The sequence below is a fragment of the Vigna angularis genome, chromosome 7 (assembly GCF_016808095.1).
Source record: "Vigna angularis cultivar LongXiaoDou No.4 chromosome 7, ASM1680809v1, whole genome shotgun sequence".
Lineage (NCBI taxonomy): Eukaryota > Viridiplantae > Streptophyta > Magnoliopsida > Fabales > Fabaceae > Vigna > Vigna angularis.
This window is the reverse complement of record NC_068976.1, coordinates 20,046,930-20,187,443: the sequence shown is the minus strand read 5'-3', so window position 1 is coordinate 20,187,443 and position 140,514 is coordinate 20,046,930. Positions and strand designations below refer to the sequence as shown.

Below are 140,514 nucleotides of genomic sequence, written 5' to 3'. Positions count from 1 at the left end.
GCTTTGTATAAGTTTCTATCAATACGTAGTTCATTTTTTACTTTATAAAATAATAGCAAGTCAACAACATCATAATGATTCCAAATCACCTAATGCCTTTTACTTTTTTTTTTTTTAAATTCTGGACAACTTTATGTCTGTTGAATAATATATTAACAGAGGTATATTTAATTTAAGGAAATGTTTGATGACCAAAAACATTTAAGGAAATTATTCAAAATAATATTTCTTTATCATCGCATTATTTCGTACACGGAAGCTTAAGATAGAGTAATATTTTTGAAATTATTAGTAAACGAGAACATAAAATATTTTTTATCAAATGGATTCAATATTTATGTGTTTTTTTTTTCTTAAATCAAATTTCTCTAAGATGGTCCATTTCCCATTAAATTTATCATAAACAATCTAACCTTTACATCTTAAGAAATATTTTCGATTGAATGACTTTTTAGATTTTATTATATTCCCTCTTCCTTAGGGTGTGTTCACTTCGCAGTAATTTACTGTTTATGAGGTTTAGCGAGCGATGAAAAGGAACGAAAATCGTGTTCACTTGATGGAGTTTGCGAAGAAGAAACGCGATTGAATTGCGGGATGTCGCTGTTTTTGGTCACATGCAAAGTTGAGAAGATTTGGAGGGATACCTTGCATAATTACTCATGTGCCTCCAACATTTAAAAATTTTCCAACTCGTACGTTGCATGTTGAGTTAGTATTCGAAAGCTGGAAGGTACTGTGCACATTTAAAAATTTTCCAACTACATTTTAATAATATTTCATTTTACTAAATTATAATTGAATTAATTTTTATAAAAATTTTTTAATAATTATTTTCCAATTTTTCCTCTTCAAAAACATTTTTACAACTAAATATAACATAAACAAATATCATTTTATATCTCCTTAATACCTAAGGGCTTTTTGGTAATCTTTAATTTCAACCAATTCCTCAAATTTTTTAAAACTGTCACATCAATCACATCTTACACTAATTCTCACAAACTTTACTCCTAAATCCACTCTCAATCACCTTCAAATCCACTCAAATAAACACAAAAAAATTTACCCTCAAATCTCCTCAAATCCATTCAATCACTCTCCCCCAAATCATCTCCCGCAATCAACCCCAAGTAAACACACCCTTAAAAAAATCCACAACAAATTTCAAAATTCAGAGGCTTTATTTACTTTTCAAAGCAAATTACAAACAGAAACACCAACAAAACTAGTATATTATAAGATTTTAAGAATAATCAATAAACCCATAAAAACATTGGTTTTTAATTTATTTTTTAAAACTCACAGTAATTAAATATATATTTTTAATATTATCTATAACTATTAATACAAAGAATGGTTTTTTAACAGCCATTGTTTAGTGTATATATTCTGCTACTTAATTTACCGTATTTAATATAAATTATTTTATACTTTAGATTGTATAACTATTTTTTATAATTATAATTATTTTTAAAATTTTCTCTTATAAACTTAATAAAAGATTTTATTTTAATAATACTTAGAAGAATTTATTTGTATTTATTACGTATGTATTTTTACTAGTAAAATGTAAAAAAAAAAAATACATGTAAAATGTTTGTCCAATTTTTGGTGTTATGATATCTCATTTTAATAAATTAAAAATTAAAATTTATATTAATATTTTATTTTTTTAAATATATTATTATTTTGTTTGATATACTTAATATATAATATATAAAAATAAATGTGTGGAATTATTTTTATTAAATGAATATTTTATATTCATGATTTTTATAATCTTAAAATATAATTAATCATAAAATGAATATAAAATATGTATACAAAAAGAGAAATATTATATATTACTACATTATAAAACTTATTATTTATATGTACATATCTTATGTAATAAATACATATTTACAAATAACTTTTAAGTTTAATAAGGTAGGCAGGCTTGAGATTGTAAATTTGAAGCAACTCAACATTATAAGACAATTAGGACATATAGTTTCGGATCATACAAATTTTTCTATTTTTTATTCTTGGATTGCTTCATTTTATAAACCTTTCAAATTTTAAATCTACTGGTCAAATTGGTTACTTTCGTTTTAAAAAATATAATTTAAAATAAACTTTAACTTTATGTATCTCACTTTTAAGACATAAGAATAATACACAATTTAATTAATAGCATATTATATAAGAAAAATAATATTTGACAAACTCATAAATTCTCAATTTTCAAGGAGAATAAGGAGGAATTAGTGAAATTTGTTATAAGAAATAAGAAATAAAATATAGAGGATTATAGAGAGAGGACACTAGAATATTTTTTTTTTCAGAACTGCTGGCGGCGATCTCCTCTCCTCTACATCGTCAACCCTACCTTTCCTTCTGCGTTTCGCGTTCAGGTTCGACACTTTTCATTCTCTCTTCTTCAATCTTTCGCTTTGTGTTTTCCATTTCTTTGTTTCCAAAATTAGCATTTCTCTTATTACTCACCCGCAATTTCTCAAATCTGAATCTAGAACGTTCAATCTACTGTTTATTCGAGATTTTATGGATGCATGTATTTTCAGTTCACTCTAATTATTTTTGTATTGTTGAATTTGATATTTGTCAATTTAGGTTTGAATTCCGGAGGGAAAAGAAGAGATTTTTAATAGAGTAATCATGTTTGGTGTAGTAAGGCGAAGGGTTGCTTCTGGCAGCCCGTCTCCTTGGGTAAGAGCTCTATTTCTCTAGACACTTTTTGATGAATTTTCAGTTTGAATGTGTTTGTGTTGATCCATAGATTGAAGCTTGAGTTTAAGCAAATCCTAATACGTATCTTGCAATTGTTTCAGCTTCTAGGTCAGTCAGCTCAGAAAATTCGGTCTGGCCTTTCTGCTTCTGCTAGAGTTTCTTCCACTGTTGAAAAAGAGGTGTTTGTCTTACTTTTTTTCTTTTTGCTTCCTAATCTGTTAATATGTTTTTCTCATCTTTGCATAAGGTACTGATGATTACTTAAATGTTATTTTTGTGATGGGTCAAGCATGCTGTTTGTTCCCTCAAAGAAGGCAATGTTCGTTTTTAGCTCATCAAAATAAGATCACATCCTTTTCGTCCTCGGTGTCATGCCTGAACCCTGTTTCTATATATAATGAACCACAAAGATACAACTGGTTTTTTAGGGTCTAAAGGCTTACATTTCTATATTTCTTGAAACTAAACATATTAATTCTTTGGGATATGTGTTTAATGTATGCAACCTTCACTATAGAATGTGAAATTAGTGGTTGTAATGGATTTTGATAAAAGAACTCTGTTGCATTTTATTTCATTTTCTAACCTTTCTTTTGTTGAAAATATATTTAATGTTTCCTACATTTATGGCTCATGGATTTTTCATCAGTTTGAAACATAATAATTTCTGTTTATAGTCTTTTATCGTGTGTTGTTTGAATTTTGTTAAAAATTTGTTTGGATTATCAGATGACAGTTCAAATTCAGTGTGATAGGGTAGGGATTTAGTTATTTTATTCAACTCTATCAGCAAAGTTTGCCACTTACAAGAGACTGCCAGTTTAGTTTCAGACTGTACTATGTAAATTTATTAGGACAGTTTGGATGATGTTATTACCTAGAGTATTTTGTGCACTCTTCTATTTGTGGAATTTTTGTAACTGTTAACGAACATGCTTTCGTCATTCATCATTCCATGGCAGTATACCCTTCATACAGGTGATGATTGATTACCCCATTATTTGTTCTCATTGTTAATTGTGGCCTTCTTTATTGTAAGGGGTTAGATCCTATAATTTACTTTTTATTCATATTCTTTAAAGTTTCTTACAACTATTTTTTATTATGTTTGACAGATTGCGTTTCATTCAGGCGGATGTGGATTTGTAAGGAACTTTTGTAATATAACACCTGGTAATTATGGTTGCATTTTACTTTTTAAATAATTTAGAGGCTACTGTCTTAATTAGTTGAATGATTTCTTCTATTTTTCAATTTAAGTCATTAGTTTTGTTGTTGCAGGATGCGGGATTAATTCTAAAGCTATGAGGTTAGTGACATCACGCTGATAGTCAGTCCCAGGCTTTATTCTAGTATTGCATTGGAATTTTATTTAGTTTTGGTAGAAAAGTTTGGGTTAGAAATTGGAAGATGAGATTGTATAAATGGTCAAGCATTTTGGTATTTCGTTGAAAATAATAAGTTCATCTGAAAACGTGTTTGTTGTAGTTAACATATACTTAAAATTAGCTGAAACTGTATACATAAAATCAATCTCTCGAACCAGTTTTTCAAATGTTAGAATTAGATTTGGAAGCTTTAAATTTTCTCAAAAACAACAAATAGTTTGGAGAAAAATAATGTAATGTAGAAAGGTTTTCTATCTCCAGGCTTTTTAGGAGAAAAAAATGAATTGGTAATTAAAATATTGTAAGAAAAAAAGGAAAAATATGAAATTATTTTCAGTGCCCTATCGAATTGAATCCTCACTTTTAGCTGTACTAATATTTCTTGCCTTTTTTCAGTTTTGTTTGGTTGCAAAATTCACACCTTTTCTTGTGTGTTGCTGCCAATGAATAGATTGTGTACGAAAAATTCATATAAAGTTGTCATCCTCATGTAAAATACCAAGAACTTAAATTTAGTGGTGTTCTAAGGGCATTGAATGTTCCAGAGGGATAAGTTGAAATTGAATATTTCTAACTCAGTTGCATTTTGTGTATTCTTGTTTCGTTTCATTTGTAGTCAATCTAATTCTGATGATAATCTTTTCACATGGAGTGTGGTGGGTGCTATGATGACAAATCATTAATTAACGAGTCTATGGAATGGAAAGATTATACAGTTTCTGATCCAGAGTGATACTGTTTTGATATTGTGTTTTTGTTATGTAGTGTGGTTTTTCATCCAAGGTCAGCAGCTGTTCGAACCTGGGGGCGTCCATTTTCTTCAGACAGTGGTGAGATATTGACATGCATATTCTTCTGTGGTTCAAGTTTCTTCCTTTCGTAAAGCATGACTCCACATATCTAATGCATTTTATAATATATTGAACTCTTAGAAAGTTTGTTGAAAAAGGAGACATTCTGGGGTTACTAAAATGCATTGCATCTATCTTTATAAAGGAATATAGAATATATACTTAAGATTAAAAACAGAGAAATATATTTTGAAGGGCTTGAGAGACTCCTCTCATAATCTTCTATTTATAATGAATAACTAATTCAAGAGTACATGGAAAATTAAGGGACTGCACTAGACACCTAGGTGCCGAACTAGGTATATAGGTACAGCTAATAGATTGTCTAACATGCTACGTCCTACTTAGGCTTAATGATGATACATAGATGTAATTATTCTGACATTTTTTTCTTATATTTGTTTGAAAACATGGAACATCTAATAAGATTTAGTACAGTTAGAATGAGTAACAATCAGTCTATTGATTTCGTAATTTTCATCATGATTTTGTAGTCTTACACGGGCTACATATTATAATTGAAACTTTCTTGTCTATTTTTTGTGTATTATGTAAATGGAACTTATGTGTAGGAATTTGGTGAGTGTTCTTAATTCCATTTTTCACTTTATTTGTGTGTCTAGTATCTAGGACCAAAGAAATAAGAGTTGATTATCAATGCCATTCATTTATATGGCATTTAGGCTGTTTAACTAACCTGTTTTATTCTGGCTTTTGATGGCTAATACTGTTATGATGGTTACTGTTATTTATATTTGTAATACAGGAGATACGGTTGATGTTGTGGTCCCTCCTCTAGCTGAATCTATCTCTGATGGAACTCTGGCAAATTTTTTGAAGAGTATGTTGATCCTCATATTTTTTTTATTCCATCTATTTTAATTGTTTTTTTAAGAATTACTGGTGAGTGACCATCATGTTTTTATTTGATAAATGGATGCAGGGCCTGGTGACAGGGTTAATGCTGATGAGCCAATTGCTCAAATTGAAACAGATAAGGTGCCATATTGTAACAATCAAATATTTGTGAAGGATTCTGATGGTTATAAGCGGATCTGATCTTCATTTTCAGAATATTTAATGCTGTATGTTGTTCATATTCCTTGATTAGGTGACAATTGATGTTTCAAGTCCGGAGTCAGGTGTCATTCTGAAGGTACATTTCATTGCCTAAATTGTTTTTACTCTTGTCCTACCACTCGAGAATGATAGAAGTTATTACTTGTATTTAATTTGGGTTGTGATATATTTAATGATTTGCAGTTTCTAGCCAATGAAGGAGATACTGTTGAGCCAGGTAACAAGATAGCAATCATTTCAAGGTCTGCTGACGCAACTCATGTTGCTCCATCTGAGACTACATCTGAGAAAGCAGCTCCTCAGCCAACTCAAAAGGTTAGTGAGGAGAAGAAAGCTCCAAAAGTTGAAGCTCAACCTGCTAAAGAGAAGCCCAAACCACCCCCTGCTACATTGAGTTCTCCCACTGAACCCCAACTTCCTCCCAAAGAAAGAGAAAGACGGGTGAGTCATTGAGTTTTTTGTCCTACCTGAATTATATTTAGCAAGCGTGAACGTTCTTTTGATGTCTTTCTTTGTTATCAAAGGTTCCTATGACAAGGCTTCGGAAACGAGTTGCTACACGGCTGAAAGATTCCCAGAACACGTTTGCTATGCTCACAACCTTCAATGAAGTTGATATGTATGTTTTGTTGATTTTTAAAGTATAGCAAAAGCTATGGTTATTGCTTAAGTTGTATGTTTTCAACCACGTATGCATAAACATTCAGTATTATACATTATTGGGTCATGGATCTAATGGAACACTGTCTTATAAATTAATGAAGCCCTCAACCCACATGAGAAGCTCTGATATGATACACTGGGAAGTCGTGGCATTTCTGTAATTTTTCTTGTTCTTATTGAGATCAACAAATTTGTGTTCTCTTAAATTTTACTTGCGCACTTGGTTTGTTTGTTTTTTTTATTTTTATTTTTCTTTAGAAGATAGGGCATGAATTAACACACATATGCATTGGGGTTGAAACCGTTTTCCCTTCTGGGATATATGTTTCACTTTTTTCTCATCTATGCATGTAATATTACATTATGCCACTTTGTTAGTTTCTGTGATAACATCAGGGGAGGATGTAATTTAGTTATAATGTGTAACTGGTGGATTCCATGTATTTAGTTGGCAATTCTTGATGTTGAGTTTCCTGTCTTGTCCTTATATAGTAGATTACTTTTTTCATTCTTTCCCTTATTGCTCTGCTCTTGATGATAGGACTAATTTGATGAAGCTCCGTTCTGATTATAAGGATGCTTTTGTTGAGAAACACGGAGTCAAGTTGGGGCTTATGTCGGGCTTTGTCAAAGTATGTTTTCTATTTACAGAAGTATACACTAGCTTGGCTTTATCCTTTTTATTTCCTCATACTTTGTATGGTCTACATGTTAGGCTGCTGTGAATGCACTCCAACATCAACCAATTGTCAATGCAGTCATTGATGGGGATGATATTATATACAGAGATTATATAGATATCAGCATAGCTGTTGGTACCCCGAAGGTTTTTACCAGCCACACCTTTAGCTTTTCTCATTTACTTTGTTTATGTAGAGAAATCTATCAATCAATCATTATGCTTTCTCTTGACGAAACTTTGCTATTTTCCATAAACTTGTGTCAACTTTTGTCATGGCTATGGAGCTAATTACCAAGTAGTTAGTATATATTGTTAAGTTTGCATTTTTTGCCTGGCTATGAAAATTATCAACGCGCATGTGTTTGAACAATTATTGACCCCCTCAATTCCATCCCAGGGCCTTGTTGTTCCTGTTATCCGCAATGCAGATACCTTGAACTTTGCCGATATAGAAAAGCAAATCAATGCTTTTGCTAAGAAGGCAAATGATGGAAGTTTATCAATTGATGAGATGGCTGGAGGCACTCTTACAATATCCAACGGTGGTGTTTATGGAAGCCTTTTGAGTACTCCTATTATCAACCCCCCTCAGGTTTGGAAGTTCAAACAGGATAAAATTCATTACATATATTTTTTTCTTTAACTCGGTATGACATTCTTTGATATATATTTGAAGTTGTTTCTTTGTTGATGTGACAGTGCTAATTACTTTCCTTCTATCATATTGGTAGCTTCAGGCATTGTTTGCAATTTTATGAAAATGGTCATTATTTGTAACCCACTAATTCACCATAGTTCTGTTTGTTTCACAAAAAGATCATTGTAATTCAAAATATCAAGCTAAATTACTGCCAGTAGTTACTAGTTAAATTTTGTTAATGTTTTTAATGATGCAAATAATTGTTAACAAGTTGTATAATAAACTGAATAATTATTTAGAAAGAAAACTCATGCAGCTATTGTTTTTGTGGCAGTCGGCAATCTTGGGTATGCATTCCATAGTGAGCCGTCCTACGGTTGTTGGAGGAAATATTGTCCCAAGACCATTGATGTACGTTGCTCTAACTTATGACCATAGAATTATTGATGGAAGAGAGGCAGTGTTCTTTCTGCGGCGCATCAAAGATATCGTGGAGGATCCTCGCAGGCTTTTGCTTGACATATAATTTGGATGGAGTAAATTAAACCTCAAAATTCAAATAGCATAATGGGTACCCATTTGTTTGGCTTTTGAATTGCGGCTGCCCGTAATTTATAATCTCTAATGAGCAAACTCTTTAGGATCATACTTTCCGTTCGATATTATTCAGCATGTTTGTGTTTTTTCTGCTCACTATTCCTCTCATTTAATATGAAGAGGGTCACAGTTTTTTGCTCCAAAATTGTATGAAAAAACCCTAAACCTGAAGTAATAATGCGATTTCTTTTCCATCGCACTGTATGCTGCAGTATTTTTATTTTATTTTTACCCGATGAAATTTCAGATACATCTAATAATTTGTTATCCAAATAATTCTGCCTAAAGCACCACCGTAATTAATTTTGTTACAACTCCTGTGTTATGTTCAACACGGCACAAAATTTCAGTTTACCAACCATCTTTTTTGAGCTGTCTACGAGGGAGCAATTTTTACAACGGATGCAAGATCTAGCCAGGCCTTTACATTTGCTGGTCCTGCCGGGAAGCTGGTGAATGTGATGTTAAAAGAGTTCTTAATGGGTAAATCTCGAATAAAACTATCACCATTTATTGAAATCTACCACATTCAAATGAGCTCCAATACTATAAGTTTTATTGTATCGCCTATTGATTGATTGATAAGATTGTGTAAAATCAAACAGATTCCCATACCAAGATTGAATCCATATTACTCTGTAAATTTGAATGGTTAATTTATCAACTGCTAACGACCACTTTGGGGTCACGAAATATCAGATGCAGGCAACAATGTCTGAATAGGCTTTTGTGGTCCTTATATTTGTTTGGACTTTTCAATGTCTTAAAAGGTTTCAATTTGATTCCAATTTTATTTAAAATGAATTTGTGGTCATATGTTCAATTCATGTTAACTCGGTTGAGAGGAGAGTGGCAATGTCACACAACAGACATTCAACATGGCAGAGAAACGGAAGAGACCCGTAACGGTTCCGTTTCCACAACTCATTAAGGTACTCTATGTTTTCAGATAACATTTAATCTGTGCTCAATACCCACACTTTAAACAAAGTTTTGTGCAAGCTGTGATGTGAGCCAAACGTGTTGTTATTTGAGTGTAATAGAAGCGGTAAGTTAGTTAGATTCGAGTAAACTTTATGTTTACGGCAATCCTAAATTTTGAAAGCGGATCATGTTCAAAGGTCTCCAGTTATCAAGGGAAGGTTACATAGGGTGTGTTTAGGAAAACATTACTGTTAACATAATCCAAGATTTTCTCAACACACCCATATACTTGCTTCTTAATTTTCAATTTCGGTGCCTTGCAAATGGAAAACCAAACATGGGTATAATCTCTAAGGAAAACTGAAGATGAGGATTTCTTGTTGGCCAATTTCAGTTTTATTCTGATCAACCGAATTGCCATTGTTTGCTCTTGTCAAAAGTTATCCTGAACTCCTTCGATCTCGGAAAGAAAAGCATGGCATAATTCTTTGCCCAATCTCACAAGTCTCCAAAACTAGCTTATAACCACATCTCCAAGTCAAAATCAAAACTTCATTTTTTTTAACTGCCCTCATCTTACGTTCACCACATAAATCAAGGTTTAAGCAATTACACAAAGATGATACAACCTTTATTCATGCTTTTGATTACCCAGATGGCATTAACCTTAGTATTATCTTTTGCAAATCCAATTCGAAAATTGGTGGTGAAGGGTCTAGACCTTTCGAAGCAGGGAAGGGGCCCCTTGGTTACAAAAACTGTGGCAGCAACCATGCTTGTGGTCTTCAGCTCCACCGTGTATACAATAACCGAAATTAAAAAGCGTATAAAGGATACTGGCATAGTTAATCCCACTGATGAGGTTCTCATGGCATATCGTCTCTTGGAAGCATTTTTCTTGGGTAATTACTCCAAAAATCAGTTCTTTATTTGCTTACAAAACCTGTTTTACTATCTTTGTTGCACTCAATAACTATGATGCTCGGACGGGTCTCTGAAGTGAACATAGATTTGCTTAGAATTTGTTTAGTATCAACGGACATAGATTTTCCTTTTGCCACTTCTTCTGGTATATTATGTGCAGAACATGTAAATTTTAACCCTTTTGATTATTTGGCAGGATTCTCTCTATTCCTTGGATTGGTTATCGACAGGCAACATTATTATATCAGGGAGATTAATTTACTGAGGAGAAGCTTGGAAACAGCGAAAAAACAAAACCTCAGTCCTGATTCCTCAAAGAGAAGAGCAGCAGTGCCAGATAAATAGAACGTGAGACTGAGGTTGCACATAACCAATGTCCTGAACAGGAAAAATCTGAAGGAGACTATGAACTGTTGCATGTCCTTGTAGGAATGTTCAACACTCAGAATTGAATCGAGCATACGTGTATAATTGTTCTAATTGTGTCTGTGTTCATATTAATTATTTATTTTACTTTAATGTAACAATAATTACTGAATATAAGTAAAGTTTCACATTTGAATATATATGAGTGCTTCCATGAATGAGAAAAGCATAATGTCTATCAACAATACTTGAAATTGGTCTGCGGAAAATATTTTCTTCATGTTTAACTCTTCCTTTTGTTGAAGAGAAACTAGACGAGGTTTGATTTAACGGAGAAAATCAGAAATGTTGCGTGTCTTTTAACCGTTTCACTTCTTTATATGACCTCGGAAACAATATCATATGAACTTTGTCCCTTTCATACGAGAGATATAATTTATAAACGATCGATATATTAACTTTAAAATGTCTTGAATATTTATATGATAATACAATTAGTTCAGACATTATCAAACCTTGATAATATGCTACAGGAGTTTTCTTCTCCACATAACATTAACACGCTTTTCTGCTAACACAGAAAACATCAAACCAGTATCATAGGTAACTGCAACATAACATCGTAAAATTCATACTAATATCTCGAAACGGAAGCAAACAGTTGCAGATGAAAACCTCAAATGCTTATTTTAAATAACAAGGATACAAACTTCCAACTATAGAAAGGGGTAACCATGAGACCCCATTTACAATCAATTACAACAGTTAATCCATTGTAGGTATCTCTGGCCCTAGAGATGGGAAAACTGGCACTGCCACCGGTGATGGTGATGGTGTAACCGTCACTGGTGATGGTGGTGGTGACACTGGTTTTGGTGATGCTGATGGTGACACTGGTCCTGGAGATGGTGAAACTGGGACTGGTGATGGTGACACCGATACTGGTGATGGTGACACCGATACTGGTGATGGTGACGGTGACACTGGCACTGGTGATGGTGACACTGATACTGGTGGTGGTGACGGTGACACTGGCATCGGCACCGGTGTCGGTGACGGTGACATTGGCACTGGCACCGGTGTTGGTGGCACCGGTAATGGCACCGGTGTTGGAGGTACTAGAACTGGAGTTGGTGGTACTAGAAGCGGTAATGGTGGCGCTGGAAATGGCAGTGCTCGTGAAAAGGCACATACTCCAAATATGCATAACCTTCCAATAGGGCATACATTTCCACACGCCCCACAGTTGTAAATGTTGATTAATGTGTTTACGCAGAAACGGCCGCAACATTGACGATTGAAGGGGCACCTAAAATTACATACCCCACAGTTATCGTTGTCTGAAGTCACATCCACACAACGGTCATTACAGCACAAAAACCTCGGAAAAAGCTCTCCTCTGCTACACATCAATGGTCTTCCAGCACATCCAGTGATTTGGTTAGCATCATTCTCCATCAATGATGTGGGCTCAATGCCATTTTCATGCACTTCTTTTGGTATTGGGTTTCCCTCTATTCTGATCAAGAACAGCACCAACACCAACATCAAGAGAGCTGAAGATTGCACTTGCAGACCCATCTTGAGGAAGTGGTTTCAGACTTGAAAAGGTAGAACTTTGGAGCCAATATATAAGGGTTTATTACGTGAAGTTGCTTTTCTAAGAAGCCAAAGGGGCGTGTTTTTCTAGCATGGTCTCGAGTTATGGACGGTGAACGTTGTCTTAACTTGTTTTTATTATTTGAAGGGAAGTTTTGTCAGCTAGCTCTGTGATTTTTGCATTATGGGTTGGCAGGCTTAACGCTTTTACGTTGATTCATTCTAAAAATATGGTACTTCATCACTAACGTGCGTGACTTGGGGATTATCATGCTCTATCTTAAACCATGAAACTGCTACGTTGAAGGGAAGTAGGTCACATGAAAATGGAAATACCTTCTGAAAAGACGGTGATAATTAATGTTAGTAATGGTTTTTGATCATCAATGCCTTAACCTGAAGTCATTAGCGTAATGATGATAATTGATGTTTTCGTATTGTAAGAAGATTAAATTAAAGAATGAAACGCGCTTTTGACTTTAAGCAGAATTTGAGAAAAGTTTAACTGCAAAAAGTTGCCGTTTCCTATGGGAACACTCTTCTCATGACCAGTTGAAGTCCTCGTGACTACCAGTTTTTGGAGTCTTATTTGGCAATGACGATTCTATCACGAAAAGATGTCACGGTAAGCAAATTGGAAATAGTATGAGGGAAATTTTTCTAATTTTAATTGCAGATACATTGGTATCTTTTGGAATGTTTCATATTTGGCGCATATTTGAAGATATTCTGTGACAGTCAACACCACCAAATTTACGATGCAAGGAGTAATAAAGCCTAAGTTCAAATGCTCACTGATACCAAATCATTTAGTGCTTCATTATAGTGCATTAATTACTAAACGCATTTGTGTGTTCACGTTTCCCTTCCTGAGATGAGTATTTGCCTAGTCCAAAAACTAAGAGAAAACTTGAAATGAATTACTAGAAAACAAAAGTTCTACTGTGTGAGGACCACGCTCAACGGGACCATAACTGATTTCTTGTACTATAACATAAGAATAACAGTGTACAGTATGGTCGAGAAGTCAACAACCTTTCGATCTTATAATAGATAATTGGTGGACCGATCGAAGCCTACAGAAAAATTAGAAACGACAATAATTACGTTAACCTTAAATCAAACTATTATTATTTGAATTGTAATTATAACAACACTAATCACTAGTGCATCCTGAAATTTATAAATACAATATATTTAGAAAATTGATTACTTTTCCTGTATATTTATTATTACAGAATTCAAACAAACATTGATTTTAACATCTAAAAATCTGAAATTAATTACTTTTACTTCATATTTATTATTATAGACTGATTTTAACATCAAAGTATTTTATGCAATTATGCAAATAATGTTGGTTCTATCAAGACCATTCCAACCATTTATGCACTTATGCAAATAATGTTGGGTCTATCAAGACCTTTCCAACCATGAATAGCCTTTTCTAAGGGCCGTTCATTTTAACAAATAATTGGCTCTGATATCAGAATACCAATGAAATCTGAATCGAACCAAATGAGGAATCGACATTAATCTTTATCCAAACCAAAACCTTAAAGTAGTGAATTAATGAGTCTTTTATCTTTATATAATGTTTTACTTTCTCATTTCTATCTCATGTGAAACTTATATCTCATGTGAAACTTAGACTCACGTTTAGATTCCTAACAAATAACACTTAACTCGACCGAACAATAGAAAGAAGACTAAAGATAAAAATCTGAACTAAGATTAGAACTTAGAGACTCTTTGTGAAAGAAGACTTAACCTCCACCCAAATGATACTTTTATACTCATTTATACATAATATAAAATGAAAATAATTATAAAAAAATTAATGTTTATATTTTTTTAGAAAAAAGTAAAAAGAAAATAGTCTATAATAAATGTAAAAAAAAATTATGGGTCAAAATATCATTTCTGATAACATATTCCAACATAAAACTCAAGTACAATGAATTTCAACGTACCCCTTAATCATATTCAACTATTCTATCAAAATCAAACAATCTACTATTTAGAATCAATTTTATCAAAATCTAAAACAATCAAAACACAGCTCTGCACACCCAAGAGACATTCAGAATATCATTTATTAATATACAAACATAACACTTATTACATAGTGAAGCCCGAAATACAGCAAGTGAAAGTTTCATTCTGGAGAATTCAAGCTGCAGTTTGATTTAGCCCTGAACAAACAGATACCTGAATTTATTATTTCTTGCAGCATGAAAGCCACAAGAGACAGTCAAGTCAAGCATATTACCATACACCCAAATCACCAACACTACTCAGGTGAGTAGTTATTTCATCGACTTCCACATGAAAAAAGGTAAATACATAAAACACATGACCTTAATGCTCAAGAACAACACAGTACTACAACTTAAACGGTGATATAATAGTTCAGCAATTATTCTTAGAATGCTGCAGATTCCATGAGTTTTGTTCATAGTAGTAGAGCCTTGTTACTGTAGAACAACACATTCTTTTGAACCAGCTACCACCACAGTAGAGTGTGCACTTGAGCTGACTGCATCAACTTCCTTGTCACCTTCAACATTATCGTCCAATTCACTGCAGCCAATGGCTTCAAAAATAAGGTCGTTGACCTCTTGGAACCTCTCTTCGGAGAGGGATACCTCAGCAAGAAGCCTCCAAGCATTGCCTTCAGAAGCCTCATCATAATCCTTCTTCCTCTTTAAAACCATGTGCCCACTAATTTCCCACACAGCAGGGTTAACTTGGGTGTCAAGAAGCTCAGCATCCACTTCTCCAAGAGCTTGTTTCTCTGCGTAACACTGTTAACATATTTGGTAAATACACCCGCACAACCAATGAAAATAGATTAGGAAAAGGAAAATTCATTTAGTTTCAGAGTTAGTTTACCTGTGGTAACAGAAAGACTTGCTTTCCACAGTCAGTAATAAGAACATTGAACGGTATATTACTGTTTTGAAGACATATACAAGCATCTGAAACAGCATTTGATAAATCTTCCAGAGTATCTCCACCCTCAAAGACAAGACCTCTAACAGGATACTTCAACAGTTCAGATATCTTCACCCCACCATTTAAATTTGCAATTTTCTTGGTGGGGGCCTTCTCAATGGGAAAGGGCAGAGCCAAATAGTAAGCCTGCGTATATTCATGTAAAAAAGTCATCAAATTTCGATCTGATTAATGGCAGAGTAGTGTTGAAGAACAAAAACATCAACACGACCAACAAGGGGTAATTCAGTAACCAGCACCTGGAAGTGAAGATGGTTAATAGTTGCAAAAGCACCCAAGCTGTTGTAACCCAATCGAAAATATGGATTATCAGCTTCCACTGCCATGTGAAGTGCAAGCAGGAAGCTCTCACGGTCAATCCTTTGGGGCAAACACTCAAATATGCGCGGAATCAGCAAAACATGCCCATACTCAATAGGACTGACCTGTTAAGAAAACAAACAGACAAACAAACATCATCACATGCAATGCCTATGAACCCAGAAGAACAACTTTAAGGTTGGTATCCATACATTGATGGCAACAAAACTGGGAGAATTATCAACATCAACTGGAGCATTTGGGAAGAACTGGATTTTTCCGTCGTCGCTAGCTTCAAATTGGAAGATGACCTCTTCTTGCCCAACTTTCGTAAAGTTGAATTTGTTTTCATCGAATGGTTGCAGAACCTTATCAACTCGGAATTCAGTTGGTCTCTTCTTGAGGTGACGACCCTCATTAAGCTGAGCCACGAAACCATATTCACCAGGAATCACCTATACCAAAATCACCACAAAACACATCACAGTCATAAATCATACCACAGTCATAAATCATACCACCCATATCTATGCAGAGAAAGACAGAGAATTTAGAAAAAGGAAAACAAAGCGAACCTTGGTTTCACAGGCAGTAACATCATAGCGGAAAAGTCCTCTCTGCATGCGTTCTTCCCACTGCCATGAAAAGTAAACAACACTTTACAACAAAGGGTACAGAGAAAAACATCATGTTAACCGTTCTCCATCACCAAAATTCCATGGTTACCTCTCCAAGAAGAAGCGAGTCCAGGAATGCCACGGGAGGCTCCCCGCATTCATGCATAGCCAAATCCTTTCCATTAACCTTCTTAAAAGCATACAGAGGAAGTTTTGCATCTGTAAACAAAAACAAAGACACAAATCACAAAAAAAAAAAAAAACATATATGATACCTGGATCCAACTCATTAAAGTCAGATATATATCATTTGTTGATAAGAAAATCAATTATGAAGATTATAAGTATATTCATAATAACAAATCGTGAATACATTAAAATATGAACCGTTCATTTTCTTTTCAACTACCTCCACTAGATACATGAATGAATATTCCAAAGTCAGTTTCGTAACCCGTTTGCTGACCTCAAAAAAAAGTTTACATACTAACTTTTTTTCTGAAAAAAACTCAGGTCTTTTTGTGACAAAATTTCAATTACTTTCCCAAACTTTACTTTGACTCATCAAATCTAAATTCGTAAACTTTATTTCATGCATGCAGCAAGTAATTTACCCTCAATCATTTTAATACAGCCAATTAATTTAACATATAACATAAAAGCAAACTAATAACAGTGATGAAAATCAGTTGGAGCAAAAGAAAGACCTGGAATGCAGCAAGCTTTGAGGCAATTCCGACCACAACCTCCGACGGGACGAGAAGAGTCTCCAACATCATCTTTTTGGTAGTTGGAAACGACAGTAGGAACCCTCTTGATTTTGAGCATCATTTTGTGAAATCAAAGAAGAGAAAGAAGAAGAAGAAGAAAGAGCGAAAGTGTTTGCGCGTGTTTTGTTAAAGCAGTTGACTAAGTAGAAGAAAGGAGAAAGAAGAAACTAGCAGGAGGAGGAGAAACCGCCACCGGCGAGGAAGAGGAGGTCGGAGGGACTACCACCTTCTGAAGGCAGCGCACCACGCCCACCGTGCGGCGAAGGGTTGGCGAGAATTATGCAACCCGCCCGTCGTACAGTTGGGACATGAATGAGAAAGCGATAGACTCTTAGAATAGCCGTGATGTCTGCAACGCTTCAACCCCGGGTTTCAACCCAATCCCCTCTTCTTTCTCTTTCCCTTTTCTCGATGATTTCTTCAACATGCAAACTTCTCTCACTTAGATTCGATGAAGCTTGTGACTGTGAGCCAGAAAAAGGAGCTGCCTTTCTTCTTATATAGATAGATAAGACTTATGAGTTAAGAACTGCGAGAGACCAAAGTGAAGAAAAAGAAGAGAGAGAAAGATGGTTGAATCTAAGTGTTGTGTTGTGTGTTGGAAGAAGAATCTATGGATGAATGAAATAGCAGAGAGTGAGAGAGAAGAGACAATAATTGAAAGAGAAACGGTGGTTTCGTTGTTTTGTATGTTTTTGGTTTTTCTTCACATTATTTAAGTAAGAGCAGGACCATTATTTGAGCACTCCTGCTTCCACGAATATTCCATTACAGAATCTTTTTTCTCCCTCCTCTCATCCTTAATTTTAATCTCAAAACAATTATCTTAATCTTTCTTTTCAAATATCTTTTGCTATTATTTAAAAATTAAATTCACATAGGCCATTGGATAAGATATTTTATCATGACAAAATAAAATTTTTACCTAAAACATTTGTCGTTAGTTTACCACTTTAATGGAACTTTTTTATTTATACTTTTGTACTAGCCTCCGGTTAGTAAGGAATAGGATGGTACCAACCCTAAGGAATATTCAATAAATCTAGTAATTTTAAAAAATAATGAGTATTGATGATAATTATTTTAAACTAAAATATGATTATTACTAATTTAATTTAGAAAATATTAGTTTTAAGTCTATTTTGAAATTTATAAATATAAATTTGAAATATTTCAGTAGATTAATTGTATTTATTATAAAAAAATTAAATCTTTGTTAACTTTAATATGGATATCTTCTATAGATAATTTTTTAATATAATTAAACGAAGTGAAAACAAAGAATTGGACCAACAAAACTTAAAAGAGAATTAATCTTAATCTCATAAATTGATTTTATTTTTTTTAAATATCAATTTTGAACTTTGTAAAACTGAAAGCAAACTTTTTTAGATTTCATTTAAGAATTTCGTTTAAATTATTAATAAAGATTAGACATTATTAAATTATGTATTAAGTTAGTTCTATAAAGTTTGTGTATGCAGCTTCCCTATGTATATGAATCCAAATTCCATTATGTTTGGGAAAGAAGTTTTTAATTATTGTCCTTCTTTGACTACAACAACACCATTGTTTTTGGTCTCCTTCCTGCCACCAAATCCAACCCCACCACAATTCTTTTTGCTTAATGAGATTCAATTCTCACTTGTTTACTATATAATTAAATATCATTTTAATCTTTCATATTTAATTTTTTATCTTTTAAAAATTTTAATGTTTCAAATGATTAATTTTATTTTTGTCTTGCAAGTCATATTAAACCTCGACTTTATAATTTTGACATTTAAATTTATTTTTTTTAATATTTTTGCAAAGTTATATTTTATGTCTTTGTGATTGGTATGTATTACATCAGCATTAAAATGTAGAGAAATACACTTTATTAACAAAAGATCATATCATGATGACATCATAGACATTATAGCATCACAGTTACATCATCATAAATAGCTTATTAGAATTAGTCTCAATTAGCTTAGTCGACCTACAACTTAAATAGCTTAAGAATTAGTGTCAATTAACCTATTTATTAGAATGCCCAAAAGTTTTAATTTTAAGAAAATTAATAAAAACACAAGAAATTCAAACTTTTAAATTATATAAATTGTTTACATAAAACTTCTTTTTTAGAATGGATGTAATTGTTTTCCCATGTAAAATTTTAAATTTCATGTGAATTTTAATAAAAACTTTATAAAATTTAAAATAAAGAGTCTATCAATAATAAATAAAGAATTGACACTTTCAAATAATATATATATATATATATATATATATATGTATATATATATATTCTCTTTTGAAAAGATTTATAGAGAAGATTTAATATTAAAGAAATTTAAACCACATCTACATAATAAATTATCTTAATTCATATGATTATCTTAATTCTATTATAACCGTTCTGTTATTTTGAAGGTTAATAAATAATTATGAACTTTATTATTTGTAATAGATATATAAATTTATATGTTTTAATCCTTCAACGATTTCCCATATAATGATGTATAAATCTTGGGTTAATTTTAATTTTCATAAACTGTTGATTGGTGACTTGTGTAACGTGTTCTAATACAAGTTGTAAAGTCCAACTAGAACATTATAATACTATTTTTTATTATCATTTAATAATGTTATTTAATGTTAAATTTTAATTAAATGTATATATTGTATGCTATATTTAAATATTAAATATATTTTTTATATTTATAAATGTTTTTGTTTGTTTATTGTTTTAAATTTGTCTTACATTTTCTTTATTTTCAACTTTTTTTAATATCACGAGACATTGATATCTAAATAATATTATTAGGAAAGAATTGTGTAGTCTTGTGAGACATGATGACATCGAACATGATCATGATATTATATCCAATTAAATTAACTAATCATAGGTAATATTTGATTGCTGTAAATTGGTTATAAAAATATGATAAAATACGTACATATATCTTCTATATTTATATTCATGCCATCATTGTGGTAACTTATTAAGACTTTCTTGATTTTTGGTACTGTATTTTTTATCACTAATTTTTTTTTTATCTTGAAACTTTTGTAATAATATATTTCTTTTAGTTTACTTTTATTTTCCTATTAAAAACATTTAATGAATATTTATATAACTTTTATATTCGATAAAAATAAAAACATAATAATAAATATAAATTTTTACTAAAAAAAATTAATAGTAACCATTGAGAAACTAAACATAACACGAACTTTCGCAACAAGTAACTATTTATGTACGTGACTTAGTCAAATGATGAGTCTGTTTGGTGCACTATAATTACACTAGAATATTCTAGATTAGCATTATTGTTATTTTATTTTTCATATTCTAGATTAGCTTTTTTTTTCATATTCATCCTTGATAGATAAATAGATTTATTTACTTATCTTCATTATCAAATATAAAAATTTATCAGTAGTGAAAATAATCTCCTATATATAAAAAAATAAGCTTACATTTTAAAATTATAACGAGTGAAAATAAATTTTTAAGGTCTATTTTTTTATTAGTTTTTGATACAAGATTAGTTACGTCACACACACATTATTTTTATAAAAATTTAAATATTTAGTAAATTAACTATTTATTTCAAAAAATATTACTGATTAAATTTATTTTACCAAAAGTTACAAAAATAAACGTAGAACATGTATTAAATTAAATGTTAAATATGTTTTTAATCATAATATTACTATAAAAATTTCCATTTTATTTTTAAACTACGATATAAAATATTTAGTCTCGCATTTTAAAAAACAAAAGGCTTGTGGAATATTATCTGAGTGGACAAATCACATGCTTTTGTTAGAACTAATATTTTACATAATCTTCACAAAAAACAGAAATAAAATATTTGATAATTTAATTTAAAAGAAAAACTTAATTTTTGATACTAATTTATAAGATTTAAAAATGAAAGCTTTAAGTAATGACATAAACCAAATTGATCTAGATAGCAGGAAAAGTAGAAGAAGGTGTTGATAATTTGTATGTAGCAGTCTCTATCAAAACCTTTTTCAACCAATCCAAAAGCACATGTAAACTTGAAAAGGAAGAAAAAAATGAGGCGTTATAATAAACACACGTAAATGTTCTCTAATGCACAACTATTCTTAATTATTTTAATGTAGAAATGTGATATTTTGTGGACAAGGATTGTCTATAGTGAAATTTGGAAAAAAAATATGTGGCAACGTAAGCACATGGAAGAAGGTCTGAAATTTGTTCATTTTGAGGAAGAAACAGAAAAGTAGAGTCCATGAAATTTCGAGGTGAATGAATGAGTGGTCACAAAAATATCACTTTCGCTGCTCCTTTCATCTCCCCACAAACACTCTCCACACACTTTAGTCCAAATTCTCTTTTTCATTACTTTAAACTCAAATTTACACTACCAACAAAATTGCATTTAATTATAAGATAATGATATTTTGACAACATGTTAACATTATTTACGTGTTATTATATGATTGGTCTATATTGATGTTTATAATTATTATTATTGATTGTGGAATAATTTTAAACCAATTACAGAATGACACGTAAATGATATTAAAATGTTGTCAAAAGAATATTGTCAAAGTATCATTATCCTAATTATAATTATACAGTGTTTTTTCAGTGATTTTAATCCATACGTAGTTTATCTTTCTTTATAACACCAGTTTGTTAACATGATAGTTTTTATTAATTTTTGAAACAACGAAATTTATTTGTAATTTAATAACTTGTAATTACTTATAAAAAAAAATTGTATCTATATTATTTCATTATTTTCTTTAATAAATGTATCGTCCTGTCAACCTAAGACTAAACTTAGGTTTAAATGACCAACCACCTTGCATACATAACTACATTGACTATTTCAAGATTAAACTATTGTAATTTATGAACGGAACATGATGATGACATTTAATACATATCACTTACTATAATTATTGGATTTTTACTCAAATAACTTTTTGTAGGTAACCTTTTAATTTGAGTGAAGGAGATTCTAGAATCAAAGACAAATGCTCAAATACTATAATATAGTAAACAGATATCTTTGATCCCATAATCGAAATAATAAAAATATAATTGAAAATAAAAATCAAAATAAACATCACTTAATTTACATTTAAGCTACATATTGACATGAAAAATCTAATCTTCTTTATTTAAACTAGTAAAATATGTATATTAACCTTTTTTATATAATAAAAATAATAAAATTATAATTATAAAATAAATGTAGAATTATAATTTTCTTATAGTAAGTTTCATTTATTTTGTAAATAATATTTTATTAAAAGGGATTAAATTGAAAAAATAGAAAATGGTTTAATTTTAAAAAATCACTTAAAATATAAGATTAAGGAATAAATACTTATTAAATGATAAAATTAAAAAAAAAATGTGTAAACAAAAAACTGAATATTTTTTATATAATAATATAAATTATATTGTGTAATATGTGTGTATATTTACAATAATATTACTAATAATAATTAGAAATAATATAATTTATGGTCAAAGATATATTTCATATGTTTTTACAATATAAATGAGTAAAATAAAAATTGTCACCACATATTTATGGTCAAAGATATATTCTAACATTATATTAGAAAATAACTTTATATGTATATATAATTTTTACGTATGTGATTGTAAACTACGGACATTTTTAGATAACAATGGTTTTTAATATCATCCAAATTTTGATCTATGTTTCTTATCATAGTGGTTTAGGTTGTTTGATAAGTTTTTGGCGTTAGCATGTCTTATCACTATCACCATCGACATTGATCACTTTATTGCTGGAATTCTAGAATTTACATTTTTCTTACTTAAAAAGGTGACAACTCTTTTTGTTTTCTTAATAGAAAAAGGCCAAACAATTGTGGCTTTCGTTATTAAAATTCAACGATTCTGCTGCAACCAAAATAAATATTTGTGAGGCCCATGGAAACTTTCTCAAAACATTTAAATCTTTGAGAAATCCTAATTTCTTCAACACCACTTATTAAAATGAGGATATTTTCTTGTTAAACAATATCGTGGTAGTAAAAAACTATTTTTTTAATAAAATTTTCATGCATAATATATGAAGTTTCTTTTATAGGATATTTAACTTCATTTTATCTCCATTTAATATTTATACTTAAATTTCGAGCAATTATAAACTTTAACATTTTATTTAGATTAATGTTTCGGAGAGTTCATTTCTTATTTGACATTGCATAGAACATAGGCAGAAAAAATATGTATGAAAACATAAAATATCAAACCAAAATCATACTTAAAAAAATACAAAGTAAATTTGCTAAAAAAGAAGCTATCAATCGAAAAAAGAGAGTTAATACCTATTATAAAAACTAATTATCATTATAAAAACTAATTATCATTATAAAAAAGAATTAAACCACTTGAGCAAATTAATTATAAGTCCCGAAACTAACAAATTAATTTATTAGCATAATAATTTCTTTATTAATAATAGCCATTATAAAAAACTAGAAGCTTGGTACAGTAAAAAAAATCACACCCATTATAATAATTTTTGTTTTTTTAATTTGGATCATTACCTGAACTGTTAAAGCCTAATAATAATATGTATTAAGAAATATATATCTCAATCATTAATTGCATTGTATTAAAAAAACTAGCTCTTACTTGTTATTGATCATAACGATTAATAAATATAAATTCGGGTGTTCTGTTTCTCGTATTTTGCTTTTTTTTTTTAATATAGGATAAAAGTTTAGAAGATTATGATTTATAATTGATAATGCTTTAGAATAATTATGTTCAATTATTTTAATAATAAAAGTGTAAAATATTAGTAGAGTTTTCTTAAATGAGTTTTATCATTTTAAAAATATATTTTTTTAGAGTTTTATCTCATCTCTTTAGATTTTTTTACAATCTGTGCATCTATTTGAAGAGCGGAAATCGTTAGGATGATCTTCCAAACAAGCTTTTTACTTATATTCAAAAGATTTTTCAAATAAATTGAGTTAGTTTTATGTCCTTTTCTTAGTTAGTATATTCTTTATAGGTATAACAAAAATATTCATGTTGCACGTATTATGGATAAAATTTGTTGCGGATAGTTGATACCCACAGATAGTGGTAGCAGGTAATTTAGTACCCACTCATTAACGAGTTGGGTTTGGGTAATGTACTATCCATTAAGAAAATAATATTACATTTTTATCCTTAGGTTTAAGATTTAAGTTGTTGCTAAGGTTTTTATTTTTTTTTGTTTTCTATCGTCACCATCGTGTTATGCCAGTGCATTAGAAGCCTAAACAACAACCATAACAACTACTGAGTTCATACGTACAAAATTTTGTTACTGTGGATACCTCACGAGGGACACATGCAATGAAATGATGCACTGAAAAAAATGAAATTTATCGAGAAAACAAGAGGGAGCGTTTGTGGAGAGAAGAGGGAAGTTCATTGAGCTTAATTGGTGTGAAGATTGACAAGAGAAAAAGGTTCTAGAAGCATAGAAATCTCATTATAGGGTTTTTCTTGCAGAATTGGTCACCACAACCATCTTCTCTACTTTGCACCAACACTTCCTCACACTCTCCTAGGGTGAGAGAAGGAAAAACCTACCATATTATGGTTGGGTTTAATTAAATGAACCTCTTTTCAAACAAAAAAAAAATTCCTTCAAAAGCAAATAGAAATGAGTTTTATCTTCTCATTTAAAAATTCATAAGTTTTTTTCCCTTTTAAATATTTGCGTGTATCTAACAAGCACTTGCAAATTGAAAAAAATCCACAAATTTTTTTTGTGTGAGTATCTACCGGGTAATATGTACAATTTTTTCATGCAAGTCGGGTAACGAGTAGGCACTATCTGCGCCCAACTTGACATGTTGTCATCCTTAGTTCTTTTTGTGTTGTTGACCATCTTAGTTTGCATGTAGTGTATGAGTCTTCTACAAGAGTCCATGTTGATCAATGATTCTAAATGATGTTTCCTGATCGTGTTTGTGTTGTTAATAGGGCCAGATAGGGTTTTCTGAGTGTTTGGAGATGTTCTTAGGATTCCTTGAGTGTTTGATTCGTCTTTCAGTTAAGGGAAGCTAATTGCATTGTTTTTAACTAATAGATAACTTGTAATTATTGATGGTATGTTTGTACAATAGTTGGTTTGTGTAATTGAGCTGTTTGATGAAATATGACATGTGGAGTTGAGTTACGGTTTTGATTTCTATCTAGTGATTGATGTGTTGAAATTTAGTATGTTGTATGGTTGATATTGGAATTGAGTAATTGAGTTGTGTATAATTTGATAGTTGGTATGTTTTGACATATGTGGTTGTTGTTAGACTGATTTGTAGGGCTTGAATAACATAATTTTTTTTCACATAATTATGTAGACTCGTTGGGCAAAGTCAAAGTTAGAGAACTACTGACCTAGTAGCCGTTGGACGAGACCAAAGGTAGATAGCTCATCGACTTGGCAATCGTTAGGCGAGAGTATATTTGTTGGGCGAAAAACCAGAGATCTACTGACTTGATATTCATTGTGTGAGAATACAATCACTCTAGGCAAGACTAAAGTCAGAGAGTTTACTAACTTGACAGTCGTTGGACGAGACAAGTCTCGTTGAATGACTTTTGTGAGAATTTAAGTCTTTAAGTTTCAATGATATTCTCGTAAGGCGAGTTATCTAGTCTCTGGACGAGAGTGTTCTCAGGAACTATTTACTGAGTGAGTAGATATTCTCTCATTGAGAGAAAATATCGGAGTTTAACTCGAATTTCATATTTCTCTTATCGTATGTTTAATGTGTGTGCTTTTGTGGATGTTAAAATGATGGTTGGCTTGTAATGTAATATGAGAATGGTTAGTAGTAATCCACGAAGGATTATTGCTGGTTAAAATAATGTGTGTATGGATTTTGTATTGAAAGTTAGCATGTCGCTCTAATAACCATCTAATCTCAAGTATAAAAGGGTAGGGTATATGGTGACAAGATAAAAAAGTCTTAGTTTAAGAACTTTACCTTGGTCAAAGATGTTAACGGACTAACCTTATGTGTGGTAGGGTGAAACTCATTGATAATGGATCTGCGGAACAATAAAGGCTACCACAATGTATCTTGATCATCAATGAGTTTTTGTATGTCACATGTTTGTTGTTATGATTGATTCATACGTGATAACGTCTTTATACTTATTTTATGTTTGTCTTTTTCAAATTAGCTTATCATTTCTTCTGTGTTTGTTTTTCTATGGGTTCTGTTTGTTTGCAATAATCATCTTAACGATGTGAACAAATGAAGATGTTACAGTTGATCCAATATAGGACGAGAATGATGCAACGACATAATTTTAAGATAGTCCTATTTTGTATAGTTTTTTTCTTTTTTGAAAAAATCTAATTTCTATTAATATAGTTATTATGGCGATTTATACTCCACTTTTTATGGACAATTATAATATAATAGTTATATGCTAGTCTTATTTGCTTATTGATTATTATACATATAATGTTTAATAATTTTACTTTATTAAATAAGATATTACACATAATTTTGCATTTATTTAAAATAATAACTTAAATTAAGAAAACAAAAAATATAATTTTTATTTTTTTCATTGGAAATATAATTCCTATTTTAGAAACTATGGGAGTGTTGCGAGAAACATTCGGGTGCAGGAAGCAGAAACTTTGTCGTGACCCACCAATCCATTAGACAAGGCTCATTAGGGCTTCACCCAAATTTTAGTTCTCACAAACAAAAAAGAAGGCTTTTGCTATTTTCATTACCTTTACTTGCTAAACTCACTCTCCTTTCTTTTTTTTGTTATGTACAGAAAATTACCTTATTAACAGTTATTTTTTAAATTGTATGTTAAGGCTCTCTTATTCATTACAGTCCAAAACTCACTTTTTCCTTTCTTTTTTTTCTAAAAAAAAGATAAACAAAGCCTACTAACCAGGACCATTTTGAAAAAGCACTTGGTGGAACTGTTTCTGGAGTTACTTTCTCAAACTCAAGCGATTCTTTTTTCTAATTGTTGAAAATAATAAAATATATTTCAATTTTATTTTTTTATAACATCAATAAATCAATAGATATTTTATATGAACTACTTAATAGTTACACTACAAAGTAAAGACAAGGAAAAAAAAAAGGGTTCCAAGTGGATAAAATTGGTCTGCAAGTATTACATAACTAAATCTATATGTTTTTATTTTTCTTTAATAGTTTTATTTTTAATCAATGGGATAAAATATTGTATTATCTTACTTTTCTAAACATCTAACGTGTAGTTGAACAAAACTCAGAAATATAGTAACTTTATCATAAGTTTTAACTAACTACGAATTTGTTGTAAAAAATTTCAATCAGATTGAACGGTAAACTGAGTGATACTTTTAATTTTACTAAGGTAAGTGAATATGTCAACTAATTTGTTTTTTTTTTCTTTTACAAAAATTAACATTCTCCATTGATTTAAAAGACTCATCTTCATTCAAATTAAAAAGGATAAGATAAACTTAATTAGTTTAGACTTTTTAAATATATATTATAAGAGCTCAACTCCAAATAAACTTTAAAAAAGTTTTTATATATATTTTATCACCATATCGTCTCTTTTATCTAGTCCTGTCAACTTTACTTTAATTTTTGAATAGTGCCAGAAAGATTTTTTTTTATTAAAGTCAATTACAATTATTTTTTATCATTATTTTCATTTTTTTATATAAACTAATGTTAATGAAAATCAGCAGATATTAGTTTCCATTTCTTAGTCATTTAAAATTTTCAATTAACAACAATCAAATTTTTTTTATTAATAATCATTTTCCAACTCATGTAAGGATTTGTAATTATCATTGACATAAATTATTTTCTTAATTAATGTTGGTGAAACTATATCAACCAAACTTTTGTTATTGCACTTTATAGTGTGAATTGTCAGTGAATATCTCTACAAAGTTGAAATACTAATTTTTGTAATTAATATTTTTTCAGTTGATGGTAATTGACCTTATTTACTTAAACAAGACAACGCAAATTACTAAAAAGAATTGAAAATTTTAATTAGTTAAAATAAAACAAATCACATTCATTAAAATTTTCTATCATGATAATTCTCCTTTTCTTTTTTGCCAATTATATTTTGCTGCCTATATAATTGGTGAGAATTTTCTTCGAACTTTAGCCCCTACAAATATGTTTGTACTTTTGTTGACTAAAAAACTGGCAACAACTCTTACACACTGATGCAAGCCACTTTCACTGTTTGTCTTTTTTCGCCATTCTTCTATTTACATCTTCAGAATCTCACACCTTATATATAGTCTCTCCATTCTCTCTATTATTTCCTTGCATTCATCAAAGCCATGAAAACATTCAACAAATTTGAAGTTGTAATGCTCTTTGTTCTTGCTCTTCTGCTTGGGATCACACCCTTGTTACCTTCTTCTCTGAGGCCAACCTTCCTTTACTTCATCTTCAACGTTCTCATCGTTGCACTAGGAGCAGAAGCTGGTCTTCTCTCAGTTTTTTCCAACCCTTTAGAAGACACAAAGCAACATCTTTCTGTCACCCAGAAACCTGTAACTCCCCCAGAAGTGTATGAACCTCAAGAGGAAAAGGAAGAAGCATTCAACATAACAGGTGGAAGTGGTGCCTCAGACCACAGTGAAAGGAAGGCTAAGGTTGTTGATGTGCTTGCTTCTGATGAGAAGATTGTTGCTGTCAGTGAAGTGGATGAGGTGAAAAACCCTAGTTCAATGCCAAATCTTTTGATCATTGGAGGTGGAGAAAATGAACAGATTGAAATAGCTAATGAGCAAGAGTTGTTTGACAAAGCTGAGGCCTTCATTGGGAACTTCTACAAACAGTTAAAGATGCAGAAAGAGATCTATCAGGAAGCCTTTTAGGATTAATGCATCACTTTTTTTTTTCTTTGTTTTCAAGAATAAATCATTTCTAAGTTGCTAAATTGTATAAACAGTGGTTCTGGTTCTGCTTCTGTGATATTTTTCTGTCATGGGTTTGTACAAATTTTAGGCTAGAATCAAGGAATGTTTGTCGATTATCATCTGATATTTCTGTTGAGAGAATTTTACATGTTTTAACTTATTGGAAATTTATTCTGATGAACCACTTATGATTTGCATCAACTGCTTACTATTTGCATGTTGAAAAAATAGAGTAGCTTTTAGTTAATTAAACACAAAGTTGGTCTACTAATTAGGGTGCCCTAGTAAAAAACACACAAAAATATTAGTTCTTTTAGCTGTACTTGAGTCTGTTTCCTGTTCTTCTGATGTGATGTAATTACTGATGAAATGACCAAGTTGTGATTATCTTGTTGAAAAAAGCACGTTTGAAAATTTGTTTAATTTTCAAAACATTGTGTTATAGTTCATACCCAAAATTAGTGGCAGGTAATGTTTGATTATACATCTGTCATGATTCTGCAGGTAGCATAATCTAAATCAGTACAGAAAAAATAATAAATGGAAATCAACTTTCTAATACATCAAACAAAGGATCTCTTGTAAAATGGTTTGTCTGTCATTAGTTGGTAGATGCGTATCCTTCTAGATAGGAATATTGAGTAGAATATCTGTTCATGTTTTATTATCACAATATTATGGCCTTTTAATTATCGTGCAAAAAGGAACAAAAAGAACAGCACATATATGATAGTATAGCACTAAATTCTTTTGCTGTATTGTCATTATAATTGTGGTTAGTTTTTGGAGTTATAAAGTGGTGAGTTTAGGGTTCAATAAAGAGAACATTATTTTACTTTTGGGATACTAATATTTAACTATCTAAATGAAAAATAAATATTATAAGTTTTTATTTATTCAAGTTATCATATTCTACAATTTTGAACAATTTTTATGAAATTTTATCGGTTGAAAACGAGCATGATCAATTTTAGTGTGTAAATTACAACTCATATTTATATATGGTTGTAAGAATTTAATCATTTTGATTATAATATACAAATTTAACCATTTTTTTAATATTGTTATATATGATAAAAACCTTTTAAGAATCAAAGAACATAGTTTTGCATTAAAAACTAAACTAATTAAGCTAAACAAAATGTAATAAACGCTATCAAAAGATAAAGAAAATAACTTTAAAGCAGTCCTAACACTGGTATAAAATAAGATAAATATGATATAATGTTTTCTACATCCATTACATTTTAATTCTATTTATAATCTAGCCCATAATTAAATAACTATAACAGAAAAAAACACAAAACTATGTTACAGTGGAAAGACATGTTGCATTTGATGTAGGGATGGTGAAGTTGGTGACAACCAAGAGCTTGGTGGGCAGTGAGTTATTTTTGGGTGGCCCTTTGAAAGGATTTAATAATTTATAATCTTTGACAGCTAATAATAGTATAAGTTTTTTTGTCTTCTCTGCACTATAAAAGTTAAGACATTGGAATTTCTGTGGGGTCTTTTTACTTTGGAATGTTGCTTCCAAATTCCTTTGTCTATAAGATGTTATCTTTTAGGTTTTATGATGTATTGTCTTTCTGATAACCAAGTTTCATACTATTTATTATTTTAATTGGTTGGGAATTGGATTTGATTGCCTTATACAGTTTGTTTACCAATTAGGCAATTAATCACAACTATAAATTATATTTATTGTACTAATTTTATTTGATCAACTTTATTTTCAAGTTGTGAGAAATTCAAAAAGTGATATTGAATAAAAATAAATAAATAATTAACATATAAGTAAAAAAAAATTCATAACTTTATTATCTTTTGAAATTGAAAATAATATTCTAAACTCATATATATATATATATATATATATATATATATATATATATATATATATATAAGTGTGCGTCTAAATTAAGTGGCCACAATATATTCGTAAATTAAATGACCCTTCATCGGGATATATTGGTGAAATAATTCTCTGGTCAATTAATAATTTCCTTGAAAATGTGTTTTTGTCCAATCCTAAGTTGTTTTATTGTTTTAAATGTGGTAATATTGATTCTTTGCTTTGATTTCAATCTTTCAGTGAAAAAAATGATATTTTTTTTATATCATTTTGTGTGATTTTTGTATACATAATGTAAAATGTATTATGTGAATTAAGTTGTTACACATGGATAATATATCTTTTGAGAATTATTAAAGGGATTTGTATTCATATATTATATTTTGGTATCTGTAGTATGATTAAAATTTGTAAATAGTAAAATATTTATAAGGTTATATTAATATTGTGTGTACAAAATCAACTAGATTCAAATTGGTATAATTACTACATTCTTTTTTTTTTTTACTTCTTTCTGTTTTTTCAATTTATTTATGTTTACAAGAAACTCTTTCTAAATACAAATTAGAAATTAATTATGAAAATATCTACCATGAATGGTGAATGACGTGAATATATATATACACAGTTTATCTTTAGCCTGAGAGGTAGAAGGTAGTCATAAAAAGTGCGGAGACTAGGAATGGGATAAGAACCCTAAGTGACAAGAAAAAAAAAATATAGTATAGTCTTCACTAATAAAAAAAACAATATTTAAACTCACACGAAAGAACTCAGTTTAAGAGAAATCAAAATTTATTAGAATACGGTGACATTATTGTAGTTTAATCAAACTTATAAACTATATTACATCGGTTAAAATATCAACCGGTGTATAACACTCTAAAAAATCCAACCACCTTCTTGTAGAACCGACTTTTTTGCCTGACACCTTTTCAGATCCTAGCCTACTACCTCGGTTAAAATATTAATCGATGTCTAGTACTCTGAAAAATTTAATGCAAAATTGACTTTCTGCTTGACACCTTTTCAGATCCTGACCTACACTCTCTCGGTTTTGTGGCGAATCGAAACAGTATATGTTGTCCAGTATTGATAAGTCTGATTATTGAACGTTCCAATTCTTTTTGTCTATGATGTGATAATTATTTTTTTATATTTGTTATGTAAGAGCATGAATAACTCAATTATCTCATTTAATTATATTTGTTTTTGCTGATAAAAGAAATCTATAAACATATTAGATTATTTTATTTTTAAAATGATTTTGATAAATATATATTTCAATTTTTCTCTCATGAAATGTTTCATGATTTTAATTCTTTTATAGTATGAAGAAACACTTAAAAAAACTTATATCTTTTTAGAAAGTTTTGGATAAAGACTATATATGTGGTACTGTTACTATTCTTTGCTTTAATTTCAATATTTTGGTGCACAAAATAAAAAGATATTTTTTTATAACTTTTTTGTGTGATTTTTGTTTACATCATGTAAAACATATTATGTGGATTAAGTTGTTATATAAGGATAATATCTTTTGAGAATTATTAAATCGGTTCCGATTCATATTATATTTTAGTTTGTGTAATATAATTGCAATATATATAAGGTTGAGTATATTAATATTCTGTGTACAAATCAACTTTATTCAAATTGGTATAAATCCCCATCTACATTTTTTTATTGCTTATTATTTTTTTTAATTTATTTACTTTTACATGAAACACTTTGTAAATTTGAAATACATGAGAAAATTATGAATTAACTCTTAAAAATTCAAGATGAGTGATTTATTTAATGTTTCATTTTTAATTATAGTAGCATGACTAAAAATCAGGTTTCTTTACAGTAGTATTGATGAGTTTATATGTTGGAGTGGTATTTGTTTTGGATATTTGAACCAATTCATATCCTAAAATGTCCCAATACTTATATGAGATTTTTAGTATCACGAGGTAACAACATAAAGTGTGGGCTAACAGAAATAGAAAAAGTTCTTGCCTTTGGTAAGAGACGAAGAACCTTCAATAAAAGTCAATCAATATAGAGAGAGATATGGGAGGAATTCTCTACCCAATTAATGTATTCTTTGGGAAATGTGATTTTGCACAGCATTAAGTTTCTGTTTCTGAATTGTTTGGAATTTAATAGTTATTTATTAATAGGGTTTTTTTAGGAGAGGTCCACAAGGTGACAATTTATTATTTGTTCTTATATTTGATTTAGTTAATAAAATGTTTTTAATTTTACATTATTTTTATTTTCAATAAATTCTTTAAAAAGCTTGCAAACATAAAAATTACATTACACGATAATGATTTAAAAATAATGAGATTCGATTATTTTAATATAAATATAGTTTTGTTAAAAATGATTTTCATTATTTTAGAACACAATTTCCTTAAAAACCACGTTTATAGAGTTATGTGAGAGTTCTTTCTCTTTGTTCATCTCATAGAAGAATATATCAAATTCTTATTGCGAATTATTCAATTTGTATCTATCAGTTAATTGTGTAAGTTGAGTTTCAGTCATTTTTCTTAGTTTTTCTGTTATATGTTACATGTGAGTCTTCTTCTACTTGCACACGTCTTTTTAGTCATTTATATGAATTTCTACTTATCAGTGATAATAACTGAATGTCCTTATCGTTTATGTGATGTTTCTATTTATAGATATAACATCCTGCAGTTTGGAATGAGTTTCACTTATTAGGATCTTGTGAGCTATAGATCAAGTAAGAGAATTTAATTGCACTATTTTTAAGTTATAGATATTTGAAATTTCTATAATTTTATGATTGTGTGGTGAATTAATTGAATGATTTATCTGTATAATAAGTGTGACTAGTTGAATTGTGGTTAGGTTCTTGAATTACCTGAATTGATTGTATGTTGAAATGTAAAATTGTTCTCTTATTAGTGTTGCACATGAAATTGTTGAGTTAGTGAAGATTGTATAATATGAAATTTAGTAAGTTTTGGCATTTGTGATTGTTGTTGAACCGAATTTATAGAGCTAAAATGACATAAATATGCATAATTATGTTTTGGAGAATTATGTAACTCGTTGAACAAGAATATACTCGTTGAGAGAAGCTAAAGTCAGAGAGCTTCTAACTTAGTTGTTGTTGAGCGAGGATATACTCGTTGAATGAAGCCAAAGTCAAAGAGTTCACTAACATGGTAGTAGTTGGAAGACAACTCTCGCTGGGTGACTTTTGGAGAAAATTAAGTTTGTGAGTTCTAGTGATAATTTCATTGGGTGTATCTAGTCATTGGACGAGTGGGTCTTTAGCATTACTCGTTAAACAAGTAGATGTTCTTGTTGAATGAAATTAATAGAGTTAATACTAGTTTATAGGTACTCTTTTGGTATGTTTAAACTAGGACCATGTGATGTTAAAATGACAATTGGTTTATGATGTTTATGTGAAAATGGTTGATAGATTTATGGATAAATCTGCATGCGAATAATGATGTATGAAATTGTGATGATGATGAATATGAGCATTGTATGTATTTGATGTAATTTTAGGGATCTTGTGGGAAGATTATAGTGACATTTCTTTAATGTATTTATTGATATGTGGATTTAGTAATGAGAGTTATCATGTCGTTCTAATAACTATTCAATCTCAAGTAAAAAAGGGTGGAATATGTGGTGAGAGATGAAAGATGTCTTGATCTAGGGGCTTTATCTTGTCTAAAGATGTTAACGAACTAATTTTGTGTGAGTTAGGATGAAACTCATTGACCATGACTTTGTAGAGCAATAGATGCCCTACAAGTATATAACACACCAGAGCCTGAAATTAATACATATGTATAATTGAGTCTAATATGAGTATTTATATGTGATATGATTGTTTTTATGAATGAGTGATGTATGATAATATCTTTATATTTGTTTTATGAAAACTCTTTTATACACCAGTCTTTGTTTTTTTTGATATTCTTTGTATGTTTGTTTCTTTTATAAAAATCATCTTGTATAAACAAATGAGACCTGTTAAAATATTTATAATAGAAGATGATAATATTGTGAAGTATCTTCTGTTACGATAGTTTTTCATAATTACTTTAAATATATTTTATTATTATGGTTATTCTTTTAATAACTGAATTAATATTATATTTTATAGGTTGAATAATCTACTTTGTTTATCAATATTATAATATCTTTAGGTAGTTAAAATTAATTGTTACAACAATTATATAATTTTTTATTTTTTCTAAAAAGTTTCAGTTAAATATAATTGTGGTAATAGTGTTCTTTTTTTAACTTTATTTTCAATCTTTCTATGCACCAACAATTTTTTTTATAACTTATTGTGTGACTGTTGTTATTTGTAATATGATTCTGCACCATTTTAGTAAAATATTTATTCTAAGAAATATTTGATAAAAAAGATAGGACAGTAAAAATATTTAATATATGTAAATTTTCTTAAATTTTATCTTTTATAAATGTAAAAAACAATAAATTAAAATAAAAAATAGTATATGATGAATGAGTTGAATTATCTTCAATCCTCAGTCTATCCTATTGTGACTTTGAAAGTATTTGATTTAAATTGAATAAATTATATTTATTGCATCTCCCAGCACTCCTGAACACCCTCATCAATATCTTGAAAAAAAGATAATGTAATACATATATTATATAACTATCATATAATATCAATGAAATATGTACTTTATTAAATATTATATTAATACCACTTTAATAATATGAACTGTTATATTAATATTATTTTAATAACATTAAATTTATATTTCTATTATTTCAATTTAATGTACATGTTTACCATTATTTTTATATATATGTTTATATACAGTTTTGGATTCTTACCAAAATATATTTTATAAACTATTTTTTTAAGAGATTACATTTTTTTTTACATTCATTTTACACATAATATAAAGATAAAATGATTATCGTATTATTTCATATTTTTCAAGAAAGACATAAGAGAATAAAAAGTAGAGAAAAAGTGATTATAAAAAGTGTATTATTTTATATTTTTTTAAAGAAAGACAGAAAAGAGTAAAAAGTAGAGAAAAATTGTATCAAATGAAATATAAAAATTTAGGTGTATCAAAAGAATATATTTTTTATAAATCTTAATCAAATAAAAGGTTTCATAACATGCAAAATAAATAAATTTATAATACAATAAATATAATTTTAAATCTTAATGAACTAAGACTTTGTTCATTTTTATGAATTTGGAAGAGAACGATTGAGAGAATTTGAGAGAATTTAAAAATAAATTTTATTATTGTTTATTTGAGTGGATTTGAAAGTAAGTGAGAGTGAATTTAAAATTTATAAGAATTAGTGTAGAATTTAATTGATGTAACAAATTAAAAAAATTTACTTCCAAATCAACTGAATACTTACCTTCAAAATTACTCAAATAAACAACAAAAAAAAATTATCTTTAAATTCTTTTCCGATCTCCTCAATTGCTCTTCCTAAATGTTTTATAAGATATGTAAAATATTTTTTTTATAATATTCGTTTATTTAAAAGGAACATGCATGTCCTTTAATACCGTTATAAAAGTGATTGACAGGGCCGAGTTTAAACGGAGAGAGACACATGCAGTGAGAAAGCATAAGATTCTGAGTTCACCTGAAAAGTGAAAAAGGGTTGAAAGAAATCAGAGAGAGATGGAAGCATCAGTGGCAGAGGTAGAGAGAATCTTATGCTACAGATTCAAAAATGGGAAGCTTCTAGAGGAAGCTCTCACTCATTCATCTTTCACCGAAGGTGTTTCTTACGAGCGTCTTGAGTTCATCGGAGACCCCATTATCAGTCTCGCAATCAGCAACTACCTCTTTCTCGCCTACCCCAAGCTCGATCCTGGCCGTCTGTCTATCCTCCGTGCCGCCAACATCAGTACCGAGAAGCTGGCACGCGTTGCCGTTCGCTACGGTCTCCACGTCTTCGTCCGCCACCACGCTCAGCCCCTCATGGACCAGGTCGAGCGTTTTGCGGAGGCAGTTTCCCTGGAGAATCCTTCCGTTGTGTCGCACGGTGGATCTGTTAAGGCGCCTAAGATCCTCGCTGATATCGTCGAGTCGATCGCAGGAGCTATATACGTTGACGTGGGATGCGACCTGGAGAAACTATGGAAGGTTCGTATTAAGGTTTTATGTTTGACGGTCTTTTGCTAAGGTTTTATGTTTCGCGGTCTTTGTGTTAAGGTTCTATCGGGGCTTTGCATTGATTTTTCTTAGATGATAGTGAATGATGGCAATTTCTTTTGAGTTTTGAAATTGCAATCTGAGGTTTCGAAGGTGATTATATATGATGAGGTTTTGCATTATTTTTGCTGTTTTGAATCAATTCATGGTGATGAAAAATTGAGAAAGAATTATTTTTGGATGAGATTTTCCTTTTGCTCAAGACAGCAATGCAGGGATGGTGATTTCAAATTCTTTCAAGTTGCATTTAAAATCAGTAACTATTGCAGTATTTTAGATGTTTTGTAAAATTCAAGATGATGAAAAGCTTATTTGTGGATTGTGATTATGATTTTGACAGTATTTTAGAAGAATTTTGGAGCCCATAGTGACACCTGGTGATTTGGAGCAACAACCTCAACCAGTGTCGACATTATTTGAAATATGCCAGAAAAGGGGGAAGCGTGTTGAGTTTAAACATGTGCGAACCAAAACAGCTAGTATAGCTAATGTTTTTGTTGATGGAAAGTTTATAGCGTCTGCTTCGTCCGCCCAAAAGGATCTCGCCAAACTTGAAGCTGCCAAGATTGCTTTGGATACATTAACATCACTGGTTACTCCTCCCACAAGTATAAAATCTTCCAACCGTGAGATACAATTAAATTTTTGTACTGACGAAGATGGGAAGATAACTGTTGATGCAGCTAAACATAGACTACACGAATATTGTGAGAGTAAAAAATGGTCTAAACCAATATACAGGTATTTTTTTAAGATGGATTATTAAAAGGGTAATATTAACTTTTATGTGTGAAACTTTTACTAATTTAGTTATTTATTCTCAATGGTTTACAGGATTGAAAAGGATTCGGGTCCCTCTCATGAAAAAAGATTTATTTGTTCTGTGCAGATAACTATAGAAGATCGGATTCTTCAAATATCTGGTTGTGAAAAATCTAGAGTGAAGGATTCACAAAACTCTGCTGCTTCAATGATGCTTATGGCCTTATTTGAGGTGTAATCTGAGAGGAGCGGTGTTGTAATTTTTTTGGGGGTGACTCCCATCTCCTATTGCATTTTCTCAGCGTCATCTCCTTTTGTAATCTGTTATTGTTTAGCGTCATCTCCTATTGCAATATGTTATTGTTTAATCATTTAAAAACGGCCTGTTTGATGCTTAGCAATTCGTTTGGAATTTCAGTTTGGTCATCTTTTTTATAATTGGACGTTCGCAATGAATCATGAATCTGAATATTTAGTTCTGGCAAATACCTTCATAATTTTTGTGGATACCACTTTTGGTCTCTCTTCAGTCCATACTATTCAAAGTCATAGAAACTAAAAGATAAAGTTTTCTTGTGTAGGATCTGAATGGTAAATTTATTCAACTATAGTGACCAAATAAATAATTTTACAAAAAGAAAATTGATAAAATATTTTAGAATCACTAAGAAAAGAGTATTAAGAAATGTTGAACTGAATAGTGAAAAATGTTACTGAAATTGAAAAATAATTTGCCAAAATCTAAACTATTTTTATGATTTGAACTCTAATTTTTTAACCAAAACTTTTAAATGCTTTAGTATAAATATTATCTTAAGGAAATTTGTTAAAGAATTTTATAAATATTTAATAAAAGAATATAATACTGAATTTATTAAGATTTTAAAATTTATAGTTGATCGAATATTCATTATATATATTCAAACTCTTAAATTAATATTATAAGATAAACAAAAAGTAATTTTAATGAGAGAATTAGTACGTACTATGTTATTAAAAATACAAGAAAAATTAATGATTAATTTGTCCATGTCCTTGCTCTCATGTGATCTACCCATGTAATTGTCAGATTAGATGCTGACCTGTTTACATCAAGCGGAAAAGGTAGATCCTTCCGTATCAATTTCCATTCTTAGTGCATGCTCATCTGAAAATGCCATTTAATGTTCGCTCACAGCAAGTTAGAAAATTTCAGAATGATAGTAAAGCAACAAGTCAAGGTCTCTGTTCTCACGACACCATCATATGATCAAATCCTCCTCCACCTTGAAGTGTAGGAACTCGATTGACTCCGATATTGTGAAGCAACTGCTGTAGCCACCGCCTTGCTGTTGGGTCCTCCTGCATACATGAAACAAAACCAATATAAAATACAACCCATCTAAAACTATGAATCATAATCTCTTCATAAGGATGAGAGAAATCTCTATCTAAGAAATTTGAAGAAGAAAGCAAGCTTTAGTTTTTAAATATCATCCTTTTAATCTTCAATTTACTAAATCAAATCACTCTAATCATGTTGATTAAGTAAAACTTTTCTACTATCACTTACACGAAGGCAACTACTGAATGTAGCGTCTCTTAACATGTCTGGGAGACAGGTTCTTAAAGCTTCGCAAGCACTGTTTTGAAATGACCAAAGCTTTATTAGAAACTTGGGAAGAGAACGAAAAGGGGCAAGGCAGGAGGAGCACTTAGAAAACTGGAGTATTATTTAAAACCTCTGATTATCTGACAGGCGAAGATAGCAACGAATGATATGCTTCAAAAGACGGCATGACGGTTGCTCAACAAGAGTTGCCACCATGTTTCCCAAAACTCGACCTACTGCATAAAAGCGTTCTGCTGTAGTGCAAATATATTTCAAACCAATTTCGTCCAGCAGAATTTTTTGGACTATAAAGGTTGCAACCTGTAGTAAAGGAGATTTCATTATACACAAATTTTCCAATATACAATTGTTTGATAGGCGTAGAAGAGGATCACGAGATAAGGGCAAAAACAAACATGTGACTTAGCATTTACCGAACACGATCAAGTAAATACAAGGGTGAAAATCTCGAGTATAAAGAACGGTATTTCAACCCATGCAAATACTGGATGCATTTTGATACAATCAAATATGTCAAAAAGAGTATCAACCTTCCCGTGACAACCAAGAATAAAGGGCCTATAGTTCACTTCCTATGTAGCACGTATTGGAACAGACCTCACAGACTCACGTGTTCATCACACAACCAAATAGCTCAGAAAAATAAATAAGGAAAAAGAAGTCAATTTCAATTCATCCAAACAAAATATTTTGGCAGACCACACTGGTTAAAAACAAGATCAGTAAACTTAACCGTTTTTGATAATTCACTGCCCATTTCCATACTGCGCAAGCACAGCGGAATAATCTCTGTTGAAAGAAGAAAACTTATAACTTCTGTATCATCAACCTGATGAAATATCAACGGAAAGGAAATCAAATACATGACAAAAGAGTACAAATGTACATGTGGTAACCAAAAAAAGCAATATTTTCATCTCACAAGAGATAAATTATCAACAATATTGCGAAGGCCTTAAAATAGTTGGAATATTTTATTCTCAGAAAGTAGTGATAAACACATCCTAACGAGTGGGTTTGTGTGTTCACAGGAAAGTTAACAGAAATAACTGAAAATAGACATGACCATTATAAGACTAAAGCAACTAACTATTTGTGGCAACTAAACTATATACACGTCTAGCTGTTTGTCACAAATTTACAATAATCAATAATTAGTTAATACTGTTTCCAGAGAAGGCATTAATTGAGGTGATTGCAGTTGATACTTTTATATGGCAGGGTTTTTTGTGGCAATACTTTTACTGATTGCAATTGTTTTCTTTTCAGCATGAATGTTGTATAAATTCTTCCCATATAGCGTATCCAACAACAAAATCAACAAGGAGGTAGTACGGCAGTACCTTTACCAAGGCACCAATGACTCCTAGACTGGTAAGCCTCAAATACTCAAATGGCCTGGACTTACTTGTTGTATTAAGGAAGGGATACAGATAAAGAGGTATATGAGCTGCAGGCGAGACAAGGTAAGTGTAAAGAGTGAACAGACTAATATATTTTTTCTTCAAGTGTTACTTTTAATGGGCAAAAACCCTGCTGAATAGATATGATGTCGATGCAATCTCTTCACATGTAAATGAACAAAAATAAAATAAAAAATCCTACATGTCTTCCGACTCACCCCAAAAGTTTCTGTCCGTAGATTTATGTGACAGTATATTGGCAGTAAAAGAAGGATGACTGACTACTAAGAGCAAGTGGTATGACCTATAAACTGCGTGACAGAGAAGCTTCATTTTCTAGCAAGAAAAAGTAAAAGTCCTATGACAAGATGGGCAATATTAAGAGAGAGCTAGTTGAATTTAAAATTTAACCACATGATTCTGTTTTATACCTAACTTTTCAGAATATATATTGTCTAACCATCATTCAATAAATTTTATAGTTCAACATTATTTATGAAATTTTAATTGTTTAGTAATTGGTTGTTTTTACAACATCCTATGACAGTTTTAAATAAAAAATATAAATTTAATTAGAGAGAAAAAAAAGGGGAAAATATGACTTGGAGATGATAAGATATCATCAATCATTTAGCATTTATTGAACATATACTGTACGAAAGCAAAAGGTCCGGGAATGACATCAATACAAACGAAAGCAAAAGGTCCGGGAATGACATCAATACAAACGAAAGCCTTATTATTCGCTGAAGTCGTCTACATGCTAGGTACTTTGCAATTACAGATGACCCCAATGACTTTCTCTGTTTTAGTCAACACACCTATACCAAAGGTGTGACAGTGATAGGCACAAAATTACTGGGAGGACCCTCCCTTAAAACTTATTGTTGAAGGTAAACAAAACAGTTAAATAATCCAGAAAACATTTAATCCTCTATATATAGGATCCATAATAGCCAATATACTATGGTAGAGCTTATGCCTTGGTGACTAACACTTCACAACTTTTGAGACATCAATGGCAAACTATAATAACTGAGGAATACTCAAAAACTTGAAAACCCTCCCATCTCATGTCAAGGTGCTGAACCAGCACTTAAAAATTTCATTGGGCATTCCATACTACTTGATGTGCAAATCAAGGACATCATAATACCCAATTTTCTAGCAAACATCCTCCCTAATTTCTCCATAATTTTGTATTATGAATTCCAAATATTTAATTTTAAAAGCTTGTGGTGTGACATGTTTTCCCATATTTAATTCCAATTCTCTTACTAAAATTGTGATGCATATACTTTGTCTTACTCTTACTTAAGTGAAAGTTTTTGTTTCCAAAGTCTTTCTTTAACGCTCGGGCTTACAGTTTAATTCCTTCCCATGGTTTTTCAATCATTATTATATGATCTGTAAAAAGAGTATACAGCTAGGGATAATTCTTTTTGCTTGTATGCACATAAGAATTTAGATTAACAAGGATTTCTGTAAGGTTTGTGATGCTTGGAATGGCATTGCTTGATACATTCCAATTTCTTTAAGCAATATTGGAGATATTGGTAACATCAATGCTGCATGTATTATTGATAAGATTGATGAACCTGTTTGGACGATGGACAGGTCTGGTTTACTTAATATGAAGACAACTCATGCCTTTATTGGCACCAGTTCTCTTTACCATTCTTGGTGGAATATTATCTAGTCCAATATCATTCCATCAGCTAAATCTTTAGTTATTTGGAAGTTGTTGCATAATTTTTTATTGTTTGATAAGCATTGTTAGATAAGAGGCATTAGCTTATGTTCCAGTTGTATTTATGCAACCTTCATGAGGAAAGTCTGATTCATCTTTTCTTCGAGTGCATTTTTGCTCAGAATCTTGGGGCCTGGTTAAATTTTTTTTTTCCTAATTTCTCTTGCTCCTATGTTAGTAATGATAATATGTCTGAAAGAGCTAGCCCTATCATTTGTGAATTAGGCTTGCTACAATCACCTTTGTTATTTGGATCATTTAGAAAGTTAGAAATCATGAGACTTAGAAAACCTATCCACTTTCAGTCGGTGCTTCATTTGGTTGAATGGAATGTTCAGATGGCAGGTAAAAAATCTTCTAAATCTATGCATAATTATATAGCAGCATTTACATTTTGAAGCTTTTCAATGTTCAGATTTGAAATTCCAAAGGTAATAGAATTAAACAAGTTGATTGGTTTATGCATGATTTTAGCTAGTTAAAGGTTAATGTTGACGGTGCTTCCAGGGGCTATTCCGGGTCATGCTGCAAATGGCGGTGTTTTCAAAGGCAGTAGAGGAGAGTTTGTTGGATTGGAGGATTTACTGCCTATCTGGGCATCAAGCTTTCTATTTAGGCTGAGTTGATGGCTGCATTGTTGCAATAGAGATTTCTAAAGCTAACAATCACAGATTTGTCTGGCTTGAATGTAACTCCTCTTTGGTTTGTCATAGAGGTTGGAAGCTTGCTAGTAGAAAGCTCTTAACACCTGCAAAAATATGTATTTTAAAGTCTCTCACATCATTCATGAGGGTAACAGATGAGTTGATGGTTTTGCTAACATTGGTCTTGTTAATAGATTGTATTTTCTTTGGTTTGATTCTTTAACTTCCAGTGTTCGATTTTACTTTTATAGAAATCGTTTAAGCCTCTGGGATTTGATAGCTACTTGGAGGCTGTTTATTCTTTGCATGCGTATAGTTTGGTCCCCTCATGCTCTTTGTATTCTTTTTTTTTTCTTTCTTGTATAGATTTTTCAGGTGGTAGCACGTGGTTAGTGAGACTATAAGATGTTAACATAGTTGGGATAGTGGGGATGTCAATGTTTCATAATGATGTTTAACATGATTTTAAATCATAAGTAAGGAATTTAGGCTGAGTCTTAACTAACCCTATCCCTATAAGAAAGTTTTTAGTCCCATCTCTAGGAATCCTCACTCTAGCAGCCACTTCATTGTACATGTCTTCTCTAGCCTAGACGTGAGAAATTCACATTTCTTATCCATTTGGGTGATGTAGTTAATATCAAGTGTGGCAACGACTGAGCTCATGAACTTGGATTCTAACCCTCCTCCCATGCTCTGTTCCTACTGGTTCTAGACTCGAGTACTCTTTCCCCTTGGTACTTGGCCAAAAAACTCTTCTTTTGGGTTCAAACCAGCTCACTTTAAAAAACTCTTTAAGATAACTTTCACAAAAAAAATTATCCTCATACTAAACAAATGGTAAAATAAAAACATACTACTTGTTCCATCACTAAAATAATGCTAAAATGATAATCAGAATAGCAGACAGAAATTCCCAGTCCTTCAGACGAATTAAAATATACATCATTACCGTTGAGGAATTGCATCCTTGTATCAAGGTGAGACGCCACACACTGTAAGAAATCCATTGGGGTAAAAGAGATGCGTTCGTGAGAATGCTTTGAAGAAAAGGAGCTAAAGACCAGACAGAGTATATTATATGTGGCTGGACACATTTCCAAACCAATAACTTTTCAGAGCTAAGAAAAATATTTGGGGCTTATTAAATGTGTCTATCTGTTGAATTTCAGATATAAAATTTGATAGGACATGATAATCTCAATTCTTACCTGAAGAAGGGCAAGAGCATTGCAGACTCGGTTTGATTGTGCTGGAGTAAGGTTTGGCGGGGAAATAACAGGGTATATTGAAACTATTTCCTGGAAGAAAATAAGAGAATAAAAATATAACAAAAATCCTAGTTAGTGGTGAGCGATAAAGAGCATTATTTCATTCAGAAAAAAAAAGTAAAAAATAAGAACATTTTGATGCTCTTCTCACTTTGTTTTAAAAAACGTTTTTTAAAACAATTATACACTACTCAACAGCAATTCATCAACCAAAATATGTTAGCTTCAATCATAATTGAGAATTAAGATTTATATAATTCACATTCTAAAAGCATATTTGTTTAACTTTACAGCTTTCATGTAGTAATGACCCTTAACACAAAATATTGACAGGATCATTTTATAAAGCAATCTTAACAATAAAGAAATCCCAAGATGAACAGTATGAAACAAATTTTAGAAAGCAGAAAACTATTCGAACATACTCGAGAATAATGATGATTCAATGCTGTCAAAAAACGGTTATACTATAAGGAGTTTTTGGTTCTCTCCGTCGCAGGCAATTTGTGAAGCGAGGTCCTCTAGGACCGTGTCACAGGCAACAGAGACATGCTTATGTGATGGAATTTTGGCCGTTCACCATTTATAACCTCATTCTCAAAACTCCAAAGTTACAAGTAATAAGGTCTAACAAACTCCAATGCTATAAAATATAAAATACGTGAAAGAATAAAGCAAAAGAAAGCCAAGTGATAAGGAATACGTAATGCTGATGCAACTCACTCAGGGCATACCTGCAAAAGTGCTGCCATAGTACCAAAAGAATTCCACAGTAATGGAGCAAGATCCTGAAACAACTCTCTCTTCTAATATACACAAGAAGAAGAAAAAAATAAAATTATCAGTTAAACCGTAAAAGTCCTGAAACGACGTCACATGAATACATGCATGAGATAGAGATAGAGACAGATAACTACAGTATAATCTGTACATTACACATGCTTAGTATATGAATATAACGGAAGATCATGTTTAGAACCAGAGAAAACAAAATCCCTAGCGAGAGGTTTCATTTTCGACACGCCAGGGAGCGCGGCGTTTGGAGTGGTTGGAACAGTTCCACTGAAAGGACATATGAAATCGAAAGAGGAAAATCGATAGAGCATACCTTGGAGAGTTCATGGAGTGCGTTTTCTCGGAGATCAGGATTGCTGAGTTCGAGGACGAGATGTTCCACAGACGCCATTCTTCGATCCTTCGTTGCAGAGACAGAAGAAGCTCCAAAGGACGCACCACTAATTGAGATTGATTGTGGCAAATTCGCCATTGACTAACTCTGAGTGTGTGCAATGTTCTGATATTCTGTGTGCGAATGATGCGAGTGCGACGTTTTCTTCCTCTGATGCCAACTTCCTCTTGTTATTTATGTGCGTATTCGAAGCAATGGTGCGTAATGGAAGGAGCCAGGGACACATGTTTTGCATGCTGGAGAATGCTAACGCCTGTTTCTCTTCCTTCGTGCGTGCCCCCCTCGAATACATTATTCTGACACTTCCATATTACAATCAATTTTTTTTATCATTTTTATTTAACTAAAATATATTTTATGCCAACAAAATTGGACTTCAGTTCAATATGCTTTTAATTTCTACCTTTAATAGCAATAAATGATTCTATTTTTTGAAAGAAAAAAAACTAAAATATAGTTTATTGTCTATTGAGAATATAAGCAGTTTGATAATATAAACCTTTAAACTTCTTTTATATAATTAAATTAACAGTTTTATTATACATGATAAATTTTTATTGAATAATTTTAGAAAATGGTAACTTGGCGAATTGGGTATTATTGCAAGAAAAAGCTGATTTTCTTAATGGGGAGGAAATATTACATATGGAGTTGTGGGAAAGGAAGTTTGTGAATAATATCATCCTATGGGAAATTTCAGAAAATGAAAAGCCTACAAATATAATAGTTAGATAATATATCATTTTGAATAACCGGGAATATAGTACGTAACATAGTTATTTCCAAAAATATCATCTGTTTTTTATTACAATAATTATGAAACTTTACAATAATTATGAAACTGTGGATGTAATTAAATGGGAGGAAATTACGTCATGTTTTTTGTAAGGGCAGTAAATGAACAAGGGGTCATTGGGCCTTATGTGGGGCAGCTAAGCCCATCAGCCTAAGGTCAGCTTAACCTTAGAAATGGCTTCTCAGAGTTCTTTTTCACTTTCCTGAACTCTTTTCCTTTCTCTCTCTAAAACCCTTGCCCTAAAGGTTTTCTCTGACTTCTCTCTAGATTCCCAGCTCCTTGAACCGTAGGAATTCGATTCAGGAGCTACCCAAGCGTTCGCGGAGTAGAGGGCTTCCTTTTTACCAAATGTTATCTCTGTTCCGATCGGTAAGTCATATATCCCCTTCTCCTTCACTGTCCTTGAACCTAGGGCATGCAACGTTACTGTTGCATGTTACTAGTAGATTTCGTTTTCGTACATTCCGCCAAATCAAACTCTAAAAGTTGCTGCTGTCACCACTTTGGTGGTTTGTAGGAGCAGGTTGAGTTCTTGTGCTGTCAAGGGTACTGCTAGGGCAGTTTCAGTAGTTGTGCTTGGAGAAACCTAGGTAAGGGGAGCTAGAAATATTTTTCATTGCTTGTATGAGACATATGTAGGCTATACTCTGACTTGGTATGCTGTTTGGAGTGATATTTCACTTGCTTGGGTATGATGAGTTATGTGAACCTAACTGTATAACATGTGATGTTTGAAGTAATGACTGTGTAGTTGTTTGTATGAAGTGGATATCTGAAATTGGGCATGTTTGATGTATGTATTCTGTTAAATGGGTGATCTAATGGAAGGTAAGGTAAGTATACACTGTTTGAGTAAATTGGTAGAGGTCTAAGTCACTTTAGGGGAATTGAGGTAGTGAGGTAGTGAAATTGGGCAACTGGAGTCTAGAACACCATAGGACAGTTAAAATGACTTAGATAAACTAATTGTGACTTGTTGAGAGCACTTTGTTGGTAGGATAAAGGAACCTTAAAAACTTGAGTTGGCACATCCCTGATCATAGAGCAGCCCTGGTCTGATCCAGTCAGTTGTGACTAGTCATATGTGGCGTCGAAGGTGAGTTTGATGCGTTCAGACATTGAGTTCTTCTCCGATGACCAATTGGGCAAGTTGGGCTAGTCTAGATGAGCAAATTAGAACTGGTTAGGGTCAGAAAACTGAGTAAGGTCATTAACAACAAGGTAGAATTGAAATTGGGTCCTTAGTTTAATAACATTAGTGTTTTAATGAAAAGTTTGGTAGTGATTACTTTAGAATCATGTTAATGTCACTTTAGAAGCGCCTAGACAAGTTTAACTAGGTATGAAATATGAGTTAGGGGCATTAGAAGTTGGAAGAAAGGTCTAGAAGTGGTAAGGAATGGTTGAGTAGATAATTATGCAGAAATTTCGTTCTACTTATTATGCAGAATCGCTATGCGAGTTGTCTCGCATAGCGAGACCCTGTAGAGGGTGCTCACTGTCTGGGAAATTCACTATGCGAGCTGGTGCGCTGTGCGAATTACCAGAGGGTGATGCTCTCTGTTTATGGACTCACCATGGCGAATCCTGTTGCTGTGCGACTGGTGAGGGTCTGGAAAAATCCCTAGTTTAATTCGAAAGGCGAGGTGGGCGCATAGCGAGAAGGTTTGGGGGTGAGCTCTCTGTTTGAGCTCTCGCATAGCGACTTGGGTGCGCTATGCGAGTGGACCTGAGGCCTGTAGCCTCAGTGAGTTAATTCGCATAGCGAATTAACTGGGTGCGCTATGCGAGACTCACTAGTCTCGCCTTGCGAGTGGGGTGCGCTGTGCGACTCCTGTTGGGTCAAGTCTCTTCTTTTGATATCTTTGATTGGATCAATTGCGTGGAATGCATGGTATGATGTGGAAATATGGTATATTGCAAGTATGTGATGAAACATGTTGTGCATGGTTAAGAGGAAAGTGGATGTGGTTCAAAAGTATCGGTGGATAGATGTAATTCCATGGTCTTCAAGGAGAAGATTCATGGTGGTACCCTAGTGTTTAGAATGATTGCATGAAAGCTCAGTCTTGGGGGTTTTCCTAACGCTCCAATGGTCTTTCATTCTCAAGTAGAGAGGATTGATCCATGTGGTGAGGAGTAGCAGGAGGTCCTAGTCTTGGAGGCTTCCAGTATGCTCTAGGGCGCAGAACGGACTAACCTCGTGAGTGTGGTAGGGTGGAACCCATTGACAACGGCTTTGCAAAGCAATAGAGGCCACCACGAGTGCATAACCTGCCATAGCTCGGTAATCATTCTAGTCCGGACGAGTCGGTTTATAAGCAACAAGTTTTGTGATGTCATGTTACCATGTTTGAGTAAATTTTGCATGCCGTGTGTGATTGAATAACATGCTTTTTATATCTAGCTCACCCTTGCTTGTTTGTATTGCTTGTGTATGTTTCTTCTTGCGATGATCATCCACTTGGATGGGAGCAGATGACGAGGAGGTTCCATTGGAGACGGCTTTGGAAGTTGAGGACAATACTGCCGCCTAGTCTCCTAGGGTGTTATTAGTTATTGTCTGTATTTTGAAATACTGTTTCACTTAAAGTTTACAGTTAGACCCCTGTGGAGTTGAAGTTTAGTTTCTGAAATTACTTTGAGGATGACTGTAATCCTATTTACTCTTAATTGTTTTCCTATATTATGCATGATGACGTCTTTATTATATATGCTTTCTATATAATTGGGATGTCACATTGCACTAATAATAATATGATATTACTTAAAAATAGTAAAAAGAAATTATTTAGACAATATGATATTACTTAAAAATAGTAAAAAGAAATTATTTAGACACTGTTTTAACTAAAATTTATTTGATTATTAATGTAGGCTTTTAAAAAAAAATTAACTGTTAATATTTCAAATATGTCTACAATTTTTTTTATTTACATGCTTTTTAATTATTGCAGTATAAAGTATGGATGGTTGAGAAATCATGAGTATACATTGTGTAAAATTAAAATAAATTGGAATAATGTGTTCAACATTTTAAGAAAGTTATATCGAATCTTAATTTGGTTTGATTTTGACCACAGGATATGAAAAATGTTCACATAAAAGCCTACGTTGGAAAAAGTTAAGACTAAAATATAAATGAAAGTTTAAGGAAAGTTTTTCATGAGATAGATAAAATTAAGTAGGTTACTCAAATTGGATTCAAGTAAAATTGTCTCTAGGTGAATCAATGTTGATAAAATTTTATTCGAATTAATTTAGATCAAATATCAAGCTCGAGTTGACGGTGAAACATAGCTAATTAATTGAAGAATTAAATTAAGATAAGTTAGACTGCTCAAGTCGAAATAATTTGGATTAAAAAATCAAGACGAATAATTTCATGTTAAAGAAGAAATTGAGTTGACCTAGATCTAAAAACGAGTCGAACCAATTTAGGTTTAAAGATAGTTCAAGTTGTCTAAACTAAAAACTAATTGTACAGTATAAAATATTGACCGAGTAGTTATAAACAACCAACCGGATTTTCAGGTATTCTGTTTATATTCAATTGGGCTTACATCAGCTCAGGATCCATGAGGTAAATTATAAATACAAAGCCAGGGCCGAAAGCCAGGTAGGTTCCATTTACGCATTATTCACTCTAGGCTACTCTCAAATACTCAATAGTGATAACCATTCACTAAATATTCAACTAAGAGCCGAGGCTTTTCAAATCACACGCCTAACTTGAGCGTCGGAGTATCTTTTGCAGGTACATCCTTCCTCGTCAAAAAGGAGACTGATCGGTTTGTGCCAACACCGATCGGCCAATAGCAGGAGTTTGGAAGCGAGCGAGCGGTTCAGACACATCAGCAGGTTAGTCTCTCGGTCCCGCAAAATATCTACCGAAACATTTTGGCGTCCACCGTGGGGCCGAGCGTCAAACCCAATGGTGACCACGAGGAGCATGGAGGAAGAACAGAACACCAGAGATTTGATAGCGCAGATACAAGCACAAGCAAGAACCATACATGCACAGACGCAAGCGCAACAAGAGATGCAGCAAAGACACGCTAAGGAGATTGCAACATTGAGAGCAGAGCGAGGCCGTGCCGAACGATCAGCTCAGCACTCAGAGTCCACTGCCGATCGGGATAACAACCATCAGAATGATAACGATGGAAGTCGTAATCGGCAATCATCTCAGCATATTGACCCGAACGGTCGGGGAAGGAGAGAATCGTCACCCCGGCAAACCAATCGGCCCTCAAGTCTACTCCCTTTTACGAGGGTCATCATGCAAACTCCAATGCCAGAGAAGAACCCTCCTGTATTGGGTAAGTATGATGGCTCGACAGATCCCGACAATCATCTCAGGATTTTCACCAATGCAATGGTGTTCTACACGGACAGTGATCCGGTTATGTGCAGAGCCTTCTCCTTATCACTCAAGGACGAAGCATTAGAGTGGTATAACACTCTTCCTCCAAACACAGTGGATTGCTTCGCCACTGTGGAAAACCTTTTTAAAAGGCAATACGCCTCCAATCGTAATCAGGAAGTGACACCAGCGGAATTGGTAAATACTAAACAGGAAAAGGGAGAAACTTTGAAGGCCTTTATGAAAAGGTATATGGAAACTGCACGACGAGTTAAAGAAGTAAGTCAATCTTTTATCATCACCAATTTGCCTTCCTGTCTAAAACCAGGGTATTTTGCTGAAAAATTGTATGCACGACCGCCAAAAACTATGGATGAGCTCCAAGAACGAGTAGCTGAATTCATCCGCATGGAGGATATGCGAATCTCACAAAGAAAGCGACAACAAGAAGCTGAGGCAAGTGGAGGTAGAAAGGACGGTAAACGACCGTTCGGCAATAATGGTAAAAGCGGGGAGTTTTCCCGAACATTTAAATTTAATCATTATACAACCCTCAACGCACCTAGGGCAAAAGTTCTTGAAGAAGCACTAAATGCTGAACTTCTCACACTCCAAACGAAACCATCTCCAAGAAATGCAGATGAAAGGAAGAGCTGTCATTTCCATCAGAATCATGGACATACTACAGAAGAATGCATTACGCTGAAAAATGAAATAGAAAGTCTCATTCGGGCAGGACATCTCCGTAAGTACATACAGGAAAAAAGAAGAAGTCCTGAACGAACGTATCGGAATAACGCACGGAGGCGAGACTATAGTCGTAGTCCTACTCGTCATCGTGAACGATCGGTTCGCGGAGTTATAAACTGAAGAGAGGAATCCAAATCTCTATTTAATGTCATGTTTAAATTCTTGATTTAGACTTTTGTTATTTTCTTAAACTTTCATTTTGAAATAAATAAAACCGAGCATTTCACGCTCGATCATCGGTTACCAATTTCGATCAAGAATTTCATAGTCAACACTAAAGCCCACCCAAAGCCGAACGGTAAAGCCTGTTCACTAGGAAGCACTCCTGGCTCAAAGCAGAGAGGTAAAGCCCTCTCAAAGCTGAACGGTAAAGCCCGTTCCCTAGGAAACACTCCTAGGTCAAAGACCGAGCGGTAAATCCCTCTCAGAAGAGAGGTAAAGCCCTCTCAAAGTCGAACGGTAAAGCCCGTTCACTAGGAAGCACTCCTAGATCAAAGCAGAGAGGTAAAGCCCTCTCAAAGACCAAACGGTAAAGTCCGTTTACTAGGAAGAAGTCCTAGGTCAAAGTTGAAGACCGAGAGGTAAATTCCTCTCGGTTCCTGTTGAAGGACGAACGGTAAATCCCGCTCGGTTAATGTCGAAGGTCGAGAGGTAAAACCCTCTCGGTTAATGTTGAAGATCGAGAGGTAAATTCCTTTCGGTTCCTGTTGAAGGACGAGCGGTAAATCCCGCTCGGTTAATGTCGAAGGTTGAGAGGTAAAACCCTCTCGGTTAATGTTGAAGACCGAGAGGTAAATTCCTCTCGGTTCCTGTTGAAGGATGAGCGGTAAATCCTGCTCGGTTAATGTCGAAGGTCGAGAGGTAAAACCCTCTCGGTTAATGTTGAAGGCCGAGAGGTAAATTCCTTTCGGTTCCTGTTGAAGGACGAGCGGTAAATCCCGCTCGGTTAATGTTGAAGGTCGAGAGGTAAAAACCCTCTTGGTTAATGTTGAAAACCGAGAGGTAAATTCCTCTCGGTTCCTGTTGAAGGACGAGCGGTAAATCCCGCTCGGTTAATGCCGAAGGTCGAGAGGTAAAACCCTCTCGGCTAAATGTTGAAGGTCGAGAGGTAAAACGCTATCAGTTCCGCAAACACAGCCTCCCTGAAACTCATAAGTCCTATAGTTAACCACGGCTAAAGCCAAACGCTTAACTCGGACTTGGGGGGCATAATGTACAGTATAAAATATTGACCGAGTGGTTATAAACAACCAACTGGATTTTCAGGAGTGGTTATAAACAACCAACCGGATTTTCAGGTATTCTGTTTATATTCAATTGAGCTTACATCAGCTCAGGATCCACGAGGTAAATTATAAATACAAAGCTAGGGCCGAAAGCCAGGTAGGTTCCATTTATGCATTATTCACTCTAGGCTACTCTCAAATACTCAATAGTGATAACCATTCACTAAATATTCAACTAAGAGCCGAGGCTCTTCAAATCACATGCCTAACTTGAGCGTCGGAGTATCTTTTGCAGGTACATCCTCCCTCGTCAAGAAGGGGACCGATCGGTTTGTGCCAACACCGATCGGCCAATAGCAGGAGTTTGGAAGCGAGCGAGCGGTTCAGACACATCAGCAGATTAGTCTCTCGATCCCGCAAAATATCTACCGAAACACTAATCGAATTGGTTTGAGTTCAAAGACAAGTTAAACTAACCTGAGTAGAAGAACGGCGAAAAATTAAGACAAGTTAAACTAGATCAAAGTGTAAAATCAATCCGATCTTACAAGTCAAACTTATTTAAATTGAAGGTTAAATTGAGTTAACCTAAACCAAAAGATGGATTTATAAATGAAAACTTGGTCCTTTCGTCCAAATGAACTTAATCGACTTAATTAGGCTCAACCATTTTTTTTATTGATTCATCGATTGATCAAATTTTAACTGAACGTATATTGAGCTTAACACCAAGTCAATTTAACTGTAAACTTAATTTTCTCCTCAAGGGAGACATTTCACTCCATTCTTACAGCGTCTCTTTTTTTTCAGGGTAAAGAAAGGGAATTTCTCTGTTAAATACAATAAAGGATCAATATTGAATGTCAGAAATGGATATTGTACATTGATATTTCAATTTAAATAAAAATGAATCAAATATCTAAGAAAAAAAACACACAAAAAATAGACATTATTAGTTGAGGCAATATTGAACAGCTTGTAATGGTGATGCATAGATAGAGATGGATACATGGGAAGATACTAGGCAGGCACTTTTGGTGGCTGCTGGTTCTCACTTTTTTTCTTTTCGTTATCGTTTTTCTTCGCATTTTGTTTCTGCTTCAACACAAAGAAGTGAATCCACGTGTAAACCTCCAAACCAAAAGCGATGGCACCCAGAAAAGCAAGATCTGCAACGTACCCCCACTTCCATGCATCACCTCCTTCCAATATCCGAATTCCTTTGAATATGTTTATGAATATGATAGCCAGCAGCCCATAACCAAGAAAATGATGGTACATGTTCCAATATTTCCGGTAATCATCCGTCACCTTTGGCTTCAACCGAAACGCCAACATCTGAAAATCAATTAACCAAACTTCTCTCACCATCACCATGTCTCAATTCTACTCTTTAAACAATGCATATATATGAAATGAGAATACATTACCTGGATTGTGCTAAAGGTGAATATGAGAATGCCATAGGTTCGATGATCGTGGAAGGTGTAGTATCTGGAAGAATGGCCGAGGCTCAGTCCAATAGCCCATCCGGTGGTGCCAACCAGAAAACCAGTTAATTGGCAACCGATGTGCAGGTTAAACCACAGTGGGTCGCATTTGAAAGGAAACACCCGAAAGTACCTTGCAATTATAATTCCAATCGGCAACAGTGTTCCCCATCCTATAATGTTTAGGACTCCATGTATCTAAATTTCAAGCATAATCAACCATTGTAAATATTAAACATAAACATGACACTATTCCTGTTCATCTGTGTAACAATATATAGTTCTCACCGTTCTAAGATAACTCCGGTACTGTCCGGTGCTACGACCGTTGCTGTCGGTCAAGTCGATGACCTCTGTGCTGTCGACGTTGCGGAGAGTTTTGGGGTGTCCAAGGGGACGGTCACCTTCAATATCATAGCCAACTTGCCAGACATGGTTCAACCTCGTAACGTTATAGGCTTGAGAAGAAAGGTTCAATCTCACATGCATGGTGTGCAAGTTGTCCAGATCTCGCTCAGCCGACATATCCAAAACGATTCCGATTTTCGATGGCAGAAGATTGCACCCGTTTCTGATCTCTTTGGTGATGTTGTATGTGTCCAAAAGCCACGTTCCATCGGAGCGTTTAACGGCTACGATGGCTTTGGTCCCAACCATCTCTGGTCTTCTTCCGGGGTTGACACCCCAGCCTATCCACCCCTGTGGGGCATTGAGTGTGGCGCCGAACAAGATGTCAACGACGGTGGAGTTGTGAGAACCGTTGCCGTGGAGTTTCCATGCAAACTCGGCCCCCAGAGTGCGTAATCTCTTGCAGTCTGAGATGTTCTTTTGTTCTGCAAGTTTGAAGAATGCTTCACTGCAGTGTTGAGCATTTGCACCGATGGTAAGGGAGAGAAGGGTCAGTGTCAAGATCGTTAATGGCAATAAGGGTGAAGAAGGCATGCTTTGTTGTTGGGTTTTCATCTTCTTTTTTTGTTGGTGGTCTTTTTATATGAGCCATATATATATATATAAAGAGTATCTAGTATATCTGGTTTCGACATGACTTCTACTTGTGTGGAGTCTTTTTTGGTCATTTTAGTCTTTAGAAGGATCAGCCAGTCCTGGCATACTTCCCAAAGAGGATAAGAATTTACAACCTTCAAAGTCACTTTTCACGCCTCAAGTGCGTCTTTTCCTCCCACCATTTCTTCAGAAATTGTCTCCTTAATTTAACAACATGGGACACTGATATCTCAATAGCCTCTGTTTTAATTTAAAAGACAATTTAAATATTTTTTCTATCCTTAGAAAAATAATACTCTTTGAAGATAATTGACCTTAACAATTTCCCATTTTTATTTTCTTCTCCATTTTATACTATGTAATTATATATTATGTAATCTTCTCCTTATGCATATAGATATATCATAGACTTGCCTATAATTGTGTAGACAGTTTGACATAACTTGGTGACCTTTAACTAAAGTGAGTCTGCAATAAGATCCTAAAAGCCATGAGCTCGACAACTCGTGTATTGTGCAACATCATTGCTTTAAAAAATAGGATAAACATAATTAACACAAAAGTTGAAACATATTATGCTTACGTGATCTGTAGGAAATTCTCTTCGATCACTTTCTGCTTTTTCAGGTAAATTCTGTGGAGTTATGACACTCCAGTTGTTGTTTACTTCCTTTCTTATTCTTATATTCGTTACTTATGACTCAGTCTCTAACATTTTGTTTCATGCTTCCGTCGAAAGTTTGCGCTGCGATGCACAAAAAAAGCAATCCATTTATTAGTCTCATTAGCACATTATCGTCATCAACCATTTTTTTTCATCAAGTTCTCTATATAACATTCACCTTTCAATGGCACTTTAAAATATTAATATTTTAATTTTTCAATTTGATTTATCTTAATTTATTTTATATTTTGAAATAGAATATTTTTTATTAGTGTCAAATAGGTGTAGAGTGAAAAATATGCTATTTGTATATCATCATACTAACTAATTATAGAAAGACGGCTAAGATGTAAATAAAATGTAACACGATCATTGATTACAATGTAAAAGACTATAGAGTGTACATACCTAGATTTGGATAAATTAGTTATGGTATTTTTTGTAATTCAATTGTCACTCTAACGTTATTAAATGCGTTTAATGTTTTATAAATATAACGAATTTTAGTTGTCTTCAAAAAAAAAAAAAAAAAAAAAATATATATATATATATATATATATATATATATATGGTTTCAGTCCTCTTGAATTTATGTATTTTTAAAGAATATATATGTTACTCTTTAACGAAGACATGACATATGACATATCTACTATATACATATCTAGTTATCACTAATAATAATAGGGATAAATTTATAATTTATGAAAAATAAACTCAACAAAAATAAATAAAATACACCTTATTTACAAAATTAAAAGCAGATTAAAAAATTTTAATGTGTAAAATTGGGAGTGTTATAATAAACATACTTTTATGAAAAGATTTGTTCTTGGATGTAAATACTTTTATGGGGTAGCCTTTATTTCTCCAATCCTTGATTTTTTTTACTTTTTTATTAACTTACATTTAAGTCAAATATAATCTACGAATTCGAAGAATGTAAGAACAACTTAATCATTTTGAAGGAAGCCACATCGATACTTGATTCCATGCGTTACAAGATTGTTATTTTTATTTTTTAAATAAATGATACATTTTAATACAAAATATGAAATATTTTATATCTTGGAATGTTATTTAAAGCAAATTTGACAAATTTGTCATTCATGCCATTATAATCACTAATAATCACTTATTGTTAACATAGCATATTTTATTTGTCTGAATTCAGTCTCTTTTATTCTTTTCCAAGTAGATATTCGAATAAATATTTATCACAGTTTCATATTTAGTAATATTCAAAAGGAAACAGTAAGAATCTATTATAAAAATGGAAATTTATCTTAACATTTTTACTACAACTGAAGAATTTCTTGAATGCATTGGATTATGTATTTTGAGAGAATTTTCATTTTTTTTTTCTAATTTATGTTTTTATATTTTCACTCGACATTATTTCTTTCTCTTACACAAATATCTTTATTTTAAATTTATTTGAGTTTGTCTTCATATTTTAATTCTGAATTCAATACTATATTATCCTTATTTATTGTGTTTTAGATTTTAAAATGTAAATAGTCTTTTGTCTATTATCTTTGCACATCTTACGAGTTTAATTGTTGTTATCATTCTTACAAATAACATTTATATTAACATATTCTTTAATTATTTACAAAAGAAAATGCTTCATAAATCTGTGTAATAATAGTATAACTATTTATTGACATTCGTAGATTGAGTTTATTTATTTTTTTCAAAAAATAATAACTTGCGAACTTTGACATAGGGTAAAGTTATTTGAAAAAAAAATGATGAAAAAAATGACTAGTTACTCATACAAAGTATGTCTTCTATTTTTTCTTAAATGAGAAATATTTCGTAAATTTTCGTCATGGAATAAGAATTTGACAAAATTATTCTGGTACGTCCTTTAGTTCGTAAATGATATTTATAAAAAAATAATTATCTTAATAATGAGTACTTATAATTCAAACCAGATTTCTATATCTAGAAATATCTTTCAAAATATGCATTTTAAAATATATTTTTTAAATACATTTTAAATTATACAATTTAAAATGATATTTTCAAATTCAAAAATATATTATAGAGTATGCATTTCAGAATGTAATTATTTTTAAAAACATTTGAGATGTATAACCTGAAAAGTATTTTCACATTAGAAATGCTTTCCAAAATATACTTTCCAAATATACATTTCAAAATATATTTTTTGAACGCATTCCGTAAGACATTTCCATCCATGTTTTCAGATCTGAAAATACTTTTTGGATTACATGATTCAAAATTCATGAAAAAGGAAGAGTTCTAAGAAGAAACAGCCGAATCTTCAACAGGTATTTAGCTCTATTCAAATCACCATTTCCAGAACTATTATTCTTTTCCGTAACTTGTAGAACTTTGGAGATCGGTACGTGCCACTTCCCCAATTCTATAGAAAATGACTTGATCCTCTCTCCAACTACTTAATGTTTGTTTAGCCAACAAGTAATATTGTAACCATTTGGGTTATTTCAAAACTGATGAAATGTTTTCACATGATTCGCATATTGTTTCTGCCCTCATGCCAATTATAAATAAAAAATCAAAACAACACACTTTAGAATAATGTACCATTCCATCAAGATCCTCTAGGGTTACCAAACAACCGCACTCCTTATGGCTTGTATTTTATATCTATATCCATTACCACAGAATCCGAAGTAAACTGAAATACACTAAGCCAACGTATATCCATTGTTTAATGGCAAAGATATTCAACTCTGTATGAAATCTAATTACACGTATAACAAGAACATATGCATATCATGCTCAAGATAAAAAAAATATCAATCTTTTCAGCACATAAGCATACACGACGCATGTCCATGTTCAAAATCTTCTGTTAAGGTTTTGCAAGGAAATGAAACTGTTTGAATGTGAAATGTCTCAATGAGGAGAAAAAAAAAAGAAGTCAAGCTTCAGCAAATAAATCAGTTTTTAATTTCTTTCATGCATACTTCGAACACTTGATAGCCACAAGAAAAAAAGTTTGGTGTTCCAAAATAAATCATTCTCACAGGCTCTACGAATCTGTCTTACAATAACTACGAGTGATAATAATCCACACTATAGTCCAAAACAAAATCAGCTCAATAACAAAATGCAACTAAACAAAATAATGTTTATAAAATTCCTTACCCGAATAGAGAAGAAAAAAACCCTCGTCAATAGAGTTTTGCCATGCGTCAACAAGGGAAAATTAGCATATGCTGTGAATTGAAATAGAAGACGATAGGGTTTGCGATCAATGGGTTCTCCTTGAGAGAAGTTGCTACTGAAGCTCGTCACTACAGTTTGTGAGCTTCCCAGATGAACTAAGTGTTAGTCAACCATTCAGCACACAATGTGTATCAGGTTGAGGTGCACAAAGAAAATGATCCGAACTCAGCCTTGCTGTTCATAAATCTGCATATAAGTTTCTGATAGTGCAACCAAATGAGGAAGCGTTTCGGAGACATGCAAATCCTGCATCTCATACCTAAAGAAACAAGATCTTAGTCCTCATCTTTGTTGTACATCCATAAATCCGTTCAAATTTATGGAGATTTTTTATATTATCGAGAAATAGAACTTACCATAGTTCTTCTGATTTGCGTTGTACAAATACCCTATACAAACCCTCACCAGGTTTGCCATCATGAACAACATTAGCAATTAAATCATATTTAGATCGCAATTTCTCATTTTCTTTTGGTGTTGGCAAGGGAATGTAATCCTTCAACTCCAGGTTCTTCACAGGAAAGTTTACTGAAGCACGTATAGGGTGAAGTTAGAAGTATGCGGGTGTTAACTTGAACAAATTACAGCACATTGAGACATAAATTCTTACCTAATGTGGGATTCTTTTCCACAAAAAAATTGTTCTTAGTAAACCTCCGCATGTGAAGAATCATATACTTGGGCAATCTGGTAACTCGATATTTCATCCTTGCTATATGAGGACGGACCACCTCTGTGATAGTTTCACCATCAAACTTCTTCAGAATGTTAAAGAGTGGAACCTAAAAATCAAGCCTTATTAGCAGGCAAGTAGGAAATAAAAGACAGATAGAACTTCAAAATAAAAAGCTATAAACATAAAAACCAAAACTCAAGTTAACAAGTGGAAATGTGGAATTGCAAATTGAACTAATTATCCTAAATTTAAAGGGAACTCTACCATTTTTCCTTTAAAGCTTTACATCATGCCACCTGGACTATAATCGTTAGGGGGTATGCAAAATAATTTCAGGTGTTCATTGTACACAAAAGATATCACTGGTTCGTGGGGAGGAGAGTCATTAGCCCAATGGTATTTGCAGATATTTTGAAATGAATGCATCAACTTACCTTACAAGAAGATGGGATTTCAACTACAAAATACAAACGGGTGCACTGGTGGTTTAAATTAGATACATTTGTGAACAGAAATGATATTCAAAATTTGTCTCCCCAGTCATTTTTAGTGTTTACACAAATTCTTGGGAGTTTTTCCACAAGGAGAATGACTCTAATATTTGTATATAGGCTTTAAAGATGAGTTGTATGGGAAGTTGAAAGCTCACGACAAGAATCAGAACAAGTGTAGATCAACCGAACAGGGTCTTCTCATGGCAAGGGATTTTATTGGAACTGACACTAAATACAACTAGGAGCATGTTTACTGATGGGAATGTAATGATGAATCTGAATTACATTAAAAGAAACAAAGAATACAGTTCTTACTAACATTTCACACGGTGGGAATGTAATGAGGAATCTGAATAATCATTTTATACTGGCTATAACAAAATGTGCTGAAAAAAATGAAAAAAGAGCATTTATTACACTAGACTCTAGAGTCTTGGTTCTAATTCCATAAAAATGTGTGGATCATGCTGCTCATATGATTATTCAACACACTCCCTCATAAAACTCAGGGACAATATTAAGTTTGTATAGTTTAGATGCAAGCGGAACTTGAAGGTTATTACTTGTATCATGGACCACAAAGAGTCATTGGTCAAGTTCAGATGTTTTGTTTGAACTATGAATTTTCTTCTATCCAATTATTTTGTCAAAATCAATGCATGTATGCGTAATGCCGAAAACATGAGAAAAATAATCATTGTAAATCAATAATTTGGATTATTCATTCAAGTCTTCTAAATTAAAACATGCATTATATGAAACAAAATGTATGTGTGTATAAGTTAGATAGTAAATAGCGTATTGGCAGCCAAGATGTAGTCCATAGCACATAATTTAGCTCTTAAATAATGTTTTAAAAGTTAGAATAAGTTACCAGCATTGATGTTAAAATATCCTTCCGTACATTAATATCCACAATTTCTTTACTTTTACAAGTCTCTCGGGTATAACAGTCACAGAAAAATAACAAGATTTAAACTTCAAACTTGATCACCTTGAGGTAGATTGTATCATTATCAACTATAACACTTCATGCAACAAGGACACTAGCATTGGTGGAGTAGTACCTGTGGTATTATATTTTTTTCCATCACATCCTTGAAAAGAGGAGGTGGTGGCAAGTCCAACCCCAACATTAGAAATGGCATTTTTGAAGTTTCTTTGACAAATGCGTATCGCTCATTTACCCCATCCAAAAGTTTCTCGGCATTGTTTTGGTCTTCGTTGTTTTCTTTCTTATCAATGGTACCTTTGTTAGGAATCTCTTTCACAACCTCAAGTTCACCCTGCAGCACAGTAAAAACAACATACAACTTGTGAATAGCTGCAGCCAGTAACAGCATGTCAACCAAAAGAAAGGAAAATTGGAGTGGATAAAAAAGAACCTGAAAACACTCATAGATTATGCTGGTATTCTTTTTTGATGTCTTAAGATCTGCATGTAGAGTATTAAGCAGCCATGACATGAACTCAACTGGGTCAGATTGTGCACCTATCCTAAACCTTTTCTTGCTGGCTTTCATCACTGCTTGTAGAAACTCGTGAGGGCTGACCTGTTGGCATGCATCTTGATAGACAAGTCACTACCGAATTAAAATAATATAGTATACAATGAATTTATAAGAAACAAACCTGTCCTTTAAAGTTCCGTGCATGCCATATTTTCCTAGTGAGTTCACCAAATCGATGAACAAGTGGAGATTTACAGTGTTGATAATTTTCAGGGATGAGGAAAAAATTCCTCAAGGGGGTAACTCTCATTAACGATTGAATCGTTACATTCACAAAATCAGTCTCCTTGATATTATTAAGTCCCACCTGAAAAGTCAGTATAATATATAAATGTAGGCCATAAAACACCTAACAACCTTTTTATAATATTAAAAATTTCATTTTTATATGCATGAAAAATATACCATTCCAGGAAGGTAACTAGAACCATCAAGTGCCCTAGACCACTGCTTATTTTTGTCAAGTTGTTCAACTTCTTTTCCAGTGAATCTGCATATAGAGAGAACAGTATGAATGCCCCTAGATCATGCATTTTAATAGACAATGGGGATTAGTTAAAAGAATTGAAGGTAATGAAAAAATAAAATAGCACAAAATCATATACGATAATGATGATGACAACTTTACTATGGGTGAATAAATATTTCTGTCATTCTTAATTAGAGAAAAATTGAAGCTTGATCTTTTAAGGTGACAGCAAATTGCTGATAAACATCATACAAGCAATTTGGCACATCCACAGGCAGAACAAGGAAGATAAATTATGACAACAGGAAAATCATGAAGATGCTAAGAAGAAAACTGAATTTATTGAGAAAAAACTCATGACACATAATACAAAGCCCAAACCAATTGCTTATAAAAACAAAAGCCCTTGTTTAATTAGTTTATTATGAAGAGAAAGATGTAACATCAGGGAAATAAATAAGGGTAAAGGAATTATTCTTCATACCACCATGCGAAATAAATATTTTGTTAATTGATACATAGAAGGGATTGCAAGGTCGGCCTGAACAGTAGAGCAAAACCCCTACCTACCAGTTAGATGTTTCGTACAGGGATTGTTCTAGTTGAGAGCTTGCTGTTGGCCCTACCATAGAGTGGATGGGGATACATTTAAAACCAGGGAGATCCAACTCCTATCTATTCATAAAGTGTCCAAGCTAAGGCTTAAATCTTAGAACCTCACAAACTGTGTTAGCAGATGACAACTTCAACCACAATCCTTGGTGTTAAGTTAATAATAGACTTCGAAGGTCCATAGCATAAATTTTGAGCTATCAGAGTGAATAAAAATCACTTTTCTGGGGGACAAATGGTAAATAAATACTCCAACCAGCTAACAACAAGTGACATAAATTGTACAGAAGATTATAGTATCAATATAGTCACCAGCTAACAGCGGATGACCATAGAAACAGAAAGATATTGCTAAAATGTTTTCTGCAGCAAGCACAGCCAAATAAAAAAATTAGACTAACCTTGGATTTAAGACATGCCGAATGTCATCTAATGAAGGATCATTAATTTCATAACCATCAGGAAGACAGTAGACTTTTTCAGTGCGGAGATTGATATAAACATGGTGCCCTGCTTCCAGACTATGTGTATATGCATGAGACTTCTTCCCTCTCCCTTGGTAATACTTCCCGCAAACCAAACATGCATACACATTCAAATTCGATAGGGAGACAGAACAGAATTTTTCAAAGTCAAAATCCAAAACCTGCGTGCATAAATGTCATAAAAATTCAGATATGCATGAAAACCAGTAAAATTACTGTCAACGATGGACAAGATAAGACAAATACCTGTCTATTAACAGTATCAAGATAAGGACAGTCCTTCCGAACCTCAACATGGCGACTGTTTCTTCCACTAAATAATTGTTCATGTGAATCATCTTCTTCATCACTATCATCGGCTTCTCTATATCTATGCCCATTGTGCTGGGACCCATCATTCCTACTGTCATTAACAGAATCCCTTTCCCTTCGAACATATTCTTCCTCCTCATCAATGTCAGCATAATTATTAGCTAACCCAGAAAGTGGATTCGCAATGGAGACTGGAGGAGGAGAGGGAGAAGAATCCTCATCCAGCTTCTGCCTTTTCGATTCATTATCAAGCCCTTGATCATTTACTCTATGATCAACTTCCCTTTCCCTTTTCGATGTCATGCTCTCTCCTAAAGCAGTTTGAAATCAATAGCAGAAAAAAGCTTAGTTAAAGGGTAAATTTAGGACATTAAACTTCAAATTCAAATCACCTATAAATATAAGCACTAATAGAAAGATAAAAAAAAAACACGCAACATGGACAGCAAGACAACAAATTGGTAAGTTTCTCTTTTATCTAACGAAAGGGCCCAAATGGAGCAGTGAAAGAAGCTACAAATACTGTGGCTACTACAAGCACACGAATAGTATCTGGTATCAAATACCACGCCTAACTTGTACAGCTTGGGTCAGTACCTCCCAATGCCCCAATTCTATCAAAAAATGACTAGATCTTCTCTCTCTATCTCCCCTTATATTTATAGACAACATGCCTTATTTCTTTAACCATGGAACCTACTAATTAATGGGTATCTATCTGTATTTGTTTAACCAACAAGTAATAAAGTAATCATTTGGACTGTTTAGATTGTTCCAAAACTGATGAAACGTGGTCAAACAATGCGTAAATTGTTTTTGACCTCATGCCAATTATAAATAAAAAAGCGAAATACTACTCTGTTTAGAATAATGTACCATTGGACCAGGATTCTCTAGAGTTACAAAACAAGTGCACTCCTTCTGGCTTGTGTTATATCTATATCCATTACCACAGAATCCGAATTAAACTCTAAAAAGTATATTAAGCCAAAGTAACAATGACATTTAACTCTGTATGAAATCTAATCACACATAGAACAAAAACATATGCATATCATGCTCGAGAAAAAAAATCACTCTTTTCAGCACATAAGCATGCACGAAGCATGTCCGTGTTCAAATTCTACTCCTGTTAAGGTTTTGCAAGGAAATGAAATTGTCCGAATGGAAATTGTCTCAATAAGGAGAGAAAAAAAGTCAGGCTTCAGCAAACAAATCAGTTTTCAATTTCTATCATGCATACCTTCGAACACTTGACAGGCACAAGAAGAAAAAAGTAAGGTATTCCGAAATAAATCGTCGCCACAGGCTCTACGACTATGTCTTACAATTCAAAACAAAAATCCGCACAATAACAAAATGCGACTTAACAAATAATGTTAATAAAATACCTTACCCGAATGAAGAAGAGAAAAACCTCTTGACAGTACGCGTCACAAACAAGGGGAAATTAGCATATGCTGTGAATTGAACAAAAGGCGATAGGTTTTGAGACCAATTGGTTCTCCTTGTGGGAGATGTTGGTTTCTGAATGCAAGCTTGCCAATGAAGGAGTTTTAGGAAGGTCCTAGAACAAGGTTTAGTGAAAACTGAAAAAGGGTCACTTTGATGTAAGATAATCTAAGAACAAGCATTTTAAGGTTCCCTGGGAAGCTATTTAAGGGTTAAAATATTTTAAGGTCGAATCAATTATCTGAATTAAAAAATAAATAAAAATACATCAATCTAATATTTGTCTATTGAATTTAATGTCATTCATCTTATAATTTGCCATCTGAAAAAAAAATAATTGAACCCCTCTTTTATACACATAATTTCTTACAATTTTCACTTTTATATTTTGCAATTGTTTTTTATGTACATTTTATTTTATTTTTAACTGAATTATTTTGACTATTAACATTAGTACTTATAAAATTTATCCAATATAAAATTATAAAAAAATTAACAAGATTAATTTGTTTTTACAACTATTTTCCCTTAACATGTTTTTATAATTTTAAAACCATTATTATATAATTATTTTTATATCTTTTATTATCATAAAAAAATGAATATACGGTTACATGGGGTATATTTCACTGGTAGATTATAAATTGTGTTGGTTAATTTTGCAGTTAATTGAGTAAAAAACTGCTACGTTCCCTATTTGAAAATAGAAGATTTTGTAATCAGAGTAAATTAAATTAAATAATATACATATACATAAATAATACAATTCAAAAGGGTAATTAAGTAAAATTCAGACTTAGTTAATTTGTTCACCTAGTCACATTGATCTTGCATTTTCCTTGTCTAAAGTAACTGCGAAAAGCAAAGACAAAACCCGAACAGCTCTTCCCTCTCTCGTTGTTGAATGCTTCCATGGAGTTCAGACCTCGCAATTACAGTGCCGAGCTTGAATCTCACGCCCTCCCTCGCGTAACCGCCGCTGCTCATCCTTTGTCTGCTTCACCTCCGTCTCCACCTCTCGCCCAGGTCCTGCTCATATCACAACTTCTTTCGCAATGTTTTTTCTTCTATTAACAGTTACGGTACCTTGACCGAGGAAAAAAGTGATCGTGACTATGCAAAATCAGTGCCGCTTTCACTGTTCCGAATGCATAAAAAAATATAAGATTTAGTTCTATCTACCTGAAATAAGAACATGCCTAGGATTTGAATCCTTCAGTTAAATTAATTTCTATTGTTCCTTCCTCGTTTAGAAGCCTTTATTCAATTCAATGTCGTACAATGGTTCGAAATCGATGTTGTTGAGCCGAGTGATATGATCATATGACTAAAATATGATGTAATCTGGATAAAGATTTAAATGATCTTTGTCATGAATTGCAAGTTATTAGCATGCATAGTACTAAAATAATGCACTAAAAGCGGGGGAAAGAGGGTGAGGGCGGGACCGGTAAGGATTTGATTTAGTTACTACAATTTAAGACTTAGTAATTTCTGTTGATTTGCTTAATGAAAATATTTGTTGACTTGCTTGAAGTGAAAGTGTTCAAAAGCTCCGTGGTTATGTTTTTTAAGTTGGTTTGTGACCGCAAAATTTTACATATATTTCACTTTCGACAATATTCATTTCTTTGTTAATATTCTCAATTTAGGTTGATGTTGTAGATCGTGGGAACAGTGATTTTTTTGATCCACTGAGAGGAACTGATAATGATGCAAATGCTGCTGCTCCTGATCATGACAACCTGAATGAATCTTCTGATCTTCAACCAACGAAGGAGTGGACCTCTTTCAGGAGATTACTAATGCAGAGGTTTCCTGTCTCCAAAATGGTTTCAGTTTCTTCAGTAAGTGCTACAGTATTTTCCTATTTCTTGTTTAAATAAGAAACTGTACTACATATTTTGTGGTATCTAAGATGGCTGAGAGAAAATAAAGTATGGAGCATTTAGAAGCATGTCAGTATGAGACTGCAGACAGTTCTTATTGGCTTTGAATGTTCTTAATTGTCATTAGGAGTATATCAGTTTAGACAATAGATGTGAGATTTGACAATTTAGATACTTTGTTGTGGCTAGCTAGCGGAAAAGCTGGACATTTTCTGTTTGGAAAACTGTAGAACTGCATGATACTGTTTTATTGGTTTCCTTGCTATTAAGACATTGTCTAATTGTCTGCATTGGTGGATATTAATTATTATATACTTTTAATGAAGAGGTGTATCCGGCTGGAGTAGAAATCTTGACCATGATATTACTAATTATTCAACTATTTGGTAGTACCCTTAATATATTTGTTAGTACCCTTAGTTGTTTTTTTCGCCTTCAGCTATAATTGAGCCTGGGTATGGGCATTGCTGTGATTTTTCATTTGAAGGGCACTATGCAAGTTGCCAGATAACACTGCTTATGAGCCATCTAGCAGATGCTATGTTGGAAAATTTTCACAAACTTTGAAATGCTCTTATAAATTGTAGGATATAGCAGTTAATTACTGTTAACATCTATAATTTTTATTGTGCAATTGGCAAATATAGTATTGTTAGAGGGTAGGTCTTAATGTGAGCATTGGCAAATAATCCTTTACATTCTAAAACCAGTTTTGATCCTTTATTTTAACCCTTTTAGTTTTTCGTTATAATTATCTAATTATTTTTTCTTTAAATTACAGATGCCCGATGTTTTAATGAGAAGTGGAAAATGTATGTCTATACCTTTACATTGTTTTTACTTTTGTAATATCCTTTATTTATCTTCACTTAGTTATGTGACATCCCAATTTTCAGTACATGAGAAATCTTCAACAGCAATGCATTTGGAGGAATTGGACGATCCACAAAAATTTGCAGATGAGGGTGTCAAGACTATTACTTGGCAGGAGTATGTTTCTCGGCTACATGAGCTCAAAGATGAGATTACTCGTTCTTGGCAAGCTGAAGACCGGGTGACATCCTTAAAGTTATCAATAAAGGTAAACTTCAATGTATTTACTAATTTATTTTTAACATTATAGTTTGTACTCTGAAATAACCTTTTTGGTTATGAAATCATGAAAAATACATTTTTGTTTTATAGTTAGTTCTTTCTGCTAGATATGATTTTATGTATGATTGTTGTTTAATTGATTGTCTTGAAGGTTTTGTCTCATTCGTTGATTGATGTTTGGTTTTGTTGAGTGATATTTAGTTTCTTTAGGTGCTGTATTAGAATCTAGGATAGATGCTGCTTTTATTATTGACGAGGTTGTTGATCATGTTACTTGAAGCATGGAGTTTTGTTGCAAAATTATATTTTGAAAGGTGCTGTGTTTGATTTTTATGATTCTTACCAAGAAAGGTTTTGGCAAGATATTGAATGACGTACTAACTTATATTCTTCTGGTGAGTTGTCTCTGCCATCATTCAAGAGAACCTCATGCTTGATCTAGAGGAGTAAAAAGTGGTCATATTAAGTGTTCAAATATGTCTTTGGGATTTGTGCAGGTTTCTCATTTACCATTTTTGTTTTTTTATTGTAGCCTTGTAGGTTTATGCCCATGGTTTTCCCTTTATTAGATAGTTTAGGGATTAATCAATTTGTATTTTCTTTTCTTCCTGTACTTTCTTCACTCATAGAAATATTTTATATGCCAAAAAGAGTACAAATGTTGTTTAATTTTGTTTAAAAATAATTTAAAATATAAGGGACTTTGAGAGAGGGCTCTACCCATTTGAAATATAAATCAATTTATACTTAGTTTTGAAGTAGGAGTGAAAACATACTGATTTATTTTCATTTATTGTCTAAGTTTATCTTGATTTTGATTGATTATGAAGGTCTAAAACAGATTATACTGTTTGCAGGTTGCTAAGCTTCTGATGGATACGTCAGTACTTGAGTTTTATCCTACGCTTTTTGTTCTTGTCACAGATACCATGGATATGCTTGGAAACCTGGTTTGGCAACGCATAAAGCGAAAAGCTGAGTTTTCTGAAGATGGAACTTTGCGCTGCAGCTTAGCAGGTCTTTTGTTAATTTGAAGCTCATTCACCATGGCTCTTATGCTAATAATGGTTTGACGTGGCATTTTTTTCATGCTAATGTTTTGAAAACTAAGGATTCTGTGTTTTAATTTATTAATGCATGTTAGTTCCTTAAAAGTCTGATAATAGGGATTGTAAGGATTGCAAGGTGATTTCAGGAGAAAGTGTTACTACACAACATCCTGTTGTGCCAATGCTTGCCCTGAAATACATCTAAATATTTAATCCTAATAAATTTGTACATTTAGGAAGAAGAATATATAACAAATAACATACAATACTTTGTGCATGTTAAACTATAAGTACTACTTTCTCAGCTCATGTTAATAATGGGTGGTCAGATATTTGGTTTAAGGTCACAGTCAATCACTGAGTTTTTGTTTGAGTGAGATGCTTCCAGCCATGTTGCATCTGGTTCAACAGAACTGTTACTGTCATGATACTTAACCAGACTAACCAGAAAACCATTTAATTGAACTACTTTGACCAGGCTCTTGTAATATAAATATTTACAAATATTATTATAATAACTTAATTAAGTTTTAAGTCCCTTATAAGTTTGGATATTTTTAATTGATCCCTATTAAATATTTTTTTTTATATTGAGTACTCAATTTTAGATTTTTGAATTGAGTCCCTTCAATTTAATTTTTTCGTTACCTGAGTGGCGCGTAACTGTTATCTTGTCCGTCATCTTGCTCGTTTGTATCCATGTGTTAAGAAATGTAACGTTTGTGTTTAATATAAAAGGATATTGCTCTTAATGTAAAACTATAAGTGACTTTTTGTTGTTTTTATTGAGAATGTGTTGGATAACAAGATCGTCATGCTCCTGTATTCTTCTACATCATCATTACCTACATTGACCAAGGGTTGATTGTCATCTCTACCATAATGTAGATGAGACAATAGTCCCTTGTTATCTAACATATTTTCAATAAAAGCAATAAAAGTCACTTGTCATTTTTACATTAACAGTGATATCTTAATATAAAAGCTCACATTTCTTGACACATAGAGACAAGCAAGCAAAATGACGGGGCAAATTGTTATCCACATCACTCAATTAACAAAAAATTAACGACAAAGACTCGATTGAAAAATTTAGAAATTTTGAGTAATCAATAATAGACAAAATACAATTAATAGACTCAATTGAAAATATCCAATTTGTGAAAGACTAGAAACTTAATGAAGCCTATTATAATTTATGAAGAACTTCTTTTGATGCAAGGCCTAATTGTTTCTAAAATGGCAGAAGTACCAATATTGCATGGGATTGGATACAGGTATCTGAAGCAATACACAAATGTAATGTTTTTTTTTTAAATGAAGCAATGGGTATGCCAATTTATATTAAACAAAATTTGGATGTTATACTTGTTAAGAAATTAAAATGAAATTTATTGTTGTACGAATCTTATCCCATCACAAGTTCCATTGGCACTTCCCCTACATGTTCCTGGGTAATTATTTTGAGATTGGCCCACACTTTTACCATAGTGGACAAAGAAAGAAAGATATACCACAAATGTGAATGCCATTCTATTAGAGTATTGTTATCTACATCAGATAAGTATGTCATTATATATGCCAACATGTGGGAGTATCCTTCCATCATTGAAAGGTTTATCCATTAGAGGGACATCATAATTAGTAATTTATTATAGCCTCACAGATATAAGATGAATGATTGAAAATATGTTCACTGGGATATCCTAACTGCAAAAGGGTTCTCACCATCTCTAATATCAGACTCGCTGAATATTTTCTTTCTGAATCTTGTTTATTGGAACTAATTTGTACATGTCATACAAGCTTGATGATCTGCATGAGATTGATGGATCTCATAAAAGTCACATTATTTTTCTTAAATGATTTATTTGAATCTTGTAGAAAACTTTCAAGCAAGGGATATTTGTGCTGATGCCAAAGAAACTTGCTATAACTGGTTTAGCAAAATTGGTGCTGTGCAAGAGCTTCTTCCACGCATGTGAAGACCTTATCTTTGTCCTGTATTTAATTATTCCTTACGTTTTTCCACTAAAGTTATTTGTCTTCTCTTTCAGCTTATGTTGGTTTGAAACTTTCTGATGCCATGTTTACCTTTAGTTTCTTCATAATCACAGTTATAATTTTCTACGAATTCACTTTGAAAGACACATTGCTGTGATCTCTCTAAATTCACAGCCATCTATAATTATATTTCCATAATCTCAAAGCTAAGCCTAAATCCACTTCAACAAAGAAAATCACCTTGTTACAACTAGGCTACAAAAATTATATTTTTGGATGAAGCACAGCCTTGTTATATGTAAAAACCATTCGTCCATGGGCCTTGGCCTAGGTGCCTGACTGCTTATGCTTTTAAGATAATTTGGTTCTTGATATGCTATTATATGTCTTTGATCAGGTGCTCAGTACTCTGCCCTTTAATCATTTCTCTTCCACTCCTAATTAAATTATAATTTCAGCATATGATTTTAGTAGGCTGACTGGTGGCGGTGGTTCATCCATGATTCTATACAGATAGGACTTTAGTTGGGGTGTTGTAGTGTGTCAGAAAGAAAAGCAATCAAGCCCATTAAATAGCAGCTTAAGCTTTTGTTATGATTAGGTTTCAGTTCGAAATTGAGACTACAGAAGGTAAATAGTTTTAAAATACATGAGTTTTAATAGTAAAAAGTTAGACAGGCTATGTGTAGAATATTTATGGGTTACTAGTAATATGGAGTTACCACTAGTTTGCAGATATTTGCCTTGTTGTGGGGTGACTTTAGTTGGAACCTTTTATATACTGTTAATACAGTGAAGATTAGGTTTAATGTGACAACTGTCAAACACTTTGTCTGTCAATATTGCTTGAAAATTTGCCACGGAATAGACCTTTCTTCTGAAAAGTTTGAAAGGTTTTTCTAATAACATTTGAAAGGCTGTTGCCTGGAAGAATGTCTCTCTGACGGTGTTTTCTGAAATTGTACTAGTTACTTGGAGCTGGCAATTTTGCCTTGCTGGTGCTTTCTGCTTGACCAACCTTTAGACAGCCTCCGGCGATTGGTAATGATGACCAGAGGATTAGGAGATCCAGTGGCATCTGCGTATTGCCGTCTTTATATGGCTCACTGTGCTCAGAAGTTACCTTCACATGATATAGGTATTTTTTTTTCTGATATTATATGTGTATCCTTAGGATGTGTAAAACATGTACACTGAAACAGAGGGGCCCTTTTATTTAACTGATAAAATAAATCTGTATGTTTCCAAACATGTTTTGGTCTAACCTTTACGAATGCATATTTGCATATGCAATTGTTCATCACTATGATTCACATCGACATGTATTCCATACACCGATTCATCTAACCCTTAAAAATATAGGAGATGAAATGTTGAGATATGCTTAAAGATATATGCATATATACAGTTCACAAAATAAAACAAATATTACTATAGCTTTTTTTAAAACCATATGAAAAAATTATTATTAAATATTTTCTAAATGTATACATAAATAGTGAGCGAGAATTGTTTTTATCCATATTTGTTGTCACAGTGTTTTCTTTTTTTATTTATGTGTAACTCAGATCAAATCCTGAAAATGGTTTCATGGAATAAATCATAAAAATTATATATTTTATGTTTGTTTAATGTTTGGAATAATATAAAAAATAAAAACAATGATAGTTAAACACTAAAAAGAAAAAAATGGCTATAGGAAAAAATTGTGACTGTTATATATATTAGTTGAATGTTATATCGAACTCTAGTTTAGGAAAATCGGGTAGGGTTGTGTTGTCTTATACAACATGGATAATAAAGTCTTACCCAAAGGACAATGCAAATTCATAAAACATGATTGTTAGCTGTACACCAATAAGCAATAGTGTTAGCTTCATAGCACTTTTTCTTATCATTTTTAACAGCTGACTGACACTTACGTATCCAAAAGTATTTGTGTTAGATATGTCCTACATAGGGATGCGCAGGCCTGATCAATGTATCAGTGCATCACAGGTTCATCATAATGCTCTAACACCCCTACAAACGGCAATCCAAGACCTAGGTGTGAAATATTATATACTCTTTAGTGCCAGTACAGTTACTAATACTTTGGTTTAGAGTTTTTTGTATTTCTTTCAAAAATTTCCAAATTTAGAAAGCTATAGAGAATTTGAAAAGTCAGCTGAGAAAGACATTATTTACCAGTTATTCAGATAAAACAGAAACAATTAATCTAGATGACTGCTTCACATACTCTCTCTTATATGAAATTTTGTGCTCTATAGCAGTGCTTATTTGCCTCTAATAAATTTCTCTTGTTCTTTCTCCCAAATTGGATGAAAAGGACGCTGAGTTTGCTCGTTCTGAATTTAATGTATCTGATTCCTGCAACATACTTCTTTCTTGTGTTTATTTTCATAAAACTTATTTCGAACGTTGTGCAACTGAAACAGGCTATCTTATTACATGTATGAATGACATCAGAGTTATTTTAATGCAAATCTTGTCAGCCAATGAAAGATCTCATAAAAATGTTGAAGTCAACAAAAAATTGCAAGTGAGTTTGATGGAACCAACCATTGAGTATATTATGAAGTGTGTATTTAATGGGTTGACTCAGGTACGTAATGAAGTTTCTCTTCACAAGTATACTTGTTATGGGCGATATTATATATAATATGATCATGTTTCCACATATCTTGGTTATGTGAAAGTATATAATTGAAATTTCATTGATTTGGTTGGTATCTTTGCTCTTCTATTGTGATTTTTACATGAACATTTCAAGTGAGTGGAAATAAAGGTTGGGTAAGCACATATAGTAAGCTAAATGGTTGTGGGTTTTGTGATTATAATATTGAAAAGTCAAGTTTTATTATGTCATCTATATACTGCATCAGACAGTAGAAAAAAGAAAGTCAGATATTTCTTTTCTGCTTGTCTTCCTTCTATATCCTGTGTTTTATGCTGATCTAAGTATGTCTTTGCTGAAGAGACAAGCCAATGAAGTTCTGTCAGAGCTTGGATTGATGAAGAATCAGCAGGATTTGGGTAGTGTTTCATGTGTTTCAATCATTCTTCATCATTTACTGAAGGAGCTCCCTATTGAAGTAGTTAGTACCAACGTTGTGCAGATCCTTCATCTCATTGAATTTAGCAAGGATAATTCCTTTGGTCAGGTAAGTTTTTTGCAACTTCTATGATCCCTTGAATTTAACAGTATCTTTGTTTTCGTTTTTCCAATTTGCAGTTTTATTGTTTTCTTTTTGGTGATACAGCATTTGAATTACAGACTGCTTGGATTCAGGCTGTATGAAAGAAAATCCCCTGTTCATATTGTCAATACTGTGTTAGATAAAGTTATCCAGGTATATATAGAATTATAATCCACCTTGCATCATTTCAGAGTTACATTCTCAATGGTGTATATTCCTTTTAATCTCCACCCTTGGTCTATTACACCTTGAGAGGGAAACTTTATTATTTTAGTTTCTTTCATTAATACATTATCTTCTCCATCCCTCTTCCTCTTAATTTTACCAAACAGATATAGGAGGAGGAAGTGTATATCTTATGATAGGGAATCTCCTCAAAACAGAAAAACATAAATGATAAACAAATCAGAGAGTAAACATCTCAAATAGATTTTATAACTGTTGTTTGGTTGAGTAGACTTTATATGGTATCAAAGGTGTGTCATCTCTTATTATGTCAAATATTATAGACTTTAGAGTGCAAGGAAAGAATAGAAAAAGGTAAGAGATGGGCCACACTTGGTGTGTCTTTGTATTTGTTGTTTTTTATTGCTTGCTTCTTCTACGAGAATGTATTATTGCTAGGTCTTGCACTCTTTTCTTCAACATATTCTCTTCTCCAATAATTCTTGAGTGCAATGTAACCAAAACAAGTATAGAAGGAGGAAGTATATGCTGAAGATATAGAATTGTCTTAAATGTGCAAAATATAAACGATGAAAGAAGAAAAAAAACTCTTTTTTTATAAAAACCCAGAAAAATTACGTATGTGTATCTACTATCTAATCTTTGCATGTTTAATGAAGATAATCCTTGACCTTTTCTTGTAAAATAACTACAGAACAGCAGGACTAGTTGAAATATTTATTGAAACACAAAGACACTTGAACTCCATACTACTGCAATGTTATTATCGTCCAAGAGACTTCTAAAGAGAACATCTCTGTTCTGGAACTTACGAATACAACACCACCATAAATGTTCCCATTCCATAATACTAAATTAAGCATTACAAAGTAAAAATGCTATATGCCATAACTGCTATTAACCTCAAATCGTACTACCCACTCACTTTGACCAAATCACATACTGCAGGGCATAATTGCCATTTGGTACACTACCCTCTTCTGGAATAAACATTTCAAATTGAAGGTCTTGGAGATGTGTCTCCATCAAATGACACATGAAATGTAAAAGCATGTATAAACTTTTGGTTGAGCCACATTATATTCTACATCTATTTCTCTGCTCTGTATTCTTGGTATGTGTTTCCTTATTGGTTAGGTAACTATACATGAGAATAGGAGGCTTAGGGTAAGTCATTAACATCCGTTTCCTAGCTGTTGAAAATTGTTTGGTCAGATGTAATTATTATTAGATATTGACTTTTAAGGAAAGTCTAACGAGTTAAGGAGGATAGACCCAAAAATCAAGGGAGTGGAGGTTGATTCTGCCTTGTATGTAATTAATTGAAAGCTAAGTAATCATATAATCTTTCTTTTCCTTAGTATTTTATAAATAATGTAAACATCCACTTGTTTCTAATACTTGTACGTATACATACATCTATATTTAACCTATGATACCAGCACTCCCCCTTATTTTAAAACAAAAAGGATTTGTTTTTGTAGTTCATTGAACATCTAAGCTTACCACATATGGTCAATTTGAGTATATGGTAATTTTTACCTGAGTAAAAAAATGTTTACTTTCTGAGATTTAGCCTGAACTACTTTTATGAGCATATTTTCAACTGTCATTTTTTTTCTCCTAGTATTTCATTTGTTCTCTAATTTGGCTGCAACTCTAGGTTATTGGTCTGTATGATAGCCTTGATGAATATCTGAAGGTTGTAGATGCTTATACTGATCTTATTCTTCAGAATCGGATGGTAAGTTCAAGTGAGTGAGTACAATCAGACATTTACTAGTTCTCTATGTCTTCTGAGTAAAACTTCTAATTAAAAAGTTTATTTTGAGATTATGTTTCTTCCTTTTTTTGGATGCACTAATATGTTGACTATTTTATAGAGCATAGATGATTTGGGCTTATTTAGGCAAGCTTAGTAATCACTTTTTTTTCCTATGACTGTTTTAAAATATTAAATTTTGAAGGTTTAGATATTTAGTTATCATTTTTTTATAATGTAAATTTGATACAGGAATATGAACTGAAAAGAAGAATTGAAGGAAAGAACTATTGTTATATATCATATTCCTTGTTCTTATAATAAATTTTTTAAGATACCATTTGTCATTATTTACTTTGTCAAGCCTCAACAATCAATTGCTTTACATGATTCTCTCAAAGGGTCTTGCTTAATGTCAATGTCTCCTTCCCAGTAGTTCCAGTTTGGTCAATCTGGGGCTTCATAGTTTTTAATATACAACTTTCTTAATGCCTATCTCTGAGATTGAACATGGTCCTTCAAAATGGAGATGGATGTTGTCAGTTACTAAATTTGATTTTTTAGTGCTGAATGAAATTTAGCCGTTGAAAGGAGGTGGAAATTACGAGAGAATGATGAGACAAGATAAGAATCTCAAAGGTCTTATTGAATTACCAATAGTAATTGTCTTCATTTCCTATGAGCTGAATTGATAAGCAAGCTAAGAATGCAAACAATTCCCCAGAAGTAACAAAAGATCAATTTCTAAATTCTGGAGCTAAGTTTGCAACTCCTTTGTGCAAGGACGATATACTATTCCCCTTTATTTGCATTCTTTCTTTCTATCTATTGATATGTCTTAGTATGTTCTTTAAGTGGACAATCGTGAGCCAAACATCTATATTATAATTTAAAGAAAATCCATAGAAAACATTGAGATTTAAACTCTATTCCTTGATGGATTAAGTGCTATCCAATTACAAAGGTTTGTATGATTATATATATGTACCTATCACTTTCAAATGACTATTATTTTATACTTCTGTGATCTTTCCTCTAAATGCAACCCATTATTCCAGAATAACCATTTGAATGCCATTTTGGAAGGCATTTCAAATCGAGCTTTGAATAAAAGAGTTACAGAGGATGAAATATTAAGCTTGCAATCTCTCATTTTGAAGCTTCTGTCTCATTTTAAGCATCTGGAAGATGTTTTTTCTCTGGTAGGTTCCAATAATATCTTGTACCTAATCATCTTTCTGTGTATTTGTCTCCGTCATTCATTCTTCATTACATGTGATATAAGTACTAGTTATGATTTGGTTTTTTGTTGTTATTATTTTGTAGGTTCAGTTTCCTGAAATCTTAGATGTAATGTATGGCAAGTCACAGGATGTTGTCTTTCTGCACATCCTTAATATGGTGACAAGGTACCATTTATAACAAGCATTTTGTTTTATTAGAAGAATTGGTGTGCCAAGAATCAAATTGTAGACGTCTTGGTTGGAGGGTTTGATATTATGTGATCAACCAACTATACCAAAAATTTCTGCTATTAGGTGAAGTGAAATGAACAGTTTTATGCAAGTATTTGACAATCTGTTATAATTTGTCAAACAGGAATGATCACATTAGTGATCCGACAAGCATACAGTTGCTTTTTGAAATTGCTCAGACACTACATGATAATATAGAGTTTATGAATGTGAAAGATGATGATGGCCAAATGGCACGTTCAATATCTCGCTTTGTGCTCATGGTAACACGATCCTTTTGATATTATTTGGGTCTATGATCTCTTTCTTTAGTTGTGATAATTATTATTTTCATGATTGATTAGTTGACTCTTAACTGCCTCTATTTACTAGGTAGATTATGGAGCAGAGATGGAACAGCATTTAGCTTTTTTGGTTAATTGTCGAGGAGCGTTTGGTAGATTCAATGAACTTAAGGTTTGTCCTTGTTTCTCCTTGCGTTGTTGGCGAAAAAAACCTCGTAACACAGTGATAAAGTTATCATACTTTCTTGCAGGAAACTCTTGTTCACTCTGGCAATTCTTTAGCAATTCAAGCTTTGAAATGTGCCAAGAAACATCTGAGTTTTTTCAAGGCATGTGTTACATTTAGTGAAGTCACAATACCTTCTGTCTCTGCTCACAGGCAATTTGATCTTTTTCTAGAAACTGCAGAGGTAGGTATGCCAGTTTTTGGCACATCAAAATTTCTTGTATACTTGCTACTTTTATATTTTCAAGGATTCATAATTTGAATTTTTCAGGTTGCATTCTTAGGGGGATTGGTTTCTCATTCAGATGGGTTAATTGATTCAGCGATCACATGTTTGCATACCTTAGACATAATTGATGGTTAGTTGATATGTAAACTCTATATTAGTTGCTCACTCATTGTGGAAGTATTAAGAACAATACTTCAAAATTGAATGCATGTAATTTGTTATCTGTGGCATGTCTATTTTGTGGAATTTATTCAATGCTAATTTTGTGTTCAATGATGAAACAGTGGTGCTTAAAATTTTCAGAACAAGTATCTGAATTCCAAACTATAATTTATTCTACATTTGATAACTCAATTCAGTCAATTGTGTTGGAGAAGAAAGCCCAATAATTTTGGCCTATTTTTTCCCCTTTTATCCCCTTTGTTGAATATCTGATTATTTGTGGCCATTTATGAACTTTCTAAAATGTCCTCTTTTGTCCCTTTTGTCAAATATCTAATGATTTGAAGGCAATAATGTAAACAGCTTTTTATTTCTCTATTTTATCCCTTTGTTGTATATCTAATGATTTTAATGCATTTATGAATTTTGTAAATCTTTCAAAGGCCCAAAATCTGACCAAGGCTTCTTATAACATATAGCTTAGAAGCTAATGTGGAAATTTATATATTATACAGATGAGTCTCCAATAACAGTTAAAAGAATACATTAATTGTGCCACCATGGCTTCTATCTAAGACTGATTTTTTGTCTGTCTCTATGACATTCTTAGAATCTAAATCTGATTGACTGTTGATTTGCTTGATTTTGTAGGCTTCCGAACTCCAACTGATGTTGAAGGACTAGTTTCATCTATTAGAAAGTTATGTGGCTTCTTAATCATGGTTCCAGGTTGTAAAAATTATTTAAGTTTTTCACATTCATAATAGACACTTTAAAATCTCTCTTTTGGGATGTCACCGCCATTAAAATTTGTAATACAAAAGTAAATGTACTGGGTTAGAGATCTAGTTCCTTTTTTCCTCTTCTTTGTATGCATGTATTTACTATGAATTTCTTATACTTTACTGAAGGTACATTAAGTCTACCAGTCACCTATTTCCCAAATAACTTGTTTACATTAATCAGCTCCCGATCTTGGTAAGTTTTCTTTGGGATATATAATGATTGAAGCTTCTTGCCACCCTCCTTTGAGAATACTTCCCTTATTATTTATACCTCTCTTTTCCCTTTCTGTGTCTTGTTTGATGAATGAATTGAAATTGAAAACCCTTGCAGGTTTGAACCAAAAATGAGGACGCAGATTTTTTCAGCTATCATATTATTACTGACAACTCAATCACAAAAGAGATTGCCATATCATGCAAATACACAGGTATAGGTGTAAAGCTTTGCATCTCCTTATTTTGTCTTTGCTATTAAAAGGAAATTTTCAATTCCATTTATGGAATAAAGATAACATATCATTTGCTCTTTCATTCCAAGATGGATAAAACAAATTGAAGTTAAAAGAGTATTTAGAGAAGTCTTACTTCTGTTTTGTGTCCAAAGTGATGGATTTAAGTGTCATTTGGTGGTCATACATAGCTCCAGTACGAGTATAGGTCTAAGGTTTAAGCTTATGCAGTATGATATTCTCAGCCGGTTAGTGAATCAACCTTGCAGTGCTTGCTGTCTTATCAGCAAAGATCAGTATTGCCCTTGTCTGCCTATGAATTCATCTTCCCCAGTTAATTAATATATACTTAATCACATCTTACCACTTGGGAGCATTTCTTTTCCTTTAGGCACAGCCTGCAGGAACTTAGAGGTGGAGAGGTGAGACTATAGTATTATATCCACTCATCATTGAAATTAAGATAGTCTGTAGAAGTCATAATCCCTAGTTTCAGATGTTAGTTCTTATAATCAGTTTTTCCAAGATTTTCTTTAGTTTCCACCTGTTTTATCTTACTTACACTAGTTTTGTAAATCACGGTTCCTGACAAGTAGTGGTTTATGGTTTATGTATCTAAAGCGTCAGAGTAATATATATTTTTTCTTTCCAGACTCCAGGCAATGACATGTTATACTATGGGGATTCATCTTACAACCAAGAACTTGTTTCTTTGTCTAAGCTCGTTCTTGAGAACCTGCTTAGTGCTGTTCAACAGGAACCTTCCCAGGTATCATCATTTTATCTAAATTTGTTGTTTGATTTATTTAACCAATTATAAATACTGGTTTATTGTGCTAAAATATAGGCTGCTCGAGGAATTATGGCACTTGAAGCTTGCAATTGCATTGCATCATCTTTTATGGTAAGCTGTTCTTTAGTTGTTTGAACTTTCTTCTCATTATCATTGACGTGGGAAAAAGGAGGATTCAAATTTCAATTTATAAATTCTTGAAAAACATTACAAAACTATTTCCGGTTTAGGAATACTACCCAGACCAATGGGTATCTAAATCAAAATGAAGTTAACCCATTAACTGGGTTTGTAGCGTGTCTATATGTTTTGCGGAGTAGTATCTAAATCATGCCCAGAGTCTACCACAGCCTTCTGATAACGGTTTCTTTCTTGATTAATGGCAGCTAAACAGTGAATTATCACCTGTTTGCCTTACACTGATAGAAACTGCCAAGTCATGTTTGAGTGCCCAAGACAAATACCTTCAGTCAACCATTCAACTCTTAAACAAACAATGCCCAACTCTCTAGGGACAATGGTATCCACTTCTGTATGATTTGCGCTCTTGCCCTTCTCTCCCTTTTCATTATTTTTCTTTCTTTTGAAGGAGATGATTGTCATTTCGTTTTTATAGGAATCAAATATATTGTTTCTAAATTTGGAGAACCAAATAAAAACAGGCTCCATATTAAATTTTACATGTTTTCAATTGTCTCTATTATATACTTTTCCTAACTGAATATTTAACTAATTTTGGTTAGCTAATGCATCTAACAAAATTATTAACGATTGAGTTCTTGTCATTGATTCTCCAATTTGTTCCATAAGTGCCTTTAACTCAGAATTATCCAGTTATTGATCCCGATCCCCATTTGAAAGCATACTGTTCTGGTTGTATTTTCGATGCACTAAACAAAAATATGTAAGAAACATTCAAGGTAAAGATCGAGTAAATAATCCAATAATGTATCAGACTTTTTCGTCAAGAGAATTCAGAGTTTCTTTGGTTCTATCAGATAAATTTGTATTTATTATATGATTTGATATTGAAATTCTTATCATAGTTCTCACCTGAGAATGAAAGGATGAATATGGAAGGGACTTTCTTTTATTCTGACTCCAATTTGTTAATGAATCACTAACTGGTTTTTGTACCTTTATACTTTTTTTTTACCACCTCACCAGGGTATTGACGAAAATTTATGTTAAAATTCCTGTACTTTTCCTAAAATGCTTACGGGTGCATCAAAAACCAGGAAGTGTTCTATTAAATATATTTTGAAATAAGTATTTGAAATTGTGTAATTCATAATTATTTTGGATTGATTATTCAGAACACAATATAATAAACATTTTTAGTATATAATATCGTTTTTTAAATAACTTAAAATGTTTTTTCAAATAATTGTTTCGATAATATGAAATGTAAAATATTTTGACTGTGTTATTTGAAAAGTTTTTTCTTCCAGATTTTATTTTTGGGGAAAAAAATACTAAGTTTGTGCTGTTTCTTAGCCTTTTAGAACACTCTTTTAGTACATTATTTCAAATATTCATTCTTTTTTTTGTTCATCTTCCAATAATACCTATTAGGTAGAAGAAAGTGTTTGTAGCTATATTTCGATATCCTTCCATTTTCTCATTTTTGATGCAGTGGGTCGGGTATGTGTTAGTTCAATTCTCAACTTTTCTAGTCGGAGGTTAAAATTTTGCTGATAAAATAAACTATCTCAAAGAAAGTTCATCTGCAAATCAGAGTTGCATTGTATTTAATGAAATAATATAGAATAATTAAAAAAGGTTGAAATAACTTTACTAAAAGGGCGTTCTAGATAAAATATTTAGGGAGACTTAATTTTTATATTTTCTTAATGAACTTTTTAGAATATATTTTAAAAATGTTCCAAAAAATGTTATTAAGGCGTAAAGAAAAATAAGTCCTTATAATGTCCGCAGAAATGGGAGAATAGGTCTCATCTCCATTAATCCACAAAGCAATAATTTCAAATGAAACATATAAAGAACCAGTTTTCAAAATAAAAGTTCGGTTTTAACTTTAAAAAAGTCTTGAATTAAAACAAAAGAAAGTGCATATAAGTAACATGGAACTTTTACTTCACATCTATAATATCTATCATCAATGATATTATACAAAGGAATTTACCTTTTCAATGTTTATATTAATTTTCTAATTTTATCTTTTAATATGTAATCATTTTCTAAATTAAAATAATTATTTTATTAATTTTATCTTTAAATAGTTATTTTTAAAAAATTAAATATTTTTTAATTTGATATTTTGTTAGACTTAACTGGTTTTTTAAACTACATTAATTATTTGTAGTAAAAAAATTACTATAAAATTAATAAAAAAAATTATCTATAATAAAATTATAAAAATTATTTATATTTATTTTTATAATTATAATTTTATTGTCTTATTATATAAAAAATGTATAAAAAATATGAATACATGAAAAATAGTTTTGTTTTTATCATACAAAAATAGATTATAGTATTTAATAAAAGTCGACAATAAATAAAATAAAATAACTAACAGGCCAAAGGCCCAAAATCCAACCAAAATTCGGGCCCTGTCATTACAGATAGGGCACGTCCCCAGGTATCAATTCTAAAACGACATCCCAAAATTCGTTCATCCATAACTTTACATCCATCGTAGCGTGTACTCTCATCTTTTTTAAATTTGAGAGAGAAAGAGAGTAGTGCGATCCGCGAAGTTGAATTTGAGAATCAAGGTGCAGACGCGATGGATCTGGAGGTGGTTGGGCGTCACGCGATGCTGTTCGACGACGACGGCATGGCGGCGTTCGTGAATTCAGCGGAAGCTCTGGTGGAGTGGAACTCCCTCTCCATCGATCGCTACGATGTCCGCCACCTTCTCTCTGCTCCCCTTCCTCCGCGCCTCAAGCGCCGCCCTCCTCAGCCCGAACCCGACCTCGATCACCTACGCTATCTCGATCTCCCTTCTTCTTCTTTCGAGGAAGAACCACAAGGTAAACCTAATGTATAATTATACTCTTCGTTTCCCTTTCTAGTTCCTTCTATTTGATATCATCTAAATATGATTTCGTTTTTTATTGGTACTGTGTTAGTTGTTGAGTTTTTTTTTTCTCAACGAGAAGCTCTCAAAAGTATGACTGGTAGTTTTATTTTGATGATGTTTTCTTCGAGCTTACTTTATGTTCTTTTGATGGAGAGAAATTGCGGAGTTTTGTTTGCTTTCCAAGGTTCATTCCCATTCGTTAGAAGCTATAGTCAGAGCAAAAGTCAATCAAATGCAAGTTGGTGGCAGTCCTTAGAAACCCTTGGATTGAAATTTTAGTTTTTCATAGAACTCAAGCTTTAAGATATTTGTTGGCTTTAGCTAGGATTTTTGCTTGCATGCATAGCTTTCTACTTTTTATTGTAGAACCGAAGTTTTTAAAGTTTGTGTTTGATATCTTTCTGAACTAAGTTAAAATTATCGTTCACCAAGGAAATTTGAAATTTGAGTTACGTTATTCAATTAAAATTATTTATCAACATCAATCACTGATTACTAATGATAACATTTGTGATTTTTCAATTTGGAAATTAGCATGAAATTAAATACTTAAAATTTTAAGATTGAAAAATACAATAAAAAATCACTGGAATTGGTCTTTGACTAACATTACAATAAAATCCTCTGAACAACAAGCATTCACATTAAAAACAAGTTCTAAAATTATTCATTAAATTATTAATTCCTTAATTAATTCAACGGATAATTTTGCATTAAATTCAGACATTGAGAATGACCAAAAGTAGTTTCTTTTCTTACGGGTTCTAAAAATACTTCCCAGTACAAAAGAACTTTTAAAGAGAATTATACTTCCATATAATCAAAAACAAGTCAAGAAAAGAACTTTTAAAGAGAATTATACTTCCATATAATCAAAAACAAGTCAAGAAAAGAACCAGAACAAAAACATATATTGCACAGGAATGAACAGAAAATTTAGCCTATCCTAGACATCTCAAACGTACTCTTTACAGCAATTCCTTGCAGAAAGTGATGTCTTGAAAGGTCTCTTGATCATCTCCTGAGTTCTCCAGTATTTTTCTGGCTTTGTTCGTGTGTCAGAAGATCGTGTGTGCGCGGTGCGAATTTCCGTTAAGTGCTGCACTTCAACTGATGTTATTCACTCAGCGCACAGTGCGCTACACGAATTTCCTTTTTCTGGTTGTGCGAATTTTGGCTTGCGTTATGTGAGAATTGACTGACAAACTCCAAATTATACATCATTTTCTGTACAATAATTTACATAACAATCTACTGAGTAATAACATGAATAATTATAAGATTTAGATAATTTATAAGTGTAAAAACAATTCTTTTTCACACTTATCAGTGATATATTGGATTGTAAGCTATGGAGTACCATACTTCAATTTGCTTTCTCAAATACCGATATTCTTGGATATTTAATCTGATAGGTATCGCTGAAGTATCCAACCTATGAAATGTCAATAATTCGTTTTTTTCCATAGATGCTTATGCTTTGGGATACTTAGTGGATTTGTATAATTTTTAAAACATTTTATGAAAATCCACGACAGCTATATGAAAGTACAGTAATATACAAACATACAAAAAATGTTATCAAAAACATAAGTTTTTCTATATAAAAGGAATGAGATCTATGAAATACTGAATTTGACTTCAACATGGATATGGCCGCCAACTTCAACGTTGACATTGCTTATATCTTTGGGGATCAATATATTAAACAACATGGCAAAATTCTCAATTTACAATTAAGATTTATATAATTCACATTTTATATACAAATTTGCTAACTTTACAGCTTTAATATAATAGTAGCCAACAATGCACCATCACCTAGTTGCCTCAATTAAATGTCATGTCCAACCAAATATATCAATGTGTTGAAAGATGAAATCTGTTTTTAAACAGATAAGGTATCAAGCTTGTTCAATCTGTTATCGTCTTTCAGACACGTTGATATATTTGGTTGGACATAGCATTTAGTTGAGGCAACTAAGTGATGGTGTTTTGTTGGCTACAACTCAAGTGTTTTTCAGTTGATGTTAGAAACTTGGAACAATATTTTACTTTTCCAGCTTCCACCTTAGACTGTAGAGTGTTTTTATTTTTTGTGCAACCACAATGTCACATTTGCAGGATGGAATGTAATTTGCTACGGTTCCTGTGTCAGAATACAAGTAAGGATGTTTTCACCTGGCTTCAATTTACCTTCGGCTTCTTCTGTGTTCCAATTACTGTTTTAGTTGGATGATATTGTTGCCTTTGAAAATTATATTGGATTCTGATGTCGGATGTCACCTTTATGTTTGTTTAGATAATGGTTCAGGTCCAGTAAGTTCGGCTGGCTTTCATGCTGTTGCCTTTTCATATGGAAATACTAATGCTTCCATGGAGACAAAGGACGATGATGCTGAGTCTAGTTTTCGTCCGAACTTCCCAGTACCAGAGAGTCTACTCCATAATCTGGTGAGTAACATGTCTTAATACATACTTTAATTGTGTGGTTTTTGAATGTTACTGACTTAATTGACCTTTCATTGTTTAACCAATGTCATTAGGTGATAATTGTCTAGGGTACATATGTTATTCTAAGGCTTATGATGTCTAAGTTTCAGATGCTCGGAGCATGAATGGAGTTCTTGTGACTCAAGGTAGCCATTCACAGGCACCTTTTTTTCCTTTTGATGTCATGAGAAGGGGCCGTGCAGGTGGGATTAGGATGATAGAAATTTGTTGATTCCTTATCTCTTGAGAGCAAATGGGATGATACTTGTCTACATAAAGTTCTGTTTCTTGATCTTTATCATTATCCAAGTATATTTGAAGTTGTCACGTGTTTGTTTAGTAAGATACAATTATCTTAATATTCTGCTTGGCAAGGCCCTTTCTAAGTTTATACTTATGCTAATTTTGAAATTTGAATTTATTGATTGAGAAACATTTGTTGTTTGTTGTTCTTTTCCAGCCTCCAAATGAGAAAATACATCAGATTATTTCAAGGACTGCAATATTTGTCTGCAAACATGGAAGTCAGTCAGAAATCCTTCTTAGGGTTAAACAAGGAGATAATCCAACCTTTGGATTCCTGATGCCTGATCATCATCTTCATGCATATTTTAGATTTCTTATTAATCACAAAGAACTTCTGAAAGCTGACAAAGATGATGGCAGCTCAACCGAGGACATCAATAAGACTCGGGGGCTTGATCAAATAGGTGGTGCATTGTCTTTGCTTGGATCTGTCTATGGATCCGGAGAGGATGAGGATGGTACATCTGAGAACACTTTTGACTTTGGGAAAAAGGAATGTGGGGGAGCTATTGATGCTGTTAGTACTTATACTTCTCCTGGAGTAGAGCCGGCAGAATCTTGTTCAGATGTGGCCAAGAAGGATGGAAACGTTTCTAAAAACGCAGTACCTTTGAAAGAAAAAGTTCCAGTCATAAAGCGGAATCATTCTATCAGTACTGTTAAGACTGCAACCATAGTTAAAGCAAAAACAGGTGCTGGCTTGGATTCAACGTCTAATAACACACAGAACAAGTCGCAGACTTCTTTCCCCAGTACTGCAGCTAAGATTGAACTGCCTGTTATTGAACCTCCGTCTGAATTAAAGAGAGCTATAGAGAAGATCGTTGAGTTCATCCTAAAAAACGGAAAACAATTTGAGGCTGTTCTTGCAGAACAGGATCGTCCTCATGGAAGGTTCCCCTTTCTTCTGCCATCAAATCGATATCATACTTACTATCTAAAAGTTCTTCAGTCTGTAGAACAGGTGAGTTTCACGGAATAATAAAAGTGAACTTATTTTTAGTGTATGTTCAAATTGTTTCCTGATAAGCGAGCAATTAATTGCACCTGCACTTTACTCGCTTGTAGGACATGATCCTTGTCACTCTAAGATTGAATGCCTTCTACCCTACCCCTCCCTCTAAGAAAAAACACATTTTAATTGCCAGACATTGACATCTGCTAAATAGTGCCTTCAATTTCTAGTAATTATTTTATTTGGGTTCTGGAGACATTTTGTGCACTAGTGTTCCATGAATTATTTGCAAATTTGATTTAGGTATTGTTAATTTTGACTTTGATCTACTACTTACGGCTGATCTTCCTAATTTTGTTCAGTCCAAGTTACGAGGCAAGGGCCACCAGAAGCACAATCCAGTAGGTCGAGTGGTGGACAATAATTCTGGTGTACATGATGAAAGTGACAATCATTTACATGAATCTATGGCTTCTGATCTACCACATGATAAGGACCGAAAAGAAAAGTTTAAGATGACTATTGGCAAGTCAAAGAAGGATGGTCAAGATCCAATTCCCAAAGACCAAGCTCAAAACACAGTTAGCATGGATGCAGCTGCGACAGCAGCTATTCTTCAGGCTGCCACTAGGGGTATGAAAAACCCTAAATTAGAACTTTTTAACAAGACATCAAGTGGTAGTGGTCAGGGTCTTGGAAGTGATGGTGGGTATTTATCTAGCTCTGGGACTGGGAGTCTGTATTCATCCCAACCACAAGCTCTTGTTGAAAATCCAAACTTAATTGCAAAGCCTGGGGCTTCTGCTCCTGTTGCGAAGGCTATTGCGGAAAAGATAGCTATTGCAACAGCAGGTGAAGCGGACTCCTCCGAAGCACATATGACTAAAGAGCAAAAGATTAAAGCAGAGAGATTGAAACGAGCAAAGATGTTTGCAGCCATGCTAAAAAGCTGTGTTGGAGCAAGTGAATTGCCACGAGCTTTGTCAGTGGAACCACTTGGCTCTGGCCTTTCCGGTTCAGATGCTGAGACTGTGAATCTTGTGGGTAAAGAAAGGGAAGGAAGTTCTGTTCCATTTGACGTCGAACATTCAGATAAAAGTCAAAATTCTGAGAAGCTTTCTGTTGATAATTCAGATAAAAGTCAGAAGAATGAGGAGAAAGTTAGTGGTGATAACGAACGCCGTTCAAAAAGAAAGTACCGTTCAAGACATAGTAAACATGAAGAGGAGGAGGAAGACGAGAAGAAAGAAGACCAAGAAGATAAAAGACGACACAAACGATCAGGAAAAAGACATCGGTCTTCACACCACAGTCGAGACAGACATAAGCACAAGAGAAAACAATCCTCTTCCAAAGACGGGCATTCTTACAGGGGGGTCGAGCATGACAGTTCCTCTGATGATGAACATCAACGTTCAAGGCGTCGTCATAACTACGATAGTTCCTCTGACGACGAACACCATAAACGTAGACATTCTCGCCGTTCTAATAAACATTATAGTTCGTCTGATGGTGTGCACAGGCACCGAAGCAGAAGTGTAAAGAGTGGGAGCAGATCCCGTGGTGACAGAGAAACAGAGCTGGAGGAGGGAGAAATAATTATGAAATTGGAAAAGTCGGCAGTTGGACGTGGTAGCAGGGAGGCATCTGCTGGATTATCCAATGCAAGGGCTTCATCTCAATCACCTGAAATAACTGATGTTCCTGATGAGCTCAGAGCCAAAATTCGAGCCATGTTAATGGCTAACTTGTAAAACATCTGTAGATTGTATTTACTTACTCTTTTTCCTCACCACGTAGCTATTGTTACCTAACTTTTCCCAAACTAAATTAACAAAATCAACTTAGTACTTAAACAAGTTTCTTAACTGGATATATGATTATTTATTTATTTTTAATTAGTAAGTTAAATTGTAAAATAAAATAATTAGATTCAGAATTAAAAATAATTATATGTGCATCTACAAAAGTTTTGAAAATAATGGTTATAAAAATAATTGTTTTAAATTTAGATGAAGTTATGTTGATTATTATAATTGAAAAGACGCTAATGTTATCAACTTTGAATTCAAATTAAGTAATATCTTTTTATAAGTTTTAATAAATATTTATGCTTATTTTCAATTTTACATCTACTTAATTTTTATACTAATTTGGTTTATAAAAAAATGTTAAATATATTTTTAGTGTTTTAATTTGATAAAATTTGTTAAGTTGTTTCAAAATAATTAAATTTATACATATATTAAAGATAAGAAATTAAATTAGTCTATTTAAAAGAAAAATTAATTTTAATTTTTAATAAAAGTTAATAGATTGAAAGTATATGTAACTCATAAAAATATATAATTTCATAGAAAAATATAATTTATATTGTGTCAATAAAGATATAACAAAACTTGTATTGTTTAAGCATTCTTTCTTTATTTTATAAATAAATAAGAAACTATATAGACTTAATAGAATTTAAAATATTTATTTTATGATAATAAAAATTAAAAAAATTATTATTGATATTGTTATATTATAAAATTTATTATATAAATAACTTTTATAAATTTATTTTTATTTATTTTATAGGTAATTTTTCCTTTGAAAAGATAATTAAATTTTAAAATAAAGTCAAGACAAAAACGCTATATTTGATAAAAAAATATTTAAAGGATAAAATTGGAAAACAAACACTAAAAAAATTATACTAAGATTTTTTTTAGTAGTGTAATAGTGTGGTGGATTATTGTTGTAAATGAGTACAAAGTTTGAATTTGATTTTTGTATAAATATATATATTTCATTATTTAATACAAAATGGTTAGTACATGCTACATACATTTAAAAATAGAAATATATATATATATATATATAATAATTATATAATAATTATATTTTGTATAATTTATTTAATAACTAATACATATTAATATTAAGTTGGTTAGTAAAATTTATAATTTAGCACTAAATTAATTTCTATGAATTATAAGTTTATGATAAAATAATCCTCCAAATTTAATAATAAAAATGTAGTTATGTAATTTTTATTTATTTCTGCACTAAATTTCCTTTTAAAAAAGATTAAACAATGACTCTTTTACTCGTTGATGCCAAGTGTTTTAATAATTTGATGTTACGAGGGTCAGATCCAGCATAAATAATATTTATTCCGTATTGAGAAAATATATTTTTTACATGTTTGTTATCGGTAAAAAGAATTAATGGATTTTATATATGTATAAATACTCGTAAAATACTTGCAGATATTTTTTTATTTATTTTTAAATATAAATTCAAATAAAAAATTAATTTTTAAACTACAATTTAAATTAAATTATTAAAAAATATTAATATAAATAAAAATTGTATTGCAAAAAATAAATTTAAATCGGTTATATCAAAATATAAATTTTAAAAAATCAATCTATGTGTAATATAATTTCAATTTACTAAGTCTAAATAAAAAAGTATAAAGATATGAAATTAAATTTTAAATAATTATATTAATAATTTTATTTTGAATATTTGAATGTTAAAAAAATACTTAAATAAAATTAACTAATATTATTGTTGGATAATGAATATCAACCGATCAAATATCATAATATTTTATTATCTACATATATTTATTGAAAATATTTATTTAATTTTATCTGTAAATATTTGTTAATAATATCTATTTAATATTGATTACAAATTCATTTAATATCTATCATAATCACCAAATAAATAATTAAATATGCATATTTATTACTCACATATTAAAAATATTCATTTAATATCACAAATATTCAGATATACAGATTTTCCTGTGACCCCTGTGTTTAGTCTCTTAAATTCGTTCAATTAGTCTTCAAATCAAATTGCTTTTAGTTTCTAAAATTTAGAACAAATATTTGTTATAATACGAAATTAACCACTTCAAATCTTTAATTATAGTACTTTTAATTCTTTTAATTTGAATGAAATGTTATTTTTAATTTAGAAATTTAATATATTTTAATTTTTGTTTTTCTCATTTAGCTCCTTTACATAACAAAAATGAAGGATAGAAAACATAATGCTAACCTTCGTATTTTTACATGATTAAGTTTAAATAATAAAAAATATATTTCTAATAATTTTAAAGATATAATTTATCACTTTTAAATTTCAAATAACATATTCATGATTTTATACTTGGAGACTAAAACAATATTTTTAAATTTGAAGAATTAAAAAAAAATACTTTCAAATTTAAAAAACTTTAAATATTAATTTTATATTGAGAAACTAAAAATTAATTTAAAATTAAAAATTAAAAAATCGATCCAAATTTAAGGGTTAAAAAATGTTTTAGATAAAATTTTCATAATAAATATTTACATATTATACTTCTGACACGTGTCTGAACCAGATAGCTCTAGTCATACTGGTAACGAGTCGGAACTCTGAAGGCGTAAAGCTAAAAAAAGAAATATTGTTGGAAATTTAGTTAATAGTTATCATGAAAAAAATAACTAAAAGAAAAAATAACCAAATTTGATGGATAAAATATTTAATTTTATCATAATTTTAGTTAAACCACCCAAACGACATCGTGTAGGTCTTCTATATATATATATATATATATATTCCTAGTTGCCGTAAAACCTAGCAGCTCACACACTCTTCAGCTTCACAAAATCGCCGCACATAACACCATCCTCATATTTACATTGAATTTCTGCACTCTTCGATTTGTTCTCTGTATCTCATCACCAAAACAATGGTTGAAGCCGTAACAATTGAAGAAAGGCCAAAGTCCAGAGATATTAGACGTTATTTCTGCCAGTACTGCGGTATCTGCAGATCCAAGAAAACCCTAATTACCTCTCACATCAATTCGCAACACAAGGTAGTTTTATTTTCTGTATTTTTGTTTGTTCTTTTGAAAAATTAAACCCTTCACAATCATCCTTATTTAAATTATTACGATTTGGTGGATGTATACGGTCATGTAAAACTTCGTTAATTTTGGTGTCTTTTTAGGAAGAGGATGAGAAGGCTAGAAAAGAAACAGATCCTGAAACGGAGTCTTCAAAATCCAACACCTGCGAGGAATGTGGTGTCACTTTCAAGAAACACGCATATTTGTTGCAGCACATGCAAAGTCACTCGCCTGAGGTATCTTTTACATTCTTAAATATAAGACAATTTATAGATGGAAAATTCTGAAAGCACATGACAAACGTATACTTTTTTATCAGCAAAGAATAATAGTGCTCTAACAGAAACATATTCTTGTGTAATGTTTTATTTACTGTTGTGTTATTTGAAACATATTTTGTTTGTGGGAGATGTAGCTCTTGTTGTGACTTAATAGTATTGTTGCATTAGGCTGAAGAGACAAATTTTGCAGGAATATAATCTATAAGATTCTAAAATCATTGGAAAATTATGGATTAATAGTGTGAAGCATTGGATCCCAGACAACGAACTCCAAAATGCACGAGGCAACGAGTTTAGACTTGATGGATCAGTATCAGGTAGGGAGACCTCCTGTGAAGCTCCATCAAGGATGCCTCAGTCACGCTCTTTGAATTTGAGGTTGGCAGTCTGTTCATTTGTTTCTTGTTCTTCTCGGGGTATGATGATGTTTATGTTTGGGTTTTTTGTCGTTAACCAATTTTGTGATGTTTCCAGAGGCCGTTTGTGTGTACTGTTGATGATTGTCATGCGAGTTACCGAAGGAAGGACCACCTGACTAGGCACCTTCTACTACATGAAGGGAAGACATTCAAGTGCCCTGTTGTGAACTGCAACATTGAGTTCTCTTTGCAAGGCAATATGCAAAGACACGTTGAGGAGATTCACGATGGCAGTTCCACTGCCGCCGCTGACAAAAGTCACAAACAACATGTGTGTCCAGAGATTGGCTGTGGAAAGGGTTTCAGATTTGCTTCACAGCTAAAAAAGCATGAAGATTCTCATGGTAGGCTTTTTTTTTTAGGTTTTATTTACGAATTAGTGAATCCTGTTGGTTACAATTTTGAAGAAAGCCTTTATCATGCAGTTAAGCTGGAATCAATAGAGGTGGTGTGCTTAGAACCTGGTTGCATGAAGCATTTTGCTAATGTCCAGGGCCTTAGAGCTCATGTAAATACCTCCCATCAATATATGACCTGTGACATTTGTGGGTCTAAGCAACTGAAGAAGAATATTAAGCGTCACCTTCGTTCACATGAAGCTGACAGCAGTTCCTCGAAGACCTTTCAATGCGAGTTTAAGGGTTGTAGCTGCACATTCTCTAAAGTAATACATGTTAAATCTTCTGGTTGTGCATTATATTATTGAATTCTCAATTTAGTTTCGAGTGAACTTTATATTAATCTGTTCTTCATTGTGTCAACAGAAATCTAATCTTGATAAGCATAAGAAGGCTGTGCACCTTAAAGAAAAACCTTTTCGGTGTGGGTTTCCTGATTGTGGCATGAGATTTGCTTACAAACATGTGCGGGATAATCACGAAAAAACTGCTAAACATGTTTTTACCCTCGTAAGTTCTTTTTCGTTTTGGTATCCGGTTGTGCCAAAAGTTATCTGACAAGAGATGGTGTGTGAAAGTTTTGCTTTTGAATTGTCATACTAAAGTTTTTTTTTATGCAGGGTGATTTTGAAGAAGCTGATGCAGAATTCAGGTCAAGGCCGAGGGGAGGGAGGAAGAGAGAATGTCCTACTATTGAAATGTTAATCAGGAAGAGGGTTACCCCACCCAGTAAATTGGAGGAATGGTTATTTATGCAGGACAGAGAGTAGAGTGCATTGAGAATTGTATTCCTAATACAAGTATGCAAATATGTTGGTAGTATTATATATATTTAGGATTAGTATTAGTCTTAGCAGAGATATAGAACATGTAGGGCATCAAAGATTAAACCGTGTAAGAAATTGAAGGGAGGGAGAACCATCTTTGATTGTTCTATGTAACATATAAAGTTCGTCAAATTTAAATTTGATTGAATCAATTAATAAAATATATTTACATAAAAGTTTTATATAGTATTTAAATAATTAAAAATAATAGCATGATCTATATTGTTGTAACACTTACGTAAGTTATAAACGAATTAGTTAAATTATGAAATATAATTTTAAAATTAAAGATAAAGGAATTAAATAAACTAAAAGCTGAATTTGATTTTAAAAACCCATCAAATTAATTTCAAATCAACTCTGGAATAATGTAAATTTATATATATATATATATATATATATATATATATATATATATATATATATATATATATATATATATATATATATATATATATATATATATATATATAAGGTATAGTTGCTTACTTTAAAAATCTATCAAATTAACGGAATGGTTAATGTTGTTGAAGTTGATAGTTTTTTTTTTATATAGTAACCAAATTGACACAGCAATAAAACTATGGACAAAACTTATATATAAAGTCGCATAGACTACTTAAACTGACCATTTTTCTGATGATAGGAGAATGTTGCCCGGTTTAGTGATGTTTTATCAAGAATTTAAAAAGAAATATTTAAGTGTTGGCACTCGTATGATTCTGTTAAACGATATTTATAAGAATTTTAGTATTAATTTAAGTTTAACTTGTTTTTAACTATTGTGATATTTTCACTAATACACATGTGTGTGTGTGTGTATATATATATATATATATATATATATATATATATATATATATATATATATATATATATATAAGATGTAACATATATATTTTTGGGAATAGTATAAAATTCAATATATATAATTACAATTCAGTAAATTTAAATTAAAAAAATACGTTTGGGATATTACTAAAATAAATAAATTATAAATTATATTATCGTCATAAATTACTTCATGAGCCTTTTTCACATGTCTTTCAATATTGTTCGAACAATTTAAACATTTTATTGAAATTTTATCAAATCTTTCACATGGTATATCACATCTTATAAAGAGTAAGTCATGAAATCTTACACATAATTCCTTTTGAGAACCTATATCCAATCATAGTTACAAATTTCAATAGTTTGAACGAGAATTTTTGTTATCCAATTGATATCTTTAGTTATATAATTTAAAAACTCACTTAGACTCTTTAAATTTTTGCCTAGACACTTAAAAATTTCAACTACGTGGGAAATAACCGAATCTTGATATAATTCCTAACATAAGGAAGCTCCTGTTTGGTGATGTTTTATTAAGTATAATTATGTGCTAGTGCGAATTTTGAAATGAAATATTTAGTAGTTAGCAGTTGTGGGAATCTGTTAAATGGTATCTATGAGAATTTTCAGAAAAGAATTTTAGTATTAATTCAAGTTTAACTTGTTTTTGAACTATTGTGATATTTTCACTTATACATATTCAGTAAATCTAAATTAAAAAAATACGTTTGGGATATTATTATTGAATTTAATCGAAATTCAGATTTGATAATAAAAATCTATCAAATTAACTCATACAGTAGTTTTTTTTATAAACCACTTATTCATATTTCTATTCTTAAACACACAGTATAATTCTCAGATAAGTTAATTATGAAAATATATTTACTTGAAAAATAGAATGACATGCAGAAAAGCGTTGAATTTAAATAAGAGATTCAAGACACGAAACTGATGAATACAATCTTAAAATAGTAAATTGCGCAGTCAGACATTAGTTAATAGCAAATAGTGTAAGTCAGAGTCGCTCTAATGTTCTGGTTCCTGTCCTTTCTCCAATGGCTCTTCAGAAAAGTGACACGTGTGCATCACTTCCCACACTTCCCAAATCTTTGGTCTTAGTCAAAACAAAACCCCATTTTTTGTTGCCGACTCCATTGCATCTCTCTACCACTTTCTCTCTCCATTTTCTCTCCCTTTGGAAAACTTGTGGGCACAACTGCATGACTCTTCTTTGATACTCATTCAACAACTTTCTTTCTAACCAAGCACACACTTATGTAAGACTTCTTCAACAGACACATACATTATATATTTAATCAACATGGAACCCTCTTCCAATCATGACACTGCTCACCCTTCTTCACATCCATTCATGTCCTTCACAGGACACCATTCCTCATGGATGCCCTCGATTTCTTCCCTCACAAGAGTAAAGAAACCCAAGATGATGATGATGAAGATGATGATAATGATAATGACATTCATCATCATCAAACCCTCGACTTTCATGTAGATGTATGTGCTTTTTACATCCATCCATGCAAACTCATATATTTCTTCACATTTTTAAACCTAACCCTAGTTCGCTATGTGAAAATCTTATGTTTTTGTAATGTTGTTCATCTATAGACCAGTTTGGATCTCCTTACCAAGAACACAGGTGGCAACAGACCAGTTGAAGAAAATGATGCTTTGGAAACTATGGATGAAAAGAGGGTAAGGGAATATTTGTGTCAGTGTTGTATATTAATGCAATTTCAGCATACAAAATAGGCAAATTTTATAATATGTAATTAGTTTATTTATTCTTATGGGTACAGTTTGTAGCTTTGGTAACTGAATTGCATCAAGTGAATGCTGAAAATCAAAGATTAAGAGAGTTGATCGATCAGATGAACAATAACAGCAACGCCGTACGCATGCAACTTATCAAGATAACGCAGAAGCAGCATAACCTACGGGTAATTTATTTGTTTATTTATTTATGTATTTCTACAACTCGTCGATTATCAAAGAATATATACGGTGTAGAACATACGTATTGTTTTTTGCTTGGTTTTGTGTAGAAGAATGGAGTGGATGGAGAGAAAGAAGAGATGGTTCCGAGGTCATTTTTAGACATTGGTGTGGCTGAAAAGGATGAGGCTTCGCAGCAACCCTCAGAGGAAAAACTCAGAGAGAGCAAAAGCGTGGTTGATTTGATGCATCGGTGTAAGGGTAATGAGAAAGATGTTGAAGATAAGTTGGATTGTGGAAGGGAAAGCTCAAAAGCTAGAATGGAAGGTGACCAAGAACTTTCTAACAAAGTTCCTAAATTGGATCAAAATTCAGAAACCTTGTCAATGATCAAGAAAGCCCGTGTGTCAGTTCGAGCAAGATCAGACTCCACAATGGTTAGTAAACTAAATAATAAGCAGAAATGAAATTGGCAAATGCAACTATGTATAATATTGTGCATGTATTAGCACCAAGTTAATTATTTCACAAAAATTCAGTATATCTAATTAATGTGTTCTATGAAAGACCACTATGGATTATGAGAAATTAGGAGTAATGTTGAGTTGTATGTGTAAAATATAATAGAAAGCAAATTTGATGATCCAAAACATATTTAGCTAAAAGACTTTCGATACAATGATCACTAAGAATAAAAATATAACATCCATCTTTAACTAATATGAAAGTTAGACTTACACTTGAAATTCTAACTGTTATAAATTGTTATAAATTTTATGAGATTATAGCATGAAAATTCATATAAGAATTTTAAAAGTTGATTAACAAATGAATCATATATGTAGAAATTATTGATTCAAGAGAAATTTCATTATTATAACAGATTGCAGATGGATGCCAATGGCGAAAGTATGGGCAGAAGATGGCAAAAGGGAATCCATGTCCAAGGGCCTATTATCGTTGCACAATGAGTACAGGCTGCCCAGTGCGTAAACAAGTATGCATGCTTCAAAACTGACTTACTTTTGCACTAAAATCATAAAAAAAAAAACACACTTTTATCTCTAACATGAGCACATTATAAAGAAACAACGTCGTACACGAACAAGACATGTTATGTTTGTTGACAGGTACAAAGGTGTGCAGAAGATCGAAGTGTGTTGATCACTACATATGAAGGACAGCATAACCATCCACTTCCTCCCACAGCTCAGGCAATGGCCTCAACCACATCTGCAGCTGCTTCAATGCTTCTTTCTGGATCAATGCCAAGCTCAGATGGCCTAATCAATCCAACCATTTTGGAAAATGCTTCACTTCCATGCTCTCAAAACATGGCAACTCTCTCTGCCTCAGCTCCATTTCCCACCATCACTCTCGATCTCACTCAAAATCCTACCAATTCCTCACACCACCAAAGGGATCCACACAACCAACTTAGCCTCCTTTCTCCCCTTTTGGCTCAGAAGTTCATGTCAGTTCCAAAATTATTCGGACACTCACTGTGTGATCAAACTAAGCTTGCTGGCTTACATGAATCTCAGGGAATGGACGCTGCAGCTCCATCGTTTTCTAACTCACTGAATGCAGCAACTGCTGCTATCACTGCAGACCCCAATTTCACTGCTGCACTTGTGGCAGCCATAACATCTGTCATGGGAAGTTCACATTCAAACACCAGTGGCACCAGTAATACTACTGGCGATCACCACTGCAATAATAATGCATGAGACCTTCGGAAATTGGTTTAGTTCATGTTTTCTTGTTCAAGATAGTTATAGATTTTTTTAGTTGCTTCATTTCATGCATGCCAAGGATCTTAATCTCTATATTATAGTCTTCTTTATTTGAAATTGTTATCTTAATAATGCATTCTGTTTTTAATGCTTTTGATATGGCCAATAGAATAAAAATTGTTTTTTTTTCATGTGTGCTCTGCAAAAGTAGTTGAACGTTTCTGCAGTTTCTGGTCTTGTGCTTGACAATTCTAATGACCAAATTATTAGAGAGTTTTTATCTTATCGATTCGTTAAAAATAATTTATAATAAGATTTTTAATTTGGTCTTTTGTATTTCAAAATAATTAATGTTATGTTTATCTTCTAAAATGTCATTTAATCACGTCACTAAGGTAAGTTTATTGATTTTAATAATAAATAGGCTAAGCGACAGTTTATTTTGGTCTATTTTACGAGATAGACATATACAACTTAAGAGAATTAAATATCCAACCAACTCACTTTTTCTGTAGTGGACGTAACTTATCTTATATTGTGATCTTTACTTTGAACAAATTTCTTATTTTTAAATTTATTTTGAAAATTGATATAGTGTATTTTGTGTTGATGGTTGGACTCATTTTTCACACCATTTACGGTCCAAACTTAGTTTAAATCCATAATTTTCATATGAATAAAATTAAAAGAACATGTTTTACATCTTGAATAAGATAAAAAAATTTATTTAAAATCATATTAAAAACTTCTAAAGAATAGTGGTTTTGAAAAAAATAAATGAGTTGGAATGATTCTTTTTAGAAAGTAAGGTAAAGTAAATTCACTTTTTTTTATCAAAAAATCATATTTAGCTAGCATCATCATGTAGTTTAAGAGATCAATTATCAATTTATGATGACAATTAAATTAAATTAAACTCATTTTAAAAGTAAAATAAATAGCCAAAATATAGTTGACCTATGTATTATAATAAATTTACTTGTGTGTGTGTATATATATATATACTTTGTAAGTTATCTATGGTCTATAGTAAAAAAAACACCATTTAGCAAAAACAAATGGATGAATGAAGAAAACTGTTTTCTGCACTCCTAATAAATTGTTCTGCATTGATCCGGAGTATTCCTTTTACCTTTTTTTCTAAATTTCAAAAATATATTTTGGAATAAATGAGAAGTAAAAGAAAAAAAGGTTGAAAATAACCATCAAGCGGCCCCAAATGCAGCTTGGACATCACAAATGTTGGCCCATTATTGAAAAGAAAGGTTTACTTTTTGATTTTGAAAGCAGGTCGTCTCCTCTTGAAGCCTGCGAAGGCAACACATATTGTTCCTTCTTGCAGAGTCGAAACACAGTTTTGTAGCCGTTGTCTGCCTTCAAATAAAATAAATAAATAAATTACTCATTTCCTACAAACGATCTTCACGGTATTCTATTTCATCATCATAACTTTTCATTCTGATTTCAATAAAGTATTGGATTGGTCATGCTTCCACTATTATTACTTTTTTTTCTCTCGTGATTTTTCGTAGTTGTTTTTTTCGCCCGGATTCCGTTGCCGTCTTTTTTCAAGCGTGGTTTTTAAGCATATACCTTTATGCTCCTCTTGTTTGTTGGCATTAAAAGAGTGATTCCACCTATACCACTTCTTTAAATTTCATTTCAACTTACTTTTTGTGCCCTTTTGCTTCCCATCTTCAGAGTTGAAGGATTTGAGATTTGAGTGTGCAATTTATGGTTTTTTGTGTGCTTTTGTGATAATATATAAGTATTCTGTCTTGTGTAGTCGCTCTAATAGAACACAATGAGTGCTGCGTCTTTGTTGTTCTCCTGCTCTATGCATGTGGGTGTGTTTCATCCCAAGCTGGCTGCAAAATCCTCTGTTTGTTGTTTTCACAATCAGCCCTGGAATTATTTGAAGCCAAAAACATCATTTGGGCATTCTGGGATCTCTGAAAAATCTAAACTTTCACGTAAAGGTGATGAGATTATGTGGAGGGCAGGGGCTCTTCAAGTTGAAAGTGCTCCCTCCTCTGTGGGGCAAAATTTTCAGTTTGATGATGTCATTGAGGCCCAGCAATTTGACAGAGAGACTCTCAATGCCATTTTTGAAGTTGCGAGGAGCATGGAGAGCATTGAAAGCAATTCATCTGGGAGCCAAATGCTTAATGGTTACCTCATGGCTACCTTGTTTTATGAGCCATCCACTAGAACCAGGCTTTCATTTGAATCCGCCATGAAAAGATTAGGTGGGGACGTTCTCACAACTGAGAATGCAAGGGAGTTTTCATCTGCTGCTAAAGGAGAAACGCTCGAAGGTATGTCCTGTCAATTAACGGTGCAATGTTTTTTTAGTGGGTGCATTTCATTGTTGTTCTATCTAAAATTGGAGTTTTGTGGAACTTTACTTCTTGCAGATACTATAAGAACTATTGAAGGTTACTCTGATATAATTGTGATGAGACACTTTGAAAGTGGTGCTGCAAAAAGAGCAGCAGCAACTGCTAGCATTCCTGTAATCAATGCAGGGGATGGCCCTGGACAGCATCCCACCCAGGTATGAAGAATTTGCCGAAATTAGTAGAGTTTAGAAACCATTGCACAGAGAATGTCAAGTAGATATTTTCATGGTATGATTTACTTTTCAAAATAATCTTGAGCTACGGCCTACATGGATAGAGTACTTTTTTACTGCAAAAATTGCATAGTTTGGCGTTTGCTATGCACCTTTTTGTTATAGCCATTTTCAGCATTGCATTGGATCGTTTGTTTCCGAGAATTGTTACTCTTCTTAAGGAAAGGAGGTTGCATTTTTTGTATGTAAAGTGTATTACGTTGTGACAGAAACTTTAAAACAAACCCCTTAACTCTGCTGATGCTGTCACATGGTATTTGAAACAGAAAGGTTCATATCTTTTCCTTACAATTCCTGAGAAGTTGATTGGGTAGAACTGGTCTATAATTACCAATGCTACTAGTGTAAACTTAATTAATCGAGTTCTACCTTAAGACTTTGTTCAAGATATTGCACATTCTTTTCACCTGGGGGATAACAAATTTATTCAGTAAACCAAAAAAGTGCTGGATGTACAAAAAGCCTGATTAGAAGCCGAAAACTGATTGAAGTACAAATCTTAAAATGTTTACATTTTTTTGGTGAAATGCTTGTTATCTAGAACATTATGGATTTTTCCACCTAAAAGTTCCTTCAATAACTTCTTATGTACTTTATTTACACTTTACAAGATGAGTCAATGTTTGTCTATTCTTTAGTGTTTTTCATGTAGAGCAAGAAAATGCAGTCAAGGGGAAATTTTTATGACTTTATTGTTTGCCCTGCATTCTTCTAAAGTTTAATAATTTGAGTGGTAAATGCTTGATTTGATTTTTGAGCCTCAAAACTCTTTTCTTCATTAAACTGCACAGGCACTGCTAGATGTTTATACCATTGAAAGAGAGATAGGAAAACTGGATGGAATTAGAGTTGGGCTTGTGGGAGACCTTGCTAATGGGAGGACTGTTCGCTCACTTGCATACTTACTAGCCAAGTATGAGAATGTGAAAATTTATTTTGTCTCTCCTAACGTGGTTAAAATGAAGGTAACTGCTGCTGCAAATTCTGGTTATGCCATGCCAAGTACACGACACAAGTTGTTCTAAAATGTTTTTTGTTTTATCATAGGATGATATAAAAGAGTATCTGACATCAAAGGGAGTGGAGTGGGAAGAAAGTGCTGATTTGATGGAAGTGGCTTCTAAGTGTGACGTGGTTTATCAAACTCGCATTCAGAAAGAAAGATTCGGAGAGAACATTGATCTTTATGAGGAGGCACGAGGCAAGTACATTGTGAACAAAGATGTCCTGAGGGTGATGCAAAAACATGCTGTGGTTATGCACCCTCTTCCAAGACTTGACGAGGTAAAACACCTAGGAATTATTGACATGGCATTGTATCATGTATTCTTGTTATGAACACAAGCTTTGAGATTCAATAAACTAAATTCTTCCCATAATTTCATGCAGATCACAGTGGATGTTGATAGTGATCCAAGAGCTGCATACTTTAGGCAGGCAAAGAATGGTTTATATATTCGGATGGCACTCTTAAAGGTATTGCTTCTTGGTTGGTAAGGATTTCATTCACTTTTCAAAGTGAATGGAGTTATCTAAGGGTTTTCTTCATTTCCTTTTCTTGGATTTTAGCTTGTTTTTCTATCATGTTGACATCATTTCTCACATTTAGATCGATGTTGGGAGGTATTACATCTGCGTCTATAAGTAAATGGACGTGGTTACTCATGTATCTAAACTACTGTGTTTCCAAACACAGTTTTTTTTTCTATCTCTAGGATTCAGAAAAAAAGTGACAATTAAAATCTTCTTTGTGAGTGGAAATTTCCTTCATATGCAGTCACCAACCTAAATGATATGATTAATTGGTGTATAAAGTGCGAGCTTAGTTTAAAAATGGATGTACAATCTTTTTTTCTTTGAAATTATTAATCATTGACGCGTTGCTACGCTAACATCATAACGATTACATCAATTAACAAGTGGGGTAGAAAATTCCCATCGAACGATTACATCAATTAACTTCATTGCTACTATTATTAGAATGGCATTTGGCTTGTGTATCTCTCCCCTATTTTAGTGTATCTTTTAATAAAATTATGGGTTTTAAATAACTTAAAATAGTAACTTTAGAATGTAGGTTCTCCACCTTCGTTCGTCTATTGTAAATATAGGTTTTATACTCGTTATAATAATAAGTAACTTCAAAATTTAAACTTCTACTTTAGTATTTTGAACAAAATATTTTATTATTTTATGTTGGAAATTTATTTTAATTTTCAAAAAACATAAATAGAGAGAAAATATGAACATACATTTCCCTTTTTTATACATGAGATCCACCCAAACCATTTCTCTTCTAAAAAAATGAAAGCCTACACTTGTATCGTAACTTAAGATAACTTAACATTAGATACTTCCATATTTGTAATATGATGTTACCACAGCAAACATACAAAAAGTAACTATTACAGCGTGAATTTTAAATTGTACCCAACAAAAAGAATCAGGTAAAAGGTAATAGGCTACAGTTTTCTACAACAATGCATGGCCAAGAGTACCATCCTAGACTTCAAAAAGGTATCGTGAATAACTTAAAATAGAAAACGGAAGCAGCATCACTGATAAAATACAATAACTTCAAGCAGGAGTATAACTTGAAAGTATTTTCTTACACAGCTAAAGGTGTCAGCTAATATGTAGGGAACTTGGGATCCACGTTGTATGCCCAAGACTCTAAGCCCCCAACAATGTCCTTGGCAGATGTGAAACCCATTTTGTGAAGACACTGAACAGCCCTTTGAGAATCATTTCCCCTTCTGCACACTACATATAATTGTGCACCTGATCCAGAAACTAGACCACTGTCCTCCTCTTTCTTCAAAGCTGCTGATATTTCAGGTAGCCGAGACTCTAACGTTGAGAGTGGAATGTTCAGGGACTTCGGTAGAGATACAATCTTGAAATGGTGAGCTGGTCTAACATCAACCAGCACATGTGGTTCCTTCTTAAGAATTATTTCACTGTATTCCTTGCTGCTGATTCTAGATTCACTCGGAAGTAGATGTAACTTCAAAGGAGGCTGCATAGGCAAGTAATGACATTGAAAATATCAAAATAATTTCATCGAAGGCAATATTATTAACAGCAGTCTCATCCAACACAATGGCCAAAATAAAGTACACCCAACTTAACCAGAAGCAAGTTTATCTAAATACAAGGGAGGTGAAAGGCAAGAAGAAAAAAAATACCACACGCAAGGGAGTCTCAGTGAACTTCTCATAATCAAATTCTTGGAATTTCTGCTTTGTAAATGTTGCATTTTCTCCACATGCTTCACAATGCATAGACCTTCCTCTAATTTTGACCTGTGCAATGAAAACATAATCAGTAACAAATAAATATGATCTTGCTATGGAGAAACCATATTACAAATTGTTTTGACTCATGTATATTCAGTGTACTATTAGAGGAAAAACATTCAAACAAATAATGAGATTTCATCAATTATATCTTTACTTTGCGATAGCATAGTTACAACACGGTTTAGAACTGTAAATATTACAAGTCTCAATTTAATAGATGACAGAAAAATTAGTATGAATACTAAAATCACTCATCAGGTACCACCCCAACCCCACCCCCCTCCCCTGTTCTTTATGGGTTGAATTTATTACAAATCATAACTTGGGTTTCCCTTTTAAATCGGGTGAGAGAATAAGTGGAGCCTACCAAAAATTGCTCTTTCCAATAAATTTTAATAAAAAATAGAGGGTGTTAGCAAGATTGTGTTAATAGACATTGGAGTTCCTAACATACAATACGAATCCTTCCAGACAATGCATCCAAGAGAAGCATCCTTCCTGAGAGTGGTTCACCAACAGCAGCCGCAATCTTAATAGCCTCAAGAGCCTGTAGACAGCCGATTATACCAGGAACTGAAAATGATAAGAGGCAAATGTCAAAAAAAACAGAAGAGTAGCCAGACAAAAAATAAAAAGGTACTAATGAGAAGTAAAGCAAGTTGAATGATAAATATTCACCATTATTGACATAGATGATAAAAAGTCCAGTATCTATGGATCATAGTTTAGCAAAATGAAATATAAATGAAACAACTTAAACATTCAAAACAAATTGAATCTTAGCCAATAAGTCTCACTAAAGGGCACCTTCATGCTAAACAAAGAATAAATCGCAATATGCCTTACATCACCCTTCTGGCTTGCCATTCTTATTAAACCTCTTGACCCTTTGATTCCCCATTTTAAATTTCCTTCCTTGTATAGTATAGTACCATTTAAAATATTAGAAAAACTCTTAAGCTGGTTGTGAACCAGTGAATCTACAAAAAACCGTCCCTTCTTCAGTTAAACTTGATGGCTTAAAACATAAAGATACTTCCCCATTTATAGAGACAGATTTGGCAGAAAGGAATCACAATCAGACTAAATACCTAGTTGTCACCGATAATTTAAGTATACATTACCTCAAATCAATGACTCAACTTTGCAATGAACACAGGAGATCAGAAGAATTGTCTTTTGGTTGGCATTGTTTCTTATGTAAACATCTCCTAGATTGGCAATGAAAAGTAAAATTGATTCAGTTCACAAAAGCACTAGTAAATTTACCTACTCCAAGAACTCCACCCTCAGCACAACTTTGGCATGCCGTTCTAGGTGGTGGCAACGGAAAGAGGCATCTATAGCACGGACCACCTTTGTAATTGTAGACAGTAAGCTGAAGCATAAGTTTCCATTGTTAAAACTTAAATTATGCGACATAATCAAGCATACATGATGATTTGTCCTGCATAAAGCATTATGCAACTTAAATACTCGAATAAAAAAAGAATTTAGACATGTACCTGCCCCTCCATTCCCAACGCAGCACCTGAGACAAGAGGCTGCATCATATGAAAATAATTAATAAGTTGTCCCTTAAATCACATTATCCACATAGCTATAAAATAAAACCAGATAATTGCAATTTTTCAAATTTATAAAAAAATTGATGCCTAGTGATTACAAATATTTTAAAGATAATAACTCATGACAGGTACACTTTGAAATTATTAGTAGGCAACAGCGTAGGAGCAAGCATAACTTCCTTTTTTTTTAATGAATGTCAACATCATACAAAATAATGCTGACTTCGGAGTTGCATTCAGGGAGGCCAAAATCTTAGAATAACAATTGAAAAGGCCCATGTGGTATCAATTAAATTTGCTCATACATCAAAACATTGACACTTACCTTTCCTAGTAGCACGCAGCAATCACTGATCAGGTACCTGGTAGGAGCATTATCTGTTGCATCTACAATTATATCATATCTACCAAATTCGCATAATCAAAACAAAGAAAAACAGAGTTAGTCATAACATTGAAAGTTAAATGCAAGCATAGAAGGAAGAGGCCTAAAGCAAAAACAAAGATTAATAAGATTATAGAAATTATACTTGCTAAGAATTTCCAAAGCGTTAGAAGTCCGCAAAGCTTCTTCATGTTCCACAACTTCAATAGTGGAGTTGACCCTAACATTCAAAACATCTTAGTTCCAAGGACAATGATGATTCAATAATTTGAAAAAAAAAATTCTAATGAGGGTTCATTTTCGGTTTGTCCACAAAAAATTGATGTGATGAATAGTAGTAGGTCAGAGAGCAACATACGAGAGACAAGCAGCAGCGGCAGATTTCACTTTTGGCTTACCAACATATGCTTCTGTGTGGATAACCTGAAACAAAGTAAGAACTTGTCAAAACTAATAATCTCGTAGTGAAGTTAAAAGAAAAACAGTGAATGAACACAAACACAGAAGCAAGACACACTAACATATGTACTCGTAAAAGTGTAAACACCCAAAAGCTGATGCCAGACACAAACATATGAAAAATACACAAGGTACATGTTGCAGCTGCTATGCCTAAAAGGGGTGAGAGGGAAAAACAGACAATACTGTACCTGCCTATGCATATTATTCAGCTCAACCACGTCATGATCAACAATACCCAAGCGCCCTGAGTGTAAATTTTAAAAAGTAAGCTTCAAAATTGTATAGACTAAAACAAGAACGATACTTAAAAAAGTGATATTTACCAACACCAGCAGCTGCAAAGTATAACAATGCAGGCGCACCCAATCCACCAGCTCCCACAACCAAAATCGATGACTTCAACAGATTTGCCTGCCCTGCTCCCGACAAACGCAAAAAGTTGTGAACATTTTCCACAAAAATAAAACAGATTAGCAAACAGAGTTCTATGTCTGATGTCTATTTTTCCCAACACATGGCAAAAAGCAACACATCAAGAATACCAATTGTTATGGTTACCATAAAGCAATTGCAACATGAAACTGTACTATATTTAATACTTGAGCATACATATGCAATGAATACGATTATTCCTTCGTTAAGTAAAATATAGTTAAGCTAATGTAGCATGATAAGCAAGGATATAAAATATTGAAGAGAAGACCTTCAACACCAAAGGAAGGAAGCATAAGATGACGACTGTATCTGTGGATCATGTCCTGCGTCAACCCGTTGCTGGGATACGAAGAAGGATAAGAAGAGCCATTGGACGGTGCGGCGTCGTTTCGGAGATTAATCTCTCTGAGTTGAGCTTCCAGCGCAGAGATTTTATGCTCAATTTTTGCCTTTGCATCCTTGAGTGAATCTAGTTCCCGGAGAATCTCCGACGCCGACATGGCAACACCGCAGACTCAACCTGTGACTTTGCACTCCCCTGTTCCAGCGCCACACTCACCAAAACCAAACCAGGGTTTTTCTACCCCAAATTTTACTATTCAAAATAAGTTTGGTGATGTATGTTTTAATAATTAATTATAGTCAATATTTAATTACAAATCTGATTTTTAATATGAATACATTTTTTACTTATATGTTTGTAAGTCAATTTATTTAGTTTTCATATTCACTATTTTAATTTTTTAGTCCTTCTAAATTTTTTAAATAGGGGCTAAAAGAGATTATAAATAAAATATATAAATATTAAATAATACATATTCAAGAATTACAATTTTTTTTTCATTTCTAATCATTTCAAGATAAAATAAGTAAAATGTTTTATATTTAAAAAGATAAATTAAATTAATATGTTGTTTTACAAAATATACTTTTAAAAAAAATTAATACGATAACACTGTTCAACATTGTAAAAAAAAAACTACTCGTTGGTTGCTCCTAATATTTTCCCTAGCAAATTGGAAGCTAAAGTGAGTTGGAATATAAAATATTCTATAAGTATCTCAATATAATATTTAGTATACGATTATATTTTTAATAAAAAAAATTAAAAGTAAAATGTTAACATTTTAAGGTATCAAAAGTGAATTTTCTTATGAGTGTCTAAATATATGTAATTATTGATTGTGATGTTAAGATTTATGAAATGACAAGTAATCTAGTGATGCAATAACACTAGTAAAAAAACATGACAAACTTACTTTTAAAACTCAAATTTGTTTATGTTTAATTTTAAACAAATTAATCGGTTATATAATATCACATTTTCCAAATTGCTTTTTAACAACATCTCATTTAAATTTATATGTATATTTTTTTCATTGATACATAAATTTTAAAAAATAATATATCCTTTATTGATTGTATGTAAATAAGATAATTTTTAAAAAAATTATAGAATTTAGAATTTAGTATTATTCGAGGCATGATTATTTTATTAAGGTTTAATACCTTTTTTGGTTCCTCGAAAGAGGGATTGTGTTTAAAATGGTCATACCTTTTTTAAAAAATAACAAATGATCCCAACTTTTGAAAAAATGGGTTAAGTTAATCCTGTATGGTTACGGCGTCAAAAACTAAACGGTGCAGTTGCCCCTGGACAAAACTTAATGACGTGTCAATTTTATGTGATTGCGTGGAAGTGTTAGGTTTATTGACGTGTAAAATTAAAATTGGGAGAAAATAAATTGAGTACATGACAATGTACTGTGAGAGAGGTTAAAAAAAAGAGGGTTAGGGTTAGAATGAAAATCGCATTAAACATTGTGGTGAAAGCTGTGTTGAAATTGGGGTCAGTGTTTATCTCATTGAAGGTGAAGGTTTTCTCGTTCTTATCTGTATCAGATTTGAAGGTTTCCTCTAAAGGGTTTTAGCAGCCATTAATATTTGTTTTGTCCCATTTGGAGGACGAACAAGACATACACAAGATTGTTCTTTTTTTCTTGGTTAAAAGATGTCAATTTTGATTTCGTCTAGGCTAAGCTATTTGGTTTCCAAACGGAAGCTGAAGCTGAGAATAGAAGCAAATCTAATAAGGTTAAGCCATTTGGTTCACCCAGTGAGAATCTCAAGAGCAAAGGAAAGCCCTTTGACACTAATGAAAAGAAGAAGAAAGCATTTAGGGTTGTAGAAAAACAACAAATGGAGTTTTACTGTTTCGACTGAACAACCGTGTTGATCAAGTGCAGACCCAAACTCAAATTTAGCAAAGACTGAGCGTTAGTTAATTATGGTTTATACAACTGTGTCGGTTTTTTGTCACAATTTTAACCTCACTGCCACGCAACTGCCACGCAATAAGATAAACTGGACACGTCATTAAGTTTTGTCCAAGGTGGCAACTGCACCGTTTAATTTTTTACGCCGTTAGCAAAAATGATTAACTTGACCCGTTTTTTCAAAAGGTAGGATCATTTGTTACTTTTTAAAAAAGGTAGGATCATTTTGAACACAACCCATCATCTTTCAAGGGACCAAAAGAGGTACTAAATCTTTTATTAATATTAAACCTTTTTTGATTTCTAATAATACTTATTCTCTTATTGTACAACTAATTTATGTTTCCTTTTCATCCTTTGTCTCTACATCTACCTCTTCCTCTAAAGTTTGTTCTTCAGTGTCTGTTTGTTTGAGCTTCTCCTCATACACTAGTAATAAGTTCTGCAGTTCGTCAAGTGAGAGCTCATGAATGTCTTTAAACTCTTTGATAGCACTTACAACAAAGTTAAAAAAAATTTACAAAGACCAAAGCATCTTTTCAACAAGAGTGTTTTCTCTCCATTGATGTTCATCTTATTCGCAATTGTCATCACACGAGAGAAGTAATATCAGATTGATTTCATTCGAGTTGTTTCAAATTTTACATGTAAAGCTTGGAGTTGCTGCCTCTTTGCTCTAGCATACCCTTGATATTTCTTCTTCATTGACTTTCAACTATTTTTGAAAGTCTCTTTGATGAGAATAGTATATCTATCAATGACTTGAAATAGATAGTTATTAGCTTTTAAATCTTTCAACTTCATGGCCTCTAACTCCTTTTATTGTGTATGAGTGGTCATGCTAGTTTTAGGCACACCATATTCAATTACTTGCCAAAATTTCTTAAATCTCAAAAAAATTATCCATCAACATACTTTGACCATCAAAACAAGAAATAGCTTGCACAAAATTGTCAGTAATTGACATATACTACTACACTCCCCTTCCAAGTTTACAATTGCAAATAGAGAATAATTAAGAAGAACTCTCTTACTATTGATTAAACAATAAATCTTTTAAATAAATAAACAAAAATTTGACTGAATAAAAAAAATCTAAAGTACTTCTTAAAAATAAGAAAAATAACCATCGTTAACACTCTTCCTTCTTACTATAAAAAAATAAAAACTTATCTAACTTCAAAAGGTCTTTTAAGCAATGGCAAAGACGTGAATATCTGCAGTATGTTCAGGTGTAATCTTGTCTTTTTGTTTTCTATACAAGCAGACATTAGACACCACAGTGCTAGAAAGACCTGAATTCCCATTACAATATTTTTACCAACTACTCACTCTCAAACATACACAGGGGAGAGAGAAATCATGGTTGGTGGTCACTTCCACACCATTCTCCATGCCACTTCAAGATCATCCTTGCTAAAGTCCACTACCAGTAAGCCATTCTTCAACAACACAATCAAGGTATCTGAGAATTTTAATTTCTCCTTTCACTCCTTCCACTTCAATTTCCCTCTTTCATGCAGTGTACTACTCTTTGTAATTGTGTTACCCACTTTCTGTGAAAAATTGTATTCCTTTGTAAGAATAACCCCTCCAGGAAATTAAATTACACATATGAAAAGTGGAATCTTATGTTCATCATATTCAGATTCATTTTGCTTTTGGTTGGAAGCAAGTTTTAGTTAACTTTTTTGTGTGTTTGAGATGGAAAAATTCTGCAATTTGAAGGAAGGTTTTCAGTTTTCTGCATAACCCAGTTCTTGAAAGTGAAAATCTTGACGTAGGGTTGGATTAAAACCCTAAAAGGAATGCTGAAAGTGCAAGCAACTCAGAGGGGTTTGCTATAGGAGTAGTGAAAACTAATGAGTTTTACTGTGCTGCTGAAAGTGGTGTACTGGTTTTTGGTTATTGAACTAAGGAATTAAGAATTTGTATCAGAATTATGGACAAGCAAGCAATGGAAACCGTAGCCGTTTGATGGAAGAGAGGGCACCCTCCACAGCTGAAGAATTCCAAAGAGTTGCTGAGGAAAAAGCCAGGGAGACGAAGGAAGGGGTAGCAACTCAGAATGTTGACAAGTTATGTGATGGTGCACAAATTGGTGACTCCAAGATTGGATCTGTCAAGAACTGAGATTATAATTTAGAAACCTTTTATCTGAACTATCAGATTTCTATCTGTTATGTGCAACTATAATAAGATTATGTTATTTTCCATGAGCTTAATTGTAAGTGTTTTCTGCAGCAGCAGCAGCAGCAGAAGAAAAATAATTTAAGGTTTCAGTCTTTTACAGAGATATTATCAACCATTATGGGCCCATATGTGTTCATCCTTCATGTAACATCTAGAAAATATAATAAGATTGATTTGATAGATTTAAAACCATGGAAAGAGAGATCGGTTTAACCCTCTTGTAACATATACTAGCATTGTGAATCTAAAAAAACTTGAAGTTCTGGGTTTCTAACTTTGGAATAACAAAAAATCTGGGGAAAACCTTCGACATCCTTGAAATGAGACTCTTCTTATTTTATCAGAGTATATGTCAAAGGTATTTATGTCAAAACATGAATATGGTTGAGATAATTGCAAACATAAATCTAAAAACAGTTAATGTACCTTTATTTATGTATATGAACTTATTTTTTAATTATGATAAACAGTAAATACATTTATGAGATATCTAAATAGATGTTTCAGCTATTTTGAACAAATATTTCAGACAGCAGTATCTCTTTTGGATAGATATATTATCTATAAGATTATTTTTTTTATCAAACAGTAATTTTATAATTATTAATAAAAATATTTTCTCATAAAAGAACAAGTAGGTTGAAAATTTTAAATCTATTGTATATATTAAACAAAAATGCATGGGAACAATAGCACTAAACAAGTTGGTTTGTACTTTAAAAATAAATTACATTATGTTTGGATCATCTCACAGAAATAGGTAAGAGAGATTAAGCACTAATGAAAGGATTAACTAATTCATGTAAAAGACTTTGATATTATCTTTTATTTAAAACTTTATAATATCGAATTTGCTTATATATATTGTTTTGTAATGAACAAAGAGACATGGTTGTAGAAGGTTTAATACATATATACCTCTCTACTGTGGTATTGTCTGTTTTAAATTAAATTTTTATGAATTTATTTTTTGTATCAGGTCAAAATGTTTCTTACCAATTTGAAATCTCTTAGCAATGAAAATATGTATATATAAACTCACATATCTTGTTTTATCTTATAAAGGATTTTGTTTATATGATACCAATAATTGGAAATTTATTGTTTTTAACAAGATTAGTTTGATACGTCTAATGTGTTGTATGACAGAGCAAAATAAACAATTGTGTGTATAATGTGGCTAGCCTTTTTCTTAGGTGTCAAAAGAAGTAAAATGTGATACCTAAACACTTATTTTTGTCTTACAGTGGTGTTCGAAAGGTAAAATGTGTCTTTTCAGTGAAAGAAAAGAGTTGATGGTCCCTCCATTATGACCATGTTTTGTCCTAACTTATTTTTTGTGGTTGGGAGGTATCATCCACTATCATATACATTGGTATGAGAGGTAACATCACCAAACTTTAGTACTTGGATGCCATTTACCATTATTTTGTTTCCTCTCAAATTAAATATAGATAAATATAAAGAAAATACTATATACAAAAGAAATCACATATTTATTATTATTAGATTTTAGGTCAAAAGTTACTTTTTTTATAAAGTTTAATTGTCTCATAGTTTAAGAATATAAATTTTTATATATAAAATATTTATATTTATTGTTGTATGTTTAAAAAAAATTCAATAAAACAATTCACAACAAACTAGTGTGTTTAAAATAGATGAAACTTGAATCTTGAATTATTAGATGGGAAACTCTTTTTAATACTCTTTATTCCCATTTAAAAAGTATACTTTAATTATGTTATTGTTAGCTTTATTTATTGCATTGTATTAAGAAAAGAACATAATTTACGTATTTGTTAATTCTATTCTTATCCTTAACCAGTTCAAGCTTATCATTTAGTGTAATATGATCTTATCTTAACAAGCTTGTTCATTCTGATATTGTCTTGTTTGAGTTATCTTTTTGTGGATTTAAACTATATGCGTATACGTAATATATTTTTTCAAAAATGTGAAAGTATTATAAATATGTTTTTTGAAGAATTATATCTGTAATGCATGTGTGAACACAAAATTACTTGCACAACGTGTCTTAGTTTGTATGGAATACTATTTCATTGCATGAAGTGAGCATGGTAAATGGATTTGACTTAAATAGAACACGATGAAAGTAAATAAATTTAAAATATCATATTTAAGTTTAATAACCACAAAATAAAATCCATTGTTAAATCAAATCTTAAAAAAAAACACTACTATAAGAAAAAAAAATTTAAAGTTACTACTGATTTAATCCTTCAATTTATTACTTTTTCCAAATCATAATTTATTTATTTTTAACAAAAAAATTTGGACATGAGACTTGGTGGATTGGTGATTGAACATGTCGGTCCCGTTTTAACAAGCATACCTTCTATTATTTATGATTGAAAAGATAACACAAGATTGAATAGTATAGTGTAGTTGGTTGGAAAAAAAAGAAAATAGTGTAATGTATTTCATTATTTCTCATATATATTTTTCAAATTTTTAATTATTTATTTTTGGAAGAACGTGAGTAATCATCATTAGTGTAATCTCTTCTTCATAATTACATTCTTTTCATCAGCCACGATATTCAAACTCAAAATCTTACTTATAAGAATCTCGGTTGTCACTTTATTCAAATTCAAGATTTTGCTCTAGTCATTTTCACTTTCATTTCCATTTTCTTAACACATTTATCCGTTTTATTGATGTTTTAAATTCATATAAACTGTAGCGTTCTTGGTAAATTATTTACTTATTCTACACTCCTAACTTTATTTGGAATTTTAAAATCAACGACAAAAAGAAATAGGGAAAGGAAATATATTTTATTTTTTAGTATTTATTTAAGAAAGAAAAATAGAGAATAAGAATCTTGGGTTCTGAATTGGATGAGAGTACGGGAGTGTTCTGTTTATTTATTTGTAAAATTATATCATTTTAATAGCATGTAAAATATAATAGTTTCATATTAAAGCAAAAATAATGTAGCAAACGGAATACTTTTTAATACTGTTTATTTTTTATTTTGATCACCCCTTTTTTCTTTTTTTAATTCTATTCATCTGCATCACATATTTTTTTCACTTTCCAATATTTAACTCCCACACAAAAATACTGAATATTAATAATGTAATAATGATGATAAAATCTTTTCGTGCATTGGATGAATAGATATCATGCGATGAAAAATTAAAGCAGTGGGCCAAGTCAAACTTTGGCACTCAATTTCAAAGAGAGGATGATGAAAACCATTACATTTATTGTATTTTTTTTTTTGTTAAAGTAATTCTGCACATATATTCTTAAAGCAAGAGAGAGAGAGAGAATATAAAATAAAAGGCTTTGTTTTTACTGAAGAGTTTACTTGCTTCACTTCATCTTGTTCCTCCAACCCTTTGTAGAATGTAAGATAGAAGATGACACGAGTTTGTTAGGTGAAAATAGAATGAAATATAGTAAACCAACTCTCAGTACATGTGGCCACAAGCCCATGAGAAAGTTCGGCAGGTTCATATATTCAAATACATAATTCAAAAACATATTTTTTTAGGTTGGGAGTGCAAGTAATAAAAATGAGAAAATTGAGTGTTATATAAAAGTAAAAATTTATTAATCTATTATTTTAAAGTTTTACATTAAGAATAATGTAGTAAAAACTTATTATTCTATCATCTTAAGGTTTTTATTAAAAATAATGTTAATTTTTTATATGATTAGATTTCAGTTTAATTAATGTTGTATCTCATCAATATAATTTTTTTTCTATAAATACAATATATTATTCTTTATTTAAGATATTTTTTTATGTTTGGCTTTGTTTTTGACTTATAAATAAGTAAGATTATGTAATAAGAGTTAATAAATATATCATTTTACATAATCACTTGAGAATAAACCAATTCTCTTACTCAGAAAATGACATATTTATTAAGTAAATCAACTATAAATAAATTTAATTTATATGAATAATGATCAATAATTTTAATCCAAAACTATATTTCAAAAACATTGTTTGACTTTCTTAATTTTATATAATATATGATATACACTAGGGTTTTATCTACATCTCCAAATATCATCAAATCTTTCTTTGCACTAAGAGTTTCTATTGTTCTCTCTTTTTTTCTAAAAAAAAAAAGTCACTTTCTTCTCTTTCTTTTGTTTAGAGTTTTTAAAGTTTCTAAAATACATAAAATGTCACCCACCCTTCTATTTATATCTTAATATTTTTAAAACAACGTAACTCTATCTTTAATATCTCCTCCCTTATAATAATATATTTTAAAAACTAAATCTCTATTATCATTCTATCTTCTATCTTATGACCATCAACTATCTTTTATTTTATTTACACACTTTTACTTCTTATACCTTCCTTATTTAATTTTTTCACCAGTTAAATAAAGGTAAAAAACTATTTTGCCCCTAAACAAAAAATACAGATAAAACTAAGGTTTTCTTTAACTCCCTTTCTCCCTAGAATTAAAGTCACACCATTTAATCCTAAATCAACGTTCTATGAACAAGACAATACATCACATTGGTAATACCATATACATACAAATCCAAAATCAATAACACATCAATCATGTGTTTTATTTAATTAAAATAACATCAAATAATTAACATAATCATGTTTTAACAATATATTCACACGTACACTTTACCAGACATATCAATCCTTAAAGAAAGATGACAAACTCAAGTTTTAACAAACCTTTATTTCTAAAACTCATATTTTTTCATACTCTTACAATTAATGTGTAATTTATGCTTAATACCAAAAAGGGAGAGTCCTTTGAGTTATGAGATAACTTCTATTAATTGGGTTATAACACTTAAATCATATAACTTCAAAACAAAAAGTGGTAGGTTTTCAAACACAAATTCAAATTATGAAAAGGATAAAGTTGTGTTTTGAAATCATGGCTTTTAATTTTTCTTTCTTTTATAAAAGTTATGTTTTATTCATAAGATTTCAATTCTTTATTTTTTTTAAATGTAATTTTTACTAATAAGTATAACTTTTAAAAGCTAAAATATGTGTGCGTGTAATTATATTTATAAAAAGAAATAAATGAAAATAGAATGGGAAAAGTTCGTTAGTAGAGAATACAGACTTTTATAAAAAATTTAAAAATTGAAATTATGTGTACAAAATACTATTTCATGTACTATTATGTGTATCTGTTGGAGTCGTAGGGCCTCCAAGTTGTATCTATTGGGCCTCCAAGAGGAAGATGTTTGATTGGTTAAGTTTATGGGCTTTATTTTAACTTCTCCCAAGACAAATATAGATTTTAACGGAAAAATGAAAGTTATAGATATAATTTAATTCATTATATATATATATATATATATATATATATATATATATATATATATATATATATATATATATATATATATATATAATCATTTTGGTATAGATATAAATAAGTTTTATTAATTAATTCTTATTCCTGTAAAGACGACCTATTTTTTTTTCTTGTACACGTAAATGTAATATTACTAGTTATGCTCTTATAAATAAGATTAAACTAAATAATAGAGCTGTCAAAATAGGTCAATTCGCGAGTCAATATGGTTTATCATGGGTTTGAGCCGAGTTGAGTTTGAAAAAATTATATTTTTTTTATGCGGATCAGATTTCAACCTGACTTATGCGGGTTGAACCCGTGGTGGGCCGGGTTGACCCACTAACCCACCTACCTAATTTTATTTTATTAAAATGTAATTTTAATTTTATAAAAAAATATTTATTATTTTGCTTTTGCTTGAAAAAATTATTTAAATTCCTTATTTTTGATCTAATTTTCACAAACAAAATTTCACTTACAAAATTAACTATAACAAAATTAAACTGACAAATTTTTACAAATTAGTAATTTGCTTGTTAAGTATTTTTTGCATATAAAAATTAGATCAATAATTTTGTATATCATAAAATAATTATGTCTTATCAGACAGAACAAATTAAATGGCCAAATTTGCGCTCCTAAAATTTCCAATTATTATATACTAAATTAACTTATTTCCTTTTATTTTCAATTTTTTAGTTTTGTAATAGCGATATTTGATGATTTGATATTGTGAAATATTACCTATCCCTTTGTATTGATAGAAAAAAAAAATCTATATTAATTTCCATTTCACTAAAATACAAAATATAAATTTTCAGTGTTAACACAATATTCCAATAATTTATTTTTAGTATTTGTGAAATGTTCTTCTACTATAATTACTTTCGCATTTATATTTTGATAAAATTTTCAGAACATTTATTTCATCTTATTTAATGTAGATGATGACAGGCACGAATCTTCTACAAATATTTTAAAATTTTCAAAAATTTACATAGATATATAACATTTTTTTTTTCAAATTTCAAGTAGATAAAATATATTAAAATTAAAAAAGTGTTTCAAATAATTCATTTATTTTTATACATAAAAAAAAATTGGGGCAAAGTCCCCTTCAGCTCCTACTAAGATTGAAAAGCTACTATTTTTATTGTTTATATCAATAAATTGGTTATTCGTTTAAAAAAAAAGGGATAAATATATATAATACTCCTTTTAACAAGCAGATGAATTAGCCTTAAAAATTATTAATAGCAGAAATCTTGCCCATCTTTCCTTATTATAATAAATTATGTCAGTTAATGAATGACAAGAGTTATATTATCAATTAATAATAAGAGTTATGTTATATATCATAAACAGTTATTTTACGTGATATAACAATTGCTATTTTCCTTATATACCATAATTAATTGTTATAATATATAATGTAATTAATAATTATTTATTGATATTTTATTAATTATTACTATCTAACTTTTATATTATGATTAAATAAATAAAATGAAACAATATAAACTTTAGTATTTTATATAATAATTGCAATTTGTTGTTATGAGTATAATTTTGTATTAAAAGGTATATAATAATTTTAATTTAATATTTAATTGTATCTTTTGTATAAAAATATTTTAATTTATAATTTATTTTATTATATCAATCAAATTAACTTTTTTTACTTTTCATTCTCATCCTCTTAATTTAAGCTATTACATTTTTTTTCTTCATCCTCCCATTATCATCTCAACCAAACATTAAAAAAAATGACATTATAGTTTCAAAATTAATTTTGCGACACTTTCTTTACAATTTTCCAAAGTAAAAGTGCGAAGAGTTGACACACCACGCACTCGTATTGCGCGTGAAGCAAATAGGAATGAAGAAAAAAACCGTTAAATGGGAACATGATCTACGCTGGGTTTTCACATTTTGAACGTTGTGATAGTGACCAATGCATGAATTTTGAGGACTTGAAAAAACCGAAACATCATGGCACCAATTCCTGCTTGATTTTCGTTTTAGGTTGCTTTTCTATGTGACCATTCCTTCCGCAAATTCTGTTACAACAGAAAAGAGAGTTTTGGGCTTTAACTCATGCCCTTGTAACCGTAATTAAAGGGAAAAAAAATTCAGACAACCAGCAGAGTTATGCAGACAAAGGAAACCCAAGAATCTCGTGAATCTTTTAAAACACAGTCTTTTCAGATTTGTGGGATCTTCTATCTCTGTCTCCATTCTTTCATACTCCAAGTATGGCATATTATTATTACACTTACTCTTTTGTGTCGGTGGCTGCAAGTGACTATACTACCATTAGACTCACCTGTTCTTTTTGACGTTATTTTGTATTCCAAATGATAAATTCAAATTCTAAACTTTGAATGAAACTATAATAAATATGACAAAAAGAAAAAAGCACGTTTGTGAATTGTCCAAGTCAAAGGAACATAACATAACCCACTTTCATTACTTAAACAACTAATTCCAATTGCCAGTAGAAGAAGGGGTACACTTTCCTATTCCACCTATTGATTCTATAGTTTGTATTATCTTACTGTATAGTAAAATCACGATGGCAGCAAAAAAGCCATGAAAAGAATTCTCTGATAGGGCAGCAAAATTTTCTCGTTAATTAGCTAGAAGCTATCAAAGGAGATGATAAATAAACATCACCATGTGATTGATGCAATCTAGCAAAAACCCCTACTAAAGCTGCAGTATTGTAGGTGCATGCCTCTGTTTGGATGTAATTTGATCTCTCATCTTTAAATTCGTCATTCATATCGGGCCCACCAACGAGGGCCCCAGTTAGTACATTTGGATTGGGTTCAACGCGTCCATACCAGCTATCATAACCCTGGATGCACCCGATAAAACCCTTGTTTTCCTTTGATGATTCAATGGATGCGCCCCTATGGTGCACCCTCTGAGGGAAATCGGGACCGTATCCTACCATGTAACTCATACCCATTGGATTAGAACCTAAGATGTAATCAACCTGTGATTTCGCAAAGGCAAACATCTCATCTGGACCCACCTCGCCCTTTTCGCAATGCAGATTCTGATGTGTGGCTCGGAGGTGATCAGAATACAGTGTGAGAAGAAACGACGCCGTTGCCACGTACTGCATGTTGTTCCATTGGCGGGTGTACAGTAACCCTCCTGGGGTGCGCTCCACGTTACTCACGTTGTTGAGGTTGAGGCACGCGCAGAGATAGTGCTCGGCTTTTGAACGATACTGTTTGAGTACGACTTCGTGCTGCTTGTGTTTCTTTTCTTCCATCGATAACTGTCGTAAGGAAAATGTCGGTAAGCAATTTTCATTATTTCATAATAAAATTAACATAGATGCTTAAATCACTCTCAATTATAAACTGGTTACAAGTAATTGTTGATATTGATAATCACATTACATTATTTTAAAGAGTTAAATAATATATTTAAATTATAGTCTATGGAGAAAATTTTAATTTTTTAAAAATAATTTTTACCATGGAATTGGGAAGTGTGTTACCATGGAAGCAATGGCTTGAACACCAGCATATTTAACATCCCAGCTGAATTCATTGATGGCCCAGGTGGTCCCACCAAAGTCATGAGCATTCTCCAGAAAATAGTTTAAATATTGGTCCTTTTGTGTGGCCCTATAAAGCCAAATAGCTGCCCATAGCAACTCGTCCATGTAGCCACTAACCGAAGCATAATACTCTTTAGCCACTCCAACACTCTCATCATACTTCCCCTTGTACTTGTCACCAAACTCAAACAACTACAACCAACAACAAATTCACCATCAAATTCAAATTAATCTAACTAGTTAATGATGTCAATAAAACAAATACCTGTTCTGCATGATGCAAAAGTAGTTGAGAGTAATGTGGCTTTGTTCTCCTAAACACCATGGATGCCGCCGCCAATGCCGCCGCAGTCTCACCGGCCACATCCGAACCAGGGTTCTCCGCATCCACCTTGTAAGCTCGCCGCGATGTCGTCATGTCCTCCGGCCGCTGCCAACAGTAGTGATCAGTGTGGCCGTCACCCACCTAAACATATTCATTCATAATTAGGCTACACACATTGTTACAGAAGGATTCAAACATTATTTTCTAAATGAGTAAAATTTTTGTATGTCATACAAAATAATTTCAGACAATGTGATCTTGACTAATCTTTATTTCACGTGCAAGTCTAATCATACTCTTAATTTAATAAAAAAAAAATTAACCATATGAAATTTCACTAAGACTGTAAAATCCATGTTTATCCAACATTAAACACATTAACAATCTCGTTCATAAATTTTAAACAAATGTTATAAAACTCCATGTTCATGGCAGGAAAACAAGGAGAATCCGTTACTCTTCCGACATTAGGATCGATTCCTCGATTCCTCCTGTTAATTTGGAAGAACCATTGAATTCTCAACGGCGGCGCGTGGGATGATTAATTTAAAAAAAAATGAAAAATATCTGGAATTGCATGGAGTGAATTGAATTACATACCTCAACCCAAAGAACATTGGGGTGTGTGTGTGCCTTAATGAAATAGTCAGTTCCCCACTTGATGGCCTCGAGCGTGTGAGCGTACTCGCCGGCAGCCGCGATTTGTTGGCCGTACTCTATAGCAGCCCAGGAGAGGAGTGTGACGGTGAAGGCCATGGGCAAACCAAATTTCACATTGTCCCCTGCATCATAGTACCCTCCCACCAAGTCCACCTAAAAATCCCCAAAAACAAGAACCATAATGTTGGAACAGTGAAAAGAAAACCCAAAAAAACGAACATAGAACAAAACACGGTTTAAGGTTTGGATGTTATAGGAAGCAATGGAGCAGGTACCCCTTGTTCTAGGCCATCGGTGAGGGCAGAATGGTGACGCCAGGTGACCCTTTGGTTGTAGGGTAAGCGTCCTGAACGCTGTGACTCGAAATAGAGTAGGCTCTGGGACAGGGCGTGGCCATAATTGAAGGACTCACATAAAGGGAGGAAGATTGTAGTGAGAGAGAGTAGTAACCAAATACAAGGTGCCAAATACCGTATGTGAACCTTCTCTTTCTTCATTTCTCCCTCTTTTCAATCTTTCTCTCCTTCCATTGTACCTTTCTTTCTCTTTATATATGGTTTGCTCAGTGTTGGGTTTACAATTTTACCATGTCGTTTTCATAGTTTTTCTGTATTCTCTTTTGTCTCTCCTTTTGTTTGTCAACCATTGTACTCTGAAACGTGGCGCGTGAAAAACATGTTAGGGTTAATTTTTCCGCAATTTAATGTTTTCAACAGTAGGGAAACTAATTTTGTCATTCAAATTATTTTCTTTCAACAGCCATAAAACGTTTTCTTTTTTTATTTAATCCAACCTATAATTAAAAATCTTAAACATGAAATTATATGTACACTAAAAATTCCTGTTCAATGATTATTCTTCCCATTCTTCAAACTTTCCCTCTTTTCTTTCACGTGTTTTTATCCGTTTACTATATAGTATATATTAATATCACTTGTTGTAACTGTTACTGATATAAAAAGTTTTAAGAAATAATTAAGATTATTTTATGGTATTTAATTTAACTGCATTTTGTAATGATATAAATTTGGTTCTTTGACTAAAATTAATGAAACGGTATGATTTTAGTTATTTTTAATCAATTTTATAACCTGGTAAAGAGATTCAAGCATGAGTATAAACGTATAAACGTATAGAGTATTATAAAGTTTTTTTTTACTAAAATTATATATTATTGTTGTTTGGGTTCTGTAATTAGAATTAGTATTTCACATTGCTGAAATGCAAGTTTTAAAACAAAAAATTATATTAAACTCTAATTATTAATAAAAATTAATATTTATAGTACTGTAGATAACTTTTATTCTTGTTTTATATATATAAAAACCATAGTAACGAGTACAGTACCTTTGAGAGCATTTAGGAAACCATGTAATAAAAGAAATCCAAAAGACCAATGATAAATAAAACAGTAAACTGGAAGTGTGTGAAAAGGTAATTAAAAAAAATAACATGAAAATTTTCATTCAAAATTTTCTTTTAGCAATAATTACAGATTCATTTTAATTTTTAGAGCACAATATGCAAGCTTTCAGCCTAGTGTTATTCCAGGATACATTGTTAAGCATAAGAGGTTAGCGGTTTATTGATGAAAATGGGCCAAATTTATGGGCCGATAAGCATATGTGTTTCTGGCTCAATGGGCTCATCCACCACTTCAGCCTGCGAACATTTCTCATATTGGGCCCAAACTATTAGTTTTTTGGGTGTTGCTCCCTCCACCACCCCAAGTGCTCCTACACCTCCCCACTATTTTCTTTTATTCCAAAAATACTCTACTCCTCTTTCTCTCTACATTAATGAAGCATTCACATTACTCAGATTTAAACTTGTGATATATTGCAAAATTTTATTTACATTTTCCCTTAAATAAATTTGATTCAATCTTATTTTCATTGCTCAATATTTTTTTTCTTCTTCAAATTACTTAATAAATGGTAAAATTTTGTTCTAAATTTCTAGAAAAATGTTTATATATATGTGTTTTTTTTTTACATTTAATATCTATAATTTTTAACATTATATTATGTTTTAACTTACTGACATGTTTGACTCAAATAACTTGAATAAAATATTTAATTTATTAGATAAATAATATAAAAATATTATTAAATACTTCAAATATAAAAGAAAAGTTATTTGTTAAAGATTTGGAATTTATTTAGTTCTTTCGTCATTATAAAGTTAGTATATAATAATAATAATAACGTATTATTTACTATTAATATTATTATGTTTATTATTTTATATTTGCATCTAACTTTTAAGTTTATAAAATGAGAGTGGTAGAAACACTAATATTGAAGTTTCCTCTGAATTTTATATATTTCGCAATATATCACAAGTTTAAATCTAAGCCATATGAATGCTCCATTAATGCAGAGAGAGAGAAAAAGAAAGATTGTTGAGGATAGTGGGGAGGTGTAAGGTATTTTTAGAATAAAAGAAAATAATGGGAAGGTTTAGAGTATTTTTGGAATAAAAGAAAATTGTGGGGAGGTGTAGAAGCACTTGGGGTGGTGGAGGGAGCAACACCCTTTTGAAAATTAGTAACTCGAGGAACGTGTTCGGTTAAACGGTCACCAACGTAAACGTTACCTTTTGTACTGATGCTCTTTATACATTTTCCATTATTATGGGATTCTTTCTAACATATTATTATAAGTGTATGATCATTATTCTAAAATCTCAGGATTTTAATTAAAAACACTTTACTGATCGGAAGTGGTCAACACCTTCAATAGGAAGGAACGGATCGGCAGATATTCAGTGGCATTAATGGGTAATAAGCGTATTGCATTTGTGGCTAATCAACAAGTGATATTAGGCAGATTATGCTAGATATAAGGAAATTAGCAAATGGTGAGGCACAAAATATATTGCATTAAATGACATTCAATGGGCTGGACAATTACAAAGCCTGTAAATACATAACTAGTGACCAGGTAAAGTCTGATTTTCTGAGATATATAAAAACCTTGGAGAACACCTCACTGACTTGAGCGTCAGAGTGTTTTCTTGCAGGTCACCTCTTGTTAAACCGATCAGAAAAGGAAAGTTGAGTCATTCGTTGCGCACTTTGATAAAAAAGAAGCACGTGGAATGGAGACCTTGAACCCTATTTAAATGTAAACAAAAACTATTCACAAACCTTGACAATATTAGATGTTATAAAAAAAATATTGACACTTTTAAGAAAATAAATTTATGAAACTTTTGTGATTTTATTTTCACTAGTTTTCGTGTAGCATATATTCAATGATATGAAATGAAATGTATAGTTGCAGTTATTATTAAGAAATTGAACAGTATATATAAGTGGAACTTATACCGACCTAAGATAGGACCAATCCAGATTTTAAGTGTAGAAGCATCTAACCTTATTATTGTGTAAGACTTTTAAAGTTTAGTGTCAAAATTGGGGGATGCAAGTTGACAAACAGTTTTGACTTATTAAGAAAAAAAAGTTCCATTCGATGTACAAAATATTAATTAAATTAATTGAATACACGTATGTGTGCCAAATATAAATGTATGTTTCATATAATAAATATTTGTGTGGCTCTTGCTTGAGAAAACACTCAAGTACAGTTTTCTTAACAATATGTCCCTTTTACTTAATTTGGCTAACATGAACACGACTCTGCCGACTACTTTGAGTTCTTGAATTCTCCATTTTGTGCACCTAAAACCCATGTTGAGTGTTGAACCGAAAGAAAGCAAAAAAAAACACACCCTCCAACTCCAACCACCTCTCTTTTATTAAAGAATTATTGAGTTATTAACACAATATTTCTTCTTAAATATTTTTTCAAATTCACATATAAAAATTATCATAGTTCAGTATAATTTTATCTCTAATGTGTTTTGGATTGCATACGTCTCGTGACCTAAATTAGATAAATTGAGTCACAATTTAAAAGTTTAATTCTAGATAGGATAATTATTAAAATAAATATTATTGTAGGTAATATCAATTATAGTGTGACATATAATAGATTAATTGAGTCACAATTAAACGGTGACCCTTTAAATTTTACGTTTTCAAGTAAAAAGAATAACATTTTGGTTATTAAATATAATTTCTAACTTAATGATTTATAACATTTTGGTTATCAAATATAATTTCTAATTTAAGTGATTTATGTTTGATCCAACAAATAATATTAGAACTATTCTTACTACAGTCGAACAAGTGACAAAACTTGAGTGAATTGAAAATTTTTTATGTGTGTTCTTAAGAACTAAAACTTAAGGAGATATCCACCTAGAAAATAGCTATAACACTAAGTAAGTAAAAAAAGTTTTAATCTTTTAAGAGAGAATGAGTGTGTATTTTTTTGGTGATATCATTTGTGTATTTATGGGCATGGTAACTTATATAATAAAACTAATAATATTAAGAGAATATAAAGTAATATTTACAAATATAACTACTTACCTTATACATGATAATTAGAAAATTAATAGCGATAATGTGAGGTCTTTCTTAATTTACCAAATATTATATAAATATATGGTATTAAAGAATATGTAATCAAACTATCGATATTTGATCATATATATTGTTAATATATGAATATTTACAACAATAAATATATCTCCTAATATCTTATAATCGTGTTAGGTTAATGAACTATACAGGACCTTGTTATATCCTATTATTCAACATATCTATTGGACTGGGTGTGTACATAAGACCCTTATTCTCAGGAGTTTGGTTATTGTTGAGAAGTACTTGTTGTAATTATGACGGACCCTCATGGGTTTTGTAGGTGGGTTGACTATTAGGTCGAGCTGTAAGTGGTCTTCTTTGACCATAGACGTTATCTTGTGCACTTTGAATTGTTGACTTTGGTGATATTTGATGTTGCTTATTAATCTTTGTGTTGTGGACTGAGGCAAACTTTGTTTTGTGTTACTGACTTAGACAAAACTTTGTTTTGTTTTGTCAGTTTAGCCAAACTTTGCTAACCTAAAGTGGTTAAAGAATATTTTGATATATATTTGTTGGTATAAATATTCATACATTAACCCAAAAATTCTATAAATACACATAGTATTTCACCACTCATACTCATTCTCTTTTATTCAAAATATTCAAACTCTCTTACTAACTTGAGGTCGATAAGAATGTTTTGACTTAGAATGAAGGAGGAAGGAGGAAGAAATATTTAAATTGTCTTAGGTCTAGATTCTTATGTAATGTGAAACTATTTAACGTGGTAGAAACATAAGTCCTCCAATTGAGATATAAGAAGAATGTTTGTTCATTCTGAATTGAGAATTTAAAAAACTGATAATTCATCTTAAAACATTATTATCAAGTCACAATGAACGTCTTAAAACTTTGTTATCCAACCACGTATGGCCTTTAATATTCTAATCCTAAATACACCTCAATCATCTCTCATTGAAAATATTGCTTTAAAACCGGTTTTATCTTTTAAAAAAACATCTATGAGAAAAAATATATTTAAATTACTTTAAATCTCATCTCCGTAAAACTGTTGAGTAAGAGCAAATTGAATTTCGTATGTTGGTAATACATTTGGTTATCTTAACGTAAAATTATCTAATATGGAATCATAATTTATGTTTAAAACTTAAATTAACACTTGTGTTAGGTCAAATATATATTTTATTGTGATGAAAGTGTTAATTTATTCCTTCGTCCGTAAGTATTTGTAATTATTAAATGGTCCCATACACATTTGGTTGCATTTATAACGCCAAAGTCACTTGGCTTTTTGTGTAGAACAGAAGAAGAATGCTGCATTTCACCGACTTAATTAGAGGCCAATGATTATTGTGTATAACAATATCAAGCATCATTCATTTATTTTATTTTGTTGATAATGGTACGTCATTTTTTTTTTCCTTTTTGTCATTTGTACATACCGTAGTATAAGAAAAGAAATTAAGATAATAAAAAATTGCACAGATATAAAATATGTTTGCGTATAATTATATCCTTGCATTGTTCTTTTTGGCAGTTTCCGTTATTTTGGACTAAAATAATGTTAGATGAAGACCCTTATGTAAACACTCTATTTAAAACAGACCAATTATTTATTAAATTATAAAGAAAGGAGCAACTTGAATTTCGAGCTATGTATCACTATCTTAGGATATGGATAACGATTACATCGATCTCTATTATTTTAATAATTTTGAACAAAGGAAAATATGTTTGTAGTAATTACATTTAACATAATAATATTGAAATTTATTTTTATCTATAATTTTATATATTTTAGCTTTAATTTTAAAAATAAATAAATAAAATTATTTAAAATTGGTGGTGTTACATTTTTTACATATTAAATAACATTTCAAATATCAAATAATATAAACAATTTAAAATTCATCCGTTAATTTAAAGTATCTTTTAACATATTAAAAAAGTTTAACTAAATTAGTTTAAAGAATTATATCTGTTTATCTTTACATATGAAATAAACTATACCAAAATTCAAAATAAAAATTAATTTTATTTAAATGTTTTAAGAAATAAAAACATATTTATTTAACCTTTTGAAAATAATAATCTATTTTCATATGATCATTCCCATAATTTAGTGATCTAAGATATTTTTTAACACTAAAATATGTAAAAATAATTACATGGCCCAAATTGAACTGATTGCAATTACACGCTTACCCAAAAGTCGTTATTTTTGGCAGCAGAAAAGTCATACTTAGAGTTAATTTATGGGTCACTATCTATTTAAAAGAGGATTAGCTTGAAATTTAATCTCAATTTTATTTTTTATAGCCCCAAATTAAACTTAATTAATTCTGAAATAGATGTCCTAATCGATAGGAGAAAATAACTTTGGCGAGAGTCTTTTGTATAAAAAATTATTTAAATTTTTAAGGCATTAAAATATTTGTTAATATTAAATTTATTAAATTTTTAATATGTTGTAATTATCTATTCTAAGCATATAAATATATTTTAAGTTTTTTGTTTGTGATATATTAAAAATAAAAAATTGACAACATTCAAAATTATAATTTCAAATTAATACTAGAAAATAAACTATAAGCGTCTAACTAAATTTGAGTCGTTTTTAATATAAAAAATTATAACATTAAACTTAAACTATTAAATGAAATCATAAAAATGTAATTATCTTATTTATATTAAATAATAAATGTATATTAACTTTAAATAATTCAAATAGTAATTATCGGAACATTATTTTCATTGCTTTGCACATGGAATTAACTATGCTTAAAGTAAGGTGAAGTGAAGTTTCTAAAAGACCTACAGGTCAAAATAATGGAATTAATAATTTAGATTTGAGTGAAAGAAACATAATTTGATTTTGGAAGTAATTGTTGTAAGATTTCATAGTTTGATGCATGAAATGAGAAAGAAAACACACATTGACACACAAGTCCACCTTTGACAATTCCCAGGGAATTTTCCATTCTCCTCTTCAAGTCTTTTGACTACAACTATGGTACCCTTTCTTTCATAATTCAGTTTCTTTTTCTTCACACACACAACAACGTCAGTGAACAAATAATAAATTTAATTATAATATTTTTGGGTGTGGGTTAGGGCATAGAATCAAGGTTACCTGTTCCATTTTTTTACAAGTTTAAGTTTTGTTTGGTAAGAATTTTTAACACGGGTGGAACATGTTAAAATCAATAAATGAGCAATTGGTACAATATTTATATAGTGATGCATGTGTTTGTATGTTTAATACGTATATCTAAAAGACATATTTTGAAATTTTATTTATAGTAGTTATGGGTTTTTATTTTTTTGTTAGTATAATATCAATTTAATCATACATTGTTAATATTAACATGTTGATTTTTGTGATTATCATTTTACTAGTTTGACATTTTGTAACTGGTTTATCATGCCGTTCAATTAGGATAGTCGGTCAAATGTAATTGGTTAAGAGTAGTCAATTAGATGTGAGTTGATCAAAAGATATAAGATCAAATATAATCGACAAATGATCAACTTATATGTTCGACTTAAAATAGTCTGTAATTGACCTAATTTGGTTGAATATAATTAGTATTTGAGTTAGACTATTTGATTTTGATTAATGATTGATCATCGTAAAAATATGGTAAAAGATATATTTTATTTTATAATTTTTTACTATATTAAAAAATAAACCTTAAAGTTAATTTAATCTTATTTAAGAAAAGATTTGTATTTTATTATAAATTAATTTTATTCTAAAGTTGACGTGAAACTTCGTATCTAAGACTCTCGCCCAAGAGAAAAGAAACTTGAATACAAATTGTATCTATCCATTCTCATTTACCTCAGTTTCTTTCAGGCGCTATCTTAAAGCATTTAGATATGTGGGGATAGTTGTGAACAGAGAAACGGTATTTGAAAGAAAACCTAAATTTAGTAGTCGACGTTTGGCTACCTAATTTCAAAAGAAATTATCATGGAGCTTCAGATTTTTTGGTGTGGTAAACTAGCGACCATAATTAAAAAAAAAACAAAACAAAACAAAAAACATGCACTGTTCCTGATAACCCTGACATTGGTTGCAACACCAGAAAAAAGAAAATAGAAAATAGAAAATAGAAAATGGAAAACTCAAGTGGTTAAAAGAATAGTACGACACTGCGATGATGATGCCTACTATTCATGACCACGAACGGATGAAATCTTATTTACACAGTAATGAATTAATGGATTCCAACTCCTGTTTTTGCAGTTTTCCCAGAAGAAACAAACCAAGCACAAGTCACCAAATCAAGCATCGCTGGATGGCAGATTCAAACGTTCAAATTTGAGCAGAATGATTGAAACTGGCCCTGCTTCCGTAAATTCATTATTGTCTCTAAATAACCCAATCAAAACATGTACCTCCACTCTCCCGTTTCGTTTTTCATTCGTGACGTGTTCCTGTCGACAACGTTGTCCCATACACGTGGCGACAACATTGTCCCGTACACGTGGCGACAACATAGGCCACTACAAGATCCAACGGACACCTGAACTAACATTTTCTAATCTTCGGTCTTAGTGCTGGTAAAATTTTCTAACCTAACATGAGCGGTTGCGAGATTGTGAATTGGTGGGTGGGTCTCCAACACGGGTCCCACACGGTTTAAAAGTGAGAGCTCTTTTCCCTCAACCCATCAACAACTCCACCACTCCACTATAAAATCCATACACTCCCTTCTCAACCAAAATAACTGCAACTTTTTTCTTTCAATATCATCATCTACAAGCTCTGCTTCTCTCAGAATCAGAGCATGGCTACTCTTGCATTTTCCTTCTTCTTCCTTCTCATCTCATTCTTTTCTTCATCATCAGGTAACAACATCTCTCACACCTTTTCTTCATGATCTCTCTGCAGTCTCAGTCTGTTCGTTTACAAAATTTACATTTAATTGCACACTTATTTTTACAGCTACTTTTTTTTTTCCGAATTTTAGTATATCAGAAACTTTTGTATATATCAGAGACGATGATTCAATAACGATACTAAAAAATGAAACAAGTAAAAAAAAAAAGTGCTTCTTAAGTTTTTGTTCGTTGACTGATTTATGGGCATGGCTATATTTTTTTTACCGTTACTCCCATTCTCAGAAGCGGGGTCCGTAGGAGTAAACTATGGAAGGTTGGCGAACGACCTTCCTACACCGGCGAAGGTGGTGGAGCTTCTAAAGAGTCAGGGGTTGAGCCGTGTGAAGCTGTACGACACCGACGCCACCGTGTTAACGGCGTTTGCTAACTCGGGAATCAAGGTGACGGTTGCCATGCCAAACGAGCTTCTCTCGAACGCCGCGGCGGATCAGTCCTTCACCGATGCATGGGTGAATGATAACATCTCCAAATACTACCCCGCCACGCAAATCGAAGCCGTCGCTGTGGGCAACGAAGTGTTTGTTGACCCCAATAACACGACCAAGTTTCTCGTAGAGGCAATGAAGAACGTGTTAGCTTCCTTAACCAAGTACAACCTCAACACCAACATCAAAATCTCCTCTCCCATCGCACTCTCCGCTCTCCAAAGCTCCTTCCCCGCATCATCCGGTTCCTTCAAAGCCGAACTGGTCGAACCGGTTATTAAACCCATGCTCGACCTCCTCCGCCAAACCGGTTCCCCTCTCATGGTGAACGCCTACCCCTTTTTCGCGTACTCAGCAAACGCTGATAAAATTTCCTTGGACTACGCGCTTTTCAAGGAGAACGCCGGCGTGGTTGATTCTGGTAACGGTTTAAAATACACCAACCTTTTCGACGCCCAAATCGACGCTGTTTTCGCTGCCATGTCAGCGCTTCAATACAACGACGTTAAGATCACAGTTTCCGAGACGGGTTGGCCTTCGGCGGGAGACTCGAATGAAATTGGAGCGGGTCCAGAGAATGCGGCTGCGTATAACGGGAACTTGGTTCGGCGCGTGTTGGGCCAGAACGGGACCCCCTTGAAGCCCAGTGAGTCCGTCGACGTTTTTCTCTTCGCGCTTTTCAACGAGAATCAGAAAACAGGGCCTACGTCCGAAAAAAATTACGGATTGTTTTACCCAAACGAGAAGAAGGTTTACGATATTCCACTGACGGCGGAGGGTGTAAAGAACGTGCCGTCGTCAGGCGTGGGGAAGAACCAGGTTCCGGCGAGTGGGGACGTATCGACGACGTCGCATCAGGGTCAGACCTGGTGCGTGGCGAATGGCGGTTCTTCCGAGAAGAAGCTTCAGAACGGTCTTAACTACGCTTGTGGAGAGGGTGGAGCTGATTGCACTCCCATTCAACCAAATGCCACGTGTTATAATCCTAACACGTTGGAAGCCCATGCTTCTTACGCTTTCAACAGTTACTATCAGAAGAAAGCACGTGCCGCTGGCACCTGCGATTTTGGTGGAACCGCCTATGTTGTCACACAGCCTCCTAGTAAGTATTTCTATCATCAACTGTCATTTTTTCAGTTTGAAGAATCTTAAGAAAAAAAGGTTTTTAGGAAAATATTTTTTGATGCATGAATTTTTGTTGAAACCGTGTTTGGTGAATTTGTGTTGCAGAGTATGGGAGCTGCGAATTTCCCACTGGATACTGAATGAAGAGAGATGGAGTGGGTGAAGCCTTTTTCATTTGGCAGTTTTTTCTTGTATTCTTCCATTCATTACATGTAAACAGGTTTTGATTAACCTGTCTTACCTACTAATAAAGTTTTGTATTTATTATTACTTTCTGGTCACTGATTTCTTTCACCTATTTATTTGTAATTATATCTTTTTATTTTTAATGTAGAAAAATATATTAATATTTTCACGACTTATATCTCATGCTCTCTTTCAAACACTTGTTTATTATATAAAAATTTAGTGAATATTCATGTTAACATATTTTAGCTCAATTATTTTATTTTTTTCATGCCAACACCAATCCATATATATTTTAAGTTAATATATAAAAACACATTGATTAAAATAATGAACGAAATTTCGGCCTCGTCTCAGCATATTAAGGATACGTGAATTTTGAGTCCATCTTTTGATCCAAGGTAATCAATAATGGGCTAAGTTTATGAGGGCCCACTTCTCTCGGCCTTCTGTAAGGTATACAAAATCTAAAATGACCCTAAACCTCCTAGTGAGGCCCAAGTCATACTATATAATCTTATTTTTTTGGCGCAACAATTTATTTTAACGTAATATTTTTACTAAATATAAGTATAATTTATTCTATACATGTTAAATTTAATATTAAAATATTGAATCGTTGTGAAATGCATATATCATAAAAATGAATTTTAACTCGAAATAAAATAATAAAGTGTCTTACATTTTTAATTATAATATAATGAATTAAATATTTTTTATGTTGTCCCTGTAAATTTTTTTGTCTTTTATTACAACCTCTCTTAAAAAAATTCTTATTATTCAATCGTTGGTCATTGTTTTCGTTTACAGCTCATCATTAACTATAACTAATTTAGTAAAATAATGTAAAATATCAATTAAATTTGTTAGATTACTTTTAAATAATTTTTATATTTTACAAATAAAATAATCACACATAATCTTTTATTTTTAAATAAATTGTGAATAAAAAAATTATACTATTTAAAAATATTAATCACGTTTTTTTGTTTCTGAAATATTATTCAAAAAACATTTCACGTAATTTTAATTTTAGAAATATGTACTTTTCAAAACAAAAAGTTAAAAAATAAAAAATCTAAATATTATAGTGTCGTAAATTTCATAAAAGAAATATAAATTTCAAGTGGATCGAAAATATGTGTAGAAAAGATAGCATGTCTCCAAGCTCAAATTTATTTAGGTCTTTCAACGGCCTGCGATTTGGACAAAAAGTATAGGGACGGGCTTTTAGCCCAAATGATCCAAAGCCCAATATTATATCTCATCTTTTTGCATATTAAATTAGACTGTTTCATCTTCCATCTCCAATCATTTTATCTCACATCTCCAAATTTTTTAAATTTTAAAATGTTCTCTATCATTCAAAAAATCTTACATTCTATTTGTGTTTTACCGAATTTCAAAGTCTAATAAAAGATTTCCCAAAAGCTTTATTGGATTTCAAAATCCGATAAAAGTAATTTCATTTCTTTTATTAGATTTTTAGATTCATTTGAAATTTTTGAAAATTGTTTGAAATTGAATGAAATCCTACATAAATTTCGGAATTCAATAAAAGAATTATTTATCATGAAATTCGATAAAGAAAAATATAACTTCTAAAACTATTTTCGAAATTAAAAGTGCATGAAATGATTAAAAATACAGGGTGAAACAGCCATTAAATTTAAATAATAAGGTTTTTTGCTATGCACACCTCTAAATTTAGTAAGTATTTCCCCTTGTTGCCTTCTTCTTTGGCTATCGTTGTATTTTTGTTCTCTGTTTTCGATAATCATTATATAATCGAATTTATTTTATAGCGAAGTAATTAGATTAGAAGGAAAAAAGAAAAAGAAATGTAGTAAAGTAATAAAGTTTGGTATTAATGATATTGGAAAAAAGGTTGTTGGTTAAGGATGTTAAGAGGAATAGTGGTTGAAGAAATAAAGTAAAAATAAGTTAGAGAAGGAAAAGAGAGGGGTTGGTGTGGTGGTGCGTTGGAAGAGAGAATAATAAAAGCGTAACCGACCACACCCACCAAGGAAGGTGTGAATAGATAAGAAGGAAACGTAAGGAAAAGCGCGGGTGGATAATTTTCCCGCGCACCAACCACGAATGGAGCCTAATAAAAGACAAAACAGGGATTCGACTTCACTTCCCATCCTTCCATCTATTCGTTTCCCGAGCCACCACCTGCTGCAACTGCCCAACCTTTTCTTTCTTTTCTAAATTCAATTTCATAATAATAACAATCAAACAAAAACATCCCCATTCCCCGTAGATAAATAAAACCTTCCTTATTCTCTTATTATTTTTAGAAATTTAAAATCTTATAACAAGTAATGTAAAACTCCATTTATTTTAAAACTGGTAACCGTTGAGACTCGATTATTTTAATGTTGAATGATTTTATTATAAATAATTTTTGTTATAAAAGTTTTATTATTTTAAAAAGTATTATCTCTTTATAAACTTATGTTTCTAGAATTCTCTATTTTCTCTCTAAGAGTTTTAACTCCTGAATCATCTCTTCGATGATAAGAAAGTATTTAGACGACCACGATGTCAAGGTCTACAAATTCAACCGATCAATTTCTGTTTTAGAGCAAGTAAGTTTCTAGTCATTTTTCTATCCTTTTTGCTTCGGTCAATAATCATGTACAAAATTGTTATGCATGTATCATTTAGTTCTCTTTTCTTGCTCTTGGTGAATTTAGAGTTCTAAGAACTCTGTCCGTTTCAATTTTGGTGCCTCGTAGGTCTGTTTAGGAATTTCTTGCAAGCTACCGATAGGACGTTTTCGTGGGTTGAGGCCCTTTCTTGTAAGGGAAGGGGAAACTAATTTTCTTTTTATAGGATTGAAAGATGTTTGAAATATGTGAATTGTGTGTATTTGATCATATGGTAATTTATTATGTTAAATTTCTGGAAAATGTTGAATGCGAGTACACTATGATGTGTTTTAGAATTATGAAGTTTTGGTTGCGGTTATGAGTTATGATATGATGAACTTAATGTGTTGTTGAGATAAAGTGGGTATTGATAATGATGGTTGGGAAAGGTGTGAAAACTACAATATAGTTTTGTAGCTTAAATTGATGAAGTGGGTATGTCAGTTTTTGAAATAATGATCACATGTGTACATTATGGAATCTGTAGTTTGTAATTAGTTTTAGAGTGATTTATGGTTGTTATCATCATTAGATGGTTAAAGTTTAGAGGGTTAAGGGAGGAAGATAAAATGAGTTCAAATCTTACCTATTTTGGAGTGAAAATTTGGGGTTTTGGTAGGTGGAGTTTTGAGTAAGCATTGGTTGGAAAAATGGGACCTTTAGGGGTTGTTTTGAAGTCCATTTGGACTTGTGAGAGTGATTAAACTAGTAAAATCTGGTTTATTATGCAAAAAAGTGTTGGTGAGGCTTGATTGAAGTGGATTTAAGTCTATTAGGAGGGTGTTGGGTAGTGAATTTAAAAATGGGAAATTTTGTGGAGTGAGAGTTGGATTAGAGTCCATTATTGAGTCAATATAAATTTGGTTGCATAGCAAAATCAGCAACATAGGTGGTATAAGAGGTAGATTTGAGTTTGGGTAGCTTATCGGAGTGAATTTGGGTTTTCATAGGTCAATTTGGGTTTGGAGTGGTCAATTCAAGTGAGAGGTATGTTCTTAGATGTTTCTCAGCACATAAGAGTGTTTATGAATCATTTAAACTTCTATAGAGGGTCACCAAAGTCAAAATAGGTGAATTTTAAAACATAGTGCAGTGTTGGGCGCCCTCAAAGGGGCCCTTGGGTGTTTTTGTGAGAAGAATTCGCTTGGGCGCCCCCTTAGCACCTATGTTCTAGGGGTCTAGCGCCCAAGTGCCCCTTTTTGGCGCTGGGCACAACTCAACAGATTTTGTGTTTTTTTTTTTAGTTTTTGGGATCTCAAATTTGAGGTTCCGGTTATCGGTTTTTTACGTTCTTTAGATCGTTTTTGGGGTTTGGATCCTTTCGAAGCTGTTGGTGAGGGTTTTAGAGTTGTTTTCCTTACCTAAATATGAGTATCAATATGCCATGAATAAATGTGTTATTAGGTGATTTCTAATGACTTGTATGGTTGTTTCTATTTGTTTAATGTATAATCAGCAGTCTCATGTATTGGTGTACAATGTGAATGTGAAGTGATATCAATGGTTTCAAAGTTACGAAGGTTAGTTCCAAGGTGGAACTTCTTGGTGGTGGTTTCAAGTATTATAAGTATAAATGTAAGAAGCTCAGTTCTGATGGGTTATCTTGACACTCTAATGATCATTCAGGCTCAAGTAGAGAGTGATGAGTCATGCGATGAGAGTAGCAGGAGGTCTTAGTTTAGGTGCTTCCAATATGGCCTAAGACGCGGTACAGACTAACCTTGTGTGGTAGCTTTGATGGTTGTCAGTTGTTCCACCACATAAAGGGTAGAACATGTTTTAGCTCGACATTCATTGTATATCCGGATAGTCGAGTCTAGGTTTGTTGCATGTTTAGGATGGATGGTTATGTCGTGTGAGGTGTAAAACATGTTGCAATGTTGTTATATTATGATAAATTATTTTTCTACTAGCTTACCCTTGTTTTTGTCTTTGGTTGTCTATGTACTTTTTTCTTTTGCAATGATCACCTTAAATGGTGTGAGCTTTGGGAGTGGTTTTCTCTCGAAGTCTCAATTTGAAGAGTAGAGTGAAACAACAACATATATAAAATGTATTCTCCACATATAGGATCTCCTCTTTTGAATCTGATAAATTATCATCTATGTAATGTTTTATTTTGATAATTTTACTCTACTAAAATTGAATGTTACAAATAATAATGAAAATGTGAGTAATATACAAAAATAATTTTAAAGTATATTTTTTAAAATTTAAATTATAAATAATATCATAACTTTATATAATTACACACTTATTAGTATTAAACATTTTAAATATACGTCTCAAGAAATGTAAACTTTAATATTATGTTGCGATTTAAAAATAAATAGAAAATTAAACAAAATATAAAAATTTCCACAAACGCACTATTTTTATGTTAGATTCAAAATAATATTATTATTTCTCTCCTAATCGACTTCTATTCATTTCACAATTGTAGATTACACTACTGAATAAAGTTGTAACTCATTTTCTTTTCAACACGAAGTTCGAAAAGGGTAATAAAAATAAAAGCAACATATTATCCGTCTGTCACATAAACATATTGATAGAGTAAGCTAAAAGAGACTACATATTTTATTTAAGACTAAATAATATAAACTTTTTTTAACTAACAAGTAATCGTTATGTGAAAATTAATTTCTATAATTTATTTCATTTATATCAACAGTATTATATTATATGATCGACGACCATGATTCAAGATAATTTACTTTAATGTTAACAAACTTAAAGATAAATATAGTTATTCATAGATCGTGATTATATCGATATTAATAAAAAAATCATTTATAAATTTATAAATAACAGTTTTAAATAAAAAAATAAATAATATATATTTACTGTGTTATTAGTATCTAAACCAGCATGTTAAGTTTAGTTTTGAGATATACTTCGAACAGTTAAAGAATAACTTGAATTTGAAGACAAACTTTAGAGGATTTATGAGCATTTAGATCAATGACATGAAACTTATATCCTGAAACACCAACTTATAAGAAATAATTAATAATAATTTTAACTAATTCGAATGTTTATTAAATTAAAACTTATATGAAATAATTAATAATACTTTTAACTTATTAAAACCACTTTTAAATTGCATTTTAGGGTCATGTGACCCGTTTACTGATGCACGTGACAAGAAAAGGTATTTTTGAAAATTGGAGCCACGTTACTGTGTTTCCAAACTGTTGTATGTTTTAACCCTGCACAAACCATACAATCCTTAATTGCTGTTTACTTTAAAAAGAAAGCTGAAAAACGTGAAGAAATGCTAAGCGTACCAATGCTTCGGTAAATTCTTACTTCATACGTAAGCAAAGGGTAAAACATCATCACCATTGGAGAACTTTTTCTGAAAAAAAAAAAGCTGATTGATAATTTTATTATGATCAATTATGATGTAAAATGAAATTAAATTAATTTTGAAAAGATAATTTGCGGGCGATTAAATTTTCTACATAGATAAAATTCAAAATGCAATCCTAACATTTATTCAAAACTCTACAAGGATACTATTAAAAATAAATTACATGGTATACTATAAACTTAATAAAGAGTTTGTATAAGGCATAAAGTATTTTAAAAAATATTTAAATATGTAAAAAAGTATATATACATATAATATCTACAAAAGAAAAAATAAAATAGTTTTTATAGTTCTTTAAATGTGGTTCGTATACATGTCATTTTGTATTTATTTGTAAACACAATACAGTTGTAAAGATTATTAGACAAATAACACATAAAAATAAAATATTTTAAATAAATTTTAAGATAAGAAAACCCATTAGTAATCTATAAACATTCATTTTCAATCAAACACATGATAATAATAATTATGTGTATCATACATGGATTTATACATCAAACGATCATATAAAAGAATATTCAATAAATTAAATTTTAACTAACGTCTTTGGAAGATTTTTTGTATCAAATATATTTTATTCAATACTAACTATTGATTCAATATGAAACTTGGATTTTTAAGCGAACCCATGAATTGTTGATTAGAGTAACTTCATTATAACTTATGTTACACATTTACACATGTTGTGTTGCTTAAGAACTCTTCCTTTAACTCAAAACACCCTAATAATTAGATTGTGTGATTAACATATTATCCCACATATATAATCCAATATTCACACAAATTCATCAATTTGAAAAACTATTGTCATGCAGTATAATTTTTTTCAAACAAAATTACAAATAAACAATATATATATATATATATATATATATATATATATATATATATATATATATATATATATATATATATATATATATATATATATATATATATATATATATATATATTGCATTTATAAAAACATGTATAGTGAATCACTTAAAGAATTAGAAGAAACAAAAATTTAGTTTGAGCGAAGATTGACTCGTTTAAGAAAAATATGCTCGATGGGACAAATTCAGTGGTTGAGTTATAGTGTTAATTTTTCTCAAAAAAAAAAAATACGTGACCAA

The 140,514-nt window shown here is 31.8% G+C and overlaps 18 protein-coding genes across 26 annotated transcripts; 11 read left to right on the top strand and 7 right to left on the bottom strand.

Annotated features, from left to right (window-relative positions):
• The first annotated feature begins 2,244 nt into the window (after positions 1-2,244).
• On the top strand, positions 2,245-8,833 carry LOC108338094 (dihydrolipoyllysine-residue succinyltransferase component of 2-oxoglutarate dehydrogenase complex 1, mitochondrial). The gene is made up of 15 exons (XM_017574798.2): positions 2,245-2,399; positions 2,617-2,712; positions 2,835-2,912; positions 3,849-3,906; positions 4,015-4,042; positions 4,887-4,951; positions 5,739-5,813; positions 5,916-5,971; positions 6,084-6,128; positions 6,236-6,493; positions 6,577-6,671; positions 7,257-7,347; positions 7,431-7,541; positions 7,795-7,989; positions 8,372-8,833. The coding sequence occupies exons 2-15, from the start codon at positions 2,662-2,664 to the stop codon at positions 8,561-8,563; spliced, it is 1,398 nt and encodes a 465-aa protein (XP_017430287.1). The 5' UTR covers positions 2,245-2,399; positions 2,617-2,661; the 3' UTR covers positions 8,564-8,833.
• A 312-nt stretch (positions 8,834-9,145) lies between these two features.
• On the top strand, positions 9,146-11,046 carry LOC108338095 (uncharacterized). 2 transcript variants are annotated; one of them, XM_052879942.1, is made up of 3 exons: positions 9,146-9,566; positions 10,271-10,460; positions 10,679-11,046. In XM_052879942.1, exons 1-3 carry the CDS (start codon positions 9,513-9,515, stop codon positions 10,825-10,827), a joined length of 393 nt encoding a protein of 130 aa, XP_052735902.1. In that variant the 5' UTR covers positions 9,146-9,512; the 3' UTR covers positions 10,828-11,046. The 2 variants fall into 2 exon arrangements, with proteins under 2 accessions (XP_052735902.1, XP_017430288.1); XM_017574799.2 differs by lacking the exon at positions 9,146-9,566 and having other exon boundaries at positions 9,575-10,460.
• Positions 11,047-11,509: 463 nt separating this feature from the next.
• Positions 11,510-12,515, bottom strand: LOC108337556 (classical arabinogalactan protein 9). Its single transcript, XM_017574111.2, has one exon. The coding sequence runs from the start codon at positions 12,427-12,429 to the stop codon at positions 11,614-11,616; it is 816 nt and encodes a 271-aa protein (XP_017429600.1). The 5' UTR covers positions 12,430-12,515; the 3' UTR covers positions 11,510-11,613.
• A 2,010-nt stretch (positions 12,516-14,525) lies between these two features.
• Positions 14,526-17,857, bottom strand: LOC108338475 (GDP-L-galactose phosphorylase 1). Its single transcript, XM_017575377.2, has 7 exons — positions 17,090-17,857; positions 16,492-16,601; positions 16,341-16,400; positions 15,978-16,220; positions 15,705-15,890; positions 15,343-15,591; positions 14,526-15,254 (listed from the first exon to the last, which is right to left on the bottom strand). Exons 1-7 carry the CDS (start codon positions 17,211-17,213, stop codon positions 14,922-14,924), a joined length of 1,305 nt encoding a protein of 434 aa, XP_017430866.1. The 5' UTR covers positions 17,214-17,857; the 3' UTR covers positions 14,526-14,921.
• Positions 17,858-28,523: 10,666 nt separating this feature from the next.
• On the top strand, positions 28,524-29,312 carry LOC108336507 (uncharacterized). The gene has a single exon (XM_017572990.2). The coding sequence runs from the start codon at positions 28,531-28,533 to the stop codon at positions 29,071-29,073; it is 543 nt and encodes a 180-aa protein (XP_017428479.1). The 5' UTR covers positions 28,524-28,530; the 3' UTR covers positions 29,074-29,312.
• A 7,243-nt stretch (positions 29,313-36,555) lies between these two features.
• Positions 36,556-38,419, top strand: LOC108337605 (ribonuclease 3-like protein 2). 2 transcript variants are annotated; one of them, XM_017574164.2, is made up of 3 exons: positions 36,556-37,119; positions 37,529-37,929; positions 38,023-38,419. In XM_017574164.2, the coding sequence occupies exons 1-3, from the start codon at positions 36,652-36,654 to the stop codon at positions 38,186-38,188; spliced, it is 1,035 nt and encodes a 344-aa protein (XP_017429653.1). In that variant the 5' UTR covers positions 36,556-36,651; the 3' UTR covers positions 38,189-38,419. The 2 variants fall into 2 exon arrangements, with proteins under 2 accessions (XP_017429653.1, XP_052735900.1); XM_052879940.1 differs by having other exon boundaries at positions 38,078-38,164.
• Positions 38,420-38,934: 515 nt separating this feature from the next.
• Positions 38,935-46,085, bottom strand: LOC108337489 (uncharacterized). The gene is made up of 9 exons (XM_052879941.1): positions 45,739-46,085; positions 45,365-45,436; positions 44,571-44,660; positions 44,312-44,354; positions 40,906-41,012; positions 40,296-40,391; positions 39,672-39,862; positions 39,503-39,572; positions 38,935-39,291 (listed from the first exon to the last, which is right to left on the bottom strand). The coding sequence occupies exons 1-9, from the start codon at positions 45,895-45,897 to the stop codon at positions 39,181-39,183; spliced, it is 939 nt and encodes a 312-aa protein (XP_052735901.1). The 5' UTR covers positions 45,898-46,085; the 3' UTR covers positions 38,935-39,180.
• Positions 46,086-53,813: 7,728 nt separating this feature from the next.
• Positions 53,814-55,684, bottom strand: LOC108337596 (cytochrome b561 and DOMON domain-containing protein At3g25290). The gene is made up of 3 exons (XM_017574154.2): positions 54,736-55,684; positions 54,388-54,645; positions 53,814-54,295 (listed from the first exon to the last, which is right to left on the bottom strand). The coding sequence occupies exons 1-3, from the start codon at positions 55,408-55,410 to the stop codon at positions 53,978-53,980; spliced, it is 1,251 nt and encodes a 416-aa protein (XP_017429643.1). The 5' UTR covers positions 55,411-55,684; the 3' UTR covers positions 53,814-53,977.
• Positions 55,685-59,039: 3,355 nt separating this feature from the next.
• LOC108338641 (uncharacterized) lies at positions 59,040-65,533 on the bottom strand. 2 transcript variants are annotated; one of them, XM_017575645.2, is made up of 10 exons: positions 65,292-65,533; positions 63,835-64,211; positions 63,505-63,749; positions 62,428-62,512; positions 62,144-62,329; positions 61,897-62,064; positions 61,579-61,797; positions 59,952-60,123; positions 59,698-59,869; positions 59,040-59,600 (listed from the first exon to the last, which is right to left on the bottom strand). In XM_017575645.2, the coding sequence occupies exons 2-10, from the start codon at positions 64,201-64,203 to the stop codon at positions 59,507-59,509; spliced, it is 1,710 nt and encodes a 569-aa protein (XP_017431134.1). In that variant the 5' UTR covers positions 64,204-64,211; positions 65,292-65,533; the 3' UTR covers positions 59,040-59,506. The 2 variants fall into 2 exon arrangements, with proteins under 2 accessions (XP_017431134.1, XP_017431133.1); XM_017575644.2 differs by having other exon boundaries at positions 65,297-65,533.
• Positions 65,534-66,185: 652 nt separating this feature from the next.
• Positions 66,186-81,631, top strand: LOC108338455 (uncharacterized). Of its 3 annotated transcripts, none has more exons than XM_017575350.2 (23): positions 66,186-66,378; positions 67,005-67,199; positions 68,023-68,053; positions 68,138-68,322; positions 69,194-69,353; positions 71,270-71,366; positions 72,358-72,527; positions 73,828-73,994; positions 74,368-74,553; positions 74,653-74,742; positions 76,439-76,519; positions 77,596-77,739; positions 77,864-77,946; positions 78,137-78,275; positions 78,385-78,468; positions 78,548-78,706; positions 78,794-78,881; positions 79,565-79,642; positions 79,825-79,891; positions 80,030-80,126; positions 80,800-80,916; positions 80,995-81,051; positions 81,327-81,631. In XM_017575350.2, exons 1-23 carry the CDS (start codon positions 66,265-66,267, stop codon positions 81,450-81,452), a joined length of 2,715 nt encoding a protein of 904 aa, XP_017430839.1. In that variant the 5' UTR covers positions 66,186-66,264; the 3' UTR covers positions 81,453-81,631. The 3 variants fall into 3 exon arrangements, with proteins under 3 accessions (XP_017430839.1, XP_052735898.1, XP_052735899.1); XM_052879938.1 differs by having other exon boundaries at positions 66,273-66,378; positions 67,018-67,199; XM_052879939.1 differs by lacking the exon at positions 68,023-68,053 and having other exon boundaries at positions 66,273-66,378; positions 67,018-67,199.
• Positions 81,632-83,557: 1,926 nt separating this feature from the next.
• Positions 83,558-89,611, top strand: LOC108338079 (uncharacterized). Of its 3 annotated transcripts, XM_017574767.2 has the most exons (5): positions 83,804-83,939; positions 86,114-86,154; positions 86,292-86,443; positions 86,943-87,752; positions 88,106-89,611. In XM_017574767.2, the coding sequence occupies exons 2-5, from the start codon at positions 86,115-86,117 to the stop codon at positions 89,495-89,497; spliced, it is 2,394 nt and encodes a 797-aa protein (XP_017430256.1). In that variant the 5' UTR covers positions 83,804-83,939; position 86,114; the 3' UTR covers positions 89,498-89,611. The 3 variants fall into 3 exon arrangements, with proteins under 3 accessions (XP_017430254.1, XP_017430256.1, XP_017430255.1); XM_017574765.2 differs by lacking the exon at positions 86,114-86,154 and having other exon boundaries at positions 83,558-83,939; XM_017574766.2 differs by lacking the exon at positions 83,804-83,939 and having other exon boundaries at positions 84,467-86,154.
• A 2,735-nt stretch (positions 89,612-92,346) lies between these two features.
• On the top strand, positions 92,347-94,744 carry LOC108337102 (transcription factor IIIA). Its single transcript, XM_017573559.2, has 6 exons — positions 92,347-92,610; positions 92,745-92,879; positions 93,399-93,687; positions 93,769-94,007; positions 94,108-94,251; positions 94,362-94,744. Exons 1-6 carry the CDS (start codon positions 92,482-92,484, stop codon positions 94,509-94,511), a joined length of 1,086 nt encoding a protein of 361 aa, XP_017429048.1. The 5' UTR covers positions 92,347-92,481; the 3' UTR covers positions 94,512-94,744.
• A 2,030-nt stretch (positions 94,745-96,774) lies between these two features.
• Positions 96,775-99,160, top strand: LOC108336508 (probable WRKY transcription factor 31). Its single transcript, XM_052879937.1, has 6 exons — positions 96,775-96,920; positions 97,035-97,121; positions 97,226-97,366; positions 97,472-97,798; positions 98,245-98,358; positions 98,492-99,160. The coding sequence occupies exons 1-6, from the start codon at positions 96,804-96,806 to the stop codon at positions 99,089-99,091; spliced, it is 1,386 nt and encodes a 461-aa protein (XP_052735897.1). The 5' UTR covers positions 96,775-96,803; the 3' UTR covers positions 99,092-99,160.
• Positions 99,161-100,362: 1,202 nt separating this feature from the next.
• On the top strand, positions 100,363-103,501 carry LOC108336204 (aspartate carbamoyltransferase 1, chloroplastic). 2 transcript variants are annotated; one of them, XM_017572552.2, is made up of 6 exons: positions 100,363-100,524; positions 100,884-101,415; positions 101,515-101,654; positions 102,524-102,697; positions 102,780-103,016; positions 103,122-103,501. In XM_017572552.2, the coding sequence occupies exons 2-6, from the start codon at positions 100,902-100,904 to the stop codon at positions 103,227-103,229; spliced, it is 1,173 nt and encodes a 390-aa protein (XP_017428041.1). In that variant the 5' UTR covers positions 100,363-100,524; positions 100,884-100,901; the 3' UTR covers positions 103,230-103,501. The 2 variants fall into 2 exon arrangements, with proteins under 2 accessions (XP_017428041.1, XP_017428042.1); XM_017572553.2 differs by having other exon boundaries at positions 100,363-101,415.
• A 617-nt stretch (positions 103,502-104,118) lies between these two features.
• Positions 104,119-108,504, bottom strand: LOC108336258 (adenylyltransferase and sulfurtransferase MOCS3). Its single transcript, XM_017572643.2, has 11 exons — positions 108,153-108,504; positions 107,773-107,865; positions 107,638-107,693; positions 107,346-107,410; positions 107,133-107,207; positions 106,928-107,006; positions 106,540-106,578; positions 106,304-106,412; positions 105,489-105,607; positions 104,921-105,037; positions 104,119-104,751 (listed from the first exon to the last, which is right to left on the bottom strand). Exons 1-11 carry the CDS (start codon positions 108,382-108,384, stop codon positions 104,362-104,364), a joined length of 1,374 nt encoding a protein of 457 aa, XP_017428132.1. The 5' UTR covers positions 108,385-108,504; the 3' UTR covers positions 104,119-104,361.
• Positions 108,505-111,434: 2,930 nt separating this feature from the next.
• Positions 111,435-112,468, top strand: LOC108337548 (uncharacterized). Its single transcript, XM_017574103.2, has 2 exons — positions 111,435-111,621; positions 112,099-112,468. Exons 1-2 carry the CDS (start codon positions 111,523-111,525, stop codon positions 112,291-112,293), a joined length of 294 nt encoding a protein of 97 aa, XP_017429592.1. The 5' UTR covers positions 111,435-111,522; the 3' UTR covers positions 112,294-112,468.
• Positions 112,469-120,106: 7,638 nt separating this feature from the next.
• On the bottom strand, positions 120,107-122,760 carry LOC108337527 (endoglucanase 11). The gene is made up of 5 exons (XM_017574077.2): positions 122,530-122,760; positions 122,195-122,407; positions 121,535-121,735; positions 121,207-121,461; positions 120,107-120,981 (listed from the first exon to the last, which is right to left on the bottom strand). Exons 1-5 carry the CDS (start codon positions 122,749-122,751, stop codon positions 120,325-120,327), a joined length of 1,548 nt encoding a protein of 515 aa, XP_017429566.1. The 5' UTR covers positions 122,752-122,760; the 3' UTR covers positions 120,107-120,324.
• Positions 122,761-131,395: 8,635 nt separating this feature from the next.
• On the top strand, positions 131,396-133,444 carry LOC108337055 (glucan endo-1,3-beta-glucosidase 12). Its single transcript, XM_017573492.2, has 3 exons — positions 131,396-131,570; positions 131,847-133,151; positions 133,280-133,444. Exons 1-3 carry the CDS (start codon positions 131,510-131,512, stop codon positions 133,312-133,314), a joined length of 1,401 nt encoding a protein of 466 aa, XP_017428981.1. The 5' UTR covers positions 131,396-131,509; the 3' UTR covers positions 133,315-133,444.
• Positions 133,445-140,514: the final 7,070 nt, after the last annotated feature.

Bases quoted from the DNA above. Each gene is read 5' to 3' on its own strand.
- LOC108338094 (XM_017574798.2), top strand. From the start codon at position 2,662: ATGTTTGGTGTAGTAAGGCGAAGGGTTGCTTCTGGCAGCCCGTCTCCT. The intron at 4,952-5,738 runs GTGAGATATTGA...TTTGTAATACAG, and splicing joins TCCATTTTCTTCAGACAGTG to GAGATACGGTTGATGTTGTG. The intron at 5,814-5,915 runs GTATGTTGATCC...AAATGGATGCAG, and splicing joins TCTGGCAAATTTTTTGAAGA to GGCCTGGTGACAGGGTTAAT.
- LOC108338095 (XM_017574799.2), top strand. From the start codon at position 10,178: ATGATACAACCTTTATTCATGCTTTTGATTACCCAGATGGCATTAACC. The intron at 10,461-10,678 runs GTAATTACTCCA...ATTATTTGGCAG, and splicing joins CTTGGAAGCATTTTTCTTGG to GATTCTCTCTATTCCTTGGA.
- LOC108337556 (XM_017574111.2), bottom strand. From the start codon at position 12,429: ATGGGTCTGCAAGTGCAATCTTCAGCTCTCTTGATGTTGGTGTTGGTG.
- LOC108338475 (XM_017575377.2), bottom strand. From the start codon at position 17,213: ATGATGCTCAAAATCAAGAGGGTTCCTACTGTCGTTTCCAACTACCAA. The intron at 16,401-16,491 runs GTAACCATGGAA...TTTTCATGGCAG, and splicing joins ACTCGCTTCTTCTTGGAGAG to TGGGAAGAACGCATGCAGAG. The intron at 15,891-15,977 runs GTATGGATACCA...TTTTCTTAACAG, and splicing joins CCAGTTTTGTTGCCATCAAT to GTCAGTCCTATTGAGTATGG.
- LOC108336507 (XM_017572990.2), top strand. From the start codon at position 28,531: ATGAAAACATTCAACAAATTTGAAGTTGTAATGCTCTTTGTTCTTGCT.
- LOC108337605 (XM_017574164.2), top strand. From the start codon at position 36,652: ATGGAAGCATCAGTGGCAGAGGTAGAGAGAATCTTATGCTACAGATTC. The intron at 37,120-37,528 runs GTTCGTATTAAG...TGATTTTGACAG, and splicing joins ACCTGGAGAAACTATGGAAG to TATTTTAGAAGAATTTTGGA. The intron at 37,930-38,022 runs GTATTTTTTTAA...AATGGTTTACAG, and splicing joins TGGTCTAAACCAATATACAG to GATTGAAAAGGATTCGGGTC.
- LOC108337489 (XM_052879941.1), bottom strand. From the start codon at position 45,897: ATGGCGAATTTGCCACAATCAATCTCAATTAGTGGTGCGTCCTTTGGA. The intron at 40,392-40,905 runs GTACTGCCGTAC...ATATTTCATCAG, and splicing joins TCATTGGTGCCTTGGTAAAG to GTTGATGATACAGAAGTTAT. The intron at 39,292-39,502 runs GTAAGTGATAGT...TCATGTATGCAG, and splicing joins CATTCAGTAGTTGCCTTCGT to GAGGACCCAACAGCAAGGCG.
- LOC108337596 (XM_017574154.2), bottom strand. From the start codon at position 55,410: ATGAAAACCCAACAACAAAGCATGCCTTCTTCACCCTTATTGCCATTA. The intron at 54,646-54,735 runs GTGAGAACTATA...CTTGAAATTTAG, and splicing joins ACCGGAGTTATCTTAGAACG to ATACATGGAGTCCTAAACAT. The intron at 54,296-54,387 runs GTAATGTATTCT...ATTGATTTTCAG, and splicing joins TCACCTTTAGCACAATCCAG to ATGTTGGCGTTTCGGTTGAA.
- LOC108338641 (XM_017575645.2), bottom strand. From the start codon at position 64,203: ATGACATCGAAAAGGGAAAGGGAAGTTGATCATAGAGTAAATGATCAA. The intron at 63,750-63,834 runs GTATTTGTCTTA...TTATGCACGCAG, and splicing joins TTGATACTGTTAATAGACAG to GTTTTGGATTTTGACTTTGA. The intron at 61,798-61,896 runs GTTCTTTTTTAT...ACTGTGCTGCAG, and splicing joins TAATCTATGAGTGTTTTCAG to GGTGAACTTGAGGTTGTGAA.
- LOC108338455 (XM_017575350.2), top strand. From the start codon at position 66,265: ATGGAGTTCAGACCTCGCAATTACAGTGCCGAGCTTGAATCTCACGCC. The intron at 76,520-77,595 runs GTAAGTTCAAGT...CCATTATTCCAG, and splicing joins TTATTCTTCAGAATCGGATG to AATAACCATTTGAATGCCAT. The intron at 79,892-80,029 runs GTAAGTTTTCTT...AAACCCTTGCAG, and splicing joins TTAATCAGCTCCCGATCTTG to GTTTGAACCAAAAATGAGGA.
- LOC108338079 (XM_017574765.2), top strand. From the start codon at position 83,693: ATGGATCTGGAGGTGGTTGGGCGTCACGCGATGCTGTTCGACGACGAC. The intron at 86,444-86,942 runs GTGAGTAACATG...GTTCTTTTCCAG, and splicing joins AGAGTCTACTCCATAATCTG to CCTCCAAATGAGAAAATACA. The intron at 87,753-88,105 runs GTGAGTTTCACG...AATTTTGTTCAG, and splicing joins TTCTTCAGTCTGTAGAACAG to TCCAAGTTACGAGGCAAGGG.
- LOC108337102 (XM_017573559.2), top strand. From the start codon at position 92,482: ATGGTTGAAGCCGTAACAATTGAAGAAAGGCCAAAGTCCAGAGATATT. The intron at 94,008-94,107 runs GTAATACATGTT...TTGTGTCAACAG, and splicing joins GTAGCTGCACATTCTCTAAA to AAATCTAATCTTGATAAGCA. The intron at 94,252-94,361 runs GTAAGTTCTTTT...TTTTTTATGCAG, and splicing joins CTAAACATGTTTTTACCCTC to GGTGATTTTGAAGAAGCTGA.
- LOC108336508 (XM_052879937.1), top strand. From the start codon at position 96,804: ATGGATGCCCTCGATTTCTTCCCTCACAAGAGTAAAGAAACCCAAGAT. The intron at 97,122-97,225 runs GTAAGGGAATAT...TTATGGGTACAG, and splicing joins AAACTATGGATGAAAAGAGG to TTTGTAGCTTTGGTAACTGA. The intron at 98,359-98,491 runs GTATGCATGCTT...GTTTGTTGACAG, and splicing joins GCTGCCCAGTGCGTAAACAA to GTACAAAGGTGTGCAGAAGA.
- LOC108336204 (XM_017572552.2), top strand. From the start codon at position 100,902: ATGAGTGCTGCGTCTTTGTTGTTCTCCTGCTCTATGCATGTGGGTGTG. The intron at 101,416-101,514 runs GTATGTCCTGTC...TACTTCTTGCAG, and splicing joins TAAAGGAGAAACGCTCGAAG to ATACTATAAGAACTATTGAA. The intron at 102,698-102,779 runs GTAACTGCTGCT...GTTTTATCATAG, and splicing joins CTAACGTGGTTAAAATGAAG to GATGATATAAAAGAGTATCT.
- LOC108336258 (XM_017572643.2), bottom strand. From the start codon at position 108,384: ATGTCGGCGTCGGAGATTCTCCGGGAACTAGATTCACTCAAGGATGCA. The intron at 107,866-108,152 runs GTCTTCTCTTCA...TGTCGGGAGCAG, and splicing joins TCCTTCCTTTGGTGTTGAAG to GGCAGGCAAATCTGTTGAAG. The intron at 104,752-104,920 runs GTATTTTTTTTC...TTGCCTATGCAG, and splicing joins CTGAGACTCCCTTGCGTGTG to CCTCCTTTGAAGTTACATCT.
- LOC108337548 (XM_017574103.2), top strand. From the start codon at position 111,523: ATGGTTGGTGGTCACTTCCACACCATTCTCCATGCCACTTCAAGATCA. The intron at 111,622-112,098 runs GTATCTGAGAAT...AATTTGTATCAG, and splicing joins TCTTCAACAACACAATCAAG to AATTATGGACAAGCAAGCAA.
- LOC108337527 (XM_017574077.2), bottom strand. From the start codon at position 122,751: ATGAAGAAAGAGAAGGTTCACATACGGTATTTGGCACCTTGTATTTGG. The intron at 121,462-121,534 runs GTATTTGTTTTA...TGTTGGTTGTAG, and splicing joins TTTTGCATCATGCAGAACAG to TTGTTTGAGTTTGGTGACAA. The intron at 120,982-121,206 runs GTAACACACTTC...TCCTTACGACAG, and splicing joins TTCAAGCCATTGCTTCCATG to TTATCGATGGAAGAAAAGAA.
- LOC108337055 (XM_017573492.2), top strand. From the start codon at position 131,510: ATGGCTACTCTTGCATTTTCCTTCTTCTTCCTTCTCATCTCATTCTTT. The intron at 131,571-131,846 runs GTAACAACATCT...TCCCATTCTCAG, and splicing joins ATTCTTTTCTTCATCATCAG to AAGCGGGGTCCGTAGGAGTA. The intron at 133,152-133,279 runs GTAAGTATTTCT...TTTGTGTTGCAG, and splicing joins TGTTGTCACACAGCCTCCTA to AGTATGGGAGCTGCGAATTT.